Genomic DNA, 121,896 nt, shown 5'->3' on the forward strand with positions numbered 1-121,896 from the left:
GAGGAGCTTCAAGAGTAGCTGTGGAGAGGGAGAGAGAGTAGCTGTAAATATATGTGTAAATATATATAAATGTTTCCTTTTAAAAAGCCACTTAAGAACTCCAACCCTTTAAATAAGGCCAGGAATAATCTGTTTCCTTCGTTGCGGTAGATCCAGCAGGGATTTGCAGAAACATTCGGCAGTGACACAGATCTACATAATCATTTTAAGTTTCTACCCGCTCCTTCCAATGATTCTCCTGCTGTCACTTTAGATACCGCTAAAACTGATTTGTGCTCCCTAATCTCCCAGTATTTCTTAGACTTTAAAAATCTCTAATATTATAAGGAGATTATTTCATTTATAATTGATTGAGTGCATTTGCCGGAGTGCCACTTCAAAGTTGCTGAATTAAAGATGCATTTAAGAAGCGTGGTGCTGGGCGCTGTGAGTCGCAGGGTGGGGTGGAAGGTTGCGTTGGGGGAGAGGATGGTGGAGGGGGTTTGGGAATGGTGGTGGGGGAGGCTTGTGTCTTCTCAGTGGAGCGAGCAGGGGCTGATCCATGGAGATTTCTTAAAATGGGCTCTCGCAAAGTGCCTCGCTTGGAGAAGGCATCGGAGGACACTAGCCAATGGCAGCGGACAAGTAGTGGTGGGAATCTGTGTCTGTGTTGGTAAGATTCCTCAGAAAAGAGGTGGCTCTCGTTACATTTACTTCCTTAGAGATACTGCGTCAAGTCCTGTCCATCCTCAGAGTTCCTCTAAGAACACATCAAGAGGATGATTCCCAGGTGAAGTCCGCTCTACCTGTAAGAGACTTTACCCCAAATATCTTCCTCTCCACTCAAGTGAAACCACTCTGGACTGCCAAAAAGTGTAAGTTTTTCAAAAGCCTTTTTTCTTAAGCTCTATCTTTGGATTCCCAGCACATATGGATCCTAAAATCTTCACAGGCCAGGGCTAAAATATGAAGCTTTCTGATTCCCCATCTTCCCCCTTTTCCAAACTGAACCCCAAACCCGATTCAGGACTCTCACCTTCTCATTGGCTTACCAATACCTGCAACTCCTCTCATTGGACCACTTTGAGGGTCTTCATTAACAGAGAGAGAGATAGAGAGTCTTTAAAGAAAATCCCCCCCAGCCCGAAAGAACAGGAAGAAGATATGGCCTATTGGAGAGCTAAGGCCTATTGGAGTGCTTAGTTCTGACTAAATGAATCTTGACAGTGAGGAGGATGCTCTCCTCCTGCCCAGTATTGTACCAGCCGACTACATAACCCCCCCGCCAACATTGCGCTGCCTTAGATGCTCTGACTCCCCCCCACCCGTCCACCACCACCATGGCCCAACCAGATCATAATCCTCTTAACGCTCTGCCTTATTAACCACTCATCTAAATGACATGAAAGCAACCGGCTGGAGAGAGGGTAGAAAAAAAAGTAAATTATTTCCCCTGGAATAAAGTCCTGGCCCTTTCACCATACAGTACTTTGTATTTCACATTTGACTATGTGACAAGTGTATCTAAGTCTGCTCGGGGCTCAAGAGAAATGTATTTCAGAGCCCATCAGGCACAGCAAATTTAAAAGAGGGTCCAATGTGTCCTGTGATTGCACACACACACTGCTAAATTGAATTCCAATTAAGACGATTCCACAGACTATGAATAAATGGATGATCCATTTGGCTCACATTTTCAATTGAAGAAACTGTGATCCCTCTTACCCCCATAGGAGTCCACTCATTAGGGTCCATTTTTGAATTAAGAACTCAGTTTCCATTTCCCCACATTGGCCCTCACGCCCTTCATCACCATTCTGCCTGTACAACCTGGTGAACCTTTCTAAAACTCGATACCACTGCCTGTAAATTAATTCTTGGTTCAACCATTTGACCCAGTTTTTGCTCCAGAGGTAATAGAGGTTTGTCCCTCTGTGCATTCACAGACTGAAGCTCACGCAGGACTAACAGAAGGAAAATGACTTGTATTCAGGGAGTTGGTTACACACACACACACCCACACACACAGACAGACATGTATGCTCTGTTGCTGTAGGTCTCTGGCCAAGTGTTAAAAAAGTGTGAAGGAGTTGTGTTTAAGACTGACATGGCTGCAAGAGCCAGGAGTCAGAGTTTCATACTTCGCCTTAGAGGAATATCACAATCAGTATATTTAAGAATTGTACCGTCTTTGGTCAAATGTTGGGGCAGGCCTAATAAAACAGCTATTCCTCTCCACAGATGTTCCCTGCATCAATTCATGTTGCCATACATCAAACCTCCTCCAGTCATTGTTTTTATATTTACAATGGATAACATGACAATGTGTAAGGTGAAGGGAGTTGCTCATAGTGATGAACCTACATAGAATTATCACCTGACTCTTCAGTTCCCCTCAGCTCTATGGAGCATTTCAGCCTCTTTCAGCCCACTGTTTTGGATTTACAGCCCACAACTTTACTGTTTTGGTTCACTCTCACAGCTCTCATCATTATTGTTTCCATCCATTGCAGGCAGCTGTTTTCAATGAAAAAGTTTGACTGTATACTACCTGCCCAGCACCAAACGGCAGACAGACAAATGTAGCAACCAGTGCCGGGAAGTTTGAGTGTTATGTTGCCTGGTTCCGGACCTCTAAACATTTCAGGCCACAAGAGTGCAGGACACACTAACATGATATGCGAGTGTCTAGTGGAAGTAAGACAATATGCTTCATCCTCCCAAAATATTAAGCTGTAGGCTACATGAAGCTGATATCTTATGAAATCAAGAAGTGTTTTACTTTTCTTACTGTAATAATTGTGTTGGTGCTACGAGCTATTGCTATTGCTATTGCTATTTTTAAATAAACAAAAATCTACCAACTCATATGTTTGTTATATCGTGACAGTAGCAGAAACAAGAAATGACCTAGAGATGATAAAAGTATTTTAATCAAAATGCAATTATTAACATTAACACACACCGAAAGTTATCTATCAGCAAACTGAAGCAGCGAGTCTCTCCAAAGTGAGCATATGGCTGTTTCCTGGATGCAGTACATTGAACCTGTAAAAGCATCAGTAGAAAAGAATTGTTTGTAAATTTCTTTTTGTCAGCACGATTAGCAACTAGCTGGTGAACATGTAGGAGAATGTAGGTAGCTTATGAGCCAGATATTTTCCTTAGGAGTTGGTGGAGACCAAAACAGAGCTTAAAGGAGAGTGAATATTGAACTGACATTCAACACGTCCCCTAACATGTTCGCCATATTAACATTTTAACTAGGTGATAACATGCCAATGTTGTATTTACAGCTTGTTGCTCAGGGGGGCAAAAAATCTGTGTGGCAGGTTTAAAGAAGTAATTCATTTAATTTGTCCAGCACTTGAATATTGGAATATTGGAGTTTAGCATCTAGGGGCTCTCACTTTTCATAAAAGAGCAATGGCTAAAAGGACAGGTATGTCAGTCTCAAATAGTTTCACCTAGCCTTTACAGTAGGTTTGGTGGCATCACCACAAACTCTGCACTCGAACTGATAAATCTGATAAAAAGAAATACATCTCCAAAAACTGCAAAAAAAAAACCCTGCTTGTGTTAAAAGAAACATGCATCCTCTTTATGGTCCAACAGCTGTCCAGGTTTTAAATTCCTCATATACTTCCTGTCGCTCTTAAGCCAGTGTGTAGACTGTATTATCATGGCTGTGACAGAATCTCACACCAGGACCATAAATGACTCTGCTGGGTCCAAGTCAGGATCACAGTGCTGTTCTCAAGTCTGTGTTTAGCCAGAATGAGAATTCCCATTACATCACCAATGATCAATAAACAATAAACTTTATCTTTGTATTCAAGATTAAAGCATCAATGTGACCTGAACTCCCTCAAAGCTGTGACTTTCAGTCTGAAAGTATTGCAGAGGTTTTTTTTTTCCTTTTTTTTAACCAGAGGAAGAATCAAAGAGAATAAACACATTTTAAATAAAAATTGCAGATCAGACAGAAAACTGGTTTAACAGGCTGGTCTCCACAGATTTTCCCTCTATTCTCTGTTTGTATCACTTGGACACTTTTCAGCATGAAATACAGCACTGGTCTGTGTTTGGACCTGCTGAGATAAAATGGAGCTGAAATTTGCCTTTCCTTTTACTCCCCTAAGTGAACACCATAAGTTGTCTAAAGACACCATGTCCAGGGCTTTGTAAGGTCTGTTTGGTTTCCCCACATCTTGTTTTCTTGTGGCTCCTCAGCACTCTAAGTCCTTTTCAGGGAGTTTATGAGGGCCCGCCTTGTGAAGAGAAAGCCTTGGCTGTGTTTGCTTTGGGAATAGTCTCCTGACAGGGTGCTAAAGGAGCATGTCAGAGCACGGGTCCCAAAGTGTTTGGGTAAAGAGAGCCGCTACCTCTTGCCACTGAGGAATCCGCCCTTCTTCGGTAATCTGTCACACCTCCTTCCAAATAAAATGGCTCAAAGATTTTCACACAAGTCTGTCAGGGTTAATATTTACCCCTGCCCTTTGGTCAAGAGGGGGAGAGAGAAAGTGGGAGAGTTTGGTTTTTGAAGCAGGGAGTCACCTGCGTGTCTTTACAGTCGGACCTGACAAGGTGATAAAAAACTGACAGACACATTTTATCAGGCATTTTTCCTCAGTTGATGCTTATGACCAATAAGAAAGGTCTGATAGGTAATTTGTTAAGCTGAACCAATTTTGTTTATAAACAGAGTTTTAAATTCTAAGACTTTAAAGCAGTAGTTTGACATTTTGGGGAAAATGCATATATGCTTTCTTGCCAAGAGTTTGATGATAAGATTGATATGACTCATATTTGTCTGAAGCTGGAGCCAACAAATGTTTTGTTTAGCTAAGCAGAGACTGAAAGCAGGGGGAAACAGTTTGACTGGCTCTGTCCAAAGGTAACAAAATAACCTCACCACCTCTGAAACGCACTAATTAACATGTTATATCTCGTTTGTTTAAAAACGACAGGTTGTAAACTATTTCTTGGCTGGGAGCTGTGACTTCAGTCTCCACTGGTTGCATGCCCTTTAGTGAGCTTTAGAGGTGCAGGTAGGCAGATTTTTTTTTTTATACCTTCAGACAGACCCAGGCTAGCTGTGTCCACCTTCCAGTCTTTAAGCTTTGCCAAGCAAACTGTCTCCTGGCTCTAGCTTCATATTTAACCAACACATCCTCATACCTATTTAACTGACAGACACGAGCAGTATCAATCTTCTCATCAAACTCTCTGCAAGAGAGTAATCCATTTCCCCATAGCACATTTCCCAAAATGTCAAACTATTCCGTTAAAGGTTCCACCAAATAAATTGGTAGCCCATTAATCTTTTCAAGTGAATAGAGGTATCTTTTCATGAAGATGAGCATAAAATTCCCCTCTATCAGTTTCTATTTTTTTCTGTGTCTGTCTGTCACAGCTCATCAAACACGTGTGGCGGTGGGTGAATTGGGGGAGTCGCTGCAGGAGAGTATAGGAGGAAGGAGCAAGTGGGGCGGAGGCGGGGGATTTAGCGTGGCCTGTCGGAGGGCTAATTCCTGTGCTGGCATTGGAGCTCTTCAACTCCACCGTGGCTCAGATATTCAGATTTGGGCTGGGCTGCCATGTGGGCTCGGAGATACTCTGCAGCCGGCTCCTCCCCCGCTCTATTCAGGGCCTGCGAGGAGCCTTGGGATGGCGTTAAAAAAGCAGATTAAGTTTCCTGGAGGGAGAAAAGCTCCTTAAGGGGGTATCTGTGTGCCTCTCAGCTGCCTGGTCAGTGAGGGATACGTGAGGGGGGCCTCACCATGAACTCCGCTGAGACAGTGGAGGGCGGGGGGTGGGGTGACACATAAGAGGTGGGGGTGAGGAACGGAGGGAAGCTGACCTGACTCCCACCCCATGACTGGCTCCACCCTGACCCTTGTTACCAGCTCAAATGTTGATATCAAATCAGATTCACTGCTTTGGGTGCTAGCAGAAAGAATCCCCCGACAAATGATGGAAATGGATGATTTCACCTGAGAGGATTTTGCTTTTTGTTTGTCTGCATTACTATCATATAATGTCATTTGAGAGCATGTCTCAGGGTTTTTGTGAGCATGACCATGCATATGTGTTTGTGAGTGTGTCAGGGAGATACAGTGTGTCTGTATACAAGTCTTATTCTCGGAGCTTAAAATTGGGCTCCAAATGTAGCGGATAGCTGTTAAACACGTGCAAGTGGAAAGAAGTGATGCTCAAACACGCAAATCTCTGCAATCTTCTCAGTCAATATAAACACACAAACACAGACTAAGCAAAATGTACATATAAACAAAAGAAACTGTCTTTTGTGGTGGATGTGACTTCTGAAATATGGTCTGAAGTGTCAATCAGTGATTTGAATTAGGTCAAAAGCAAACAGGCATCTGTTACACTTCTGATATTAATCATTAAGTGGCCATTCAAAAAGCAGACTTATAAGTATTTCAAATTCTGACCTATGAAGTGAATAGAGTCGAAATCTACCCTTCAAAAGGCTTTGATTAATTCCTTTGAATCAGAAAGGGCTGGAGTGCAAAAGCAGAGAGGAAAAAACCCTTACACATTCCTTTATTTGATTAGCAATACTGATGACGGGGTTGAATGAGAGGCTAAAAAAAATCTAATGACTTCTTCAGCTTTGTAGCAGGGCTGAAAAAGCCTTATCTGCTCCATTCAGCAGTGGTCTCTCCTGGGAAGCGAGGATCACTGTGCTGAGGGACTGTCAGGTCCTGCCAATAGCCGTAATGGGCCCTAATTCCACATTAATGCAGTCTAAATGAAGTGTCACAGGAAGATTGATCTGTTGAGGGCGTTGCCTTGATGAAGGTTGTTCTACTGAGTGGGCGCCTCAGTGGACACCTGGTTACCCTCTGCAACGCCGCAGGGGGCCTCATCTGAAGCCTGTAGAGCAACCTGTCAGACTCTGCATACGTCTGAGTGCACATTCAAAAAGTCTTAAATACGTCTAAAAAACTGTAACAAAATGAGAGTGTAATTTTCTATGATTCCTGTGAATAAATGCTAGCAGGTAGAGGGATGGAGCTGTCTTGTCTCTAATGTTTTGAAGATTGTCTAATATTTGCTAGGCTCCTTTTGATGAAGGTACATTTTTCGTCATGTTCTGCTGTCTGACAGGTGCATAGGCCGGATAATGCTGCCAGTGGGAGACTTTGCAGGGGGCTTAAATACAACCAGTCCTCCTACTGTACATATCTAAAACCCCATTTTACTCCTTTCCATTAGTAATTCTTGTCCACAGAAATGGATTTTTACTCACTGTCAAGTTTAAACTGCTACTTTTCCTGTATGTAGAGTATTAGGCTAATCATGCAGTAATTCTAGTTTCTGTATGCTTGTCAAAAATATATATAGCTGGGCATCCATTATTAAGATTAAGATCTCTTTTTTTTCTTACATCTTTACATTGGTGGACCAAGTCAGGTCAAATGATGGTGCATGTGTGACAATTTCGAATATTCATTCCTAATATATTAGGAATATATTTTTTTAATATACCATATTAAGTTATATTGTATAATTTAGTATATTGTATAATAAAGTTTAGTTTTTCCTATCATGGTTAAAATCGAAATCGAAATTGTGATTTTGGGCTCTACTTAAAATGGACTCTTTGTTAAAACATTAAAAAAAAAAGAAGGCATTGGTGGACAAAATTACCCACACTCTGGCAGAGCCAGAGTGCAGACGATATTTTTACTGAATTTATTTTTTCTTTTTTTTGTCATATGTGTGAGATTCAAATTTTCACTTAACTCTAATGATTTGAACTGCGACTCTGTATAAGGCCTATAATATATAAGGCCCTTCAAGGTTCCATTTGATGTTTAAATCACATTCATGCAATCGTAACATTTAGCCATGAGGCTTACAGTACTGGACACACTTCCTTCACATCAAACGGTCTTCCACAGTTAATTGGAACTCCATAAATGATATTTCATGTAGTTACGGATGCAGAGGAACGTTGCAATGAGTGTGTCAGCTGGTGAGTGAGTGTGTATGCGTAACTGCACATGAGCCAACATATGCATACTTTATGTGTGCACCTTCAACATTAGTAGCAGCAGGCCTCTGGATGAGCTTCCCAGGTGACCCAGAAGACTGCAGCAAGTGTCAGTGTCAGTTTGATTAACTCTAATACCGGGGCTTTTGGCACATGTGGTCAGGTTAATGAAACTCAGTGAGAAGGCACTTTTTCCTGGTTCCCTCCCCGCCAGGAAGCTGCGGGTGATGGGATGAGGTTCAGCAATTGGCTCCCTCTCTCCCTCAGCGGCCCCCCTCTCCACCAACGGGACAGTCTGATACCCTCTTTAGGCATCAAAGCTGTTGAGATGTATTACTCTTTTCCGCCTCCACATCCCTCCTTCTCTATCAGATCCTGCTGAGTTTCAACCAGTCAATTTATATTCTACTGATAGTCAGTTCGGTTTTGTTTACTAATAGCAAAGTACAAATGTCAAGTTTAGGAGATGCGCTTTTAACAGGGAACACTGTCCAAATTATTTGCCTTTTTGTTTCTTTTCTTTGACATTTAATGACATCTCCCGAAAGAATTCAATAAAAACAGAAAACCTTTTATTACATTGAATCTTGGAAACCCCCAGGAATAGAAATCCAACCAATAAAAAGCTTTCTTTAAACACACAACATTTAGTTATGGTTTTTCCAAGGATTTCCACGGTTATCATGATACCAGTTCTTCTGACCCAAAGTGTTTCTCCTTGCTCTCTCTTTCTTCACTGACACAGAAGTAGGGCACACCAGAGAATGAGCAACACAATTGGGAGGCATCCTGTCGCTTTAAGAGGGGGACCCATCTAATCTCTCCCTATCCACTCAGGCCCTGGATTTATAAATTTCCCGCAATCTCAATTCTCAAAGCCGTCTTGATTTTGAGAGTGTGTGTGTCTGCTTGTGAGAGAGGAAGTGTAGGACTGGCAAGAGGTACTATTGGGGGGTTGTGGTTTGTTTGTGCTGTCCTTTAGAAAAAGAGCTTACGGGTTCAGCAGAAGAAACGCGGGGAGCTAATGTGAAGATTTAGGACTTTCTCCGAGGCTTGGCCTCGTCTAAGCTCTGTTCGCTTGAGCCGTTTGTGGGGTCCTGCTCACACTAAACCCAGATTAATATTCCCCCCATATCCAACCAGCCCAGACACTGTCTCCCGGCCTCACTGTCCTCCACCCCCCTTCTTTTAACTGCCTTTTCTGGCCGTGATCGTCTCCCTTCCCTAATCCAAGTCCGCTGCCTCTCATCTTGCTCTTTATCTCGTCTAAGTAAGCACCTTTCTCATGGCTTCTTTCCATGAGGGGGAAGCAGCAGGAAGAGCGTAAATATGTTTTCCCCAAGCCCCCCTCATTGCTCACTGACCTCTGTGAGGTGTTATTATCAGAGTGACTGCTAAGCTCTGAGATTGCTTTTAGCCAGGTTCACCAGGGGAGAGTAGGGCTGGCTTTAATGGCTCTGTATTGGTTTACATGCCACCCAATGAACACATAAAGGATGGGTACTTATTGTATTAGGCAAATATTTCAACCATTAACAAAATTATATAATATAAAAAGAGACGTTTTGTTTATCTCCTGTACAGACAGAAAACATGTATTTGATTTGTCACTCATTTTACTTTTGTTTAACTTGAAGGCCATGTCAGTCAAAATGTTCTTCAACATTTTGCATATGCATCTTGCAAAAATGCAAGGGACACTTTTTCAGTGGAAATGAACAAGCAACTTTCTCCCACATCTCTTCTGTCTTAATGAACTCCAGTGATTTCAAAATATAAAATTTACTCTGCTACAATTGCCACAGTAAAATTATTTTTATACAATATAACAGGAACACCTGACAATATTGTGTGATCCATTAGAGAAACACCAAATATCAGATTTAATCAATCAACATCATTCCCACACTCATTACAAAACGCAAACATTGTAAACTTCATACAAGTAGTATTTATCGTATATATATTTTTTGCACTATTTATTTCATTAACTGTGAGAACAGCAGAATTAAAGCCACAACACAGAATTGCATTACAAGCAGCAGTCCAATGGCAACAGTAAGACATTACTGCTTCTTGCTGCACTTCCCTACTGCTGGTTTCCCAGACTCTGCAGATGCTATCACAAGATTGTCACCAAAAGCCTCTTCTTCTTCTTCTTCTCACTCTTTTTTTGTAGTTTTTACTCCCTTTCTTGTTCCCTTTCTCCCATCTGGATCAAGACTGAGGGAAGAATAACAAATGCATTTTGAGCCGAGAGAAAGGGGGGTGAATTTGGCGTGCTAAACAGGCAGGCTAAACCCATTACCTAAGTGTTCTTTATCTTCCCATATGCTTTTGTTGTTTAATCAGCTTTGTATCTCTCCAAATCCTGGATTGAGATAACAAACAAATGGATGAGCTCAACGTGCAGAGTAAGAAAGCCTTTTTGCTGGCACCTTAAATGCCAAAGACGATCCTGGTGCTGCACACTGGTCAGAGCAGAAAACACAACTTGGTCAGATTCTCTGATTTTTGGACCAGGTCAACCTCCAGTTCTCCCTAAAATGACCTCCTATACCTCCTCCCTGTTGTAAGAGAATGAACCCAGAGAGAGAGGGGAAGCGGGTAAAGCTGGAGCTCACAGATTTGCAATCTTCAGCCACGATTTCTCTCTGCTTCTTCTACATAAGAAAAGGAGGATTCTAGATTATCTCTGGCACTCAAAGCCAGGAAGAGTTGAAGACTCACTGAATACAGAAAAGACTTTACTGCCAATGTGGATGTACAATAGCCACAATCGTTATCAGATTTACTTTTGGGTTTCTAAAAATATGGTTTGTGTCTGTTGCTGCTATATACTGTTGACCACAAAGACCTAAAGGTGGCAGTAAACTTAGTGAGGATAGAAATCAGCAGGTTTGTAAAGACTTAAAAATAAATAGCCAAAATATTGTCTCCCTGTAATTTATCTAAAGTGACTTATTGTGTTGCTTTGTGGTTAGTATCTCCATTAGTTTTTTTGTTAATTGCCTTTGTTAACATCTTTATATTTAAAGTACATTTTGTGGTAAACTATGGTAAGTGATTTTGAGGTGAGGCTTACTGTGTGTAACACTTTTATGACACATCAAACAGCTTCTATATCATCACATTTCCATCTTCCTCTTTCCGTCTTCAAGTGAAGATCACATCCAAGAATGTGAAGCTGATGTACTTGAGCTCTAGAGAACTTCACAAGTTATTTTAAGGGGGAAGGAACTCTACAAGACAAGCATAGAGTCATGCTCCAAACCTGCAATAACCATTTTTTTGGCCACTTGCAAGCAGTGGAAACAAGCTGCAAACACAACATTGTGATACAGTAACAGTATCATCACCTTTTAAGTTTATATGGTAAACTGCCTATTTACACATCCAGCACACACGAAGCAACATTAGCATTGATTTGGAGTCGGGTTTCTGGCCACCTGGCAAATGTCTCTACTTTTAGATTAGTTTTGTCTCCACCAACTCCTGAAGGAAATATCTGCCTCTATAGCTGCTAAATGCTCCCCTGTGTTCTTGTCTGTCTGCCGTTTGGTGCTGGACAGGTAGTATACACTGGGTTTATAGAGGTTTTTCTCTGAAAACAGCTTCCTGCTGCAAAAGCATCATGAAAAATATTGCATCACTTTTCAACGTTTTGAGGGCTCAGAAGTTCCTCTGAGTGACACTCATCTTTGACAGAAAAAAAAGCAAACACTCACAGAAACAATTCTGTTCAGACCAGAGAAAGTGATGATAAGAGTGGGTGCAGGCAACCTCAATGTGCATCTCACAGTTGAATTCCCCCAGGGTAGAGGGGCTCATCGCCCCTTCTTGTTCCCCCATCAGCTATACACACACACACACACACCCTGCAATACACACACATACACACAGTCTGGGAATGCTGGGGGAAATAGCCCTCATTTATTATTGCCATACTCCTTCGTCCCCCCCCCGGTTCAGTGGGTGCGCCGCCAAAGCACGTCTTCCACCGCCAATGTCACACAATTACCTCTTAACTGCTCAAACAAATAGAGCGACCCAGAGAGTGACATCAAATCAAAACTGTCACAGGTGATTGAGTCTAGTCATCAAGGCAGCCCGCCCGCTACCTGTCAGGAGAGTGAGGGAATGAAAGGAAGAGGGAGAGAAGAGGGAGAATGTGATAGCAGCTTTATAATAGACCCCTAATAATGTATAAACACCCCCTCTCTCTTTTTTGCTCCACTCATATTAAAGTTGGGCACAGAGTGCACGATGCCCTCCTTTTCAGCTGCTCCACTCCCTCTCGGGACTCAGGATGGAAAGAAATGGCTGTGAATGGAGTAATGATAGGGAAAATGATAGAGGGGAGATTGAAATTTCCATCCTCTCTGAACCATGCCGGCTCTGCTCCTGAAAAGACATTGGCTGCTAATGGGGTTAGATCACACGCATGAGAGTTTGAGGCCTGAGTGATGTTAGCTGTTGATACTCCAGACACAGATAGAAAAAAAACCCCCAACACTTTAAAGAGGAAAACTCCCTTAAGGTTTGGGCATAGAGTGATATAAGACCCCAGCTTCCAGCAAACAGTTTGGGCTTCACTCTGCACAGGAAATCACAGGTGGATCCAGACAACAGCTGATGGTTCTCGTGTAGCTATGATACAGAGGATGCAGATAGGGCAAATGGTGCATCAGTGGGGAAAAAAACAGATAAATAAAGAGCGTGAGCAAAGGGTTGAGCAAGAGCAAGCCAAAGGGACATTAGGGACATGATGATGTTGTCAGTGTCTGATGTAAATTGGAGAATGACACAGTCAACAGACACGGCTGGCTGCTCGCTGCGGCAACACGCCAGGGCCGTGACACTGACAAATGGAATATTTCAAAGGACTTAATCAGAGGAAATGGGGTTTGGTCTGCAGGTGACACGAGTCCCGCTCCAGCGCTCACAAAAAGAAAACTGATTGCCTGCCTTGAAACCCCCACTATCTCTCTATTTCTCTGTGTGGTGTGTCTGTCTGTCTCTCTGCTGCCTATCTGACTCTCACTCTTTCCCTGTCCTCACTTGCCTCTGTCACTCCAATTACCATGAGCATGTAGTACAATTAGATTCAATCAGAGATAGCCTGTGAAAGCTGTGCCAAAGAAGCCAATGCAGAACTACAATATACAGTAGACTGTATAGTTCTACATGGTTCTGCAGAAGTTTAGTTTGTTCTGTTGACTGTATAAGTGGCTATATTTAAGCTGTCATGATGACATGAATATGTGTAGCAAATTTCATGTCAATCCACCCAGAGATATTGCACTGAAAACCACAAATGTGAACCTCATGGTGGTGCTAGAGGAAAAGTCAGGCGATCAACAAAGTCATTAGGATACATCATCTAGGACCAATGAATGTCTGTTCCAAATTTCATGACAATCCATCAAAAAGTTGTCAATACATTTCACTAAAAAAACAAAAATGTCAACCTCATGGTGGCGCTTGAAGAAAAGACGGGATCACCAAAATCACTAGGCTTCATCCTATGGGGACCATGAATGTCTGTAGAAAATCTCATGGTGATTCGTCCAAAAGTTGTTAAGATATTTCAGTCTGGAGCAAAGACATCCATCCCTAGGGTCATGCTGCTAGCATGGCAAAAAAACTAACTGGGCAGAAGCATTAAAAAGTCAACACAAAGCCACATATATTGTGGTATACTGACATGTACTTTGTTAGTATAATGCTAACATAGTAATAAAGGATGCACAATAACATTGTGTCCCTACACACTTTGCTTTGCTCATCTTGCTGCGCCTCAGGTTACCACACAGAGGTAGATCAACAGTGATAGATCTCCCTGCTTATAACCTGGGGAGAAGTGGGGGCATCCTGGCAGATGCAGGGGAAGGACAGCAAAAGGAAGGGAAATAACATTAGCAACAATGGATGAGGAGATGGAGAGAACACCTCTAGGAAGAAAGTTTATTTAACTTGTATTAGTATTAGTTATTGTCTAACTAAGAAGAACACAGAGTTAGTCCTGAGGATTTTAGAGTTCTGGGACAACATGCCAAGCACGACTCTCCAGCTGGTAATTAGCCTTGTTCAAAACTGACATTTGGAAAGTAGCAACAAAAACCCTCAAAAAACTGAAATCCATCTCCTAACTCCTTTGTTTTCAGGACCAGCATGACAGTGCCACCAGAAGCCGCATGCGTCTATGAGACTGGTGATTTGGTGCCTCAAGTCCAGTAGCCCCACGCCGGGTATGAATCACGGCAAGGGGCCGCTGCCCTGTCACAGCGGCTACAGATCAATGATAATTACCACCTTGACATGAGTACGCTTATTACTGAACAGGATCAGAGACAGGGGCCCGAGTTGTGGTGGCCGTAGGGCCTGATCGATACTCCAGGAATAATGGCTCTCTGGGGCCCTGGATTGGACTTTGCCACTAAACAAGCCATTACAGCCGCACGCATGACAGCTTAGGTCTAGATATGCGTCCTAACTCTCCTTCTCCTGGAGGCTTCTCTCTTAGAGCCCGCCTCACTATGGCTCCCACATGCCTCAGTACTCAATCTTGTCATGGACTGTTATGGGCAGGCGAGACACATGCCTCTGGCTTTGAGACGTGTTAACCAGAAGTGAGTGATTAGGTGAAGCATGCTGCTACAACACAATGTGCTCCTGTGCAACATGCCGTTGAAAGGGGCCTTGCAATGTGACCTGATGATTGCCACTGAGTATAGAGATCAAACACAGCTGCACCAGTGTGTGTACACATGAACATACCTGTACACACACACACACACACACACACACACACACACAAAAAACACACACAAAAGCAAGCACATCAATGCGTATAAGCGATGCTGATCCGTCTATGGCAGCCCTCATCTTCTTTTCTCTTTGATTTTTACCATTTCCCTCCTCCAGATCCCTTGTTTTTTTCCCTCTCCTTTTTTAATCCGGTCATACCTGTAATCGGGCTCTGCGACAGGAAACTTCAGAGAATCAATTAGTCCTCGCCTCATCCGGGAGCCAAGACGATTCCTCTCGACTTGAGCCGCAAACTCCTTCTATCAGGAGTCATTCTGCCTGCCTAACACCCAGACTCCTCTCTCCTGAGCCCGGATAGGTTTGACTCTAAGCCTCTAAAACGTTGACAACCCAAAGCGCCTTTCTCTCGGCAAGCCCTAACCGCCTGCCTCACCCCGGCCCCTTCTCTTCTGTCTAACCGTCGTTGCTGCTAAATAAAGAAGGATTTGTTTTTCCTCCACAGCAGAACTGTGATAATGATGCAGCGTTGTGGCGTTTCATCCACAATTTAATAAACAGTCCCTTTTAAAAGAATATAGAATCTTGCGCTAAAGCTCGATAAGATTGGATATGATACGAGAAGCTGGTGACTCCAGGCCTTTCTTTGTGCCGGGCGAGTTAGCCACTGAAGAGGCATCACTGTGGACGGTGTTATTTTTAAATGCCGCCACATGGCACAATAGGAAATGCAAACCTGGGACTCTTCTGCTGGCTACAGCAGGCCCTCAAGTGGAGTCTGGAACAAACAGAACATTGAGGGGTCAGATTTAATCCCCCCGCCCCTGCCTTTTGTATTCAGATTAAAGACTAAGGAGGATTTGCAGGAGCCTGGAGTCTCTTGTTAAAAGACTGTGTTCTCCACTTAACCTGCAATTTACCTGTCACTTAAGCCCGCTGCAGCGATCATCCACACCTCTGGTAGTGAAAGGGGCTGTTATTTTTCAGCTTTTTTCACATGTCTGAAGAAAGGCTTTATGTTCAATTGAGCATAATGAATTCCCTGACAGATGCTGATTAAAGCAGCAGCAGTTTGTGAGAGACACTTAATACTTTAGAAATAAACAAGAGTGAGATTGCCACTGGTACACACACAAGTCTACTTCTAATAAACCAGAAATCACTTCTTGACCAGTCGGACTGTTCTGATGAAGTTGAATTCAGTGTGTATTCATTCTCTAGAGTGCCGTGAAAGAGATGCCTGCAGGACACAGAGCCGAAACACATTGTGAAGCTTCTTGACTTGATTTGTATTGCCAACCCTCCTCATCTGCTCTACTGAAAAATCCCGCCATGGAAACCTGACCTTCTTTTTCCCTCCATAACCCTGTCCCAGAGGCCAAGCGTGATTCATCTCCCCGAAACTAAGTCAGAGGAATGAATGAAACTGCCGCCATCATTCTACCTCACCTCATCCATTTCATCCTCTCCTGTGAGTTGTCTTGCCCTCTGCCGGACGGCCATAACACCCCTCTAAATCTTCCTCCTGAACAGAACTCGCTAGGTCCACGGCAGCAGTAAAGTGGACCATTCGTTTTCACAGCACAGCCAAAAGGAGTAATGTGAGTGATGTTGAGACATTATCAGTCACTCACTGGCTGCCAAAGCTCTATGAGCTGCTCCTGCCCCCCAAAAGCATGTGCAGATGCCCACCAAACAACCGCACAGCTCTTGATGGAGCTTTACACAAGTCTTTGATACGTCCCTTAATCTCCACTAAACTATCCCACTGGTTTTAACACCCTTACGCATTAGCCTATGTCTTATAACTTAAGAGTTTATCGTTATGCGCTAAATTTAGACGCCCTTTCCTAAGACTCAAGGCAGCTTGAAAGCTGTGTGGATACAGCATGCAAAATTATAAACCTTCCGAAACATAACAAAGGATGTGAAAATGTTCATTGTCTTAGGAAACAGTACCTTCTGCAATTGAGCCATAACAGATTAAAACTGTTTGGAGGAACAGTCATGTGGATAGAGGAGATAACCTTTCACTTGGTTTGTGTGGACATTCAAATCATAAGAAAGCAAAACTCTTTACTCTTGAAGGGCAGGACCAAAACCAAAAGTCACTCATCTGCTGAAACCCTCTTCTTGATTTCTTTGTGTTAAAGAGGATCAGCGTCTTGTTTGCTATATTTTTAGAACGTTTCCCAGCCTCTTTCTACTGTTCTCTCCTGTTCCTCATCCCCTTTTTTCCTGTTTCAACCAAGCCTGTTCTCTCTGGTGCCTGTGAGAGTTGCCGTCTTTATTCTGGAGGAACCCACCTGTCCGCCTGCACATCAAACCCATCCCCGGTGGGCTTCTGTGTTAAATTCCAAAGTTAAAACCCATTACAGAGCTACCAGCTCACTCATAATGCTGTCTAACGACCTCATTTCCCTAAGTGTCAGCCCCGTCAGTCACCAGAGGCCCTGACAGCTAGGCCGCCCATGTCCGATGGTCCCGGGTGCTCTGAGGCATCACTGCCACCACCGCTGCGTGCACGTCGTCTCAGCCTGTCCTCATCAAAAACAGGATAGAACGCTCAATCTCTGAAAATATGTCAAGGCCAAGTGACTGGGGACACAGGGGGTAAGAGACTTTGGAATGAAAGTGCTGGGTATTTCATTTACCATATCCACTCTATTAGTCAGAGCGGCACAGTCAATCAGGGCCCCATTTTGATTTGAGGGGAGTCAGGGGAGAGAATTGGGACACGGGAAAATGGCTGACGGTCACGGCGTGGCTATTCCAGCTCAGCCGAAATCAGAGTTGGTGTGTATAAAATGGATTATTACCATACGGATCCAAACGTCACCGCCTGTCCGAGGAAGCAGCACTGAGCATGTGCAGGGAGGAAAGTGACGACGGGGGCAAGGTTGAGCTGAAGAGGGTTGAACCCGATTGTGTGTGTTCATGCATGTGTGTGTGTGTGTGTGTGTGTACTCACTGTCTCCTCTCCAGGTACTTTTCTGTGAAATGATTTGGTAAATATGGAAAGGGGCCCCTAGGCCACACAGGCCCGGCCCCTCTTTAGGAGTGGATAATTGACTCCTTTTCCTCCTTGATAATTCATTGCTTGCATATGCCAGCTAATACATCAGCTGAAAACTGCCCTGGCCCTCATCTCCCTTGACACACACACATACACACACCACCACCCAGAGGAATGAGCGGCTGTGGAGAGACTGAGCATAAAAAATGGGGATGACAAATGGGAGCACTTCTAGATCTATGAATGAATTATGTCTTCTAAATACCTTGAGCAGAGGCAACTGTCAGCCGGCGTCTATACTAATCTGGGACAAAATATGACCAGCTCCGCATTAAAAAGGAGGGAGCAGGGCTGCTAGAGAATGAGGCGAGAAATGAATGAGCAATCAGGCCATTAAAATGTGGTGTCTGATTCAGCTTTGGTGGACATTTGCACATCTATCATGAGATGGAAATATCCTCCCCCTTTTGTCATTTTAATACGGCCCCTTCCATTGAAATAGATTAGGATTATTCCAACAGGACAGAGATATCATTTGTTTTACAATAGCCGAGTCAGCACTCACAACAGTCATTAGGAATTAGATCAAGCTGGCTGCTGTTTAGAGGGGCACTTTGCAAACTGAAAAGAAAGACAGAATTAATGGCACTTCATTTGAAGAGGTGGGATATGAAACGGCTGTTCTACCCAACAACAGGGGTGGGACGGAAAGACAAATGGCTTATACAAGATGCCAGGCCTGTGTACAGGAAGTTCAGCGTGCATGAAACACATCGGGTCACTCACCTTGTGATGATTATGTTCACAGAGGAGGTCAAAGACACTGTAACCTTGCTATTGTTCTTTCTTCTGGTTATCTGGGAATGCAGTGTATTACCTGTGGGAAATGTATTTTTCAGGCAGCGGTTCAGAGACGACCTGGCTGTTGTTCAGGGCCACAGGAGGATCGCCGCATCCCTCTGCAACGCAGTGAGCTGCAGGAAGGAGGAGGCCCAAGGACGGCGCAGTGCGGCCGGGCACTTTGAACAAGCGCAGAGGCCGTGATGCATTCAAAGCCTACACACTTTGGATGTGGGAAAGTATGAATTGAGACAACCAATCAAAAATAAGGAAATAAGCATAACTTGCACTGCCTCAAAGAGTTGATCATGTCACTTACAGAAACATGAACATTAAGGAATTTGATGATACAGCCGTTAACTTCTTTATTAATTGAAAAAAAATCATGAAATTGTGTCAAACTCAGTAGTAATGCCTATTTAATTCCGTAGTGCATAATTTATTTTATTTTAATGGTTTTTATTTGTTTCACTGGAATATTCCCATTAAGACTTCTTCCAGACATGTTTTAAGACATAGGCTACTCTGCTTTGAATAATAATTTGTGTCTGGCATGGTTTTTCCACAAAAAAGTTAATTCACTTAGTAATTCTAAAAATTCTTAAATATTAAATCTACTCCTTCTCCCTCATTGAAAAAATCCAGAATACATGAATATGCTAATATTTTTGTTTCAAATGTTTAACTATTAGATATCTAGTACTTCACTTTAAAGACCATTCTCGGTATACAGTATGTGCACTGGAGGCTTCAAGTTTCCACATCACTCGTGTGTAAACTGCACATTGAACCACGATTGGCTTCCAAACTAGTTGTGATGTCACAAAATCATCCCACAGGTACACAAGTCAAACTGAGGTTTAAGGTGAGTGCAGAGAAACTTTTCCCTTTCAGCAGATGGATGGGAAAACAGCCTTCTCGTGTCAAACTCTGCACATACATCACTTTGTGAAGGTCAAACAAACCTGTGAGTAACAATAAGCAAAACACATTTTTGAGTGGAGGGGGCCTTTAAAACTGCACTTTCTATGAGGGATTCTACACTCTGTTTCTGGCTTACACCTAGCTGTCTAACAGCCCTGCAATAATACTGAGATGTGTTTCTAATTCTCATTTACATCAATGAGGGTAAATATTAGAAACATCTCTCAGTATAACACAATACAATTCAACAGCAGCACAAATTAGTTTCTGAAATAACCAGAGTTGATTCAACACCTCTCTGAACTGAACAGTTTCAATAAAAACTGAACAATATAACCACCATGAAGGAAGGATTTATTGCAGGACTGCACTGGTTTTGGCTAGGTGTACCTAACTGCAACTGAGTGTATTTTCTAGAGAGATTGATCTCTTCCGGACCAAAAGACGAGGGGGTCGAGTGTGTAATTTCTGGAGAGTAATGTAAGCGTGTTGGACTAAGTTTTAATTTCAATTATAAATATGATTCAATATAACATCAAAGCCAAAGACTACATCAAAACAAACCCAGTAAATATTCTTACTTCGACATAACCACGACCATCTTCACCCGGCTTGGAAACACCATGTGAATGGCGACACTGACCTCTAGTGGCAGAATTCAGTACTGGAGACAATACACGAGCATTTTTTCCTATGGTTTAAATTTGGAAATAAATTGGCTATATTGCCGTTTTATTAGTGTATTTTTATTTATGGAACACATGGAGAATAACATGAGCTACAACTTTAACCTTAATAAAATGACCAAGATTTCTAATCAATGCATAAATGATCAAAATGATCAAAATGAGAGGAAACAAGAGGATGTGTCTTAATATAACACTTACCTGACATCCTATTGTCTTGGTTAAATTCCTTCTTTTAAAGTGCCAGGGTACAGGATGGATGATTCCTGTTATTTTACTTTAAAGGATTCCTTCATGAGTAGTCTTGCTCTTCATTAACACTAATTAGGCCTACTGTTTTCTCCCCACAAGGTGGAGTCATAAGACTAGATGTAGCTTGATCTCTGTCAATGGAGCTGAATTATTGTGGGGTAATTTTGCCTTTTGATCAAATGATGAAGCTCCACGGATAATAATCATTTATCGAACTGTTGCATTTGATTCCAGTTCATTGTTATGCTCACTGAACACGTTCCTCTTTCTAAATGAGAGCTATTTGCATGAAAATAACAGCCTCAGCCACAGCCTTTTGTGAATCATTCAGCTCTCTCTGACACTTGTGTGATTATGAGCCTTCAGCCTCAATATCATTATTGAATACACATATCATTAAATTAAATTACAGCTATTTTATGTATTTATCAATTATCAAAGACAGGGTTTGCTGACAGAAATATTTGAAGAATCATGTGATAATCAGTATAAAGAACAACAGAGAGCAAGATGCTGGTGTGGCTGCAGCATGGTAAAATAGATTCAGTGGATTATGATGTTTTTACAGGAAACATGAACATAAGAGTGACACAATTAATCTCTTGGTGTGTACACAAATGCTCTTTTTTGCTCTGCCATCACTCAGTGACTTTGTTACTGTTTTGGTAAAATGAATTCAGGTTGCCGGTACATAGCCTTTTATACACACTAAGAATATCTGACTCAGTGTAATTTATACTGTAACACTTAATCTGGTGATGATGACATAACCCACATTAAATTCAACAATGGCTTCTGTTATCTTTTCTGTTGGTTGTGTTGTGCTAGCCCTCTGGGGTGAGCTTGGACCAGAAACCCTCAGTATGGTTCCCGCCACAGCAGTATGTTTGTTGGTGTTAGAGTAGAGAAAAGATTCCCATAGAGAGTCTAAGTACCGGACAGGCAGGGTCATTTTTCACAGTTTCCTTTTCATTATTGTGTGTAGGAAGTGTTCTTTTTGCCTCGAAAGCTCTTTGAAACATTCTCAATATTTCATTTTTCACAGAATATTCAAGTAATTGTCAAAGTTGTTTTCTGTTTATGCAGAGGTGGAAGGATGGCTGTATACTGTGTAAACCATGCTCGCTTACTTGTGACATATGTACATTTTATATTTTTATATACTGAAAAATTGCACAGCCTACCTACATATCGGGCCAGTATACATTTGAGCATTTTAATATTTTGGCTATATTAAATTTTCATATTGTATTTATCCTCAATATTTCTTTTCTTTACTATTATTATTATCATGTATTGCACATTAGCACAGCCTCCCTGCATTTCACTGTACATGCTGTTCAAGCATGTGACAAATAAAACCTTTCAGTCTTGAGTCTTGTGTGTCCAAACGTATTTGGATGAACTGAGAATGCGCACAGAATGAAATGACCCATTCCATAACGGCAACAGTTGATGATGCAACAGAACATCAGAATTCTAATATCACCTCAAACATACACTGCTGACTGACTCCTCAAATACTCCTTTATCATGAAAGCCTAACAACTGTTGCAAGAATACTGCATCTACCTTCTGTTGAAATGGCAAAGGTGAGACAGGTTTATATTTCTGTTTTGATATTGTTGGTTACAACTATATCAAATCAGTCATTTGCATGTCCATGACATCTAGACTGGGCTAAATTTGGTTTAAAAGTGAAAGTATTCTAGACATCTAGGTTTCATATAATCATCGTTTGAGAAGTGTTCAAATGACTGTATTTCAATGTGAAGCACATAATAACTACATACTGTAATATTTCTATTGAAAGGCCCCAAAATGTAACATTTGAATAGCAAACTTTCACCATCAGTAGGCTTAACAGGTGGTTGCAAAATGTCTATTGCTTCCTTCTTATGGAGAAAGCAGCTTTGTTCATCTTATATCAGTTATATCAGAGCTGGATTGCAGCAACCTTTTAGCCTACAGGGGCTAAAAATAGATTTGGAATGTCACTTTCTAGTTGCTACACTATTGATATTTTCTCTAACAAGATGAGGAGGCTGATTTTACAAATAAACTCCACTTTCAACACTTTGCAGCTGCTTTATGTACGCAGTACACCAGGGGATGAGTCCCGTCTCATTCTCTCTGAGAGGCCACCTGTAATTCTTCACCTGCATGCCAAACTGGGGGCACGTCTTGATGGAGGTCTTGACCTGCGTCCCCAAGAGGCTGTCCCCAGTGCTGGAGACTTTCTGTGGGAATCATTCTTCCACAATGATCCCAGTGACCCCACTGGTCTGAGATTGATACTGAAGAGGGTTTCTGGTCCTCACTCAGCCCAGGTGGTTGCCCCATGTCCCAGTCCGCCTCAGCAGACCACCTGCTGTGTGCCATACACTGAGGACACAGCCAGTCCAGCCCTTAGAGACTGTCCTGTCATTCAGACAGGAAAAAAGACCAGCAGACCAAACTGGAATCACTGGATCTGCACATTTGTGGATCCTGACACCCTCCAAGAAAATTGAGATGAAGGATGTTACTCCATGTGGCATGGCTTCTTGCAGCAGCAGCAGCTCACACAGAATGTATGTTACATGTAAAAACTGTAAACAGAAGTCCTGAATTGATGAAATGAAAAGATGTTCTGCAAATGTGTCATTATTACTGGACTTTGATTTCCCAGTGATCATAATGGAATATTACACTCAAGTTTTATATCAAGTATTGTTGCTATTGTTGCTACTAAGAAGACGTGAATATATTCCTCATAATTTGACAGTATGGTTCCTTTTGGTGAATGTGAACAAAGGTGGTATCAGTTATGATAAGTCCTGAATTACAAACACAGTTTTAATACTGTGTCTCATTCATGTATGTCTTTAAATGAAATTTACACTCAAAGTGGGAGTAAATTATCAAAAATGCAAGTAGGAGAAATGTGGAGACTGTGGAAAATATTGTTAGAATGCAGTAACCGGCAACTCTGCACTAAATTAATTTCACTGTGCCATCCAGAGCAACATGACCTCATTACTAGTTAAGTAAAACATGTTCAGGTTGCCAAGACATGTCATCCTCTTTATAGAAACACTAGCGGTCGAATTTCTGACTCACTGGATAACCACAGACACCCACACTGCCTGCCTGTAGCCATTCATAAGGCTTGATTCACACACAAAATAGACTGCAATAACAGCAGGCGATGGCTGTTCTGTTATCTATCTCCAGTGGTTGAGGGATCACACTGTGTGTCTTGCTGTGTTTGTGGACAGCAGATGTATAATGGTGAGTAAACATAGCTCTCGTCTCTGCCAGCAGCTGTTGGGTCAGATGCCAAGTGATGGGCAAAGCGTTAGGAAGGAGCTGTTTGCACTGCCGCTGCTGGCTTTTCTCAGATAACGAATGAATTATCTCCACAACCTGTGTACCTTTCTTATGTAGCCTGACATGTATGTGCTATTGTGTTTTTCATGGCTTTGTCTGTTTTTGTTAAATTATTAAATCCTCACCAAGTCACATTTGTCGATTTAGTATGGTTTTTAAACAGAAACACACCATATGAGTGACAGTCAAACAAAATTTCAGCTTTATTTATAAAACGTATAGTTGCCCCAAACATGTATTGACGTCTGCAGTAACATAATAACAGTGGCACTACAACATGACATACACATTCACTGATTTGTTCCTGAATATCCATCTTGACACAGATCTTGACTCACTCACTGCAGCTGATGCAAGCATTTAAAAAAGACAAATCACAACAGTTCTGTCAAAGTGTGTGAAAAACTGTGGCTGAGATTTACCAGGCTTACACAGGAACAGCTTTAATGACTCAGAGAAGCTTGGCTGGACACACTCATCTTCTTTCCCAACGTGAAATGTGACAAGCACTAACCACAGTCCATCCATAGGACATGAATGCAGGATAATCTGCTTTAACTGGATGTTTTATACAACAAGAAGTATACAAACAGGCACTTGGATTAAGGTATCATCTCCTGTTCCTGTTCTGGTTTCTGTTCTGGGAATGTGATGTACATCCTGGGACTGAGCAATAAACATTCAGTAACATACTGTAACACACATAATAACACACAACACATTTCCATCCTGTAAACAGCAAGACAATTAAGCACTCCAACGGCCTTCTACAGTTTGTAGAAGAAAGTCCACGCTACGTAGAGGAGGTGTCCTGAGCGGGCAGCATCTGTGTGGGAGTGCTCTCCTTGCTCTCAGAGGTCAAGGTGGGGTTATCTCCAGCGACACCCATGTCAGACATCTCTGATATGTGCAGCTCACCAGCTCCTTCCTGACAGCCAGGCGGAGGCGGAGCGCTGTCGACCCCGTGGCTGGAGCTGGACTTGTGAGAGGAGGTGGGGGAGTTGGTGGGGCTGAGCTGAACAGCCGTAGTGTCCTGCAGCGTGTGCTCGCTTGTCTCCATCTCAAACGCTGCTGTCCCCATCCGCATCAGCCCCCACTTCTCGCCTCCTTTAGCCTTGCGGGCCATGTGGGCCGGGGGCCTCCTGCTGATCACACAGCAGCCTGTGAAGAAGGCCAGGGCTATCAATAAGAGAAGAGGCCCGATGATGATGGGGGGGTTGCCAGTAGGGACGAAGGTGCCAAAGGCGAAAGCTCCCACCAGGGTGATGTTGATGCCAGCCAGCATGATGCACAGGCCACAGGCACAGCACAGGGCTGGGGAGGGCAGGCTCTGGTGCTGCAGGCCGCGCTGCTTGGGAACCTTCTTGGGAGCAGATGGTCTGGAGGTTTTTTCAGGTAGCACCATGTCTCATGGAGAGCTCTGTGAGACCCAGAGAAGCTGAAGATCAGATGGCTGACTGATCACTGAACTCGTCACCTCAGAGACAGAGATGAAGGTGAAGTGGCTGAAGAGGAAGAGCAAATGTGTGAGGTTTTAGAGGCTGTGCAGCTTTTATACACTATAAATGTTTCTGTGACATTTGATTTTTTTTTTTTACATTTCATTCAAAATTCCTGTTTGTAATGCCACAAAAAATATAGAAAAATGTATTTCCTCTATTCATTTCGTTACACCATATGAGAAAGGTTTTCACAGGCAAACAGCAATAAATAACTCAAAACATTTCATACACGTGGCAAATACCACTGAAAGTGCAGCTATTCCTAGTGATAATCACAAAATCACATCTTCCTTACTGCTGGCCACGATGGCAGACTTGCATTGACAATTTGCACTGAGAAGAAAATCTGAAAACAACCACACAGCAACATTATTATGTGCTATCCTCAGTGTCACTCACCTTAGATCAGACACATAATCCAGTTTGGCGTTCGTCCCTCCATCACGTTGTGCAAGAGTTGCGGAGCTGATCTCTGTCTCTCCGGCAGGTGAACAGTGAAGCGAGCTGCTGCCGCGCTGCTGCCCACACGCCACAGGTTATAATGAAGATGGACCACTGGGGGCGCTGCAGGGTCTGAAACTAACGGTCCAATCAAATCTGGCGCAATGAAGCGATGAAGTTTTGCATGTGTGCACTGAACAAATCAACATCTGATCTCTGAGACATCAGTGGTTCAGACGCAAAGACACAGGATGGATGCTTCTTGTTTCTTTAAATCCGTTATTAAATTACGATAAAAGAACATTTGTTGTTAGGTCATCTGGGCAGTGGTGGAGTACATTTACTCAAATACTTTACTTAAGAACAAATTTGAGGTATGTTAATGCCAGTACTTCTACTCCTCTACATTTCAGAGGGAAATATTGTACTCTTTACTGCACTACAATAATCTGACAGCTTTAGTTACTAGCCTAGTTACTTTACAAATTAAGATGTTTGCCAAAAACACATGAAGAACTTATAAAAGATTATGTTTTGTTATAAATGCAACTACCCCAAAAGTTTATAAAAGTACAGCTGGAACGATTAGTCTATTAACTGACTTTAAGTCATTTTTTAAACAAAAATGCCAAACATCGTATGGTTCCAGCTTCTCAAATGTGAGGATTTGCTGCTTTTCCATCAAATTATTTTTAATAATTTTAATTTATTTTTAATAATTTTGAGGTTTGGACTATTGTTTGGACAAAACAAAGCATTTGTGACATGAAGGTGTCATTTTGGGCTCTGGGTAATTATGACGGTATTTCTCACTATTTTCTGAAGTTTAACAAATCCATCTATTGATTAATCGATAAAATAATGAGCAGATTAATCCATAATGAAAATAATCATTGGTTGCAGTCCTATATAATAGACTCAACCTCAGCCAACTACAGTAAAACCCTGCTTTTACATTAATGCACATTTAGTAATATTCTTATGATGTATTTAATAGTATAACAGTCACAGGGGATTGTTAAAGAGGACACAGCTTCCGTCAGAGCGATGTTATCTCGTCAGTGCCTGGGCAGGTTAATCACACCCTCTTCCTGTTCCTCCACCGTCCTCTCAGCATTCACCCAGTACAAAAGGTGCCTCAATGAACGAAAGCTTTAGAATGAAACCACATTTACTCCTAAAGAAGAGAAAGCCATTTGCTCATAACTCCTGAATAAGAATGAATTGTTTAAATGATGTTACACAGATTAGACAGGAGATGTTGAGGATCTTTTTATTGAGAACACAGCATACCAGTGAAAATATGCTCCACACTGAGAGCATTATGCATAAGACCCTATCTTTGACAAATTTCAATGGGACTCCATAATTGCAGACCAATAGCTGTACCTCATTTGATGCCATTACAAGTTGATGGGGGGGGGAGCAAAAAAGTCCTTTTATGAGTCATAATGGGAAGGAGAGGGCTTTAACATAGCAAGTGGTTGTTTCCTAATGTGCGTATTCGCTCTGAGCAAATCTGTCAATTCCTGCCAGCCTATGAAGGCCGTTAGTTGCTATAGGGATGAGGTGTCCATGGCAACAGTGTGAAATCAGGGGGCATGTCGTTTAGCGGGCAACACAAAGTTAACAGGGTTAAGGGGAGACAGAAGTGATAGACTGCCATCGGTGACCCCATTTCAACATAGATGGGGTCCTCAATGAATGCAACAATTAAAAAAGTAAAAATACTTCTTTAAAGAAAGGATCAAAAGTAAATATCAGCAGCTTAATGGACCCAAGAAAATCTAGGACAGAGAAGTCTGGTTAGTCCATTATTCTTTCCATTGGCACATTCAGAACCAGTCACAGAACCAAAGATACAAAACTAAACAACATACAAATACTTGTATAAAAATAATTTGCCTTCAACCCCAGTTTGGAATCCTCTATCTTACTACAAAGTGTAACATCAACTATTCACAAACCCACTTTAAGTATTATTAGCTACATACAACCAAAACAAATGCGATTCTCACATTTCAAGTCATTCAGACTAAAAAGACTCTGAGACAGCAAAGCAATAAGACAATAAGAAACTAAGCATGTCGTTTTGGGATGATGTTACATTTGTACAGTACAAAATGTGCAAAGATGTGGTGCAAAAAAGAGCCTGAGGTAATGCTGGACTCTGGACTAATGAGGATAAAAAGTTGTTAAAACCCCTTAAAAGATAATTATTACTGCAGGTGTCGAATTCACATTGTTGGACCAAACTGATTATTTACGATACAATATTCTCCCTTTCAGATAAACTAAATAAGTGACTTATTTTAAAGTACATCAGTGCTACAGGTAGCTTGTGTTGAAGTGAAAGCTAGAAATGATAAGAAATACAAAACAATTTGATCAAAGGGGTGTTGTCTAACTTCACCATCCATTCACATTCTTGCACTTTCTGTAAGTTATACGTAGCCTCAACAAGAATCGCTTAAATGGGTAAAATGGAGAAAAGACCATTTCTAGAGATGGATAGTCCATTTTTATCATTTAAAATCACATACATCCACACAAATCAAATCACATACACTGGCGTGCTTAAAAAATAAAATAAAAGATAGTTCATCTCTTTCCTCCAGTGACTGAGAAACAATAAGTAAAATCTATCAAAATTAGATAATATTGCATTAGGACAGCGACAGTGGCAAAACTGTGCTGAACGTATGTAATGCTGTGTTGATAATGATATGTACAGATTAGATATTTAGTATAAACTGCTGGCATTAAGAGCGGTTTCTGCTGTATTGGGGTCATCGGAAATAAAAAATAAATAAATCTTTGAAGACTAACTGTAAAAGTAAACCCAAAGTTATTCTCAAAGGAAACAGTTTGTTGAAACAGCTGATCCTACAAGGCTCCCTGTGAGAACAACACACACACACACACACACACACACACACAAGGAGCAGGCAGAGGCTAAAATCAGTTGGAAATCATGACGAGGGGACTTGTACTGGTCCTTCAGGCTGCAAGGTTGTCCGATGAGGGTGCGAAGTCCCTGGTGCGCAAGGCGTTGGACTGCGCCCGTCTGCGTGCCAGTCTGGAGTTGGAAGGAGGAGAAAGCCTCATGGAGCACACGATGGCTCCGACATCCTCCTGCTGCTCGTCGTGCTGGGATAGCTGCCGGTTGAAGGCGATGGCTTCTGCTGCAAACTGGGTCAGGTCTTTGGTGCTACTGTTCCTGGAAGAAGAAAGGAGGCAAAGGAGGATTTGAGAGACAGTTGAATCTTTTACCGATATGTACCACCTACACATTCCCATGGCACACAATGATCTTCCTTGCTCTTCTCATTCACTCAGAAGTTTTCACACCAAAACACATAAGCTCTACTGTACTATCATAAAATAATAATACAGTTGTGTTGAGTCTATTGCTTTAATACGAATTTACTTCATCTGCAGATCATTTTAAAATACTACAGTTTTGTTTAAATCACCTTATAAATGTCACAAATGCATTAGACTTGACTTTCTAAGCTTCTGTCATACCTCTGTAGGACATGAGGAGTTGGAAGACCTCTCTCTGGAGCATTCTGTAAAAAATGAATAACGATTTGAAATCACAGCTTTCAATAAAGTAAAAATAGCACTGGATGAGTGATACAGTGGTCTTGTATCAGACATTATAGTAAAAAAAAAAAAAAAAAAAAAAACAATTATTCTGATGCTCAAATGTCATGATACCGACCCCCTGCACCCAAGGGTGCTTGAGGACCTGAGCAGCACTGAGGCGCAGAGTTGCGTCCCGAACCAACAGCTTGGATATGAGATCCTTGGCCCCCTCTGTGATGTGAGCCCAGTCCTTGTCTGGAAATTCATACTTGCCCTGCTGGATGCTCTCAAACAGGTGACTCTGAGGAGAGAATATTACACAACACCCTGTAAAACGGAAGCAGAATGAAAACATTCTCCGTGCTCTTTGAAACCAGCATTAGAGTGTCTGTATATGAGTGTTTCCTAACATGACGCACACATCAACCACTAATTATGCTGCTCCTCCAGTGTTTCCTGAGCCAAGAGATTAAACAATAAAACCGGATTCAGGTGACAACAGAAGAAAACAATTCATGTCCAGAACTACAGATGACAGCCAATTCAAACTATACAGCCACACACACGATGATGATTGCTGTTGAGCAACACAGCCTGACAGTAGCAGGCAAACATTATTTATAGCTGATATACTATCTTGTTAATAACCATATGCATACTATGTAACTGCAACGTTTGCGGTTCGATTCCGCCAGGGGGCCTTAAATTAAGGGGGGAAAAGCCATAAAGTTCTTCATTTGATTGAACTTAGTGTAACATTTGGTGTTCTATGTCCTAATACTGACCTCTAATACTTGAGGTGCATTTTCAAAAGTTTAATCAAAATTCTTATTTCCAATTTATTCCTGTTTTAACACTGGGTTTTACATCAGAGGCACACTTAGAGACGGTCTCCATTTTTATTCTGTATGCAATTGTAGTCTAGATTGCAGTCTTTTCTTTTTCATCATGATACAAACATTTACAACGATTATTCTAATTATTAATTAATCTACTGATTATTTTCTCGATTCATTGGTCTATAGAATGTCAGCGAATAGCGAAAAATGCCAATAACAAGTTCCCAGAGTCTAAGGTGACATCTTAAAATGTCTTGTTTTGTCTGACCAACAGTCCAAAATCCACAGATATTCAGTTTCCTATCCTAAAAGACTATAGGGGCCAGTATACCCCCTCCTCCCCACACCTTTTTGACATTGGATTATGTGGGGGGCTGTGTCCCACCATTTCTGTAACTTTCCAAAATCGACAATCCGGCATTCTTCACACCCACTTCACGCTGTGATTGTCTAGCTGTGCGGAGGTGAGAAAGTAAGCTGGGTTTGAACTTCTCTCTATAGATCTCTTTTGGTACACAACTATTTGTGCCACTTTTCGTGTGAGCAACCAATTTCAACACTCTGAATGAGTTCCAGGAGAGACTGTCTGAAAATGTCAGCAGTTATCCTTATTTTTCCAGTGTGGCTGTTCGAATCAGGTATAAAAAACTACACCCCCCATTTTTCTGACAATGACATGAACCATTTGCTGTGGACACAACTGTCAATTAGCTAGATCTTAGATACAAAATTGATACTTGTAGTAATGATGAAAGAAAGAAATAAGAGTACATTTTTACGCATACTGCACCTTTGTGCTGTAAACACTGTAGGAAGTGAACACTTGCAGGAGTGTCAGGAGAGATAGACACTGAGAAAGCGCAGAGGCTGAGTGGGCGAGCATACCTGGCAGGTTCTGCAGGTTTCTCCTCGGTCCCAGCCACAGTTTGAACCACAGTGGCCTGTGAAGGGGGGGCTGCCGCTCAGCAGGATGTAGAGGATGACCCCGAGACTCCAAAGGTCACAGCGCTTGTCGTAAAAGGAGGCCTCATCGGTGAACACCTCCACTACTTCGGGAGCCATGTACTCTGCTGAACCACACTAAGAGAAGGCAACAAAATAAAAAATAAAAAACACACAGGAAAAGTCAAGTGACTGTTATCCATTAGATTGATTCTGTTTGTGTGCCTGTGCTATGAATTCAAAACTAGACTGTTACCGGTGTGGTAAGCTCTGGAGTCGTTATGGGCGTACAGGCACTGCTGAGCTTTACTCCACTTCCCAAGTCAAAATCACAGATCTTTACTGGGGACACCTGAGTGGAAAGATGGAGGAAAAACATTATTACAGTGTTACCTCCAGGAACAGCTAATGTCATTCTGAAAGCTTCCTGTCCTTTGAAACCCACTTACCTGATCAGTGTATTCACAAAGAATGTTCTCCAGCTTAAGGTCTCTATGGGCAATGCCTGCAGAAAAACATATTGTCACCATGACGGAATAAAAAGACAATCCACAGGTATTCTCTTTGGACTGTGGTAGGATAGGTGTTTGGATGTTGACCTACCTTTTGTGTGTAGGAAGTCAAGAGCTTGGGCAATGTCCCTGACCACCTTACTGGCCTCCAGCTCATCAAAGTGCTTTCGGTTCTGGATGTGTGTAAGAATGGAGCCTGAAGGAAGAGAAGACAATCACTTGTAGCAATCAGTGGGTGTTTATAATGAGTCATCTGAAATAGCTAAGTGTATGCAGATGGTGTAATTGTTGGGTTATGCATTTATGCTTACCTCCACGCAGCTTTTCAAATACCAAATAAAAGCAGGAGCTGTCTTCAAAGAACTGGATCAATTCCAAAATGTTCCTGGATCAAGATATTTCCCAGTGTTTAGAATCTGTTTCCTTCAGTGATGGTTTTAATTTACTTAAAATATTTCTCGCAATAAATGCACTCACCTGTTTCCTTGACACTGGTAGAGAGTCTCCACTTCACGAAAGACTCTGCTGCGGCTGTGCCCTGCACTCTTTTCTATGATCTTTGTAAAACAAAAACAGATGGAACACTATTAGTTGATTGAACAAAAATGTAAACATTTTGATTTCATAGTATTAAAAACTATTCTGTTTGTGATTACTGTTCTTGTTAAATTAGTTTTATCTTTCAGTTTAACTAAACACTCTTGTTGTTGCTGTAGAAGAGCATGTGTACTCAACAAACCTACTAAAATGGATATCAAGACAAGGTGCTAAAGTTCATGTTTTTGTTTTATATTTTAAACTTTGAAAAAGTCTAAGAGTTTAAGTAAAGAACCTTTCAATGGGTATGACAACCCTGTATGATTTACTTTAAGAATTTATGCAAATAAATGTATCAAACTATTTCCGCAACTTTCTGTGTCAAGGTTCTCCATCAGGTATGAAACAAGCCAGATTTAGCTAAAGGTGATGTTTATTTGGTAAAGTAGTATACATTTTACATCCTAAAAACCATAAAGAACAGAACAACTTTTTAAAAACTTTCGAGAAACAGCATGCAAAAAGCTGTCTCAGCATTGACTCAATCATAATGACAAAATTTTATAAATGTCTCTCTTTGTTACCTTTTGTAGAGTGTTGCCTACAAAATGTCCTTACTCACCTTCACAGCAAACTCCTGTCCATTCTGCAGACTTATGCATCCTTGAACTTTAGCATAAGCACCCTGACCAAGCACCTCATCTGTCAGTTTGTAGAGATCTGAAGAAAATGTGACATATGAGAATGCAGTACGTGTTTGTTATTGTTTGAATAAAAGATAACATTTATACTGTTCAGTATGTCTCATAATAATATCAGCTTCATTACCATCAAAAGTGCCTGTGAAGCTGTCTGTTGCTCTAGTTCTTTTCTTCTTCTTTCTTTTTGCTGCATCTGGGATGTTCACTGGCTGGCTTTTCTCCATTTCTGTAGCAAAAAAGAAGAACCCATATGCAAGCAAATTAGTTAAAAACAGTACAGACTTTGCCAGTGCGTTGCTGTATGCACCGCAAGTTTCAGTAGCTCCACAGCTGTTCTGAATAACAGAGCTGTTGTACCTGCTGGGCCTTGGGAAAGGTGCTGTCTGTCCTCTGAAGCAACCCTGTTCTCCTGAATGCCCCCGCAGCTCTGCCCCACTTGGCCCACAGCCAGGGAGTTACCCTGTAACAGAGAGAAGAAGGCCGCATGGGAGGGGGAGAGAGCGAGGGGAAAGTGCAACAGTAGCCAGAGATCAGGTGGTGGCACAGTAGAGAAAGCACAAGAAGGATTACATAATTCTCATACTTTGTTCTAAGTGTTAAATAGTGAAAATCTGAAATTTCCCCTTAACTTTCTAAAATACTTATTTAAGTCTCCAGCAGGCTAATACATGATTGATAAAACCTTTTGCAAAAAAAAAAAAAGACACTGTAATTATATGGTCGTATAACTACTACTACAAACTATCTGATAATCTTCCCCTGTAGCATTCTGCCAAAATAGTGGCCTGATGAGAATACAGGAAGCACAATGACAGGCCTTACCTCACCCGGGATATTACCAGAAGCATTTTCACAACCAGTCAGTGGTGACACTGATGAAACTTCTACATATCTGTGTTGATAACCTTGACAGTCTGTGGACTACTTTCTGTCAGCCTGATCTTATCTAACACAACATGTTTCAGGAAGTTAAAGGTTTTGAAATCACCAGTATTAACAGTTCATATCCTACCTGGAGAGAGTCCCGGAAGGCTTGCAAGTCCGACATCATGCTGTGCCTCACCATATCTGCCAACTGAGTACATCACAAATACTGAGTTCGTCTGGAACAAACTGCATCAACAGAGACATAAATATACACGATAACAAGTCATTTCAAAGTGGCGGCAAGTCAAAGAATTTGAGCAATGAAACATAAAAAAAAAAAAAAATCAACAGTCCATTAATCACCCAACTTGACGTGTACCAATAATACGTTTCTACAAGAGGTTTCCTCCTTTCACAATCTAGTGTCAAATTTTGTTCCGGTTTAACTTAGTTGCGGTTATTAAATGACAGAAAAGCCGCAAACGGTCCAGTCTGTTAAAGTAGGCTAGCTTCTGCCAAGTAAAATATATGCTACGGTAAGTGAATGCATTGGAGTGATGTTAAAGACGTTAGCATTTAGCTATAACATCTAGCGTTATACCAGCTCAAAGTGACAATAAGTTAGATATGTAACGTTAGCTTACTGTTGATGCCCTTATAAAACTCAGTAGCAATTGTGTACCGACTGCTGCTACACAAATCTACGCACCCTTACCAAGAGGGTGCCATGTATAAAAACTTACCAGATCATTAGAAAAGCTAGAGTTAGCGTTAACTGTTGCAATCCGACGTTATGTTATTGTCGTTAGCCTTAGCTAGCTAGCAAGAACCCTTAGCTAGCTTGTCCTACCGATTAACGTCCAGTCGCTAGTTTGTGTTTAGAGCCCGAACAGGACTTGTTTAAACGAAAAACTCTTCTAACCTGTACTCTGTGTCCAAACCAGCCAAATCCCCTCCGTCAAAGCCTCTGACAGCTGATGTAAGCAGCATCCATTGCTAGCTGATATCCATCAGTCTGCCAGTGACGTACAGGGCGGGAAACCACATAAACAGACGGTTGCCCCGCCTCTCTCTGCATACCTTCTTCTCCCATTGGTCGAGAGCACAGCTACCACTGTGCTTGATTTCCCGCCACACCCCAATCCACGTAGTGGGGATTTTTTGTGCATGACGAGGACCATTATTTACACATTCATTTTAGAGGTTTGGCAGGTCATCACTGACAAGAGGAAGTACGGCTCACGCCACACCTATAATATCTCACCATTATTATTTTGCAGTTTATGGTTTATCCCTGTCTACATTTAAAATCTGTCGTTGTCTGCGTTGGTTTTGGCCTGAAACTAAATCTGGTCTGTGTGGCAGACCAAATCTAAGCAAATATATTATTAAAGAAATTCTATAAGTATTAATCTTGTTAATATGCTGTCTTTTCATTTTTCTGATACAGTGTTGACTTTGTTAATGAAAACTCAATCACATCCAATGTTTTTGTATTTATTTTTGTGGTGCAGTGCAATACATAAACTTTTTTTGCAAACATCTGCAAAACACAGATCATTTTAGGCTGCATTTTTATGTTCAAACATAAAAACACTGACATCAAATAAAAAACAAACTTTCATTCAACAAAATAAGACTCAACACGATATATAAAACATAAACATACATGCACAGGAGAAAAGAAAAAGCATAGTACAGGAAATGTAGGAGGATATTATAAACCAACACAAAGTCCTATAATGGTGGCATCAACCACCGTAATTACTGTAAGTAAAAACCTCTGTGAAGGCACAGTGCCACCATCTGAAGAAGTGTGGTAAGTCAGTGGAGCTTCCCAGTTATGCCTAGAAAACCACTCATACAACTTTATGTAAAATTGTTCTTTGTTTTGAGTGTTTAGAAGCCGATGATTTCTCACGGGGCTCAGATAATGCCAAAATGTAAACTCCTTTGTCCAGGTGTTTTTTGTTTAATTGCATATCTTCTCTGTCATCTCTTTCTGTAGGAAAAGAAAACAAAGGACATGTTTAACACATCAAATTCATATTGTATGAGGAGATGAATGCTTGTTATGAAGTGCTGTCTACACTTTCAATATGAACAACATTATTTCTTATATTGAGAAAGAAAGCTACAACACCAACAACAAAAAACTGCCTTGGGTACAAAAGGTGGGACAATAAAACAGGGTCTGTTTACAAGATGTATCTTTTCTGCAGTGTGTTGACATAAATCCCTGTTTCACTTTGGGAGGGGGATTACACAGCCCGGGCTTCATAATGATGATAACTGAAGACTTTGCTGTTATTTTCTTTGCGCTGCATATACACTAGCCGGGAAAACACACTGACATGAAGACAAAACTCAGCCTGACCAAGCATGCTGCACAACAAGGTTGTGGATGGCAGGATGGCTGATATTTTCCGCTAGACTGACAGTTATGAGAGTGATACTGACAACCCTCCCAATACAAAACATCCATCTGACCCTCTTTCTGCTGCTTCCTGTCCTCACCCTCACACATCGGAGGTCTGAGGCTACTGTCTCACCAGGGGCTCCAGTTCAGAGTGATCAATGAGGTTGAACTCTGAGATGAAGTAGTAGTAGTGCTTGTAGCAGGTATTGATGTGGGCCTCTGCACCCATGCTGCAGATGCTGTCAAAGTGATGGATGTAAACATGCACAAACACCCTGAAGAGACGGCTCAGGATCTTCTTGCACACCTGCTGGAAGTTCTTGGGGAAAGGTACACCTATTGTGAAGAAAGGAGAAAAGTGTTATAGAAATTAAGAGACTTCCACCTGAGAAATTGTTTGATTAGATCTGAGACAAAAACGTAATCACTTTCTATGATTGAAACCATAATGTAGCGGATATTATATTCTGTAAGTAATATAATTTCTACTCAACAGCATCAATCTTTGAGTACTAGTCAGTGTCTTAATGAAATCTGATTTGCATGGACAATATATTTCACTAACAAGAAGTAATCCCAAGCACAACCTCTTTTCAGGTACTGGGTTGATAAAAGTGGACATGAAAGAGGAAAGGTAAGACCTGTTACATAATACTCCATTGCAGCTTTATTTAAAAATGTATAACAACACAATTTTCTGTTACATGAGGCCTCAGTTAGTCCAAAAACTGTCTCTATGCTTTGTGTGAACTGACAAAAGCCGCTTGTAGCTGAATTACTCTCTTTTATATATTTGTAAGTAAAGGTGCCGTAGAGCTGTGGTTCTCAGCCAGAGGTACATGTACACCTGGGGTTACCTCTGCAGTTACTTCAAAGAAGTTAAGCCTATTTGAGAAATTATGATTTGGTAAAAAAAAAAATAATAATAATTATCCACATATTTGAGTTTAGGAGGAAAATGAAGACACAACCAAGATTACAAATTGGTGTGAGCCTGATCTTTTGTATATTTTCTGCAACAATAACCAGTAAAAAGTTGTGTGAAAGCGATCAGAAAAGTCACCTCGGGTGATCGTAATACATCAAAATCTACACACACAAAAAAGAAACCAGGCCTAAACATCACTAATTGCAGGATCACTATGTCTTGTATGGATTGATGTGTCAGGAAGCCACCAAAGCCACTGTGTTTTCTCAGTAGTGAAAAACGATCAATCATTTCCTTGAAGCTATCCCTTTTATGGAAGTGGCACATTAATGAGGTGTACTTGAGCCCTTCTGAAAGGGCTGTTGGGGTACGCCGGACAAAAAATGTTGGGAACTACTGTACTAGAGCACATTGTTCCACGTCGTATCAATACTCTATCCATCTATTTTCGGTCCCAAATTTTTCCTGCTCAGGGCCATGGGGGATTGTGCACACATTGGGCAAAAAGTAGGGAAACACCCTGGACAAGCTGCCAATCTATGACAGGCTAACAAATAAACAATCCTCATTCATACCTATGGGAAGTTTAGAGTTTTCATTTCACCTGACCTGCGTGTCTATGGACTGTATGAGGAAACCACAGCTCCCAGAAGAAAATCATGCAAAATCCACACAGAGAAGCTCCTGATTGGTTCAAACACAATGCCATTTTGGTTTCAGTGCTAACCGCTGAGCCTGAGCCTGAGCTCCTCCATTATGCATGAAATTCTCACCTCTAATAAATGTTGATTGTCAAATCCGGTGCTGAGATAAAACACCATAGTCACCCGTTCAATCTGGTCTAAATGTCAACCTTGTTGTTTAATTAACCTCTGCTTGAACTTTATCATCCCATTTGAGATGTTAATGAAGAGGAACAGCTCTGCACTCCACGCTGACTCACAACATCAGTGCAGGCCCCCAATCAATCATGTATTAGGTTACATTTGCAAACTCCTCACACACCTACTCTGGTGGGGAAGATATACTCATTATTGATGAGCGACTCTATCCAGTCCATCAGCAGGTTCATGTACTTGAGAGCGGGCAGCTTGGTGGGTTTCTTGTAGTCGTCACCGTCCTGCCACCTGTACTCGTACCTCAGCCCCCCAGACATGATGGGACACGTGCGCTCGGTGCAGAACTCGCTCATCGTGCCATAGATCAAGTTGATCCTGTTAAAGAAATCCACCACATGAACAGCTATCCAGTCGTTGATGTTCTCTCCCTCCGGCAGCTGAACCACTTTCCTCAGGTCCAAGCCAGACTTGAGCGAGGCCTGGGCCTTCTTGTAGAGTTCAAAGCGCTGGGTGCCCGGTTCAAACCGCTTCCTTGGCCTGAACGTTTTGTCTTTGCTGAACACTTGTCCAAGACACAACGCCATTGACTCAGTCGTTTCCCCTGAGATAAGGGGAGAATAAGCTCTCCAGAATAATAATTAGTTTGGAGTTTGATAAAGTGTGACCTTTCTGAGAGATAGAACCAGGCTGGTTTCAGCTTGGAAATCAGGTCGCAGGGGGTCAGCGTCTGTCATGTAAAGATTGCAGGGAGCTCTTGTTTTCAGATGGCAGGACGCTTCTGTGAAGCAGAACAACAAGAGGAGTCAGAGGCTTATTTCTTTCCTGTCAATCCTCTGCTTTAGGCCAGAATGACCAAAATTTGCATATAACTACAAAATCATACATATCATTGTCAGATTATTGTTTATAAAAAGCATCTGCCATAAAAACCACAAAGTAGGCATGACATCAGAATTCACAAGCAAAACATTTTTAAGAAGTAGATGATTAAAATGACTCATTTAGGCCAAAGTACATACTGCAAAGAAAACTGTATCCCCCAACTAGGGACAAACCAGTGAGTTCATTCCAAATGTGCCATTATTGTGTGACCAAAATGACCTTATCACAAGATTTTCAGTAGCAAACATTGATAAAAATAGCCACAGTTTCAGTCAGTTGTGGCAAAATTCAGGCCGTTAGAGTCAAGCATAATTGAGAAAATGAAAGTCAACTGTGACTCACTAAAGATTAAACAATTCTAGAGAGTACTGTGAGAGAAAATGTCCACAGCGCAATGCAAGCTTTGCTCAGACACAGCACTATGATTATCATTCAGAACACTGGAGTATGAAGATGGATGCTATGGCAACGAAACTTTAAATTTGGTGTAAAAACACTGAACATGACGACACAGACTGTCCGTTCCCCCTCTGGGAAACAAGTCATGCGATATGAAACACAACCAATGCATTATTGACAGATGATTTTTTTCTGATAGCTATTAACCATCTGGCAGATAATACACACTGATCAGGAGCATGACCTCACTGAATGGTTATGTGATCCAATGCCTTAACTGTTGATAATAATGATAATAAACATAAATGTTAGCACTTGTATATTAACTGAGTAGGTTAGTATAAGAAAATAAAGTGGGCAGTTTATAAGAAATAAAGTCTAGGTACGTCACAGAATTGAGAGGGTTACATTTCATTGTGTTACACTCTGTTGTGTGTTTCCGTTCAGTACTTTGGAAGAGCATATGTTGCTTCCACAGTCTTGACACCACGATCACATTCAAGTGACCGTGGTTGCAACATGATACTATATCCGCATTTGTGTCCCATTTTGAACTGTCGGCCTCAACATTTCCTGTGGTTGTTTCACTGTGACTTAAATTAGCAGAAGTTTCTGTCTCTGCATTATCATCTGTGCTCACATTATAGACCAAGCACTGATACGGGTGTTTGTGTTGACTGAGTATCACATTTCAGAAAAGTCACAACCCACAGACTCTTCACATAACTGTTAAGCTTATAGTTTTGCTGGGTTCTGTTCACTCTTATGATTTTAGGGAAACGGTGATTATTTAACAGTATTTGATATATGAGAAGGGTACTTTTTCTTTCCACTAGCTTTCACGGTCACAAAACTCACCACTGGGGGAGCATGGATACGTGGTCATGAGATAGCTCTGAATGTGTCCAAAACAAAAGGGCTTCTGAGGAAGGCTCATAGTGACTGTGCTTCATTCAGTACTCGATTCAGGGAGACACATTTCCAGCCAAATATTAATTTTGGACACTTAGTTACTGAAGACAGTAATGGTTTGTACAAAAAGTGACAGCATGTGGGACAGAGTGACTTTAATTCTGATCACTTTATGTCTCCCTGCATGCCTCAACAGCCTCGGACTGAAGCATGTCTGATCACGTACTGTTGGCATACTTTCATGGTTGTTATGGAATTTGCCTCTGACACTGCAGACAAACCTAGTCCTCGCAACACCCGACACATAAATGAGAGAGAGAAAAAAAAAGAAAGCATTGCAAGTCGCAGTAAGCAGAAACAAAGGAAGAGTATGAGGGAGATCAAAAACAAGAGATTACAGAATGGAAAAAGCTGTCTGCACTGTACCTGGCTGAAATCCTACAGCGGAGGGTCTGGAATGTGGTGGAAAGTCGTGGAAAGTTCAGGGAGGATGGCGCCGGACCGCTTGACTTTAAACTCCCTGTGGAGGACAGCTCCAGCTGCTCTGCCCCCCTCCAGCTCCTCTGTATCCTCTCCTTCTCTTCCCACCACTAACAGACCGAAAGGCTCCAACTTCACTCAACAGCACAGACAACACACTAAAGAGAGAAAAAGTTGTTTGGCTTCTCTTCCTGTGGATGATGTCACATCCTGACTTTGTCTACTGGGCTCTGCTGTCTATGTATGTGTGTCTGTGCCTGTACGTGGGTGTGAGTATGGAGGACCTATAAATTGAACTACAAGGGCTGGAAAAGGCCTTTCCAAACCCCCACTCAGCCCTCCTTCTTTTGCATTTTTTCCCCTTTCTTCTCATCCTGTAGGCAGAGCCGCCAGCCTACTTGTCCCACCAAAGTCCAGCCCTCTGGTAAAGGTCCTGAGAAAACAACCCCTCCTCTTAAGCCACATATAGGACAGAAGGAGCAGAAGGATCCCACAAACATTTCTGGATGTTTGGCAATCCATGCCGCTCTTTTTTTGTGAAGTCTCAATAACATATCATTTAAATTCTTGGCCTTTTTAAGATATTGTCGTTGAACTCAGAGCTTACCCTTAAATAGAGAAAGTGCTACTCGCTAAAAATGCTCTTCAAAACATTGACAAAAAAATCTGCATTCAAATCATGAACAAACAAGGAATGTTTGACTGAAACGGTCTATTTCCTGGTGCCCTTGGGGGCTGAGTGTTCATATGATGGTTGCCCTGACTGTTCCCTTTCTCTGGAAGGTGAATGGTTGTCACTAAAATGACGAGGTTGTCTGTTTCTCTGCACCTAGCACCCAACCTGCAAAAATAAGCTGTCGCTGTAGACTCTTTGTGATATAAATCCCTATAGTATGGTAGTGATAAAACTGCAGGACATAAGATGAGATAAAGTCTAATTTAGAGAATGAAAGCAGATTTTAGGTTCTAATGTTTATGTTTGCTGGTTGGTAGATAGCTGTTTCTTAGTTTGAGCAACAACATCACAAACTAGCAGTGCAGACAACTGGAACTCGATTGATGATGACAGTTTTGCCTTCCTTCCCAGGATTAAAATATCATAACAGGTTTCAGTGTGCGACCTTGTATGAACGTGTGAACAAGTGTCTCATTGAACTGCAGCAATCAAGTCAGTAGTTGAAATGAGATGGTGAGAATTCCCCTTTTGGGAACATGTAGAAAAGTTATTGCTTTATATGTTTGACAATAAATGAAGATCCAAACATGTGCTAGGTAGACTTAACCTCGGATGATAATGATATATTTTTATTTTATTTATATTTTCTTGGATTAATTTTTTTAGCTTATGAAACTTTTTTGTTTTTTTCAGTGGGAGGGGTGTCTGTATGTACACATGTATGTATATGTATATAGGTACATATGTAATTTTGTGTGTATATTTTGTTGAGTTTTAATTCTGCATTTCTATGATGTTCAGTGCTTGTATTGGAAACTTAAATAAAATGGCAGATGGACTAAAGAAAGTAGTCCTGAGTTGCAGTAATCCAACATATCCACTTGGGGTCACTAAGACTGTTATCATGAGTGTTGTTTTATTATACTTTCTAAATTCAGGGTTACCAGTGAGTTAGCAGCCAGGGGAGTTCCTTTTTTCAGCCAAGCAGGTGATTTTCATTTGGAATATTCAAAAGCATGTTTTCAAGTGTCAAAATAATTTACATTAGGAGACTACAGAAATAAAATGTTTGGCCGTCGTTGTTGGTGTTGTTGGTGGTTTAGGTTTAAATGCTGATTGATTATTGTTTAAAAGGATATAGATTTGGCATAAAATGTTTTTATACTGCATAATATATAAAGAAAGTAGCCTAAGGGTAAGGAAGTGGAAGACTACACTACTGAGTGTTAAAGCACATTGTTGTTGGGGGATTATACTTGGATTAGTTTGCCAAACTCACTTTAAAAGATGGAAGGCACTGTCTTAAAAAGAAAGGTTATCTATATTCTTTTCTATACAAATAATTACATGCAAAATAGTATCTGACTTAGACATGTATTCAATGCTAAGCAGTGATGACATGCACAGGAAACAATGGGTGAATCACAGAGAAGCACATACCTAACCCTAACTCAACATAGCGTAACAGATTAGGCCGGCTGCTGCCCTATGCTCTAGTTTTGCTCTCAGTGTTAATGTCATCATCTAGAAATGTGACACAGGAGGAAGTGGAAGCAATCGTTTTTTCAACTTTGATCATCACTCAGCATAGTACTCTGTCCTTACTCACCTAAACCATGCTGCCTGTCAATTTAGAGGCCTTAAACTAGCAGCACAGAGTCTAAACAAACACAAAATTTAATGAAACAGTTGGACCTGCAGGTTTGGGGAAAGTGTTATACCTGTATTGAACTGTAAATATGTTCTGCATTGCATTTTTATATTTTATATTTATATTAGGTATGTCTGTTACCAATATAAGAGAATCAGACACCTTCCAAGCATTTTACTGTCAATTCAACCTTTGTCTCGGTTACCATAAAGTGACATTTTTGTGTGTTTCTGTGTTGAAATATGTGTCTTATCTGTACTCAAACTGGTCACAGATTACTGATGGTGTAGGAGGAGTTGTTTTCTGCGGTCTCCTGAGGCCTCAGGTACTGTGAGAGAGAACCCTTAGAGCAGCAGTTTACTACTTTATAGGTGGATGACTTATGATCACACATGACTAAGACATTGTGCTTTGCTGCAGGCTCAATACAGATCCTCCATTCTCTCTGTAATCTCTCTCTAATCATTATGGGTGAAGGCCATCAGGACAGCGTCACCCACAAGATTAGAGTATCCATCTACCTCACTTTACATTAAGTAACCAGCATCAGATCCTTTGTGTGAACAAACTGACACAAACCTGAGCAGAGGTATTATTGGTTTATATAGTGTTCTAAAACATCTTGCTGCTGCTGTTACCCTTACCATTACTGGGGATCAGATTCTGTCATTCATTGACTTGAAGCCTGAATAAACCACTGTATGACTGTATGATAACAGTGTTGTGTCAATGTTGTATAAATGATGTTGCTTTTATATGACAGTATGTCTGGTGGAGGATTAAAGCTGTAATAAAAGGTGGAGGCACGTAGCTCCAGGGGTGTGTCCAGGGGGTGCCCTGGGGTGACACAGGCCACCCCTGAAATCTGATTGTCCACCCCAGGTGCCACCCCATTATCCTAAACTATGATTGGCTATCTGCCTAGTCAGAGACCAACTGACGAGTAAACCGGACTTTGGTTTATAAAATATTTTAAAACATTTTAAAAGTGTTTGCAAGCCAACACAAGAACTGGCAAATTAAATTGTTTTAAATGTCCAGAATGGTTAGAATTAACAAATGTATTTTGGGCTGTGTTGCAAGAGGCAGCTTGTAGCTTTTGTGATATTTCACTGTAGCACATTTTCTGTAAGCGATTTGTATTGTAGATTTGCACAATTTTGTCAATACAATTTTTGTCCACATAGGTTTATTTATTTTAAATTTTGTTGGTACTTTATACTGCAGTGTTGTGCCTGAACGAGCTAAAAGAATTCATTGAACCCGCTCATGTTTTTGGTGAAAGGTGAACTGAACTTATCCGTTTGCAACTAATGAACGTGAGAATTAGCGACGCTCACGCACTGTGTTATGGCACCCAGCATGCCAGTGTTTTGGGTCACCAAAAGAATGGTGTGAGTTACAGTAAAAACAGAGAATTATGTCATATCAAGTAGCTCTATCCAATTAACATGAAAGTTGGGCCAGTTGTTTCCCTTGCAACACTGAGGCCCTGTGCAAAATTTGTTGCAAAATCATAAAATATACTAAAATTATTTTCCCACACTACTGTCTTTGAACTAAATGTTTTCCAATCTCTGTGCTAAGCTCCACATGCGTTTTGCATCGCGCTAGTGGAACCTCAGGTCCGATTTGCACTGTCTCCGTGGGCCGCATGATGCGACTTGCACCGGAGGTTTGGACCCCGTTAATACCTGCTTGCAGGTCTAGTTAACACTTTCATTGGTCTGAGCCAGCATCAGTTGCCAATTAACAGCTGAGTCTGCTCGAATGAAGCTGCATAGACTAATCTTGGATAGGTGATGGTTGGCATTTGATACAGTCAGTTGATTACGTCCATATTAGGCGACCAACTAACAGTAGTGTAGAGATGACTCCACCTTTTTACCGCTCCACCAAAGGGCTGGGTGAGACGGAAGATTGAAGCCGAAAGGAAGAGGAACTTCAGACACGCATTGAACCACATTATCAGCTTGCTTTCGACAGTTTCCGCAGGTTTGTTGTCTCATATTGTTTTTATACAATTTAACAGTCAGTCAGATGTTGACTCAAATAGGTTTCACTTAATTTCAGGATCGTTGTTTTTTTTAATTTGGTAGGAGGGGGGGGGTGTATTTACAGAGCGTCATATTCAAGTTATATTCATTCAGGTGGCTTAATTTCTTGTTTGTCTTTATAACTAACGTTAGAATATTTTAGACGTTACGTTAGCCAAAAAAAAAAAAAAACAGATTTTTGGCTGTAGGGGATTTTATAGGGATTTTTTTATAGGGACATCGTGTCCGGTGTTGTGCTCAGATGTGTATCCCTTGAAAACGTGTGTTTGGAGCGTAGTTGTTTGGGCTATTTATGGTATCGTCCTGTATCTGCCAGCTTCTCATCATTTGCACCTGTGCTGCGGACAAAAGAGCTCATTGACAGCCGGACTTCTTCCGCAGAGTGGGCATTGTTACTCAGCACTTTGAAGGCAAATGGTAATGTTGACGGTCATCTTTTTGTTGAGTGTAACGTTAGGCCTAGCTGTCATACATCTTAACGGAAGTGATCAAGAGAGCACATTGATGTGTGTATGCATGTTTAACAGGTAGGCTAGGAATTATAGCAAATATAGTTTCACCCTAGTGGATCAAAAGTGAAACTTACCTGCTGGCCAAACGTTATAACTGTGTCTAACGGTTCACTTTCAGCCAGAGAGGACTCAGGCACAAACATGGGTCTTACACCTTGTTTTGAGCTCGTTTGCTCCAGTTTGTGACTCATGTATTTATCAGAGACACACGTTGGACAGTGTGTTTTTTTTTTTAGGTATGATTTTAATATGTTTTTGGTAGCTGAGTATTTGTGTATTTACAAAGCTACAATTAATGTGGTTAATCTGTGTCAGATGTGATGTAACTGTCTACCATATGGTGTTTAATCATGCTGGAATCAGTTGTTACTCACTTTGAACTTGACCTGCTCATGAGTTAAAGTCAGTCAAGGAAAAAAATGGTAACAAAGTGAAGATTATTACTAAGAATCAATCTGGCCTTTCCCATGGGCTTGCTGTTTTCAGCGTGCAGAGAAAAAGGCAGAGAACCTGCACTGTAAGAGTGCCATAGGAGGTATTAGAGGGGTCTGCCACAGCATATAGGCTACTTATTACATGCATAAACGCATTTTTTTAGTTTGTAGGATTTTGTTCTTACCATGTGATTCCAAATACATGAGTAAATATTAACATTGTAACATATCATATAAAGGTAATGTTCTTGATAATTACGTTGATAATTTTGTCACATGCCTCAATTACTGGATGCAACAGAATTAGTCATTTCAAACTCTTGTTTAATTTCGCTATTCTTCTAGAAAGACAGAACCACTACCAACCACACCTCATATATGCAATGCACAGTAGGGAAAGAATACTGTGAGGCTAAAATTGTAGATTTTTACTACACAAGTTGGCCTAAGCGTTATTTGACAGTATGTACATGGCCAAATTTTAATGGGGGCAAAAAATCATTAAACACATTTTCTGCAATGCTTCAGTAATAGTTTGCACAAAGACAACAAATTGCAAAATATGAGGTCTCACAAAAAAGGGAAAATGCTAAATATGTTGCAAGAGACTGAGTTCTTCTCTACGTGGACTTCATGTTTCTTGAATGTCTCGCACTAAATGACCCTCATTGATGCTTTTCTTCTCAGTTGATGGTCTCCTATGGTACATTATGGATCACTGACTGTGTAGACATGTACACATTAGCCGTAACCAACCACTGTGGGACTGAGACAAAGAGCCTTAAGGTCAACCAGCCCATGTGTATTTCTGATAGTAATGTAAACACTACAAAAGCATGGTGACTGTTAACGCTCCAGCGTTGCGTGTTGTTATCATTTCATCAGCTTCCAATGTCAACATCCTCTCTGAAGGACTCACATTTAAGGCAAGAGCAGAGCTGATGATAAAGTATAAGCTTCAGCCAGTGGAAATGACATGGACTCTTCTTAAACCAGGTTTTTTCTCAAGAAAACTTTTGCAGGCTGAGCTGGGTGTGTTTATGCAGCAGTCACACTTCACACAGTTGACCACAAGTCTTCTCCTGTTGGTCACTGAGTAGCTGTAGTAAAGTGTTTTGGCAGAGGAAAATGTTAGTCATTCACTTTTCCCTTACCACATATTCCCAACCAGTGTGGTGTTTAAGGGATCCTTGTCAAAACACCACGTTACTTCTCAGTGACATGGAACTCTGAAGCACAAAGCGAGAGTCCTTGACAGTTATTGATCCTGACTTCTTCAATGTTCCCCGGGGGTTTGAACATCGTAAACTCAAGATGGGGACTGTGGCTTCAAGATGACAGCCACTGGTAAACTGTTTAACTCTCACTGTTTACTTTGTAACTGTTGTCACCAGACTTTGGGCCCATGTTAGCTTTGTATGGTAAAAAAATAATTTAAGTAATTTAAGTCAGTCTGTCAAAAACATGTTTATGTAGGTTAATGCATGGATATTCCCCCATGTTAGTGGACAGAAGCTGCTTTAAGTGACACCAACAAGTTTGCAGGCTGTACGCTCCAAATGGCAGCAGGACGTTACTGTTTAAACATTTTGAACTTTTGAGTCCCGCTCTCTTTGAACCGAGTACTCATTCCCTTGCTGATGTTTTAGGAGACAGTTTGTGACTCATGCTTTTAAGTTTGAATTGTTTCTTCCTGTGTGTCGAGAAGCTGCCATGCCTGACATTCAGCATTTTATTTGTGGAAATGTTGTGAATGACAGTTAAGGATGCAAAGACAGTGTTACGTTCATGCAGTATAACTATTGTCTAGTGCGACTTTCAAACCCACCCAACCCCTCCACTCGTAACCTTTTGGTTAGGTTAAACAGAAAGGTTAGACTAGAAGAATCGTGCAGTTGTTTATTAACACTTACTGCTGGTCCACAGATCCCCTGGTTAAAAACAGAAGCTGTGATGACATTGATTTGGGTGTGACCAGAATTTCAACATGCCTGCTTGAACCAATGCAGCAGTAGTTTTTTCCACTACAGCATGTGCTTCAGTGTGATTTTATTTATTTATTTTTTTGTACTTTGTGAAGCTGCTTTTCAGTGGCTCTAACAGTTACAGTACATGTAGCTCAAGGTTTTTATTATACCTTATAGAGCTTTCCCAAGGATAATTGATGCACAGATTTAAGTATATATCAAAACAGGCAATTCATCAAATTAGATTTCGCACACACTGTTTTGAAATTATATTACCAAATGTTTAGTTTTAGGTGGTGGTTAAATATGCACCAGTTCAGTTCAGTACAAGGGGATACTTACTTACTAAGAAGCTATAACATGGTTTAACTTGTTCTTGTCTAAACAGTACAAGGATAAGTAAACTCAGTTCATACAGCCAGTGTAAGCGCTGACATTGTAATGTCCTTAAATATGTTATGATGGCCTCAGAGATAACTGGTTGTGTATTTTGACCAGCATGCCTGGAAAGGTGGTTACAAGTTTAGGTGTGTTTTTAGTTTTAACAGTGACTGTTTGTGATTGCTTTGTTTTTTTGCTTGTTTTTTTTTTTTAATGTTAGCCTTTAATCATTACTTTTCCTGTTGAGTAATGTTTTGATTTTTATTTTCTGCTTGCTTGTCTGCACATCCATGAAGATATTTCATGGAAAGTAAGGTCAATTTCCTGAATAGTTGTTGTTTTGAACTGCTGCAACATCAGTTTTTAGAAAATTAGACCAAAGGTCAGATTGTAACACAGTTATTACAAATAGTAAAATGATTTAACTGCTTAGGAGTCATTAGTGCATCTGGCTGTTGTTTTCCCTCTTTGTGTCAGAGTCATATCAGAAAATTACAGTTGTACAGTTTTTCAAGTGTTAACACGTTTGCATGTTTGACATCAATCAAGTCTGAAGTTGTTTTGTTGAGTTTTAGCACGCTCTCCCATGAGACACCTAGAAGGGCACACCCTTGAGTGGTGGGGAGGTTTCACTCAAATGAGGGAATTCCTTTCAGTGGTTACTGGGTGCTAGTGGGCAAATGATGACCAAGTGGAACAATGTGCAGGTTTTTTTTTTTTTAAATTGTTAGAGTAATAGTACTTTCTTGTACTAAATACGCACCTACTAACTGTATTTAGTTTTACACGTGAGCCGTCTTTAAACCATAATTGCAGCAAAGTTCTATAAGCGTTTACATTTCGTCTAAACAGATGTTGTTTCTGAAGGGGGTGTTTCAAGTCATGGCTTGTTTTTTCGAGCCTCCTATGTAAATCCCAGCTAATTCGGACTGTACTTATGGGTTTGGTTGGAAATTCCTCTCAGATTACTAAACTGGCAGGATACTTTACACAGGGCTCCAGTCAGAACTTGTACATTTTCGCACAGTCTTGCCCCCCCCAATGTACCATAGGTTCCTTACTACTTGGATCTTTTTTTCATAGGTTTGGCTATCGTGTCAGTTGGTTACTCAAACATTGTACTATCTCAGTTCATTGCTGAGAATTTAGAACGCAACTCTCTAAAAAGAAATCAGAAGGAGCAAGAAACTCGAGCGGTCAAATGATCATGAAGGTTTTTTAAAAAGCCTCAGGCCAGCCAAACTTATTTGGAAGAGAAAACAAAGTAAACATTAAAATTACAACCCAAATTGTCATAAATTTTGTTGTAAATATTCAGCGCAGTTTACAGAATGACTTCCTGGTTCAACTTTGACCTACAGTACTTTCTATAGTTGTGCATAATCAATTTTCCTGTGTAAGGAATTGATCATCTGATAATCTGATAAACTGTTGGTTTATTACTTGTCTGAACAATCACGTTCCTTGCCCTGTTTGACTTTATTGTGATGTTCTCAGATCTCAGCAATGTAATTACTCTGCGTACAAATTTATCACAACATCTGCATCAGCTTGAGATCAAGGATGCGATGCACTATTGTTGCCTGTGGAAAGTTCCAGAAATCTGAGTCGCTGGTGGGTGAGACCTGCAGGGGGAACAGAGGGAGGGAGGGAGGGGCATGAAGAGAGTGAGACCATTATTGACTGGCCGGCCTTGTCTGAATACTTGCAGGTAGGGGTGATACGGCTGGTCCCCCACCACCTCCCACACACACACACACACACACACACACACCCACCCACACTTCCCCAAACACAATGAAGGGAAGATGGTGTAAACATATCTGTCTCAAGGCAAGTCTAGCAACATTCCTGTGCCGGGGGGGGGCATAAATAGTGGCTTGTTGCATGCACATTTAAATGAGTGTTTTACTGGCAAGTGTCTTAATTGACAGCAACAAGGCTTTAATCCAAATAAAATTTAATACTAGATTGTTGATGCTGTTATTGATATTTGAGTGTTAAATGATACATTTGTCGCCCGGATTGGCGCTACCGGGGCCCCACCCTGGAGCCAGGCCTGGGGTGGGTGCCCGACGGCGAGCGCCTGGTGGCCGGGCCTTTCCCCACGGGGCCCGGCCGGGCACAGCCCGAAGGAGCGACGTGGGGCCGTCCTCCCGTGGACCCACCACCCGCAGGGAGGATCCGTAAGGGGCCGGTGCAGAGAGATCTGGGCGGCAGTCGAAGGCAGGGGCTTCGGCGACCAGATCTCCGGACACAGAAACTGGCTCTAGGGACATGGAATGTCACTTCGGCTGGGGAAGGAGCCTGAGCTTGTGCGGGAGGTTGAGCGTTACCGGCTAGATATAGTCGGCCTCGCCTCCACGCACAGCCTGGGCTCTGGAACCCGTCTCCTCGAGAAGGGCTGGACGCTCCATTTCTCTGGCGTTGCCGGCGGGGAGAGGCGGCGGGCTGGTGTGGGCCTGCTCATAGCCCCACAGCTCAGCCGTCACGTGTTGGAGTTTACCCCAGTGAACGAGAGGGTCGCGTCCCTCCGCCTCCGGGTGGGGGACAGGTCTCTCACTGTTGTGGCGGCCTACGGGCCGAACAGCAGTGCAGAGTACCAGGCCTTCTTGGAGTCCCTGGGAGGGTACTAGACAGTGCACCACCCGGGACTCCGTTGTTCTACTGGGGACTTCAACGCCCACGTGGCAGCAGCGACAGTGACACCTGGAGAGGGGTAATCGGAAGGAACGGCCCCTGATCTGAACCCGAGCGGTGTTCAGTTGTTGGACTTCTGTGCTAGTTACAGTTTGTCCATAACTAACACCATGTTCAAGCACAAGGGTGTCCATCAGTGCACGTGGCACCAGGGCGCCCTAGGCGGAGGTCGATGATCGACTTTGTTGTCGTATCATCTGACCTCCGCCGCGTGTCTTGGACACTCGGGTGAAGAGAGGGGCGGAGCTGTCAACCGATCACCACCTGGTGGTGAGTTGGATCCGCTGGCGGGGAGGAAGCCGGACAGACTTGGCAGGCCCAAGCGTATCGTGAGGGTCTGCTGGGAACGTCTGGCGGAGCCCTCTGTCAGCAGGGTCTACAACTCACACCTCGGGGAGAGGTTCTCCCAGATCCCGGGAGGTTGGGGACATTGAGTCCGAGTGGACCATGTTTTCCACCTCCATTGTCGATCTGCGCGGCTCGTAGCTGTGGTCGCAAGGTTTCTGGTGCCTGTCGCGGCGGCAATCCCCGAACACGGTGGTGGGCGCCGGAAGTAAGGGATGCCGTCAGGCTGAAGAAGGAGTCCTATCGGGCCTTGTTGGCTCGTGGGACTCCCGAGGCAGCTGACAGGTACCGGCAGGCTAAGCGTGCTGCAGCCCGTGCGGTCACAGAGGCAAAAACTCAGGACTGGGAGAGGTTCGGAGAGGCCATGGAGGAGGACTATCGGTCGGCCTCAAAGAAATTCTGGCAAACCGTCCGGCGGCTCAGGAGGGGGAAGCAGTGCTTCACCAACACCTTGTGCGGTGCGGGTGGAGAGCTGTTGACCTCGACTGGGGATGTTGTCGGACGGTGGAAGGAATACTTTGAGGATCTCCTCAATCCCGCTGTCACGTCTTCCGAAGAGGAAGCGGAGGCTGGGGACCGGAGGCGGACTCATCCATCACCCTGGCCGAAGTCACTGAGGTTGTTGGCAAGCTCCTTGGTGGCAAGGCTTCGGGGGTGGATGAGATCCGTCCTGAGTATCTTAAGTCTCTGGATGTTGTGGGACTGTCTTGGCTGACACGTCTCTGCAACATCGCGTGGCGATCTGGGACAGTGCCTCTGGACTGGCAGACCGGGGTGGTGGTCCCTCTGTATAAGAAGGGGACCGGAGGGTGTGTTCCAATCACAGAGGATCACACTTCTCAGCCTCCCGGTAAGGTCTATTCCAGGGTACTGGAGAGGAGAATTAGTCCGATAGTCGAACCTCGGATTCAGGAGGAGCAGAGTGGTTTTCGTCCCGGTCGTGGAACACTGGACCAGCTCTATACTCTCCATCGGGTGCTCGAGGGTTCATGGGAGTTTGCCCAACCAGTCCACATGTGCTTTGTGGATCTGGAGAAGGCATTCGACCGTGTGCCCCGGGCGCTTTGTGGGGAGTGCTCTGGGAGTATGGGGTCCGGGGCCCTTTGCTAAGGGCTGTCCGGTCCCTGTATAACGGGCAGGAGCTGTGTTCGCATTGCCGGCAGTAAGTCAGACCTGTTCCCGGTGCATGTTGGACTCCGCCAGGGCTGCCCTTTGTCACCGGTTCTGTTCATAATTTATATGGACAGAATTTCTAGGCGCAGTCAGGGGCGGAGGGTGTCGGTTTGGGAACCACAGGATCTCATCTCTGCTGTTTGCAGATGATGTCGTTCTGATGGCTTCTTCAAACCAGGACCTGCAGCATGCACTGGGACGGTTTGCAGCCGAGTGTGAAGCAGCTGGGATGAGAATCAGCTCTTCCAAATCTGAGGCCATGGTTCTTGACCGGAAAAAGGTGGTTTGCTCTCTTCGGCGTGGGTGGGGAGTCCTTGCCCCAAGTGGAGGAGTTTAAGTATCTCGGGGTCTTGTTCACGAGTGAGGGACGGATGGAGCGTGAGATTGACAGGCGGATCGGTGCAGCGTCTGCAGTGATGCGGGCGCTGTATCGGACCGTTGTGGTAAAGAAGGAGCTGAGTCGAAAGACAAAGCTCTCGATTTACCGGTCAATCTACGCTCCTGCCCTCACCTATGGTCATGAGCTTTGGGTAGTGACCGAAAGGACAAGATCGCGGATACAAGCGGCCGAAATGGGCTTCCTCCGCCCGAGTGGCTGGGCGCTCCCTTAGAGATAGGGTGAGGAGCTCAGTCACACGGGGAGCTCGAGTAGAGCCGCTGCTCCTCCACGTCGAGAGGAGCCAGCTGAGGTGGCTAGGGCATCTGATCCGGATGCCTTCCTGGGCGCCTCCCTCGGGAGGTGTTCTGGGCATATCCCACCGGGAGGCGGCCCCGGGGAAGACCCAGGACACGCTGGAGGGACTATGTCTCTCGGCTGGCCTGGGAACGCCTCGGGATCCCCCCGGAGGAGCTGGAGGAAGTGTCTGGGGCGAAGGAAGTCTGGGAGTCCCTGCTTAGACTGCTGCCCCCGCGACCCGGCCCCGGATAAGCGGAAGAAGATGGATGGATGGATGGATGGATGGATGGATGGATGGATAAATGATACATTGGCTATGCTCTTCTTTTTACATAAACAACATCACATATTTTTGACAGGGTTCCCTCAAATTTGGTTACTGAACTGATAATAAGGATTTATTACAGCTGTAAAATAACCCCAACAAAGATGACAGTGACGGCCGATATATATTCTGAAATGTTCATTGGACAATAATGTATTTTGAATAAAAATGAACTTAAATAAAGGACTAAAAACACAAAAAGAAGTAGACTTGACTATACGTGTGTATACAACACGTGTGTGTCTAGAAAACATTTTTGTACTGCAATTTCTTTTTGCATGTCTGCCAACATGTATACCAATACGATAAATCTAAGACAATATCCGCCAATGATATTAAATCATTAAAATATTATTTTAAGCTTTATTGCACGCTCAACTAGGCAGATGCTCTCAGGTTCACGTCCATTCTCTGCCACACCTTGTGAAGCCCCTGCATGGTTCAGACCTCCCTGTGCATAGTATAATGTAGCTGAAGTATCCTTATATAGCTTATCCTCTTTTTGCAAATATGTCATAGGGCATACCTACACATCAGCAGGGCATGTTTTGAATGAGTTTGATGATCCTGCAGTTTTGTTTTTTTCTTTGAAAGAGTCTTTGGGTGACAAAGCAGCAGAACGAGTTTGGATGAGATTGAGTTATCACCAGCTTGTGTTTGAAAACAGCTCTTTTTATCTCTGTTGTTATCTTGAGACACAGGGATGTCAGATGTGTCTGGACTGAGAAATCCTGGGCCTCAGGTGACCATTCTGTCCCTGGAAGCCAGGAAGAGCACAATAACTCGAGTTTTCTCTCGAGTGAGTTTGTCATCCTGCTGGCTCGATTGGAATGTGTGTTATTGCTTTTGCCATGGGCAACTAGTACTCACTTAGCTGATGCAATCTGTTTCAACTTGGCATTCACTCAATTTTCAGATTGACGTTGCCATTCAAGACTTTCTGCTGACTTGTTTAACAGTTGTGAGCAGAGGAAGAGACTGTAATAAATATTTCCTGTGGTCGAACATAACCTGACAAAAAACCCCATCTACTGTCCAGAATGTTACTAGTTATGAGTTGAACCGCTTATAACTTGAAATACCCCACCAGCCTTAACTAACATTAACCTCTGAAGGCAATGCCTCGACTATATAACCTGTTTTGATTTACCAAGATTACCAGTAGTTCAGAATTAAGCTTTGGCAGTTATATGTCAACTCACACTTGAATTCCCCATCCAGTAGACTTCAGTGGATTTGATGTAGCTCTTATGCATTTCAAGATGAAGTAGATGTGAGGCCACTCAGTACTTTTAATTAATTGATTTCTAGTCAGAATTGGGCAGATGCATTTTGTTTGGCACTGTGCCTGGAGACAAGGTGTATCTACACGACATGTCTAGTCGCTGGAATTTTACTGACTTTTGCTTCTAAAGCACGTGTATATGTTTTAAAAAAAAACTTTTGAACAGTTTATAATGTGCTAATAATACTTTGCACCGATAATGCTAAAGCATTAAGTATTTCTCTCTGACTACTATGACTTTTACGACATTCCACATAGTGGATGAGAAAAGTTGGGCTAGTATGAAGCTAAATAGATTTTTAATAATAAGTTGAAAAAAATTTTTTCCCACTCAGCTATTATGACTAGTCTAGTTTTGGGTAAAAAGTTTGAGAAAATTTGAATGTATCAATTATTAGAAATGTATTTTGTACCTAAGCAAAAGTCTTATTTTTCATTAATTTTATTAGTGCTTTTTAAAAAAATTTTTATTGAACACAATTTACTTTGGCTTCGGGTTTTGGTTTTTACTTTAGTAAATACACCTATACCAGTTAGTCAAAACTTTTACTTAAGTATGGTTACCATGGGTGACTTTAACTGCGACTTTTTCTTACATGACTCCTTATGGTTTGTTTTGGTTTGACGGATCCTCTTTCAGCCTGAAAGTCTGAAGGGCAGTGATGATTATCACATTTCAGAAGTCAACCATATCAGCAGTTGGGGAGTTCAAGAACTACTTTTGTAAACCACCATGATTCACTTTCCTGCATCCTTCCTTCTTCACTTTGTCACGTTGCTTGTTTTGCGAGGTGGAAAGGGGTGTTGGTTTCTTTTTTAGAATACTGTCATATTTTAAATGGCTCTGTCAGCGAGAACGATAATCTATATGGAGGAGGGGCTAAAATGCACTGGAGTGCTGCTGCCACCACTCCCCCCAGAGACAGGTAAAACCAGCCCAGTCAATCATATACAGGGAAACACTGACAAGGACATTTACAGTGACAAGATCACCTGCACATGGCTGTCAGATGCCTGTGATTTGAACAGCCATGTTATTTAACTATTTTATTTAACTATTTACAACAAAAATGACATCAGACATTTTACTTAAAAGCCTTCCAAAGCTACATGTTGAGCATGATTTGGCTTTGCAAGGATATTTTACTTCTGTATTAGTATGCAAGAGTGAATGATTTTTTACAAATGTGACTTGATCTTGGAAAACTATGTGTTTAGGCCAATGTGTGTAGTACCAGACCACATTAATAGCTAGTCATATTCACAAATCTGAAGACATTAGGAATAGACCTGCAGGGTTTCCCCATGCATTCCTCCCCACTGTGGCTATTTACCTGCTGTCAAAGGACTAAAATAATCCATGAGCAGAAAACGTAACGATTACTATTAGTGTAATGTTTTGTTCCTCCTTGAAACGCCCGGACGTGGCAGTGAGATCAGAGTAAGAGATTTCCTATCAAGAAAAAACCTCATTACACAACACACACTGAAGAATTTTAAGCATTATTGTATGAGTCATGTCTTCCCTTTGTAGCAATCGTTGTTGCCTGCCATTAGCCTTACTAACCAACCCTCAGTAAACATCAAGGTTTTATGACTCTTTATGATGCTTCCCAGCTCGAATGTATTAGACTTTTCTCTGGTAGGCTATCGTGTGTTGTAATTGCCAGTAAACTGGACATGTATGATTAGATTTGGGAGTATATGAAGCAAGAATGTTGTGGATCTGTGCCATATATTAAGCAGAATTGTAATTGGATATAATACACTAGCTAATGTAGACAAAAATAAAAATAATCACAAGAAAGAATTGAAATTTGGCTGCCAAAGCAAAGGGGTGTCTACCACATAAGTTGAAAGAAACTACTCCTGACTTTTTTCAGGCATTTTAGCCATGACATTGATTGTTTCTCAACACAGAGAAATGGTGGCCAGTTTTGCTTAATGGGTGTTGGTCGGGTAGAGAGCCAATGAAGGCATAACAATGGCCCCCTTCATGATAACAGAGTCTCCACTGATTTTTTGCCCGCTGCCTGCGAATAATATTATCAGCCCACCCCTGAGAGAAAACTTACAGGGCGACTCCAGAGTTGTGTGTGTGTGTGTGTGTGTGTGTGTGTTTCAGTGGGTGCAGGGTGTGACCAGCACAAAGTCACAAAGTAGCAAGTCGCATTTTATTTCTGGGTGTTTTGTAGTGTCGGTTTAAATAGGGGCCATCTCACTCTCACCCCAGTTGTACTGTCTCTTGGCCGCTCGCTTGCACACAGTGCTCTCTCTCTCTCTCTCTCTCGCTCTCTGGCTCAGCCTCTTTCCCTCCTTCCCTCCCTCTCCTTCTGTGAGCTAGTTATTCATCTGCTGTGTGAGTCAGGGAGGGTGGGGATTTGGAAGACTGCTGTACCAGTCACACTTTGTCAGTTTACTTTCTCATTCCCTTACCCCATCTCTCTCTGTGTGTGTTTCTCTCCCTGCTCTGCTGTTTTCTCTTTTTGCTGCTGCCCCAGCCTGCCTGCCTGCCTGCCCGCCTGCCTGCCTGCCTGCCTGCCTTCCCGCCCTTATAGTTTACAGAGAGGCTTTGCCGTGCTGTGAAAGAGGAATCCACATTGTCTTTTGATGATTTAAGGGGAAAATTCTAGTCTTGACAAGGTAAGTAGCTCAATGTTACGTAGAAGGTGAACTAACTTGAGTGTGGAGTCTGCCCACATGTCGAGCAGCTCAGGGGTTTTGGGTTTTGTTGTTTGTTTTTTTAGCTTCTTTCCACCGGAAAGGTTTCCGTTCTTTTGGTGTTTGAGGATCTCTCTGTTCTGTTTAAAATAACGGATACTTTACTGTGTGTTTGACTAATGGGTTCCTGGCTCCTCTGAGGTTTTTTTTTTTTTTTTGCTTTGTTTTTTCATTTCAGCTCCAGTTTGTTCATCATTAACTCCTACCTCGTGAGCTTCAGATCCCGTTTTCCATCTCCATGATTCATTGACATGGCTCTCACAGGAAATGTTCCCCCTCCCTTTCCACTGTGCTATATTTCTTTGGTAGATATAAACCAGCCCCCCTTCTTGTCAAGGTTCCTAATATTGTAAATTGAGTGGTTGTGGTGGGACATAGACAAAGGGTAACTGTTTTTTTTACAACTATTAGTTTGGTCACAAGAATGGAGTGATGTAGCTAAAGGCAATCATGAACATTTCTCTTGAGAGGGGACAGACGTCTTTGTTTAAGGGGAGACTGGAGCTTTAGTGGGCATGTGTCTACAGCTAAATTGCTTCACTCTGTCATGGGAATAATACAGGAGACGCTTTTTGGACCCCTCACACAGTTATGAGGAAGTTCCTGTCCTCTTGTGGAATTACTACTAGTACTGCTGATGAACAACAATGACCATTGAACAATTGAGTTCAGCTGAGATCAGTTTATACTCCTGGTCCAAATTCTGCGGTAACATATAAGCCTTTAATTAGTGGAGATTAGAAGCAGTTAGGTGGTGTCACTATGGTTGAGTTCATTGATAACTAGATGCAACAAATGGTACAGAAATCTCAGAGCAGGCACAGTAACTGCTGTTAGTAGTTCTTGTAAAATGGTCTTTGCCAGTTCATGGTACATTTTGTGGTTTCACTAAGCTGGAATGGAAGGGGCTTCATTTTCATGTTTCCTTAAACTTCTGTCTTCATCAGGGACTTAGGATACAGAAATATGTTTCCTTTTTCTTCTTAGTGTTGTCATGATCATAAGACTAAACCCCTGACTCGCACAATCACTTTCATTATTGGTCAGTATTCCCTAAATAAACATTCATGTGTGACTCGCACATGTTGCATGTTCATACAGTAGTTTGAACATGAAAACTGGGAGATTTAGATCACTTGTATTCAAAAAGCAAATCCTACATATTTTAATGTAGGATTTCTGAATAATCACCTTGTGCACTGTTACAGTGTCTACAGCATAATTTGATTGAACTCAGAAAAGTTGGCACACAAACTAAATCTTTTTTCTCATGTATACAAACCTACACTAAACTATTGCAATTTAATGCATTACCATAACATAACTGAGAATTTTGGCTTTAAGAACTCCATTAAGTTTCTACTGGAAACAAATTATGAACCCAAATTTAAGCCATGTGACGTGTTCAAACTGCCACAACACAATTTAAGGTCACTGTATTATATATATACAATAACCTAGACATTACCACTAACCTGACCAGATGATCATCTGATCAATTTAACTGTTCAGCATTTTTCCTCAGAACAAGACACAAGACAGACTCTGCACCACAGACATGATACTCTTGTTGAAATGTGAGGCACCCAACCAAATGCCTCATTGTCGATTCAAAAACAACCACAGCTTTTTGTGTAAGAGTTTTCTGAAATGTCATATATCTGATCTGTTGTACAACATCATTTGCACTTTTGGTAATAACACTGAGGCCTGCAAGAAGACAAAGCTCCAGTTAAAGTTTTCACCGTGTCAACGGAAGGAAGTTAGTCTGTACTGTCAAGTGCAGCTGTCCAAAATTGGTCTGGAATGCTGGACTCAATCACCTGGAAGCTTAACAAGAAGATCGACCATAGAGATACTGTGGTGTTGACATTGCCTTGTGGTTAACAATTGAAAAACCCTGTGAACAAAATGCAGGGGGTATCTACAAAAGGAAGAGGAATGTCCAGTTAGATATAATCTGTTTCCATCGTAGACCTGTTCAGAATCAGTTTCAATCAGACACAATGAATGCACAAAATATTAAGGGCATGTTTTCATGAGATTCAAAGTAAATTTAGGAAAAAATGATACCTTTTCTTCCTTAATATAAAATGGAAGGGGGTCAAGGGTTATTGTGTTTTTATCCAATTGATTTGGATTGTGCAAAAAGGGCTACAACTCAGTATCAGTGTGTCATTTTATGTTTTGCAAGAGCAATTTAGTTTCTAATGAAGAAGATAATGTGTGTTACATACATTGACTTGAACTATTCAGTACATGAATTGCAGACTGAAATACCACTGAAAACAAGTATCCCATATCTTATTTCTTTACTAATTTAATTTCCTGTTTGACATCCTGTGATAACAGACAGCGTTTTAAAAACTGATGCCAAAGCAAGTTGACATCCTTAAACTTAGATCCAGCTCATTGTTGGCAAAATGCTTAGCTGTAGTTGACACTTTAAATTTCTTTACACTGTGTCCCTTGCAGTTTTCCTGAGCAGCACCCGCATGAGCTCTGCTCCCCACCCTTCTTTCCACAGCATGAAATTATTAGCTTTTAATTATATTGGCTTAAGGAGGGCTGTTCTTGAGTCCTTAGGGAGTGAAAACTCAGAGCATTGTAGATTGTACATCGAACAATAGCCCCCTCTGGGTCCAGTGTGGTGAGAGGAGACCGCACCCTGCATGTCCTCTACTTTGTGAATACGCTTTACAGTTTACACTTGATATGGTAAGCCTTTGTCAACAGAAAAATACGCAGGTCTGAAAACCATAGCAACATTCCTGTTTGCATGCTGCATGTCATGGCACTTTCCATTGGCAAAATACTCACCATATCTGTAGTTGAACTGTTGGATTCAGTTTGCAGTGGCAGCTTTCCAACAAATGTGGTTGCCACATAACAAGAAGGAGCACTTGATATTGGTTTAAGGAATGCTGATATCAAGGTCAGGGTTCTGCACTTTGTGTGTTAAGTTCAGTGATCCAGAGCTTCGCCTTTTTGGCTCCCAGTGTTTTTCTTTTTTCTTGTTTTGTTTTTTTCTCCCCCACTTGGGTTCATTTTGAGGAGAGCAGTTTGGATATTGTGTCTCACCTTCTGGCATAACTCCTGCAAACAAACAGCCAGTAGATTGTCGCCTTACTGTGGGATGAGGGGCACCCTCCCAGTTCACTGTAGCGCCTCCTCTCTGGTATCAGGCCACGTCTGATGAGTCGTCAGCCAGGGCAAAGCATCCTGGGAGTTTTGTTGGGAGTGTTTGTTTGGTGAGTGATGAGCTCCTCTGTCACAGTAATTGCATTTCTGTCCCACTGAATCAGGAAACGTGCAGGGTCTCCAGCGTCCTACAAAACAGTTTTCCAGGCATTGAAAACTCATGGAAAATGAGAGAAAAAGTAAAAAGTCCTGGAAAATTACTTCAGCATCCTCATATTTTCCTTTAGCTGAGAATGAACTACTAAGCTGTCTATCAGAGCTCCCCAAAACGGATAACATTGCCATCAGAAAGGGCTTATGTTCAGGATCATATTAACGTCCAATGGTAGTTTATGGACGAGGGTATTTTGAATACGCTGCTCTGGTTATGTTGTGGAAACGCTGTGAACACACCCCCAAGTCACATCACATGGCAGCACATGCAGGCTGGATGACATTACAACTTAAGTAGCTAAACTCCGAATAATGTGAGTTATATTATCCCTCAAATGTAAATATTAGTAACTGCTGGCTGGTAACTAGGGTCGTGTTTATAGATACACGTTGCTTTTCTCCCAACTTGTTTTAAATGGTTGAATAATGTTACATTGGTTAGCATGTTTGGTTCAGTTGCTAAAGTTGACGTGTTTGCTAGCTTATTTTATTTATTTATTTTACCTGCAAAGGTTTAAGGTTTGTGATTGAACTCTGGCTGGGAGCAGTGGTTTCAAATGTTTTGAATTGTTGAGAGAGTTGGATAATAATGAACGGGAAGCCGGGGTCAAAACAATGAATGGGATGTATGAGAGTCAAACATCGGCTAAATACTGGCTAACGGTACTTCTTTACTTTGCTAGCATTGTCTCTTCAAACGCAATGCTGCATCGTTAAGGTAAAATGGACCATAACATGATTCATGAAATGTGTAACCTTTGTAGCGGTGGCTCACAGTGGGTGTGATTAGCCTCGTTAATGACTCCACTTAACATTACTAGTAAAGGAGCTAAATGATGGTGTGATAAACTGATAAGAGTCAGTTAATAATCCTAGCAAACTCGACTCACTTTCAATCGTACATTTAGATATGTATATTAAAGTTCAATGGTTGATACAATTCATAAGGAACAAGAAGGGATTCAGGTTATAAATTAATAATAATAATAAAGAGTGGGGACCCTGGCAGTCTGATCTGCTGGCCACTGAAGCAGTTTGGGTTAAGGGCCTTGAGAGGTGAGGGGCAAGCGCTGCTTTTCATTTTCCCAGGATTAAGAAGACCTGACTGAGATGAGCATCTTTTTCTTTTGACATGTAAAACTGTCCATAATATTGTTTTCTTGAATTGAGTGACATTTCACTCTTTGAGTTACTGTCATGGGAGTGGTGGAAGATTGCTGCTGTATTTGGCTTTGACAAGATAAAACAATGCGCTTGTTGGGATTTATTTTTTTTGCAGATAATTGTTTCCCAACAATACAAGATGGCAAACATGCTTCTAGGGATTCAGGAGATTGGCTCACATGCCATGGATATCTATGACTACCTCTTGGCGGGACTTGGTAGGTGATTTACCTGACTAAATACAAAAAGATCACCCAATATATTTTGTTGTTTGTTTAATCTAGTTTTGTCCTTTTTTCCCCTCTAGATCCACGGCTGAAGGAGTATCCACTGATGCAGAGTCCTATTCCCATGTCCGCTATATTGCTGTGCTACCTGTTCTTTGTACTGTACCTTGGACCTTGCATAATGGCCAATCGCAAGCCCTTCCAGCTAAAGGAAGCCATGATAGTCTACAACTTCATGCTTGTGGCACTGTCAATATTTATTGTCTACGAAGTAAGACACTGTTATTTAATGTCTCCAGTGGACATGGCTTAATTTGTGCGATTTCTGTCAAGATCACTTATTTGTAATTAGATCAATGCAGTGTTCAGTCCCCAAGTAAATAAACTGTCCTTGTTGTTTAGTTCTTGATGTCAGGGTGGGCTACATCGTATACCTGGCGATGTGACCCAGTTGATACGTCTGACAGTCCTGAAGCACTACGAGTAAGTCCCCTCTAACTACTCAGTCATATACAATTCTTAAATAAAGTGAAGTAAAATTATTATTATTATGATGGCTGTGCACTTGTTGGCAACTTACAGTTTCCTGTCAACTCAAGTCTTTATTCTCCTCACCAGATGGTCCGAGTTGCCTGGCTATTCTGGTTCTCCAAGATTATTGAGCTCATCGACACAGTAAGTTCAGTCCATTTCACCTGACGGCCTTAATTTTGGTCACCATAACTTGGCTTTAACTAATCAATATCTTCTTTCGGTCAGATTTTCTTCGTGTTAAGGAAAAAGCACGGCCAGATCACCTTCCTACACATCTTCCACCACTCCTTCATGCCCTGGACATGGTGGTGGGGAATTGTCCATGCTCCTGGTGAGTACACATTAACTAAATCTTGACTTGTCAAAGAGTTTGAAAATGATTAATAGAATAACAATAGCATAGCGTGGTAACTTCATCCTGCAAACCAATCTTGACCTGTAAAGTCAGCAACAATGTCCTCCATTTGGTTTCTGCTTATGTCTTGGTAAAGAGTCCTTCAAGTAACCTTGTGCAGGCTACCTGTGAAGTATTGAATTTTTTTCTTGCAAAGTCAGAGGTTCTTTGGTTACACTGGTCTGAGTCAGCCTAATGTTGTTTATGATTATTACCCCAGGTGGAATGGGATCTTTCCATGCCATGGTGAATTCTTCTGTCCACGTCATCATGTATTTCTACTACGGCCTTGCTGCTGCTGGGCCACGCTTCCAGAAGTTTTTGTGGTGGAAGAAGTACATGACTGCCATTCAGCTGGTACGTACACCCTATACTTTTTCTGTCTTGTTTGTTTCATCGTTAATGAGAATTCTGCTACTTGAAGGCTTCAGGGATCATCTCTAGGACAGCATGATATAGTTTGAATGTGTTTATTTTGAGCCACGCTCAGTGCTTTAAACTACTCTGCTCCCGTCTGCATGCTTTTTTTTAATGGCAAGTTAATGTTTCTGCTCCAAAGGCACCACGACAAATTCTTCGATATTTATTTATTTATTGTAAGTGCTTGGCTGACCCCTGATTTCTTCCCAACAGATCCAGTTTGTCCTGGTATCTCTCCACGCTACCCAGTATTACTTCATGGAGAGCTGCAACTACCAGTTCCCCATGATCCTCCACCTCATCTGGATGTATGGAACCTTCTTCTTCGTGCTCTTCTCCAACTTCTGGGTCCAGGCTTACGTGAAGGGTAAGCGGTTGCCGAAACAGGACATTAAGCCGTGTCAGAACGGCACAGCTGTCTACACCAATGGCAAACACCACGAGAACGGCAACAGCATGAAGCACGGAGCCACCAACGGCACCAGCAACGGCTCTGCTCGCCACGAGAACGGCACCTCTCACATGGGCAAGATGAAGAAGGCCTAGGATCTCTGGAAGGAAACACCCAAGAAGTATGACCAAGAACTACAACGGATTCCAAAGATAATTTTGGCTGTGTTTCTTTTCCTGTTTTTAGTTTTATATACAAAACATGGAGAAATGACGTGGTCAATGATTTCCACAGTTGGGGTTCCACATTTCTTTGGTTTGTTCGTTGGTTTCTTTGAGTTGGAGAACCATTTATGGAACACAATGTATGAAGAGAAGATGTTTTGACCTAAATGTTATCTTCACTGATGTTCAAACAACCTCCTAGTTCAGTATCACACCACCCCACTTGCCTTTACTTCTTATCTTCCCCCCATGCCCTGACCCCCTGTGGACAGATGACTGTACAGTTTCTATCAAACTTGAAAATACTTTTTGTAAATAGTTTTACAACACCAAAAAAAAAAAAAAAAACTAATTGTATTGGTATGCTTTAGACTTTCAAATTTTTGTTACATTATGTATTTAAAATTAAAATGCCAATAAATTCAATTTTAAATTATCTTATAAATTTTGTGTGTCAGTATTTTCACTCACAGAGTAAGCGCTTGCTGCATGTCTTACTTGCTGAAATGGGTTTCAGTTATAGTTTTCAGGTCTTTGGGGCTGACATTGTGCTGTACAGCAACAAAGAGGGAAAGTATTTGCAATCCTTGTTTGTGCCTCTTGTCTTGGCCATCCCAAGTATGCGGAGCAAGTAGGAGGTAAACAAAAGCCCCATTCTGCTTTGTTTAAAAAGATTCATGGTAAGAGGCAGAGAGAAAGCATCCTGCAGAGCGGATCTACACCCACACGACTCAACCATCAGCTGATTCATCAGGGTCAGAAATGGGGTCATATTTTCATTAGTGCTCAGTGAAAAGGTGTTCTTTACATCCATTCAGTCTGCAAATGTGTGCAAGCTAAATAAACCACTGATCCCAGTACATAAAATGGTGACGACTCCTTTGGTGAAATTACAGATTTATTATTACTGACATATGTCACAACTGTAAATTAACCCTCCTTTAAAGTTGCTTTATGAAACTGATCTTGTGGGCAGGAAATGATTGTATCTGAAATGAGTTTTAAGCAGTGGCATAAGTATTTATATCCATAAGTAAAAGTACCATACCATAGTCTAATCTCTAAAGTATTATCAGCTAAATGTACTTAGAGTATCGAAAGTAAGAAGTTTCATCATGCAGCAGAATGCCCCCTGTCAGTGTTTATTATTGATAATGTGTAAGTTTGATCTATAGCAGCAGTTCCCAACCAGGGGGTTCAAGAATGTTATGTAATTGTTTTTTTTTTGACTTTTCTATAATCATTGCTAATGTCTTGTGAAATACTGGATAGTTTTATGCATTCAGGTTTCTAAAAAAATCATTTAAATTAAACATTCTGAGAAGAAGAAATCTCTAGTACTGCAGGGTTAATACATACCATACTAAACCTATGACAAGGGGTCGCAAGTAGACATTGCTTTGTTTTAGTGGGACAAGTCAAAAAGGTTGGGAACCACTGATGTACAACAATGCATCAAATTTTATAACAAATCATACACTCCCTGACTATTCGGTACACAGTCTAATTCAATCCAATACAACAGCTCAACCATAAACTCTACCTTTACAAAGACAATGTTTAGCTTTGATTGACACTGTCAGAGAGGTATTCATTTAACTACGTTTATTTTTGAGGTTGTAGTTTGCAGTGGTGTTGTAATCGACTGCATTATAGAGTGTATATTTTGTGTGTAAAATCTTAATTTGCAAAGTAGCAAGTAATTATAGTTGTTGAACAAACCAGTACAATATTTCTCTCTGAAATGTAATGAAGTATAAGTACAAACCAGCATAAAATGACGATACTCAAGTAAAGTACAAGTACTCAAAATTGTACTTGAGTAAATGAGTGTTAAGCAGAGGGTCCTGGATGAACAGGCAGTAACTCAGTCATTGTTGCAAGTTTAATTCCGGGCTGACATTACATTTCATGAGCAATCAATTATAATACATCCAGTATGAAAACATTCTTTAGGCATTCATTCAGTGTGCATCAAATTGTTACAGACCTACTACATACAGTACTTCAAGTCATTCTCTTTTCCTCTTTGCTTTAAGGTCGTGGGGCTGAATCCAGCTCCCACTTTAAAAGTATTCTCCATTTGGGAATTTGTATTGAACAATGTGACATGGATGATATCAAGCTATGAAGTTGCTACTACTGTACAGTGCAGTACTGCACCCTGATCTGATGGTCCATCCTAGGTTTCATGCGTACCCAAATTGTCTGCTGCAGGGCAGGGTGAGATCAGAAAACCACTAAGAGTCAGACCACTTCTCTCTACTTGTGAGTGGATGAGATGGATGCAGACCTTGGATGTGGTCTGGTTCGCCCTTTGAATGCTTTTATCACCCTGAAAGTGATGGCAGCACTGATGAGAAGTGCCGGAGACAGAGCTGTGGTCAGGGTTATAAAGATGAAACAGTGGGGTGTGTGCGTTCTAAGTGATGTTCTCCAGGATGTAAAAGATAAGCTCCATCACAATAGGCTCGTCGCCCCTCTTGCGCCCCCTGCTGTGAATGACCGGGATCAGCGTGCTATCCAGGGCGTTGAGGTACTGAGCTGGGAGGGGCTGCCCATTGCTCCCAGCCACAAATCCCACCTGAAATTACAAAACAAACCACTAATTAGTTTAAATATTGTCACTCCCAAGATATTGTGATATAAACTTTACAACTATGCATTATGTGAGTCACATGTTACATGTTCTCCCCACCAAAGTTAGACCAACATGACTTACAATGAAAAGATCCCTGACTATTTTCCATTTTGGCATTGTGGAAGAGCATCTGAAACTTTTAGGAATCGTTTGGGCACCAAAACCCTCAACTGAATCCCATGCTGATGAAATTCTCAAAGTGTTAGCAGAGTGCGACCTATTCTATAATATAGTCTAAATACTTTACTGCTAAATAAAGAATGGATAAAAGATGTTAAAAAATGTTAAAAAGGAATTAATTTTAGATTTATTAAAATCTATTTTGCCCTACAAAGGCAGAGAGCAGTAACCACAGAAGAAGTGAAGTTAAGAAAAAGGTTTAAAGTTTTCAGGCTGGCCAGCAAACTGTGCAATAGATGGTTGTGATAGCTTCATTTTCTGCTTTTACAAGCTGATAATTGTACCTAAATAGTAATTTCCATAGACCTATATTATACCTAAAAAATGCAGACACTACACTCCTGCCTTTAGATAGCCTTCACACAATGCAATGGAAAAATGCAGTGTCTCTCAAGGAAACTTGAAATTCCCATGCCAAGATCTTGTTAGCTTTTATAGCGGAGCAATAGAAAGCATCCTGACTGGAAACATTATAAACTAGCATGGGATATGTGCGGCCCAGGACCGGAGGGCTGCAGCGGGTGATTAAAACCGTCCAGAACATCATTGGTACTTGACTACAGAGCATCCATGATATCCGAGAGGTGTGGTGTCTGCGCAGAGCCCAAAGGATACTAAAAGACTACCCACCCAGCCACAGCCTGGTCACCCTGGTGCTGTACTGCCCTCACTCCCACTACTACCTCAAGTTTTTGTACTATAAATTGCAAATTACACTGATATTGCACATACTGTATATGTTTTTTATGTGTGTATGTATGTATGTATGTGTGTATATATGGATATATATATGTATACACGTGACTATATCTTCCTTGTAAATTCAATTGAGTTTTCCTTTTTATTTCTTCCTTTAGTGCTACTGTTATAGATTTTGTTTATTGTTTTATTCTATTCTAATTTAAAATATTTAAATATTTGATTACACTTTTTCTAGCGTGGAGGGGGCTACAGCTGCATTTCATTGTGCAATCCTGTATTGTATAATGACAATAAAGCTGAGCCTTGAACCTTGAATCTACAAACAAAATGTGTTCATCTGGCTGTCCTGTCAATTTCAACTAGTTTGATTAAGAATATAAACTTAATTTTGATTATTTAGTCCATAGTTCATACGGATTAACTGTATCTCTGTTTTGCTATGTGTCTGTCCGTCCGTCAACTAATCATTTTCATGTTGAAATCAATTTTAATAAATTAATTTACCATTTTATACATTTAAATATGTAATATGGTAGCTGAACCTCACCAAATCACATCCAGAGTGCAGTTAATGTGGCTTGGCTTGGTTTGATGCTCTTTTTTCTAATTACTACAAATGTTTCATACTGTTTTTACAGACATTTCTATAGCATAACAATTTGTATATGGCAGAACAGATGTCAAAAAGTGACATTTCTGTTTTGACCCAATTCTGAACAAGCATGTAGTTACTGCTGCATTTTTGCTTTGTAGGGCAGTATTCATGATGCAACCCTCTTACAGGAGGCAGATGCATGACATCTTACAAGGCCTGTTCCAGCCTGGTGTATCAGTAACAATATGTTGTTGTGACTCACTGATACCAAACATCCTTTCTGACCTCTTGAGAGTCAAAAGCAACTCGCAGCCCCAGTTTGGCCATCCCATCTTCTTTCAACAGTTTGAGGTGTGGACACAGTGCCAAGCAAAACGTGCGGGCGATCCGCTCCGTTAACCGGTTGTGTTCAGCAGAGTCATTCGCTCCTCCTTTGGGATGTTCCCCCCTCTGCAGGAAGAACACCTACACAAAACATACACATACATATAAAGAGAGGAGACTGTTTCAGATGGACTTATGTTGATATTTTAAGCAGATCATCATATGTACTTCTGTCCAGCGGATGATCTTCCCGTTTTCTTTGTATTCTGACTTCTGGAACATCTTCATACTGCTGATGGACTCCATGGATTTCCCATCGATGGGGCTTATAACTCTGGGGAACACAAACACACATTACGCATACCAGTAATTTACAACATAGACTAGAAATTAAAATGCAGTTGGTATAGTGTTTGGATGGTTGGTTGAAAGCCTACATATTCTTCTGTGGAATAGAACTGCACACCACTGCGTTGGACGGACTTATGATCACTCCCTATACATTTTGCAGTTGTCTATCTACTAATGATAGGTTAATGAAAATGTTTTCATTAACCTGTTTTCAAAATTTTTAAATATGAGTGTTACAGTATATTGTTCTCTTCGAGCACAAAAGCTTCATTCTGAGGCTGCCACGTGAACTTCAAACATGTGGACACACTCACCCCTTATTCACAGTGCATTTCTCCTCCACCCACTGTACACAAACAAGCTCCTGGCTGTCTGACTGGTCAAGCCGTCCACAGGTGACGGTGTAGTCTTTCATCTCCCGTAGCGCCCGGCGAAGCTCCGCCATGGTTTCCACGGTGATCTGCACCATTAGCCCATCTGAGGAGAGGGGACAGCGATACAGGAGAAACACAGACACCAACAGGGAGACACACAAACACACACACACACACACACACACACACACACACATGCATCAACACGCACACACGCCTAGACAAACTGTTAAAATGTACACAGACACACACATACAAAGATCAACACATTCTGAATAAACCAGTTTTGAAGCAGGGGTGTTAACATGCACTACTTAAAGCAAACGTAACCAAGTAATTTCCTCCAAGCGGGCAGGTAAAAGTCAAAGTGAACCTGACTCCCCTCTGAGTCGACATCCTACCTTCTACGATGCTGGACTTGGCAAGGTATCCTGCAGACGCTTTCAGTGCACTACTGAATATAAAAAAGCATGATCCAGTAACTGCAATAAAAAAAGAAAACATCATTAGAGACAAACTCTGTGGTTTCAGTCCTGTTACAATCAGTCTTTATAGTGACAAGAAAAAAAATCATGTAGTGCCATCTAGTGTTGTATATGGGAAAGTGAACTTCTTTGGTCCAGTGGGTCACTTGAGCCCTTATTGCACTTTGCTTCTCTTAAACTCCCCTTTGGGCAGTTTCAGAGTTGAATACTGCTAATCAATATTCTGTCTATATTCTGTATCTGCTTCTTCTAATACAATTCAATCCATGTCAAATTTAAATTGAGTGAAATGTTTAAATAAAATATTTCATTTTGTATGGCTTCACAATTACATCAAATGGAAAGTTCTTGCTAACATATATACATAATTCCTTGTAACACAGAATAAAATATTTAATCTTTGGGAACATTGAGATTTAGAATAAAATTTCATGGGTTTGCACAATGTGTGGCTGCACATTTATTTGTAATGGTGGATTTTGTGCAGCAAATGCACTTCTACTAATTTAAGGCTTAACATTGAAATTATATATATTTTAAAGGTAAAAATGAAAATGTGAAAAATGAAAATTAAATAAAGGCTTAAAATTTGTAGATTGCAAGCAAAGTAAAGCAAAGCAAACATGTATCAAAGTTTCCCTAAACAACAAATTAATGATCTTATCAGTCAGTTAGGACCCCCCGTTGCGAGGAATGAATGTCCTCCACGACTACTTGATTGTGTAACATTAAGTCCAGACTCTGATATCTTGATGTCCCTCACGGTATCCTGTTATGGCCCACCTTTGCGAGGCTGACTGTGGATGCTGATGGCTTGGGTCTGGTACTGGCCATCGTCTCCTTGCACACAGATGAGGTGGGAGTCTGCAGTCTCATTAAAGCACGCCCCAATGGCCAGCACATGCTCATTGGACTTATTCAGAGCAGTCATTAGCTAACATGAGACAAGTGGGAAGAGAGGGAAGGATGCCGATTGATTAAAAATGCATAAACATCAGCATTAACTCCGCAAGGCATTTAAAGGCTTAGGCTGTATTTGGGACCGCCTACTACATAATGCTTACTGCTTTGCATAGCAGTATGCAGTATGAAACTGTTCAGTGGATTTATATTGCAGTATGCTAGGCCAGGCTTAGCCGGTTTTGGGTTTTGGAAAGCGGAAGTAAACAATAGGAGGAATATTAATGTAAATGCCACTTATAACATTTGCCTGATTAAATAAAGATTAAGTTTTTTTTAAATAGCCATTACACGAGGTAGACTGGTCCGATGCATACTGGAGATTTTGTTTTTGTTTGCATACTGCATACTACATGCTATATTCTGGCCAAATCAGTATGTACTGCTAGTATAGAAGGCGGTTTCGAAAACAGCCTTAGTCTTACCTCATTATACCCAGTGGTCGGTATCTTTATGCAGGTCCTCTGAGCCTCAAGATCCACAGTGAGCCCCGGCACCATTGGAAGGCTGTAGCGGTAATTCCTAAAGTCCTGGAACAGGATGGGAGTAACAGGTCAACATTAATTATGGGAAGTCTGGTAAAAGGTAAGACACCAAACTTCCTGTTACTGATAAGAAATCTGGTTTTGTAACAACACCAAACCAAATGTCATACTCACCACTAGCAGTCTCATTATGGTGTGGCCTATTTCCCCAAACAAGGGCTTCCTAAAGCGCACGCTGTACAGAGGACACGGGTAAACTGGAACAAGAAACAAAGTGGGTAACTGAAGAGAAAACCTGTAGCAGGATAGATGCAGCATTTCATACTAGGGCCTGGCTTACATCTGTATTCGGCCCCCAATCGCAGCATGAGACGCAAGGGAAAGGCTTTGGCCCAGGCCACCTCTGCTCTGTGGGCCAGCAGGCCAAAGAGGTAGGGCTGGTTTGGCAGAGGTAGTCCTTGAAGGGACTGGAGAGTGGAGCGAATGTACAGGAAGCCTGCATGATCCTCACTGCCCAGGAAACTTCTGCCGAACAAGGACAGGGATAGGTGTTTCACAACCTTTCCTACAGAAATACAGAGGAAACGTGGAATTATAGCAGGAAAAACACTTTGAGGGAGACATGTTGGAAGTTTTTCAAAATGGGTGGATTAGAGTCCAAAAGTGGGCAAAATTCAATACAACACATCACTACTTCTAAATATTACTAGTTGAAAATGACTGTATATAAGCATCTTATTGTGTGAGTGGTTCTGACCTGTGAGGCTGTCCCTGTACAGCTGGATGAAGTGGCTGAAAATGTCTTTGGGGAAGCTTTTCTCTTCAGGCAGGCACTGCAGCAGCACCACCACCTCCACCTGGCCCACAGCATGCATCCCCTTTGTTGTCACGCACCAGCACTTTCTGTTAACATCTGTCATACAATCAAGGCACAATCTCAGGGGTCTACAGGGTCCAACTGAAATCACATTTAGTCATTCCTTGTTTTAAATAAAATGTAAATAATAATAATGTAAATAATGTCAATGTGTTTTTTAAATGTATTGTTCAAGTTTTTTATTATTAAAAGGAAGAAAAAGGGTCTTTAGGGAAATATCAGAAATGCTCCTTTTCATCTCCACCGGCTTGAGGGGTGTGTCGGTGTCTGGGTTTGATTGACAGCAGCTGGCATATTTGATTGGCTGTATCGATGTACGGTCTCCATCTACGTAGACGGATACCAGAACTGTATTCTGTCTAATTAATGCAAAACTAGGGGGCGCCATCATGGAATTAAAAAATAAAAATTGCTCTCTTTTGGTTTCTGGTTTCTTCTCAAAGGAGAGCACAGGACACATGATTTACAGAGACGATATGTTTGCTGTAGCAGACAAAAAAAAAAGCTATTTATTTTCAATCTTTAAAGAGAATAAGAATTCCAAAATAGATAAGTACAGTGTAGGAAATGCGGATGCCTGAGCTATAAAAACTATAAAAGTAACACTTTTTCATTTTAATTTTTTAAATTTATAAATTTTCTCAATTCTCTAAGCAGCATGAATTTAGTTATCTACCTATACTTGATTGTAACTGTACAATATGTTGCCAATGTATCATTCTCTATACATTCTATCAATGACAATGAAAAGAAACAAGAAACGTACAGTTGACCAGCTTGACCATAGCAAGCAGGTTGGCATTAAGGACAAACACGAGGGGCTTGGGCCTGCCACTCTCCAACTCCTGAATAAGCAGCATCTCAGACGGCTGCTCCTCCACAGTGTAATCTGAGGGGGGAAAACACAGTAACACTGCTGTTAGACTGTAGTATCCTCTACAACTGCCCACAAATCAAGTATTTTTCTTACATGTAATCCACTGAAGAGCTAGCTTCATGAAAGATTTGTGTTTGAAAATGAAATCATAGCTGTGTAAGGATTAATAACCATTGTCTAAGCCTGGCCCTAAATACAATGCAAGGACAGGTAACTTTTATTAATAATATTATTTTTAAACGGCCATGTTAAACCAGGCAAGACAGGGGTCCACATTATTATTTACAGTAACAGAATTAGGGAGTAGTCATGACTTTTAAGTGGGACGAATCAAAATATGCACTCCTGGGAGCTGCCTGGCTTTACCACAGACTTCTGACATGTCGGGTTAAGTGCTTTGCTCAACAGCACTGTGACGGTGGTCAGTAAAGGAGGGGTGGATGTTTCCCGTCACAGGCTCTACTCTGTAGGTCATAGGTCATGTGTACTAGGACAGGGAGTATCCGAGTGCAACAGTTGGATGATGCTGAATATAAATCTGAGAGAAAGTTATAACTCACCAGTGTGATGTGGACAGAAGCATATAACTTTGTGGAATTATTTTTGCATCAGCCTGGTGTTGGTAGTGCATGATTTTATCAGGTAACAGCGAATAATCACTTTTATTCAAAACAGACAAGCTTAAAAGTGTTAATTTAGTGTTATTCAGCATTATTCTGTAACTGCTGCTGTCACTTCATTTTGACACTCTTCCGTCATCACCAAATTGACACCCTTCTGTTTGCGTCCCTCCTCCTGTCTTTGCACCATGCACACAATGCATGACATGAGAACGGCAAAAAAAACAAAAACAGGCGCAGCACATTGTATCTGCACTACAATGAACAAAGAATCCACAAAGTCATTTTGCTAAATCTTTGACTTTCAACCGCAAAATGGATGGAACCTGTCTTACCTCCTTTGACTCCCGTGGAGGTAAGGATGGGCGGCAGGCCGGCCAGGGGAATGAGGTTGGCAGAGCTGCTCACTAAAGCTGTGGTGCCCCAGCCGTAAGGACCACAGGCCTCCTAGAGGGGGAGCGAGCCCACTTTTTTTGTCAAATCTATGTTGTACAAACTATCTGACATATAGACACAACTAAATACAACACTGAGATCTTAGATTCATTCTCCTCTAAATTATAGAACAACAAATATGCTCTGTGTTATGTTTTGGGTGGTCCTACATTGATATTCGTCCCATGTGGCCGCAAGGCTCTCCTGATCTGTGGTGAACCCACAGGACCTTTAACCAACCCGCCCAGCGCTCGTCTCATCAGCGGTGAGAACGTAGGCCCTCTGACTGGTGTGGTCGGCGCAGACGCTGACTGCTTATTGAGGATTTCATCTGCAAACCACACCCTCCTTTTCCCCCTTGGAGGTGTCGCTGAAGAGAAGAAGTAAGAATTACTTATGCAAATTTTCATTAAAAAACTGTGAACTTTAACACAAAAAAAAACTGTGCTCACTTTTGATGAGTGTTGAATGACAGGAAACACAAACTCGTCCCTCCTTGCCATCCAGATGTGTGAGTCTGAACTTCAGATTGGAGCAAAGTGCACAAAAAACCTGATACACACACATACATGCACACACCACATAAGGACAGACACACACATACATTTTACACGTCAACTACAAGTCACTTGTTATCAAGTTACTTGAGAACATCAAATTAAATCTTATTTTTTATGCTGCGCAACAAATAAGCTTTACATTTTTCCTCACCTTCCCACAAGCACGGCAGTGGTGCCTCCTCTTAGTAAACGTAAACTTGACCCCACACTTCATGCAGACCTGCGCCTGAGCATCAGGGACCCACACTGGAGCTACCTCCCCGAGGACAGTGCCTCGATCCTTGGACAGAATACCAACAGGGCTCAGCTGGGACTCATTATCAGGATCCACAGGGGAAGCTGCACAGACCCCCATCGCTCCCTCCCCACTGGCTGCCTGGGCCTTGCTGCTGTCTGTCTCATCTCCTCCACTAGATCTGACCATCTTAAACTGGCTCTGGAGCTCCCTTGACCCCCTGCCACATGTCTCCTCGTGCGAGAGAGTAGATGGTGCTGCATTCACCTCTGAGCTGCACGACTGCTCTAGCTGCTCCAGCCTGCTCTCCTCCAGCTCCTTCTCCTCAATCACAGAGTCCTCTTTTGATGGGAGAGCCTGGGGCTTCCTCTCCTCCACCTCCTCCTCCTCCGGCCACGCAGCCTCGGCGGGGCTCAGCACCAAGGGGCTGGAAGACTTCCCGAAACAACTCTCCCCCCATGTGGAGATGGTGGTCACAGTGCAGCTGCCTTCCTCCAGCTGGGAAGGTGAAGCGGTTTTGGCAGGATGTTCAGATGGTTTGTGCTCACATGGCCCAAAGCTGCTTATGACTGTCGCATCTGAAGAGGTCTTAGACAGAGATTCTGGTCGTATTTGGCCACATCCCAGTCCTGGTTTTGAAACATCCCCATCTTTGAGAACCAGCAGGCAGGGTCTGTTCAGCCAGTGGTGCTTGGTGTCCTGAAGAGACGGATTGTCTCCTTCATCTGTTTCGAGGGGGAGCATGATGATATCATCAACACTCAACACTCAACTTCCCTTTTTCTGTCAAGCGCAGACACACGCACACACACACATATAATGCACGCATGCATACATATTAATAAAGACTCATTAGGTGGAAAAGCTGTGTTCACATGTGCTAAGTGGCCATTTAGCAGCATGTGATCATTTATTTCATGACCCTGAATATACCTCATAGCTTTCAATCATCACTATAAGCAGCATTAGCACTCAGTTGCCCTTGAGAGGTGTGTCGGAGCTGATCACAGAACAGACTACATGGTTAAGAAAATAGGAAGAGGTTTGATGTGGACTAAATATTGAAGTAAAACCAATAGTAGTTGTAAAGGCAATTGGTGGACCACATAGCTGGTGGTTCCCTAGAGAACAAAAGTTCAATAGTGGTTCTGTGTTTAATTGGCTCATGTATAGCATATCATATTGAGTGCCCATATATTACTATGAGAATTTACAGATGTTGTTTCTATTGTTTTACAGATAAAACCTTTGCTGGTTCTGTGTATTGTCTCATTAGTAGTGTGCCTTTGGTGGGAGACCAAAGACAAATGAACAAATGCTTGTGGTACTAAAAAGGTTTGCACATTTGTGTGTGGATGCAAGATTCTTTCCACTGATCACCTGAATGTGCACACCATGTTCAACTGAGCCTACTGTAAATGACTCACTGTATAGTCAAATAAGTCATTTGCTTAAGAAATGACTCCATTCATAATCTCAGCACGAGATCCTACATAAAAGCAATTACTTCTCTGATTACAGCCAATTATTGTTTCAGCACTCTTCCCTCATATGGTAGTCACGCAATAACCATTACTGTAAATTACCAGCCCCCATTGCAAACGGAGTTAATGTGTCCCTAGCTGGTGCTTCACCCAGTGATTCATGAATAATTAGCTGTTCAGTTTATACTATTTTGCTGCACTGTAGGATAGCCTATGTGGTGTGGCACAAAAATGCAAAAGACTATTGATGGAAAGGATCTAGTTCCATTTGTAAAAACAGGTAGGCCTAAAATAACTAATTTTCCAGGATAAACTGCATTGCAGCTCCTTCACAAAAAACATAAAAAGAAAGGCGGACCGTGTCGGTCCTGCTGCGGGCTACAGAGTGGAGATTTCCCGAAGCGGCGGCGGGGCTACACCGATCCAGCTGACTGGAGAATCGCTTCCCGGGACAGTGACGCATTCAACACACGTGCAAATGTTTAAACCGCTTGCAGGCACCGAGGCCGGCGGCAATGCGACACTCACCCCGCATCCCGTTACATCAGATCAAGCAGGACACTGAGGTGATGTTTACTGAGATATTTGAAGAGTCTGCAGAGCAGCGCGTGTATGTACGCTACTGTCTACACACGGGAATGTGCGCAACACACACACGCGTGATGATGCGGACTATGCGCGCAGCCAAATGCTGTATCAGCGGTTTTCTGTGACAAACACAGACGCACAGTATCATCATCCTGTAACGCACAGGCAATGAATGGGGAGTAAAGCATCCCCACCCCATCGCAATCAATGCATGTCTTACCCTCAGTTATTTCTCCCAAAAGGCTTTCATTCTCGTCATCCCGCGCAGAGAAGAACTTCAGCATTTTGTCCTTTTACATCGGAGTGCCGAGGAAATCGGATTCAAGCAGCAGTGCCTTGCTCACAAGCGGAGGATGGGATGATTTCGCGTCTCTACCCCCCCTCTCTGCGATCTCCCTCCTCCCCTGTGTCTCTCTGCAGCTCTTTGAAGAAACTCAAGAGGTGTGCAGAAATGTCCCTCCCCAGTTTGCTGTCTACATAGCATGCAGGACAGCTACAGGCCAACACAACTGAGCTATGATGCCAGATATGAAAAGCCTCATACTGTAGGAAATATTGCACAGGTTTAAGCAAGTCAGCATCATTGAATTAGTAGATCATTTGCATGCAGAACTACATAGTCAAATATTAAGTTTGGATGAGAAGCATCAATATTTACAATATCTTGTCAATGACCACAGCACCATCTAAAAAATGTTAATCACCTTTATTTTGTTTCATAAACAAAAAGTCTCAAGACTAGCTTTAATGACCACTGTAATCCTGACCATGACTGACAATGTGGTGAAGAGGTTTAACCGTTTACCAGAAGGGAGTATTTAATGTTTTTGTAAGTGCACAAGCCAGTCTGACTCAGACATCCATGGGCCATCGCAAAATAGAAGTCTCTGGTTCGTGGGTATAGTGTCTGATGTGTCTGGATGGCTAGACTTAAAAACACCAAAGAAGGTTTCTCGCTTCATTGCAGTCCAGTCTGTGTGCACATGAAGTTCATGTGCGTCAGTTTGCCTCGTTCTTTGACGCTTCATCGAAGTTCTCCACCAGATCTGCAGAACAACACATTGTGAATTATTACGTTGGAAGAAAACAGTGTTATCAGATGCTCTCAGCAGAATTTATGCAGTAGACAAAATACCACTTCTACAGAGAGGATCTTCTTTATCTTAAAATAAAAGTAAAACATTTAAATGTCTGACTTTTATACATCTAATGGTTCATACCTGGAACATCATCATCTTCTTCCTCAATGTCCTCTGCCTTTGGTGCCTTGCTGTCGAGAGCTGAGATGAAATGTACAAATAAAAACACATATTATAGCTTTGGCTATTAAATGATTGTAACCAGATGTGTAATATTTTCTTAAGGGATAAGTCTGGTGATATTTTATATATTTCTTATTGTCAACAAATCCCTTGAAAAGAGCAAAACCAAAACTTATTTATCCTACTAACAAATATTTTTGGTGTGGCCTTATTCCTCTGTGCTCCATTGTTGTCCAAAAACTATTAAAAACACATCAGTGAGCCACACATTTACATGTGAAATGTTGCTTCATTATCATGAACATGGGCACTGTAGTTTTCTTTGAGTCGATCCCACATACACCGTCCTGCTGCTGTAAATACTCACTAGAGCACCAATATTAATCTACCACTGAAAATAGTCCCCAACAAATAAACTACTTAGTCCTGGTTGAGTAAAGTTGGCTAAAAACTACAGTGTGCAGCTGTTTTAGGACATTATTTTGCCCTTTTAAAAGATGAAACTATATAATTGTGACCGGTTTTTAAACATTTACTATATGTCTTCAGTAGGAACGAATGTGCTTGTGTCTGAGAACCACAGAGAGGCTCTACCACATTGTTGGTTTTGGTCTTTTCATGGGATTTGTTTGCAATCAGAAGAAATATATAGAATACCACCAGCCCTATCTTTTCAGGTACAAAGAAAATCTTGGTCCTAAAGAAGTAAGAACCATTACTATGCTTCTGTAACATGAATGACACTGTATGATGTAAATTTAAGGGATATATTACGGTGGCCAAGAAGGGTAAACGCACTGCAACTTAAGAAAACACTTGCAAATAGACACAAGCAAATTAAGAAAACATCATCAATTTGACAACACATGTGCAGCATTTAGAAAACGTGCTGCAAAGACACAAAACGATAACGGAAGTGTTTCCAGAGGACAATAAAAAGTGCTGAACACGGCTTGGACACGCGTGTTGTTGCCACAGTTTGAGATGAGACTCATGAAGTTACAGAAGTCAGATCCGTGTATCATCCGCTTATGTTTATGTTGTGGGTTTCTAACTTCTGCTACTGCTCTACTCTGCGCATGCGCTGAGAAGTGACCGCTGCATGCACCTCCATAGGAAGAGCAACAGAGGAGGGATTCCATGTTATCTAAGCCAAAGGGCACCGCAATAACTAATGACTGTTCAGTGCCTGGTTACTACATGTACACCACAAAGTCCAATCTTTCAATCACCCACAACACCTTGCTTCTATCTTCTCCTTGAGAAAAAAGTTGATCTCCAGTTGCATTAGATATTTTATATAAATGGCTTCAGACCAAATTATTCCATCCCATGCTATTAAAAAAATGTATTTTTAATCTGCACTAGGCAAGACACATGTGTATATATACACACCCCAATCATCCTAAACCACAAAGGAGGAGTTGCAAGAACTTATCTTTCCTTGGAATCAAACTGTAATCAAACTGGTGTTAGTTACAGACGCTTGCTCCCCCACAGGAAGTGACTAATCTTAACTAAAGGCAAAATATAAACTGTCTACTTAACAGCGGTGAAAACTGAACTTTGCAACATGACATCCTCCTCTCTTTTATCCTTTTGTCACAAACAAGCGATAATGCAGCATGCAAAAAAGTGTTTTTCATCACCTTTGGAAGACAGTAACATGCAGATCTGCATAGTGTAGCCTTAAATCAAGACTCATTACACAACTATAACACACCCTATGTTGGTAAGACACTCCTCACCCTCCTCTTTTACAGTGATTGTGAACTGTCACAGGTCTAAGAGGTCAAGTGCACCCACCTTGCCGAGGGAACTGTTCTGCCAGTTTGCGCAGGCTGCTGAGGCTGTCTGCTCCCAGCTGACTGAGGATGCCAGGAAGCATCTCTGTCAGCTGCTTGGTCTCAGCGTGGCCCGTGATGGCGAAGGTGTTGGCAGACAGAGAGGCCTGAACTTTGGGGTTGTTGAAGTGGATCACAGTCCCGTCATCCTTGATCATGTTCACCTGAGAAGAGAAGACCGCTCAGTTTTACAGTTATGGCCAAATACTCTGTGATACAATGATCTGAGAAGTTACTCTAATGCTGGGTAAATGTAAGAAAATTACTTATCAAGAAACAGGATAATTGTGAAAAACCTGAAAGCAGTCTGGTCTACACGGCCACACAAGAATGCATTCACGCTCACATCAGACCAGATGAACACAATCACATTAATGATAACATTCAGGGTTTCCTTATTCAGAAGATTCAAACCAATTTACCTCCTCAATTCCAGCAATATTGTTGACAGCCAACTTCTTTAGTGAACTCTGAAGCTTTTTATCATCAGCTGTTGCAGTTCTGTGTACCACCTTCTTCTTCCTGCGCGCAGATCCCTAAAACCAAAGCAGACATAAGACTCCAAAATGACTTGAAGCTAGCTATGACTTACAAGAGTGACAGCATTAGGAGAAAGAGAAAGGGCTACAACGTAGCCTTTGTTGTACAATCTAGTTGTATTACAGTATTTCATACAATGCTCTCAAATCAATACACATATGAATCAAACATGTGATTCTGTTCAAAAGCTGTTGAAATTCAGTGCTGCAGTCTATAGCTGGCCAGCTTGTTGAGGCTGATACAGGTATGGATATCTGAGAGAGTTAAAACTCTGATATTGATATATCTGACAATTTTACATAAATGTATAAACATAATAAAGTGTTTATGAAGATCACGTAAATTTGGTTCTTAATGTGTTGTAACTAAGATATGTACTGAGCCGGACATTTTGCAGTTGAAAAATAAACTTGTCCATGGTCTCTGGTGGAAAAACTATGTGATGGTGTCACTGTTTCTAACAACCTGGAACATATCTTTGGCATTTTTGTATCGCAATTTCTTGTTATCAATCCGGCACATGAGCCGATAGCAATATATTGGCTGCAGTCTTCGAGGTCAGTTGACATCGCCTGTTTTTGTCAACAAATATTTTTTAAATCCTACAGCTGTTTTTATTTTGTGTTACACTGCTGAGTAATGACTCTATGTGGGTCAGGCTCCAATAATTTATTTGCAAAGAGTCAAATATTATATTTTAATAAATATGAAAGTTAGCTATAATCATCCGTAAGGCACATTCTGAGTCTATTTATTTTGCTGCATTAAAAATGTATAATCATGCGACCATAACATACTGATTTATACTTTGCACATAATTTATTATCAATTTACCTCCTAATTCTTTAATTGTTTAGTCCAAAAATTACATATATATATAAAATATATATAAAAATATATAAAAAATAACTGAAATTTTTAACCAATTATCAAAATAGTTGCAGATTAATTGTTTGTCGATTACACACACACACACACACACACACACACACACACACACACACACACACACACACACACACACACACACCTACCACCTCACCTAACATTGCACATCTTCAATCAAAACAATGGACCACTTCCTGGGTGTCAACTTACCTTTCCTCCTATCCGGACCTGGGCTTGAAGTTTAGCCAATTTTTCTTGATTCATGTTGTCACCTACAATATGAGCAAATTGTAGATGTTGAAAACAAATAAATGTTATGTGTAACTAGCATGCTGCTTGCTTTCCCTGTCGACTGAGCTGCAACATCAGCAATATGAGCTAACCAGGAGACAGAAAGAGTCCAGTTTCCAAAGATGTAGCTGATTAAAAATACAGTAACAGAAAAAGCACATTTTAACAACAAGGCACACCAATAAAAAGACGTTAAATAGACAAAGATCACGCTGATGCAATAATAACTGAGACTAGCTCCAACTTGTCAGCAGACAGTCTGCTCTGTGTGTGTGTGTGTGTGTGTGTGTGTGTGTGTTAGCAGCTGCAGAGATGAAAACACAACACAGGGCCTACAGACTGAACACACAGCGTGTCACTGCTCCGCTCAGTCCGACAGCTCTGCTCCGACCGCACACCAACAACCACGCACTCCACAAACACCGCACATTACACACAAATCAACAGTTAGCATCCCAAACCTGTTCAAATATCGACAGAGGCATGCGCTGCTGAAAGATGGAGCTTATGAGGAAGAGATTACGTCACATACCAAGCGGATTTTTCTTCTTCGTGGTTTCCGACCAGCTGGTGGGTTTTGGGCGTCGTGCTGCCACCTACAGCACACTTTATAGATTACACTAACAAACGCTACTCCCTATTAAGCATAGACTGTTTATAAAGACACATACTATATATACGGTATACAAGTAATAGTTCTCTTTATTTATTCTGTCTTTAAATAATAAGTGGATTTTAATGTGAATCCTAAAACTATTGGTTTGATTTTTTCAAGTTAACTTCTTGTTTTTCCATTTCTGTCTACCTATTATACTCCCCTCGCCATGGTTGATTAATTATATTTATATATATTTTATTATTATAATTGATTATAACTGAAACACTGAAAAGTCATGCTCCAGACTCCCCCTCTTAACACACATTACCCTGTGCCATGATAATGGAACATTTTTAAGAGAATTCAACTTGCTCTGTAATATTTTGGATTTGTTTTTCCATTTTCACCTTTATTACACAGTTCAGAAAAAAGAAATTGAAAAGGTTTCATGAGAGAGAGAGAGAGATGACAAGTTACAAACACACTTGTGCAGAACATTACATTTACAGTAATCACCTACAAGCACACACAGGCCCTGTCTTATTTCATTCATGTCACGGTTGTGTGAAAATGACTGGAAACAATGGAGCATGATCTTCTATTGAAAGACAGCATTATGTACTGCCAAGATAGACAGATGCTCATAAGCAGATGACTGAACTGTGATGATTTTATATTATCTGTATGCTACAGTCATTTCAACATTGTGTGTCATTTAGGCTTCAATATTTCTGAAATATTCAATTTTCAAAACTGAGCTCAGTTATCTAACATTATTTTACACATTCTGCTCCAGACATTTGTGTTCTGCTCAACCTACATAATTTGCATCAACCATCTGTTCACATTGTAATCCAGAGAAATGCTGAGATCTCACATGTAGCCTGTATTAGCTGATTGATCATAACCATGAATCCATATCACCTTACCATTTACATGTCAGGGCTACTGCCAGTACCAACAATAACAAAATAAGACAAAGAGAATCAAACATATTTAGTAAAAATTCTTAGATGAGGTTGAGGTCACAGGCTGGAGCTGCTATATGGAAATTTCAGCAGCGTTAAGAACAAAGACGGAAACGTTTCCAATAGGAAAAGCGCAAAAAAAGAATGACTGAACCAACCTAACTGTGAACATTTTAGACAGATTTTCTTCAGAGCTGCTGATGCATAAAACAGAGCTGAAAGTTGAGAACAAAAAGTTAATCCCACATTATACAATAGACCACAATGCTGCCAGTTCATGGTGATCTTTTTACAACTCTAAAGAGAGCATGAAAACAAACTTTATAATGGTAGTTTATGTAAGATTCCAAATGAGCGTCTTGTGATGGGTACAATAACAAAGTTCTCCACATTCTCACAGCTTCTTCCTGTTTTCCTCACAGGTGTTCTCAGATCAAAACACTGTGACCAGGGTTCAGGTGATATATTTGATCGCAGTGTCTGGCAGAGGGAACCTACCGAGGCAGCGGCAGTCAGACGGGCCAGCACCCGAGTTGCTGGTCTCCATCGAGCTGCGGAGCATACTGCACTGCCAGCGGTGTCGGTTATGAGACTTTGGGCCCCAGAAGCTGTGGGACAACATGAAGATTTTTCTCAGAACAGCCTTCCTCAGCAGTATGTAGACCCAGGGGTCCAGGATCTGGTTCCATGTGGCCATACGTACCACCATCAGGAGACTGAAAGACGCAGGCTCATCCTTGGTTCTGGTGCTCAGCATGATGACACGGATCTGGTGGAGTGGTCATAAAATAATGGAAAGTGACAAAAAACTTACTGCAGCTACAAAAAGAACTGGTTCAGTTAACATTGTGTATGAAGAGGCGGTATGTGATTGCAGTTTGTGGGCAAATCCTTTAATAAATACCTTAATAGACATAAATAGACAAATATATGATGAATTGCTTTATTTAATATAATGTCTATTCATGTCTATTCTTTATTTAATAAATATTAAACTTTTTCATTGCCCTTGCATTGCACTCAGTGTTTTTGTAAGATATCCAAATGTTTTACTGGAATAATTATAATTATATATTCAGTGTTACACAAAAGAGTCTGGAAGGCAACAATTAATGTTTCCCAACTCATCTTTGAAAATCTGTACCTTTACAACAACTCAGACACAGCGTTTGCTTGTTTGTTCTGTGTACCACCTTCTTCTTCCTGCGCGCAGATCCCTAAAACCAAAGCAGACATAAGACTCCAAAATGACTTGAAGCTAGCTATGACTTACAAGAGTGACAGCATTAGGAGAAAGAGAAAGGGCTACAACGTAGCCTTTGTTGTACAATCTAGTTGTATTACAGTATTTCATACAATGCTCTCAAATCAATACACATATGAATCAAACATGTGATTCTGTTCAAAAGCTGTTGAAATTCAGTGCTGCAGTCTATAGCTGGCCAGCTTGTTGAGGCTGATACAGGTATGGATATCTGAGAGAGTTAAAACTCTGATATTGATATATCTGACAATTTTACATAAATGTATAAACATAATAAAGTGTTTATGAAGATCGCGTAAATTTGGTTCTTAATGTGTTGTAACTAAGATATGTACTGAGCCGGACATTTTGCAGTTGAAAAATAAACTTGTCCATGGTCTCTGGTGGAAAAACTATGTGATGGTGTCACTGTTTCTAACAACCTGGAACATATCTTTGGCATTTTTGTATCGCAATTTCTTGTTATCAATCCGGCACATGAGCCGATAGCAATATATTGGCTGCAGTCTTCGAGGTCAGTTGACATCGCCTGTTTTTGTCAACAAATATTTTTTAAATCCTACAGCTGTTTTTATTTTGTGTTACACTGCTGAGTAATGACTCTATGTGGGTCAGGCTCCAATAATTTATTTGCAAAGAGTCAAATATTATATTTTAATAAATATGAAAGTTAGCTATAATCATCCGTAAAGGCACATTCTGAGTCTATTTATTTTGCTGCATTAAAAATGTATAATCATGCGACCATAACATACTGATTTATACTTTGCACATAATTTATTATCAATTTACCTCCTAATTCTTTAATTGTTTAGTCCAAAATTACATATATATATAAAATATATATAAAAATATATAAAAATAACTGAAATTTTTAACCAATTATCAAAATAGTTGCAGATTAATTGTTTGTCGATTACACACACACACACACACACACACACACACACACACACACACACACACACACACACACACACACACACCACCACCTCACCTAACATTGCACATCTTCAATCAAAACAATGGACCACTTCCTGGGTGTCAACTTACCTTTCCTCCTATCCGGACCTGGGCTTGAAGTTTAGCCAATTTTTCTTGATTCATGTTGTCACCTACAATATGAGCAAATTGTAGATGTTGAAAACAAATAAATGTTATGTGTAACTAGCATGCTGCTTGCTTTCCCTGTCGACTGAGCTGCAACATCAGCAATATGAGCTAACCAGGAGACAGAAAGAGTCCAGTTTCCAAAGATGTAGCTGATTAAAAATACAGTAACAGAAAAAGCACATTTTAACAACAAGGCACACCAATAAAAAGACGTTAAATAGACAAAGATCACGCTGATGCAATAATAACTGAGACTAGCTCCAACTTGTCAGCAGACAGTCTGCTCTGTGTGTGTGTGTGTGTGTGTGTGTGTGTGTGTGTTAGCAGCTGCAGAGATGAAAACACAACACAGGGCCTACAGACTGAACACACAGCGTGTCACTGCTCCGCTCAGTCCGACAGCTCTGCTCCGACCGCACACCAACAACCACGCACTCCACAAACACCGCACATTACACACAAATCAACAGTTAGCATCCCAAACCTGTTCAAATATCGACAGAGGCATGCGCTGCTGAAAGATGGAGCTTATGAGGAAGAGATTACGTCACATACCAAGCGGATTTTTCTTCTTCGTGGTTTCCGACCAGCTGGTGGGTTTTGGGCGTCGTGCTGCCACCTACAGCACACTTTATAGATTACACTAACAAACGCTACTCCCCTATTAAGCATAGACTGTTTATAAAGACACATACTATATATACGGTATACAAGTAATAGTTCTCTTTATTTATTCTGTCTTTAAATAATAAGTGGATTTTAATGTGGAATCCTAAAACTATTGGTTTGATTTTTTTCAAGTTAACTTCTTGTTTTTCCATTTCTGTCTACCTATTATACTCCCCCTCGCCATGGTTGATTAATTATATTTATATATATTTTATTATTATAATTGATTATAACTGAAACACTGAAAAGTCATGCTCCAGACTCCCCCTCTTAACACACATTACCCTGTGCCATGATAATGGAACATTTTTAAGAGAATTCAACTTGCTCTGTAATATTTTGGATTTGTTTTTCCATTTTCACCTTTATTACACAGTTCAGAAAAAAGAAATTGAAAAGGTTTCATGAGAGAGAGAGAGAGATGACAAGTTACAAACACACTTGTGCAGAACATTACATTTACAGTAATCACCTACAAGCACACACAGGCCCTGTCTTATTTCATTCATGTCACGGTTGTGTGAAAATGACTGGAAACAATGGAGCATGATCTTCTATTGAAAGACAGCATTATGTACTGCCAAGATAGACAGATGCTCATAAGCAGATGACTGAACTGTGATGATTTTATATTATCTGTATGCTACAGTCATTTCAACATTGTGTGTCATTTAGGCTTCAATATTTCTGAAATATTCAATTTTCAAAACTGAGCTCAGTTATCTAACATTATTTTACACATTCTGCTCCAGACATTTGTGTTCTGCTCAACCTACATAATTTGCATCAACCATCTGTTCACATTGTAATCCAGAGAAATGCTGAGATCTCACATGTAGCCTGTATTAGCTGATTGATCATAACCATGAATCCATATCACCTTACCATTTACATGTCAGGCTACTGCCAGTACCAACAATAACAAAATAAGACAAAGAGAATCAAACATATTTAGTAAAAATTCTTAGATGAGGTTGAGGTCACAGGCTGGAGCTGCTATATGGAAATTTCAGCAGCGTTAAGAACAAAGACGGAAACGTTTCCAATAGGAAAAGCGCAAAAAGAATGACTGAACCAACCTAACTGTGAACATTTTAGACAGATTTTCTTCAGAGCTGCTGATGCATAAAACAGAGCTGAAAGTTGAGAACAAAAAGTTAATCCCACATTATACAATAGACCACAATGCTGCCAGTTCATGGTGATCTTTTTACAACTCTAAAGAGAGCATGAAAACAAACTTTATAATGGTAGTTTATGTAAGATTCCAAATGAGCGTCTTGTGATGGGTACAATAACAAAGTTCTCCACATTCTCACAGCTTCTTCCTGTTTTCCTCACAGGTGTTCTCAGATCAAAACACTGTGACCAGGGTTCAGGTGATATATTTGATCGCAGTGTCTGGCAGAGGGAACCTACCGAGGCAGCGGCAGTCAGACGGGCCAGCACCCGAGTTGCTGGTCTCCATCGAGCTGCGGAGCATACTGCACTGCCAGCGGTGTCGGTTATGAGACTTTGGGCCCCAGAAGCTGTGGGACAACATGAAGATTTTTCTCAGAACAGCCTTCCTCAGCAGTATGTAGACCCAGGGGTCCAGGATCTGGTTCCATGTGGCCATACGTACCACCATCAGGAGACTGAAAGACGCAGGCTCATCCTTGGTTCTGGTGCTCAGCATGATGACACGGATCTGGTGGAGTGGTCATAAAATAATGGAAAGTGACAAAAAACTTACTGCAGCTACAAAAAGAACTGGTTCAGTTAACATTGTGTATGAAGAGGCGGTATGTGATTGCAGTTTGTGGGCAAATCCTTTAATAAATACCTTAATAGACATAAATAGACAAATATATGATGAATTGCTTTATTTAATATAATGTCTATTCATGTCTATTCTTTATTTAATAAATATTAAACTTTTTCATTGCCCTTGCATTGCACTCAGTGTTTTTGTAAGATATCCAAATGTTTTACTGGAATAATTATAATTATATATTCAGTGTTACACAAAAGAGTCTGGAAGGCAACAATTAATGTTTCCCAACTCATCTTTGAAAATCTGTACCTTTACAACAACTCAGACACAGCGTTTGCTTGTTTTCAAATACCACTTCAATCTCACTCAATCATGTTATTTCAATGTACACACCAAGGTTTGTTTTCATTGGACTTTCATTATGATAAATTATGTGCTATAGGTCACACCCATTGCAAAGTTTACTCACAGTAAACAAAACAGCATTGGGGAAAAACTGTTTTTAAATAAGCTTAAGAAAATTGTCAGCGCACTTCGTTGCCATAAGTACCATACATAGGTGAGAAATGTGATCAGTGTTTGGCCCTGTGACTGTAGTGGATGAGGAGTGTATAGAGCTGATGGTGTAGATCACAGTGTACTTTTGGAGCAGCAGTAAGAGGTATGAAGAGAACATGTTATAGAGAGCCCATTTGTAGAGCAGGAGAAGGAGCATGAAATGCATTATTTGTTCAGCCAGGAGTAAGTGGATATTTTGAAGGGGAGGGGTGTGTGTAGGTGTGCTCCAGAGGTCTGAGGATTTTAGAGGAAAGGGTTAGTAAACAGTAAACAGTATGAGGTAAACAGTAAATGGGAAGGACAGATTGAAAATGAAAAGCACAAAAACCTTTAAAACAAGCTTTACTTGTGTCATCTTTTCATCACACATCTCAGATAATAAAACCTGCCAGGTTTCTCAAAACCCATTTCGCTGTCTCTGAAAGTCACTTAGTACTTGCCAATGTTTAAAATCCATGTTACACTGGTAAATAGGAGATGTGGTTTGAAGATCAGAAAAAATGATGGTCTGTGGGAATGTAAATGTAATCATGATAATTACTATCACTTTGAGATAAATTAATGGCTAATATATATAAATTAAATAGAAAATAAATAGAGATCTGAGAAATAGAAATCTGGATTAATAAGGAGTTCCAACTTATTCTCGTGGCTTTAGGCAGTAGGGAATGTGCGACTCTTAGCTGACACAACACCTAGAATGAGCTCCTGCAGTGTCAACCTGCCAACCTGTGATTTTTTAGTCATATAGCAGAGTTAAAGGTCTACTGAGGAGAAATTCTTACCAGTAATGGGCCCCAGCACACGCAGGACACCAACATGATAGCCAGCAGCTGGCAGATCATCTCTATGTGGTAGGACGTGCCTCTGCAGTGATGCTTGCGGCGCAGTCTGGCCTGCAGCAGAGCACAGCTTGTCAGAGTATTGCACACAATCGAGAGCAGTAGGGCCAGCAGCCCCAACAGAGAGAAAAGCAGAGGCAGGAGCACATCCAGCCAGTCTTTGGGTTCCCCCATATGGAAGAAGCACCAGCTCCTGGAGCTCTGAACCTTGTAGGGCCTCCACAGCAGCACAGGCAGCACAGCCACCAGGGCAGCGAGCAGCCAGGTGAGTCCCAGCAGCCTTTTCATGTGGTGGGAAGCCAATGTTGTCGAGTGGAAGATAGGCCTGGTGACTCCAATGCAGCGCTCCACCGCCATGGCACTCCCCAGGAACAAGGGGCTCAGGCCAAAGAACACCATGCACGCCCCAAAGACACTGCACACGATGTGGTGAGGGTCAAACGTTTCCCATTTCTTGTGCGAGCTGTAGACAAAAAGCACCAGGGAGCCATTGATGAGGTGACCCAGCAGGTCTGTGACCACCAGGCTGCTGGCAAACAGCAGGAAGGACGCCTTGGACTTGATCCGGATGCGGTTGTAAGATTTGACGAGGATGAAAAGGGCGAAGCTGTTGGAGAAGATGCCCACAGTCATGGAGATGGCAGAGGCGGTGACAGACAGTTCCTTCTGGCTGCAGGTGCTGTTGCTTGGTCTGACCTCTGAACTGCAACCTGTCTCTGAGCTCCCATTGGCTGACATAGTGGAAATAAAATCTGAAGGAGAGGATTAATGGTAGATGGGATGCATGATTCATTTGTAAAGAAATATTTGGAATAAAACTTAAGAGTCTAAAAAATGGCTTTTATACATTTAGTCTGGTGAGAGATTTACTTGAAAGGCGATCACCTCAACCAGAACCCATAGTTTCACTGATGTGGAACAGATGCTCAGCTTTATAATAAAGTGTTATTATTAGTAGTAGTAGTAGTATTATAAGGGTACTTTCTTTAATAAATAATCACTATTGCAGGTAAATATACCAGCAATAGTGATGCATATTTTATATCTCGATTTCCAAGAATAGTTTTTGGAGCATACAACTTAAGTGCAATGACCTCTACTTTCATCAAAAATCAATCAAAAACTACTATCTTCATATGAAAAATGGCCCACGTTCTCATAAACCAATAACTTTTGTTAATGGTCGCGACGGGTCAAAATGTAGCACAGTTCCTTACCTCAGGTTTGGTCTTCTCTCACACAACTCGCCATAAGTCAACAGCCTCTTCACTCTCTTCTACGTCTTTTATGCCAGTCAATAAAATAAACCGACGTCTTGTCAGCCCGCCAGCAAATGCCATTGAAAGTCCCAAACTGCTCTCCTCAATATTCCTGTCGAGGCAGCGATGTGTGCAACTTGTTCTGTCCACGCTCCGCTGGTGCCAAGTCAGTGAAGGCGGACGAGCTTCAATCTGCGAGGTATCACTTCAAACTCAAACCCACCTCGGAGGCTGTATACGTTTGTCGCATTCTGCATAAATCAGCACAAGTCGGCTCTGTTGTTTTGTGTCGACACTGTCTAGGCATTAAAACGAAAATAACTGTGTACTGATAAACTGTTGCCAAAATACGCAAGCCAGTAAGTCTTCTAATTACGCATGGCTGCCCTAGGGCTGCACATTTTCTGTATCTTTATTGTATGTTATTTTCTGTTAATGGACTTTTATTTTCGGAGGCTCTCCATAAATTCACATATGTAAAAAAAAAAAAAAAAATCCTATCTCAGTTTTACTTCTCTCTGGCATTGCACGTTGCATCATCCTGCTGCTTGTGTCTGCACTGCAGCAACAGGTTGTCAACAACTTCCCATGATGTGCTGGAAACACAGGCTGTACTATGTTGTATAAACTAAACAAAAGACTTAGGGTTTTTTTCCAAAAAGATACACTAAAATCAAATTTTACAATAAAACCTATAAAACAAGAAAGATCCAACATGTACCAAATGTTATTACTTAAGGTGCCTTTTTTATTTTTATTTTTTTTATTTTCCTATCATTCATATGTTGGTTCTATCACCTACTGGATATTTCTTTTTGCAGCAATCTTTTAAAATAGAAAAACAGTGGCAAAGAATATTATCCACTGCCAATTTTAAGCAGCTTCAACATTCATTATCCAATGCTAAACTTCGTTACAAAGGGGAATTTTGATATAAAAATATAACCAGAGCAAATAAATAGGTTCTCCACTTCTGAGGATCTAGCAATGCAACGCTATAATGTGATATGAAGAAAATATCTGCACCAGACTTTCTTTGCAACACTGAGACCTGGACTTGACAGAGTGCTGGGCTGTTGTCCATAGCAATATCCTTTAATACCAGGCAGTCTGACTTATTTGCACCTTTTGTGCTTTCTGACGGCATCCTATACAGCCAGCCTTTAAATCCAATCATTGTGCTTAGCTAAAAGGACAGGGACACAGGCATGCTTCACTTTAATAACAGATGCTGGTTTTCCAGTCCATTTATTGCTGATGTAAATGATTTCTTCTCAAAATTAGAGGTGTGCAGTACGTCTGTGCAGGCCCTAGTCATCAACTATGTCTGCTTTTCTTTTCCTGGTTTCTGAACAATAAAGAAAAAGCTCTCAATGTAAATTGTGATGTGGAAGTTGTTCTGTCGAGATCAGTAGGTATGAAGTGCTACAGATACTACTGTTTATACTGAATTATAAGACAGGATTTACAGCAGTGTCTGTCTTCAGTTGGAAGGGATCATTTGGCCACTGACGTCCAAACAAATGTCATATGATCTATACTGTGTATAGTAATTAGGCTTTTTAACCTGGCTGGCTTAGGGTTAGGGTTCAGTCCAAAATTCTCCAAATTTGCATGTCTTTGGAAACCTTGATGTCCCTTCTTCCGTCACACCATTGGGCCTGTGACACCTCCAGAAAGTTCAACATTAATATTCATCATCTCTAAACAATACTCTAAATATATTATAAATTATATTATATTCCGCCATCTAACGCCATCTCAGGTCCTTCCTTCAGTCTTCCTTCCATGCTGCATCCTCCTCTGGCTTGGTGTCGAGCAGATCATATCTGCCACTCCATATCTGTCCCTAAATTGTCTTTCGGTGAGTTCTCATTCGTGCTGCAAACTTTAATTCTGGAGATTCTCTCTTCCGACAAAACATAACCATCTGTTTGCAGTAGTTGTTTACACGCACTTGGTAATAGCACTTCACTGGCTATGGAAAGAACTTGCTATCCAGACAGGATATGTTGTGATAGTGATATTTTGTCTGAGCAGGGAGGAAGTCTGAGCTTCTAGATGATGATTGTGTGATTGCATTGATGAGGGAGCCAAATTGATTTCATTCCCCACGCCCACTTGTTCACAACATGGAGCAAAAAGTAGTTGGAAGCTGAAAGCAGCAGAAAGAATTAACTATTTGCACACATGCTTTTCAGAGTTCCCGAGGGAGTGCAGTTACAGACCCACTATGTTTATCATGCCCATAGACTCTAGGGTCAGTATATTGATTGATATTGTCTCCTGACGTCAGCCCAATGCCTGGAACAGTTTAACAAAGCTTAGCCATGGTTTCAGGCATCTGAGTCAGACAACTTTTGAGTCACACATATTCTAGCAATTATTATCATTAGGTAACTGATTTGAACTGATGCTGAGTGTCGTGGCAATCCTGCAATTCCACTCTGACATAGAGGAACGAGACAAAAATCTTTTACGGTATTGTCACACTTTATCAATGTTCAGAGCATGGTACACAAAACAAAGGTTACTTCATAATGTGCACACTGAATAGGAACCATTCAGTCCTATTATACCTTGCAACCTTTTATGCCTTTCTCTGTCCTGTTGATACTTTCTCTAGTCAGAGCCATCTCCCTGCGTCACTATCTGACCATTTTGACTGCAACTAGCAACCTTCTCTAATATTCCTACAAGCCCAACGCGTCTTTTCTGCAAACATTCCCAAGAGAAGAACAACTTCCCTCAGAGGCACCATTGTTTCTAGTGTTACTACTTACTTTATGACATATCCAAATGTTATACTTTTCTTGCAGTGTTAAACTCCAAACATACCTATTGTCATGCACATCTCTTGATCCCTTCTGTTACATTTATGGTGCATTGGTAAGCACCAAAGTTCACACGAGTAGAGGTTACATTTACAAGATTCAGAATAATCAAACTCGGGGCCCGGCCGGGCACAGCCCGAAGGAGCGACGTGGGGCCGTCCTCCCGTGGACCCACCACCCGCAGGAGGATCCGTAAGGGGCCGGTGCAGAGATCTGGGCGGCAGTCGAAGGCAGGGGCTTCGCCACCAGATCTCCGGACACAGAAACTGGCTCTAGGGACATGGAATGTCACTTCGGCTGGGGGAAGGAGCCTGAGCTTGTGCGGGAGGTTGAGCGTTACCGGCTAGATATAGTCGGCCTCGCCTCCACGCACAGCCTGGGCTCTGGAACCCGTCTCCTCGAGAGGGCTGGACGCTCCATTTCTCTGGCGTTGCCGGGCGGGGAGAGGCGGCGGGCTGGTGTGGGCCTGCTCATAGCCCCACAGCTCAGCCGTCCACGTGTTGGAGTTTACCCCAGTGAACGAGAGGGTCGCGTCCCTCCGCCTCCGGGTGGGGACAGGTCTCTCACTGTTGTGGCGGCCTACGGGCCAACAGCAGTGCAGAGTACCAGGCCTTCTTGGAGTCCCTGGGAGGGGTACTAGACAGTGCACCACCCGGGACTCCGTTGTTCTACTGGGGACTTCAACGCCCACGTGGGCAACGACAGTGACACCTGGAGAGGGGTAATCGGAAGGAACGGCCCCCTGATCTGAACCCGAGCGGTGTTCAGTTGTTGGACTTCTGTGCTAGTTACAGTTTGTCCATAACTAACACCATGTTCAAGCACAAGGGTGTCCATCAGTGCACGTGGCACCAGGATTACCTTAGGCCGGAGGTCGATGATCGACTTTGTTGTCGTATCATCTGACCTCCGCCGCGTGTCTTGGACACTCGGGTGAAGAGAGGGGCGGAGCTGTCAACCGATCACCACCTGGTGGTGAGTTGATCCTCTGGCGGGGAGGAAGCCGGACAGACTTGGCAGGCCCAAGCGTATCGTGAGGGTCTGCTGGGAACGCCTGGCGGAGCCCTCTGTCAGCAGGGTCTACAACTCACACCTCCGGGAGAGCTTCTCCCAGATCCCGGGAGGTTGGGGACATTGAGTCCGAGTGGACCATGTTTTCCACCTCCATTGTCGATGCGGCGGCTCGTAGCTGTGGTCGCAAGGTTTCTGGTGCCTGTCGCGCGGCAATCCCCGAACACGGTGGTGGACGCCGGAAGTAAGGGGATGCCGCCAGGCTGAAGAAGGAGTCCTATCGGGCCTTGTTGGCTCGTGGGACTCCCGAGGCAGCTGACAGGTACCGCAGGCTAAGCGTGCTGCAGCCCGTGTGCGGTCACAGAGGCAAAAACTCAGGACTGGGAGAGGTTCGGAGAGGCCATGGAGGAGGACTATCGGTCGGCCTCAAAGAAATTCTGGCAAACCGTCCGACGGCTCAGGAGGGGGAAGCAGTGCTTCACCAACACCTTGTACGGTGCGGGTGGAGAGCTGTTGACCTCGACTGGGGATGTTGTCGGACGGTGGAAGGAATACTTTGAGGATCTCCTCAATCCCGCTGTCACGCCTTCCGAAGAGGAAGCGGAGGCTGGGGACTCGGAGGCGGACTCATCCATCACCCTGGCCAAGTCACTGAGGTTGTTGGCAAGCTCCTTGGTGGCAAGGCTTCGGGGGTGGATGAGATCCGCCCTGAGTATCTTAAGTCTCTGGATGTTGTGGGACTGTCTTGGCTGACACGTCTCTGCAACATCGCGTGGCGGTCTGGGACAGTGCCTCTGGACTGGCAGACCGGGGTGGTGGTCCTCTGTATAAGAAGGGGGACCGGAGGGTGTGTTCCAATCACAGAGGGATCACACTTCTCAGCCTCCCGGTAAGGTCTATTCCAGGGTACTGGAGAGGAGAATTGGTCCGATAGTCGAACCTCGGATTCAGGAGGAGCAGAGTGGTTTTCGTCCCGGTCGTGGAACACTGGACCAGCTCTATACTCTCCATCGGGTGCTCGAGGGTTCATGGGAGTTTGCCCAACCAGTCCACATGTGCTTTGTGGATCTGGAGAAGGCATTCGACCGTGTGCCCCGGGCGCTTTGTGGGGAGTGCTCTGGGAGTATGGGGTCCGGGGCCCTTTGCTAAGGGCTGTCCGGTCCCTGTATAACCGGAGCAGGAGCTGTGTTCGCATTGCCGCAGTAAGTCAGACCTGTTCCCGGTACATGTTGGACTCCGCCAGGGCTGCCCTTTGTCACCGGTTCTGTTCATAATTTATATGGACAGAATTTCTAGGCGCAGTCAGGGGCCGGAGGGTGTCCGGTTTGGGAACCACAGGATCTCATCTCTGCTGTTTGCAGATGATGTCGTTCTGATGGCTTCTTCAAACCGGGACCTGCAGCATGCACTGGGACGGTTTGCAGCCGAGTGTGAAGCAGCTGGGATGAGAATCAGCTCTTCCAAATCTGAGGCCATGGTTCTTGACCGGAAAAAGGTGGTTTGCTCTCTTCGCGTGGGTGGGGAGTCCTTGCCCCAAGTGGAGGAGTTTAAGTATCTTGGGGTCTTGTTCACGAGTGAGGGACGGATGGAGCGTGAGATTGACAGGCGGATCGGTGCAGCGCCTGCAGTGATGCGGGCGCTGTATCGGACCGTTGTGGTAAAGAAGGAGCTGAGTCGAAAGACAAAGCTCTCGATTTACCGGTCAAATCTACGCCCCTGCCCTCACCTATGGTCATGAGCTTTGGGTAGTGACCGAAAGGACAAGATCGCGGATACAAGCGGCCGAAATGGGCTTCCTCCGCCGAGTGGCTGGGCGCCCTTAGAGATAGGGTGAGGAGCTCAGTCACACGGGGGGAGCTCGAGTAGAGCCGCTGCTCCTCCACGCCGAGAGGAGCCAGCTGAGGTGGCTAGGGCATCTGATCCGGATGCCTCCTGGACGCCTCCTCGGGAGGTGTTCTGGGCATGTCCCACCGGGAGGCGGCCCCGGGGAAGACCCAGGACACGCTGGAGGGACTATGTCTCTCGGCTGGCCTGGGAACGCCTCGGGATCCCCCCGGAGGAGCTGGAGGAAGTGTCTGGGGCGAAGGAAGTCTGGGAGTCCCTGCTTAGACTGCTGCCCCCGCGACCCGGCCCCGGATAAGCGGAAGAAGATGGATGGATGGATGGATAGAATAATCAAACTTAATAGGAAGTAAACATGATTATATTATACATCAAGCATAACAAGAATTAAACATTATTACAAATATACATGCAATAAAGATATTCAAACATGATTATTCATGTGATATGTATCATTTCCCTCACACTGAGCTTAATCCATGCAATGAGATTCCTGTAGTTATTTTGCACACAGAAAGTGCATTATTCTGTTGCTGTCACAGTCATTATTTTCCTATTTTCTCTTTCAAACTCAGTGCTGCTGTGTATTAGTGTGATTTTACTGCATTTCCAACCATATTTGTTCTGGAGAATTCATATCAAACTTTGAAAGTGAGTGTTTGTTAAGCTTAATTCAAGTTAAGCTTGATAAGACATTGGAGTAATTTTCTTAACATCCAACTTATTGCAGCACCCTGAAGGACTTTAATGCTTTATCATGCCTGAAGTTTGGAAGAAATGCTGACTTATTTCCATCCTCCATATCTTCATTTCCTCTATAACTAACTTGTTCAACAGAAGTTGTGTCAAATGTCCTCTTCACTCTCCATTGCTCTTTCTTTCAGCAATTACAGCTAAGTGGAAAGAAGAGTGAGGAAAGTCAGGTTGAGGGTTGATCTACAGTCAAGACTGCAGCTAAGAATATGTGACAAGAAGTGGAAACTGGAAGAAAAATTGCATATCCTAATTCCAGTATGTATTTCATAAATCGTGTACACTGGTACAAAGACATAATGAAGTGTTTAATTGGAAAGTGCAAGTAGGCATAGATAAGAATCATCGATTTTTGAGCATGTGGTGAAATAAAACTGCCTTTCTTTCTCTAAATTATACCCCATTGTTATGAATGATCACTCCCTGCATTATTTCCTGTATCAACAGAAAATCAAAAGAAGGAAAAAAGGGAAATTTCAACAAACAAATTTATTTCTATTCAACTCAATTCAAAATAAAAAAAATCTATTCCTCAAGGGGCAATTCGAGGCAGGTGGGTTTGCAAACACAAAACCACACAGAAACACACAAAACATTCACTCACACATATGAAGACAATCTAAAAATGTAAAATATATATATATATATATATATATATATATATATATATATATATATATATATATATGTAGACAAGGGTTAATTACTGTGGCCAAACTGGCCAACAGTGTCCAACACCACAAATGCATATTATGTCTTATGCCTTTTGAGGACTTAATTATACTTACTTATGTACTTATTTATAATTAATTATTATAATTAATTATTATTATAATTATTAATGCAAGGGATGAAATGAAATGTGATGACAATACAGTACTCGCCCCATATACTCCAAAGGGATTAAGTTTATGTAGGCAGTGGAGACACTGCACAATTGCATCTGCATTTTCATTAAATCTAAGTAGTCAAGTATTTACACAAATATTTGTACGTGTGGATGACCTCAACACCTATGCCATGAATATTTCTTTGTTTATGGCATGCTATTGACTATAAGAAATACAGAATAAACAGTATAAATTCTACAGGAGATGATCCAAAATCTTCGCTAAAATGTATCATTTCATAAATTCTACACAGCTACTAACAAGTCCAGGAAGGTACAAAAGAAAAAAATATGGTTTTGAATTGATTGTCTGTAGTCTGTAACTGAGTTACTGCTGTGTCTGTTGTCATTGTAAAAACAGAATATCTTGTCCTCTCACTGTAGTAATGAAACCTTCTGCTAAGCTTTCTCATGTAAGCAAATGGTCACTAATTATCCGACAAGGTGACTCCTGATGAAAGCTTCTCCCAGGTGACATTACACCTTCAAGTGTGGTGTCATACAGTATCTGCTGTACGCTGTAATGACCGGCAGTGGAGCAGTTCAGGCATGGGAGCGCAATCACATTCTTTTGTTGGCTGCATCAAATGTGGCTGCTGTAATTGACTGACTGCCTCAGTGGGGTTCAGATGGAGCCGGGGGTAGATTGAGCGAGATGGGAAAATAACCCATAATGCAGGCTTTTTGCCAGCAGCACTGTTGCTTCCTCCTTCGCGTCGCCATCTAATCAAAAGCACAGGTTTCAAAGGTAACAAAAGTACTCCTTCTCTGTTCTTGCTCATCTTGTCCCTCCCATCATTTCTTTTCTTTGTCTGTCAACATTGTCTGTCACCCTGACCAAACAATTTCCCTCATTTTGGAAATTGTTAATGGAGCAGAGTTGGTGCCATGGGAAGGAGTTTCAAAATGTGTCAAAGCTGTTTATCAAGCCTAGATGGGACGACTGATGAAGCGGTCAGTCCAGAGAAAAAGAAAATACTTCAGCAGTTTGAACACAGGTTGGATTAGCTTCTTTGTGCTACATCACCTCAAATCCTCACCCTTTGCTAATATCTCACATATCCCTAGTGTTCAGACACAAAACAAATTTGATCCTAAAAGGACACCTGGTAGCAACTGAATTATCTGACAGCTGCCAGTTTCCTAGATTACAAACTCACATCAAAACAGACATCAGGGAAACTAGAGAGAGATGGATTTTGTAATTGTGTGTGTAATTAATTTATAGTGCCACAGAGATTGTCAGATTGAACCTAAGATCTGACCTTTATGAACGCATAAAGATCTGATTAAGACTGTAGCTGGGCAACAAAGCCGAGATTTGTGGTGACATCAATTATGTTGTGATAATTGATAGGGATTTGTGGTGAAACCATCTATTACAGGTTCAATGAAGGCATCAGTGTACATCTCATAACTGCTGTTATTGCACTGTTTTATATCTTCTAAGTCACTAAGTAATTAATCTTGTTGATTCTGGTCTACTAAAAGCTGCTGGTACAGTCTGGTTTTTCAACTGCTAAACTGGCAGCATTAAGTCAGGGTTATCTCATCAGTTATTCTTTTGTTGCATTAATTATCCTTTTGTTTATTATCCTTTTGTTGATACAAGTCATATTTCAGAAGGACCAGACATGGCTGTATTCACATCTGTGAACATTCTGATGTTTAGCAGCAATGTTTACCATGTTTACTGTCTTAGTTTAGAGTGTTAGCATGCTAACTTTTTTCATTCTTTTTTATTAACAAAAGGATTATATACAAACATTCAGGTAAACAATATCAGCACATACAAATCAAATTTAAATGACACAAATACATATGTAGCTTGCTAACATTAGCTAATTAGCACTGAACACAAATTACAGCTGAGGCTCATGGGAATGACAATCCATCCAATAGTTCCTAAGATATTTCAGTCTGGACCAAAAGTGGTGGACCGACCATTTCAAGCCATGCCACTAGCATGGCTAAAAAGTGTCTATATAAATAACCCCACTAATGCTGCTTGCTCCTAACTTTTAACATCTGAAGAGAATTCTCTCCAAAAAAATTACAAAAAGATGTTTTACATCAGTCCGAGTTTCATGCACTGATTTGAAAGACGAAATAAACAAGTAAATAATAAAATGTTCTGATCTAGATCAGCTAGCGAGCCATCAGGTTCAGCCTTCCAACTGTAAAAACCAAAAGATAAAACACACAGCTGTGGTTTCCCTAATTTATTGTGATCATAGTCAGTGTGTTAGCCCAGTATGAATAGCTGTTAGGTTGTGGCTGGCTGTCCTTCAACAGTGTGTGAGTTTTAAAAATCTCCTGATTCACACACAACTCAGCTACTAGATTGAACAGATGTATGTACTACCATGTATTTGTCTCATCACAAGAAAGACGAGGAGCATTTGGGAGCTCGAGATTCTTTCACAGTTTTGGCCTGCAAAACTTACTGTACTTGCAATTTTCCTTTGTTTACCTTTAATAGGGCTTGCACTGGGTCAGCAAACTTGACGTAATAACAAGCGGAAAAAGAGCACTGTGCAAAATACGCACAAGGAGCTTGAACATTAAGCCAGCAGGACAGTCGGGTTCCGTGATCACAGAGAACATAATGACCCTCAGAGAAAAACAAATATGCTGATCCATCACGAGACATACAGCTGTGGTGAGAAGAATCACCTCACACTGTTTCCCTGGACTAAAGACAGTGGAGGCGCATTTGATCTTATTGATGAACAGTAAAAACCTAATGCAAACCTGAACAACATATTGCAAACAAAGCAGCTCTTTGACACCAGACTTAAGGAAGAAATCTTTGTTATTGTGTCTCCATCTGCTGGGTTTAAGGTGAAAAGATCTATAACATCTTACAGTCTTGTACAATTCCTTCAGCTTTACAGACACGTAAAACTTGAATACTCTTGTGATTTAATAAATGCATCTTATATATCTGACAAGATTTACACACATATTCAAGTATATTTTAATGTTCATGTTATGTCAAATGATGCAGTATGAATTCAGATGACAGCAGTCATGGTGAAGTTTAGTTTCCAGTTCATTCCAGAGATCTTGATAATGAAAATATTTATGGACATGCAAAAGATATGCAGATATGTAGATATTGAAAATGATCTCACCAATGCCAGACCTTATTTGGCAAGGGATGTTGTACAGTAGAAAGACTGTTAGTGCGTGTTCATTTTTGGAGACAACAGAACACAATACCTGAAAGTTTTTAATGCTGTCTGCCCCAGTGTCTTTTTTTAACTACCTCTAGGAGTCGCTAAAGTCAGACATTTCCAAATCCTACAAATAGGGGCTTTAAAAAATAGTAAAATAAAACAGTCACAAAAAACATAAACATAAAACATTAGCATCTACAAGCATAAAACACATGAACCACTAACGAAACAGTCAGCGGTTGAGTTACATTGTGGGTAATAGGCAACATGTTTTGACAAGGAAAAGGAATTTGTGGAATAAAAAATGACCATATCTCTGCCACATTAATTTGACTTTTTAAAATGTCCATTGTGAGTGTGACAATGTTATAGAAGCGCATGCTGTCTCTGGGTTTTCCTAGTCTCCTCCTCCCCTGTTTGTGTTTTTGTGTGGGTGTGTGTGCTGTGGGTGCGGCTACTTCTCCTGGCATCTGGTTCAGCTCCACACCTGACTCCAATCATCTCATCTACTCTCAGCTTAAAAGCCTCTGCTGCAGGCACTCATTGCTAGATTGTTCCATCCTACTCTGTGGACACCACAAAAATGTCTGTCTGCCTGCCTAAAAGTAAAAATCCCAACAACATCTGCCACAGATTTGAGGGAGAAAGCATGGAGTGTCGAATCACTGGTTTTATGTAGATTTATGCCCAACGATAACTGGGCAACAAAATATTATTGTGAGTCATTAGAAGTCTGTTTCTTTTATTAATTTCCTCCACTATTTCACCTTAAGTAGTGCTATACTTCTTAGTATGTGTTTGGTCTTCTGTCCTTTTACAAAGAGCATATAGAATATGGAAATATATCTAATACAGTGATACGATCCTCCTGCGGTGCCTTGTGCAAATCATGTACCACGACATACCTGGTTTTATTTCAACTCAGGACCTTTGTTGCATGTTGCCACCTCTCTTTATCTCTCCCCTGACATTTCCTGTCCCTCTTCCACATCAACTGCCAAATAAAGGTGAAAAATGCTCCCCAAAATAATGTTAAGACCATATGGACAAAAGCATGCAAAAGTTTAAATTAAAATAAAAAACTGCAAAACAAACCATTTCTTGGTCATCACTTTTTCTCCTCCTTTCATGCTCTGACACATACGGTAGCTGTGGTGCTGCAGAGCAATGCAAGCAATGGGACAAGATACAACAATTGACAACAAGTGGAGTGCACGCTCTCTATCCGATGATACAGCTGCCCATGTATCATCACTCAGTTATTCATTCCTTTTTGAAGATAGAAAACTGTCTGTGTAAGGGTCATGAAACTTAACACAAAGTAAAATGTCAGTCTTGTAAACCTGGCAAAAAAGAGACAATCACTTCAGCTAGACATTCACATCTAACAGTGGTGTTTAATTAAATTTAATTAAATAGTTGCAAGCATTAAAATACCTGATATTGTCACTGTAATTGAGTGGGTAGTGATTTTAAAAACGGCCATATGATTGATAAAGCAGTCATCTTTATTCACCTTATGAATACAGATAAAGAAAGCAGCAGCACTATGAAGCCCTCAAGGCCAAAAGACAGCCTTGAACCATCCAATCTGTTTCTAAACCATATACAGTATTTTAAATTGGTCTTTTCTGATCAACTTTCAAAGCCAGAAATCTTTTTTTAATGTGATTTCAATTTTACTTGTTACACTATTACACATTCTTAAACTGCTGCACTCCTACATTATGTTACACTTCTATTGTATACATAACACATTTATCAAAGCTTCTGTGATCAGTGATTTTAGGTTGTGGAGCCTGAACAGAAAATGCTGAGACACAATGAGACCACCAGGTGTCAGTGCAGACTCATAACACAGCCTGGTATTTAAATTAAATTAACCATTTGGTTTATTGGATTCTGGCTACTTTGTAAAAGTCAAATCTTTGGTGACATGTTATGAATCAGAGAGCTCATTCATCAATTCTTATCTCTAAAACATTTTGGCTTCATAGGATGATGGCATTTTTTGCAGGCTTGCTGATAAAGCTCCATTATTACTTTACAGCCTGCTATCATGAATACGGCAGATCTGTGACTCAGTTTGCAACACTGTGCTTATCAACAGCAGGTATGTGGTTCCGTGTGATGTGTGTCACATCACAATTGCTGCTGAGGAGATGAGAGTGTGAGTTTGTCCTGCTGCTCTATTTACAGATGTGTCACAGCCAAACACACATGGATGTTTAGGAGTATTAGACACACAAGACTGGAACTTTGGTAATGGAAATTAAAAATTTGGGGATTAGGTTGAGATTTATTCTTGATGAAAAATACAAGGATTTATTATGTTTTGCACTGTTTCTGGTGGTGTGTGAGAATAATAAGCCCTAAAACTTCTTTATTAAAACCAGTAAATCATATCTTATAATATCATATTGTACTGTTCAGCACACGGCTCACAATTCAGTGCAATAGTGTGCTAAATGAAAACCATACGTGGGAAAAAAACACAATTCAAAGAATGCAGTGCTGTGGAAGTTGCCATAAGATGTTTTGTCACCCTATCTGATTCTTTTTATCATATTGTAAAAAGCTGCATTTGTTTTGTCTTGTATTAAATGCTGTTCGAAAATCACTAAAAGGTATTCCATTCATAATTTTCAAATATACTTTACTGAAAAGTTAATGTGTAAATACACAAATTACCACACATCAAGAGCCTAAATATATACATCTCAATTTTACCCAAAATGCCTGTAACTTCCTTCTGGCTCCAAGAACCTCAGAATCATTATTTGTCTTTCCAAGGTCAATGAAAATCATGATGTCGCCTCGAGCATGCATTTAAGACAGCACCGGCAGGCTCATTTGCAGCCAGCTTGTCCTTTGAAGCCTTTAAAATCCAACCTTTCTACCTGAAGGGCCAGTAATTGGTGTGCAGAGCACACAGCACAGATCTCAGGAGCAGCCAGTGCACTTAGCATGACACCCCAGCACTGCATGGGCTTTTCTCAGAGCACCTGAGAACATTACAACATTAAGATTCCACCTGAGTACAGGCGCTCGTGGTAAAATCTGAATGAACACAGGAAGCCAGCAGTCAATGTCTTTTTTTCAGCCCCCTCTGCAGGATGGCACATCTTGAATTCTGCATTATACTAGCTGCTCTGCTCACCCTGGAGATACAGTTGGATAGCACAGCACTACACAGTAATAATCCCTTGCTAACCCCCCCACACACACACACACACACACAATGTAATTATTTGTATCAGTATTACAGTGGCTGACTCGCTCTGTAGTCAAGGGAATGCCTTTGAGGGCTTGTTCTGACATTTGGCTTTAATGAGAGGACAAATCATGGCCTAGAGTATCAGACACATGGGCTTTTCTGAGGGGCCATCTGTTGCAGAGCAAGGGAACAAAATAATAGTTTATTAACATGCTCCTTTAATCTGGATTGAGTCTAATTTGATTTAGGAGGATTATATTTACACATGATTTTAAAATGCATCTCAAGTATACACAATGAAATCAGAATTACTACACTTGTCATTTTTAACACGTTTTTCATTTTCAAAGTTGCCAAATGCGTTTCTAACCTGAACGTACTGCTTTGAGTGATCACTTGCTAAATTGTTCTTGGATTTAATGGGGTTTTTTTTTGTTTCGCCACATTTTACCATGATGTAGTTCATTCCGGGTAGATTTTAGAAATACTGATGCCAAGAGTCTAAATGAACGGACTAATGACCAAAAAAATGTCTGATTAATTAAAATTATTTTCACATTTTATTGTCTAATTGTTGTTACATTTTCCAACAATGGATCATATGTTCTTGTCATGCATCTCTTTAAATCATTGCTGCACATTAATATTTGAAGTGCTCTCATATATTTGTAGCAGAACTAGCGCTGAAATGATTAGTCGATTAATTGACTAGTCAAAAATGGCAAACATTCACTGCTTTCAGCTTCTCCAATGAGACAGTTTGTTGTTTTTCTCTGGTTTATATCATTGTAAATTGAATCTCTTTGGATTTTGGACTGTTTGTCAGATCAAAATAAGACAAGTGAAGACCTTAATCTATAGGCTCTGAAAAAATAGTAAACGTCACAAATTAACCTTCTATCTGTTTGAGGTACATACTGTATATAACAGTAAGCAGTACTATGTCTGCTTTTTTGCTTGTTTGTATTGTTTCAGTTTTTTTTTTTTACCTAAATCCTTCAATTCATTGGCGTATACTCCTATGTTTGTGATATAAGTGGCATACTGAAATGTGATGGGCTTGTTCTGTCATTCACACATACAGTATGAATAGGCTGTGTGTTACAACTATATCCTAAATATGGGGTTTCTGCAATTGTCACACTTTTTTCTCTGTGTTGTCGTTGTTGTCTGTATTGTGAATATTGTATTGTTGAAAAGGGGTAAATGTACAAATAAAGCAAAAGTGAAGTTAAAGATAGTGACTATCACAATCTGCTTTGAAAAAACACAATGTTTAATTTGTGTGAAACTGGAAAGTATAAACTCCTCCTCAGGTCATTAAAACTGCCACATTCCCAGAAGCAACGAGGACAAGACCTCAGTGTCGTCACTGAATCAGTATTCAGTTTTATAAAAATGAATCAATCATACTGCAGTTATTGCAGTGGTGTACTGTCTCATTGTCTGTCTCACAGCTTGAGTGTGACAGCTTGAGTGTTATTAAAGAAGCTCTACACAGAGTAAAAAAAACACACTTGAGCCAGCCTCCATGGCTTTGATTCCAGCATGAAACTATTATAGTTACTCTTCCAAAACATTGTTGAGGCTTTGTGCTGCTATTATGCAATGATCCCATTCTGCCAAGCTACTTAGGCAGTAGGCTAACAGCCACAACAGCAGCTTGTTCTCTCCTACTGCTGTCTCATTCATATCAGCCAGAGAAGGAATCTGCACGCTGGAAATTGTCCACACACATATTCCGCACTCCTGGGGATCGTCTCTGGAGTGAATCTCAGGATCCAGCTGGAACTGGAGTGTACGAGCTGTTCATGCTGGTGATGACAGCAGCAGGCTTCCAGTCTGGCTGGTAAAAACGGATGTTGAGGGTTCGAGCCCAGTTTGCAAACACCGTCTTCTCTGTGATGAAGCGGTGGTGGCTTCCTCGTCGGCTCCTCTCGTGGGAGAGATACATGGCGCACTCATTGGGCCCCGAGGGCTCGTAGTAATGATACGGCACGGGGGGATGGGAGGAGGATCTACACGGGAGCCGAGGAGAGGAGAAGAGAGAGGAGCAAAGCATGAAAAGGCATCAAAGTGTGAGGGAGGGATGTGGAAATAGAGTGGGAATAATTGTGAGATGAGGGTGGGGGAGTGGGGAGAGGAAGCAAGTCACAGTGGCGAAGAAAATGGAGACAGGAACAAAGAAAAACAGAAAGATCAGAAGCTCACAAATGTGTTCATTATGCACCATCTTATTCCTCTGATGATCACGGTCACACCAAGCTCAGTGGAAGACTCAACCACATGAGAGTCACTTCAGTCTGGACTGAATTTCTCTATGAGTATCCATCTGTGTCAAACTGTCCTTTGTGTCCTTGTAGATTCATGAGAGAACAACATTAGCCAAATAATTCTCCTATTTCCAGTGAAACTGAAAGTTACATAGGCATATTAAACAGCTGCACTTTGAACCTATTCTGTGAAATTTGTTATTTTTATTGTAAAATGTCAAGTTGAACGTTTCCACTGGTGCTGAAATCACAGTCATTCAGCAGCCTGACAGCATGGCATTAAAAGACATTTGAAGTTGTCACTGCAGGGAGTAAATGTTATATTGTCATTACAAGTTGAAGACATCATTAAAAATGTACTAGACAAGAATTTTATGTAGAAACACACCCATGATGTCAGCACCCTCTCCTCACAGAGGGAAGCTGTAAGAGAGCGTCCCATCCGCTGCATGCACTATTTGCCCCACTTGCTCAAATAGGAAGTGACAAACTTAAGTCCTGAGGATATGGAATTTCGATGGTGTCTTGGATGTGTAATTTAACAGATGTTACAGAGAGCGACTGTGCTTGCTTGTGCGTAATGTTAAAACTTTGGTTTCTTTGAAATAAATTAGGCAAAAATTTGTTATAGTATTATTTGGTAATTATGATTTACTATGATTTGGTTGGCTGTTTTCCTGGTGTACCATGTTCTTTCCTCTATATGATTAAATATAATGGTATTTTAAAATAAATATGTGAAATAAATATATCGAAGTCTTGCTTTTTTGCCTTTTGTTAAAAATGTGAACATGAAATTGAGAGTTACATTGAAAGTTGTTTATCTAAAATAATTAACAAGGTGAGATCATAATTTTTCACTTCATTAAAACTTATGATGCCTTCAAATGAAACTCAGTATTTCTGACCTGAAAAGTCAAGGAAACAATATTCTTGGTGTTGAGGTGGTTTAAGTCATGTGAACACTGTTGCTAGGAAACTGACAGTAAAAATTGTCTTGTTTCTTTTTCAAAGACCGTTAATAGTTTTTGTGTCTTTGTGCATTTCAATGTCAAATATAATAGATTAAAAAATAATAAAAAGAGGCTTTCATAAGCTCACTTATAACAACACTTTTTAAAAACGTTACCATACATCACAACTCATGAACTCTGAGCTTTCACTTACAGAGTCGCATTGTGGTACATTCAAATGGACTCTTCTTAGGAACACGTCAAATGCGACCCAACATGAAGACACCAAACACAAAATGACTGATAAACAGCAGTGGTGAGTAATCTGTTCACAGAATTGGATGATAATGGCTGGATGTACTCCAAGTTTTATGGTGTAATGGTACGCTGTCACTTAAAGGGACAGTTCATCCCAAAATCAAAAATGCATATTTTTCCTCTTACCTGTAGTGTTATTTATCCATCTAGATTGTTTTGGTTTGAGGTGCTGAGTTTTAGAGATATCGGCCGTAGAAATTTCATTTTCTAATATAATGGGACTATATGGCACTCTGCTTGCAGTGCTCAAAGTGCCAAAAAAATACATTTGAAAAATTCAATAGCAATGTCTCTTTCCAGAAATCATGACCCATTTACTTAAAATAATCCACAGATTTGTTGTGAGCAGTTTCATGTAGGAACTATTATCTGCTCACAACAAGGTCTGTGGATTATCTTGAGTAACCGGACTGGCACTTTGAGCACCGCAAGCTGAGTGCCATATACTTTAAAGTGCATTGTAATTTAAGTGACCTTACATTATGTTTTAGCATATATTTTACATATTTATATTATATGTTTTGTTATGTTATGTATTTTGGTATCTTTTTTGTATTTTATGTTCTATTTTTCAATGTTGATCTGCAAGACAGATTTCCCTTTGGGTATAATAAAGTTAAAGCTGCTATAATCAATATTTTTTCATTGAATGAATCAAAGGACTATGTGTACATGTGAAAGGTGTCACTTGTAGTGATGAACCCACAGAGATTTATCACCAGACTCTGCAGTTTCCCTCTCCTTTACGGAGCTTTATAGCGTCTTTCAGCTCATTGTTTCGGTTTTACAGCAGCTTTACTGTTTTGGTTCAGTCTCACAGTTCTCATTAGCGTTGTTTTCAGAACAGCAGGCAGCTGTTTTCAGTGAAAAAGCTAAGATAAACCCACTGTACACTACCTGTCCAGCACCAAACAGCAGACAGACACAGTTAGCAACTAGCTAGTGAGCATGGTGGAAATGAATGCTAAATTTTCTCCACATCTACTGGATGAGTAAATAAGCCAATAAGCTAACAAGTTTGTCATGTGAACGTAAAAGGTGGTAATATGTCAGTGTTGTGTTCTCAGCTTTTTTCACTGCCCCCAAGTGGCCACAGAATCATGTAACGAAGGTTTAAAGTTGATGTTATTGAAGTTAAACTAGAAAGCTGTGTTCATAAACTTAAATAAATTAACATTTTTTTATCATTCCTTTGGTACAAAGGTGCTGTGGTTTACCAATAGCATATAGTCTTGGTATTTTGGTATTTCTAGCTTCCTACTAGTGTGCAAAGTTGAAAAATAATCTGATCCTACCTGCAGAAATCAGGTGGCACCATGCCATACACGTTGATCCTGTCACACAGCTCCAGGGCTATGGCCATGGTGAACCAGCCGGTACTCAGCCAGGAGTTGGAACTCTTCCTGGAAGACAAGAGGAGATGGCCATTTTTAGTAAATCCATACTCATATAATGTAAATATATTTTTTATTGGGAGTACTGGCTCCTTCCAATAGACCAAATGAGACAAGATTAAAGCTGTGAACCCATAATTCCAGATTTTACCAATTATCTTTTCAGAGATAAACACAGATGAAGGCAAAAAGACAGATTGAAGAAAGACTTTCTTTGTTTCTGTGCCTTGTACACAACAAAAAAGAAAATATCCATGAGTAAGACATTTATTCTGGCTTACATGAAGGCTGAAGTGATTGGTTTCTCCATTCAAATGCAATGTCCTCTTATCTTCCTTTGGGCTTACTGTTCACATGCAAATGAGTTTATGAATGGCTGGACTGACATTGACAAAATGTCTTTATCTATTTGGTTCTTATTTTGTAAGCTCATATTCAGTGAGCCATTTTTCTACAGTGCAGGTACCTCATTTGAAAAGAGACATATAACTATCACGTGTTAAAGGCAGGAAACTTGCATCTGTTTCATGTTCAGTGTAAAAAGAAAGACAATTGCCTGGTTTTTAGGGTGGTCTCAGTATATTAAAATCCTGTTTGGTGTTCCATTACATTTATGATGATGAAATTTGTTCTGTTCATTCCAAACTAAGCACTACATCTGCCTATGAAAAACCTCCTGTTTGCCAGAGTACTTCTCTCAGTTTCTGCAGGGTGTTATTATACATTTATAATGTACTATTAATGTATGGGATGTCCTGTTGTCTTTGCAGTGTGTAAGTTGTGTTTAAGTCTCAGCATCAATGTCACAAAACTCCTGATACAATTATTATATTTGGAAAATAGTTCCTTACTACAAAAAAACATTTGTGAGAAGCTGTGTACCAAAGCTTAATTCTGTCAAAGTTCCCACTAAAGCGAGAACAGCTTGGCAGCTGTGGCACTTCCTTGCATAAAGATCCTGATGCTGCCAAGCAGAGCTGCAGGATGAGGGCAAGCAGAGGCTGTTAGGACTCGACATCCAGCCACTCCCCATCATCACTGCTTAATGATAGAAGTTCTCATACTACACAACATTTGTATCTGTCATGTTGTTTATCTGCGTTCTGTCTTATTTGAGTACCTTTGTCACTTTCAGTAAATAATTTGTCAGTTCCCACTCCAAGATACTGATGTATTGTTACTCATAATATTGTTTTCTGCTTGTAATAACTGGCGAAACATTACGCTTCTGGAAGAAACCAAATGACAATGAAATAAAATGTGTGTTTTCTTTCTGATGTTGAGCCACTTCTGTAAATGTCTTACTACATGAGATAACAGACAAGTTTTAATCTAAATCCTATTAATAATGCACTGAATGTTTAGAACTTATTTTTTTGTCATCGAGTCATAAGCTGAAGACATTGTTTTTGTGTTTGCCCTTCTCTTGTTTTTTACATATCTTTTCACACACAGATTTGCTGTTTGTCTCAGTTAGCTCAGTCCAAAACAAACCTCACAAAGACAGGACTGATTCTGTGAACATTTACCTATCAATTCCTGTTTCCTTTTTAAATAGTTCATCAAACTTCAGCATTTTGATCCGGGAAATGATGTAGACTTTAAGTTTGGGAAGTAGCTGGTTTAACAGCCTGAGGCTGTTGTAAACGTGGCCTTTTCCATCCCGTCTCATGCAACTGCTGGGTCCCCAGAAGATGAACACTGTGTCTTGGCTCGCGTTGAGCAGCTCCTGTCGGCTCCGCAGCACCCTCTGCAGGCTAGAGTGAGCTACGACACGCAGGCTTGTGCGTTGGCCAACATCCTGCTGATAGCCTATGCTGGGAGCGTCATTCATACGGATTACACACTCAGAGCGGTCGATTTCTTCACCTCTCTTCCTCCCAGTTAGCTGGCCGGAGCTGGTCACCAGGGCACAAGTCCTGCAGTGCATCTTCAGAGGCTGTAAAGGTGAAAGGTGTAAGGTCAGAAATACTTGTAGTTTCATTCAGAGAATATTGACGACAAGCTGTAAAACAGTAGTTTTAATCCAAAGCATAGTCTTATTAAGCCATTACAAAGATTTGGGTATATGACATATTCTCAGAGGCAATAAAAAGTTGAGGTTGTCTGAATAAGGCTAAGAGTCTACGTGCTAACAAAAAGTCTACATGCTAACATCAAGTCTACATGCTAACATGCTCACAATGACAATGCTAACAAACACACGTCTAGCAGGTATAATGTTTACCATGCTAATTAGCACTAAACACAAAGTATAGCTGAGGCTCATGGGAATATTATTAGTTTTGCAGATATTTGAGCATAAACCAAAGTATTGGACATATTCAATTTTTGACAATGGATCAATGGTGAAAGGATCACTAAAGTTATAATTCATTCCAAGGTGAACATGAATGTCTGTACACGTCATGGAAGTCCATACAATTGTTCAGATATTTCACTCAAAACCACAAATGTCATCCTCAGGTGCTAGAGGAAAAGTCAGTGGATCACCAAAGACTGACACTACCATCCATAGAGCCATACTGCTAGTGTGGCTTAAGAGTAGCAAAAAGATAAAGTAGCAACAGACAAAAGGGATGAATCTGCAACATGTAGCCATCAAGGTCAAGTTTTACTTGCAGAGATCCTTGGTTTGACCTTAGAGGCTGGCTGCCAAAAGAAAAAAAACCAATGACCCTGAAAGAGTTCAGCATAGTCTGTACAACAGCACATGTAGCTACAACAGCCATGACAAGGGCGCTTTCCACAAGCTTGATATAAAGCATCTCTTGTAAAGTAGTAAAAACTTTGGAATTTGATTCCAGGCTTTTTAGATTTATATTCACAGGTTAATGGAATTTTTCATCAAGCACCCACACAATGATAACTGAATAGGACCTGAATAAAGTCTAATTGGCACCGAATCGAGCAGCTAGACTGGTAATGGGCTGTTCTGTCAGGTATCCTATTATTCAAATGCACTGCAGATTATCAGGGTTGACAGTAGAGTAGAGGGTATTCTGTGCAGGAGTTTGATTTTGTAGGAAATTAATAAATACAACTAAGTCTGTGCATTTATTCAGTCTAACACATAAAACAATGACTGCATGTACAGTAGTGGTCAGAACATACTCCCTTATACAGAATCCAGTTCACTCAGAAGATCGTTCATGTCCCTAAGCTTTGTAAAGGTAAGATGTATTGCAGGGCTGTTGTATTGGTTTGCATTATATTGACCGGGTATTCATGGTGTTGTGTCCAACCAGATTTTTCAAAGTTGAAAAAGGCAAGCTCGGATTGAATGATCCGACAGTATAAACCCAGAGACTCTTCACATGAATTATTCCCAACCCTAACAGAGAGCCACATTGGCATTCTGAACTGTGCTCTGAGCTTCACACTCCATCAGGTTCTGAGGTGGGAATGTGTGTGTTCGTCTGTATGTGTGTGTATGCATACATACAGGTGATATTACTGGCGCCACAGGCTACGCTGCTCCCACTGCTATATTTATAATACTCTCCCACTATCTCTGTGACCCCACACTGAATGATTGCCTAGTGTGTATGTGTGGTTCGGGGGGGGGGGCACTATGCAATACAATTCTCTACAACTTTCTAAAAGGGTCTAGATCCAAAACCAGTTGCAATCCCTTCTATACACACAAACACACACACACACATACACACAATCACAGTCTCTATGCATTGAGGAACAGGTATTTCCATTCCCCAACATATTGCCCAAAGCAAACCATTTCTTGTTGGAGTGTGTTTGCACTCTCTGTACGCAGACCCCCTCCCTCAATAATAGGTAGGCTGGAGCAAATTACGCGCTTCACTACACAAACACACCCTCCCTGCCTTAGCTGGGAAAAATCAGTCCTTTTTTGTTTCTTCTTCTACATACAACGGATAGAGTGCATTTCCCCCTCGGCACTGTCCAAACAATTATTCCCAAGTAACTTTTAATTATTTTAAAAGTCAGGGAATGTGTTAAACTAGTAAAAGGCATATGAAGGTTGCATGGCCGGTGTCGTAGTTTAAAGTGCCTGTGAAGTGATAAAAGTGTCCTTGACAGTGATGCTGAAGCTCCAGTGCCAGCACCCAGAGCTTCTGACAGCTTGATGATGCAGGGAAATAGCCATTTATAGACCATGTATCGCATTGAGAGGGGCTTTCAGAATCAGATGGAGAATATTTCAGATTGCAGGCAGCTGAAGATGCAACCCACAGACCCACAGTTGAATGAGTGTAATGTATTGCATATTAAAAGGTAGATATTTACTCATTATCAGCCTTGAATTAACACAGTGGTCCTTTAATTTGTGAACCAAATAGCACCTGAACACTTGTTGACTCCCACACACACACTCAGTCTGCACTTTATCATGTGGACAGAGGGCTGTCTACCTTGATCAATAATGCATAACTTCATAAGCAATACGCTTTCCTGGATAAACCAAAAAAAGTAATAGGTTCAACTTTACAAGGTTATTCAGTGAACTTTGATGTGATGCCGACTGGATTAACAGATGAAATCCACACTGAATACACTTGATATGACTGTATCTGAGCTCGGAGGGGCCATAGCTAACTGGCAGTGTACTTTGTTTGCCTTATCATGTGGTGTTTTATGGGGCAGCCTCATTATAATTACAAATGTCTTTATTAAAGGATGATGGGGCGGGACTCAACAGTAAAATCCAGAAGACACAGGTTTTGCACCCCAGTTACTACAAGTGTTGATCCACCCATATCTTCAATGGCACCGGGCAACCTCTCCCCATCACCATACTCACCTGCTGAAACATCACTTTCTGGACCATCTTCAGCAGAGACGACTCAGTTGACTCATCACCTCATCCAGATCTCTCATCATCTCCTCTTACTCCTCTCACCTCTGCCGCCACCCAGTCAACCCATCCAGGCCTGCTTTCCCCTGTGCCACACCATGTCACCTGTCCTTCACCCTCAACATCTCCCTGCACTTCAGCTTGGAAAAAGAGACGCACCACAGAAGATGCCATTCTTACGATTCCTTCCTTACAATTCTTAAGATTGGCACACTTGGACCAAGAGAGACAGCAGCAGGACAATGAGGACTTCTGGTTTGCTGCATTCACTGCAGACGTGCTAGCTAAAGTCAAACCAGAGTATATATCAGAAGTTAAAATCTAATCTAATCTAATCCAGGTGCTATTTGAGGCAGTGAGGGATTTCCTAAAACAAATAAAAGACAGCCGCTCTTCTGTACAGTATATAGTTTTGTTTTTATTTTTGATTTACAACAAGTATGTCAAGAATATACAAAATAGTGTAAATAAAAATGTTTTGTATTCATAATGTGTGTGTGTGTGTGTGTGTGTGTGGCTTGTTTGTGGCTTGTTTTAACAAGCCACACATACTTGTCCTGCCGTGGCACCCTGTGGTGTCAGGAAGTACGACTTGCAGCCTGTGGAAACAAGATCAGCTTCTTCCCCGATCTCAGCGCGGACCTGATGCATAGGAGAGCCAAATTCAACCCAGCGATAAATCAACTCAGAGTAGCATTATAGCTTGTACACCCTGCGACACTCCAGTTCTCCATCAATGGATCCAAACACAGGTTCACAAGTTTTCTATTAATGAATGAGTAATAGGAAAATCCTATTTATATCATGGAATATTAATGGGGCAAATAATATTCGTAAATGTAACCACATTTCAAGCCACAACTTAATGCAGGCATAGCATTTCTGCAGGAAATGAATCTTTGAAATAGAGATATTAGAAGGATTCATAAAAACTGGGTAGGGAAAGTTAATCATTCTAGATTTATTTCTAAAGCCAGAGGCACAGCCATGCTTATTCATAAAGACATCCTCTTTGAAGCAGACAAGATTGTTTCTGATTCGAATGGTACATATATCATTGCCTCTGGAAAACTCCCCTCAACACTTTAATATCATTAAATACAGAAACTAAGGGTTGTGTTTCACTAGGAAGATGTATTGTGTACTATATTGAGTTTTTTTCCATGCATGTTTGTGTATGTTGGGATACTTCTTTTGTATATAACTTGGAAAATTCAATGAGTGATAAAAAAGAGAGAGCTGTGGCGTTCAGAGCAGCAGCAGCAGAAGAAGAAGAAGAAGCAGTTAGGCGTATGGCTCTGGTTCCAGTCCCAGTCAATTACCACCCACACACTGACTCCAGACTCATCAGTATGATCCTGTTTATACACTTCCCAGGGGAACCCAGGATCATAATTGCTTTCAGAGCAAACCCCATCAGTCAGCCTCTATATAATATTGCACCAGAGCCTCCAATGTTCCCCTCACCCTTTCAGTTTAAGAAGGGTAGAGAGTACAAACCTGTAGGAATACACACTTGGCAAGGCTGAGCTATTTAGAGGTCAGCGAGGAGTCAAAGAACAAAAAGGCCCTATTGTCATTGTTAACCATGGATTTAAAGGATAAGGCTGAGGTTATTCTATATTTATCTTATTGTCTACAAATCCCATGAAAAGAACATGGCTTTGTCAGAAATCACTCCCTATTTACTTCACAGTATATTTATTGAGATATAGAGAGTGAAATTTATGCACAATATGGTGCCCTCAAAAATTGCCAAAATGAAACGAAAAACGTAGCGTCCATGGCATGTACACAACTTTCTGCTAACAATCCGGCAATGCATTGCTTCAAATTTTATAGATGCAAAAAATTACAGCTGTGGGAGCCTACGAATTAGGTCACAAAAATAAACTTCCGTGTTTTAAAAAGTCTAAATAACAGATAGGCATAGTATTCTTTCGCCAAAGTTACTAAAACAGGAGTAGTGGATAGTGCATTTGTCAGGGACTATTTTCAGCTGCAGGTTTGCTATGCTACTGGGAATTTATCTCTGAAAGACTGACGTATGTGAGATTGACTAAACTACAGTTCCCATGTTTATCATATAAAGAAACATATGTGGGCCATTAATGTGTTTTTAATTGTTTTTGGACAACAATAGAGATCTGTGGCACAGAGGAATAAGCTATATTAGGCTTTGGCTACATATGCAAATCTTTTTAGGAAGATCAATTTATTTAATTGGATTGGTTGACAATACGAAAAATATAGAATATCTCCAACCTTATTAATGTCAAACATGCATTGGTATGAGCAGTGGTGGGCGAACATGAAGACTCAGCTGTATTTGTTTTTAGTGGCACAAATTATTTAGAATAATTACTTACTCCGAAATCCTCCTGACAGTTGACATCTCATTAAGCTCCTCCTGGTGACACACATTCAAGCCGCAATCCTAAACTTGCTCTGTTCTCAATTTGAAGGAATAAAGGCGAGATAATCAAGGCGCTTGTCTTCTTCTTCTTCCAGTCAACCTCAGACAGAGAGAAGGGGAAGGGCTGCATCTCAGAAGACGTAGCCTCGTTAGCAGCACGTGAGATCTGATCACAATGCGGGCACAATCGAGATAACAAGAACGCATTTTAATACCAGGTGTAAATGCAGAGAAATTTGGCTATGTAACATCACTCTGAGGTTGACACCTGAATTTGCATATCCTGGGAATTCGTAAGCTGTACATTAATATACCTACAGTACTGTATAAGACAGCTTAAATTGTATGTTGGAAAGGGGTCAGTGTAGATAGGAGAATTCTTTGCATAACTGACTTTCTAATGACACCTATTTCTCCAAGGCTGACTGCATTAAAGGCTGTCAGAGCACAGAAAGGTATTGCCCATAATAAGTAGGTACATCATAAACTGGCACAGGCACACAATCCACATTCATGCTCTCACAGGCTTTGTGATTAGAGTGTATAAAAGCCAATGTAGATTGATTCTGCTGACAGTTCTTAAAAGGTCAACATCTCTTTAACTGGAATCGGCAAAACATCAGTGAGGGAGAGAAGATGAGGAGCGAAGCAGAAGAATGGAGCGGCAGTCTATTTAGGTGTTCAAACTCAAATGTGTGTGTGTGGACGTGTGTCTTTGAAAGAGTCTATTCAACTCTGAAGCGCTAATAATTACTGTAGCTTGTCAAAGAAAAGAAATACATACTAGAGGAGGACATCTCACAAAAACCTGCAGACATTGCAGAAGGCAGACAGAGAGGAACATAATGAACACTGAGACTCCTAGCCAGTTGCTCAAAATATCCCACATAAATGTGCACTATAACTTTGAAGTTTGATCTCACAGTATATAGATTTGTGGGTTTAAACACTGCTGGTTTGCTGTTTTCATATCACCATTAAGCACTGAAAGGACTGAAGGAAAAGCCAAATGACGAGCCATTAACCCTCGGCCACATGAAGCAGCACAGTCTTAGTGATTAATGTGTGCTGGGTGCTTTGCGACCTCTTGGGTGAGACATAAATGAGCGAAGCAGCCACAGACCACCACCCACCTTAGTGAAATCACAGCCCATTCAAACAAGAAATGCACGTAAGTTAATATGGGCCATAAACAGGGTCTAGCAGGCACATTAGACTGAGCTCTTCTCACATTTTCAAGCATCCTGGCTCTGATGAGGGCATACAATTTTAACAAGGTTTCTGGGCATTTTGCATGGGGTTTTCTGCATGCATGCACCAGTGCTGTGTGAATGTGTGTGTAACCCTGTGTGTGTATGTGTACATGCTTGTGCCAAAGCCAAGATTCCCTCCAGCACCTCAGATGACCATGCAGGGAGCAGTACAGACTGATCCACCCACTCCACAGATCCTACAGCAGGTCTGCTCTGGTTAGTCATTCACCGGCTCTGTCGGAGGGTGCAGCAGCAGCAGAGCTGGAAGCCCCCATGGGAGAGGGCTGGGGGGGGGAATTGACACTAAGCAGTATGAAAATGTCGCAGTGTGGATCCATCATGAATGAGCTGTCAGCCAGGAGCATGTGGACCGTCAGGAAATATAAAGTGCCTACACCGCCAGAAAGTCCAAATTGAAGCAGCTGCCTCTCATTTCTCGTAAGAATCTGTAGATTAATGTTTCTTTTTCATTGACTTTAAAGGGAACTGATGGGGGTTACAACATCACAGAGGAGCCCTGAACTTAGAATCTGGCTAAGTCAAGAATCAGAGACGAGTCCAGGAAGTCTAAGCCAGATCAAACCTCTCTCCAAACCAAAGTCACTCTCACACTCTCATGTTACTGATCGTTAATCACTGAAAGGTGAACTGTAACCAACACTTTTTTTCCTTCCAAATCTTCTCCTGCCAAGTGCTGCCTGAGCAATACAACGTCCTTTCCACTCTGCTGTGCCTCTCTGCGTATCTTCCTCACTGGGGGGGGGGGGTTAGGGGACACAACGCTGTCTGAATGATCTATCAATCTGAATGAGCTGTCTGTAACACCGCGCTGGGTCTGAATGATAGGCCTCTGCATTACAATAACACTGACTGTGGCGCTTATGTCAATAAAAGATTTCAGCGGTGATGTCTTAAGTAGCCCTTCTAGTAGAAATCCATCCTGTTTTAAGTGCTTTTGTTGCTAAATATTTCATATGGATACATTAATTATGAATCAAGAAACTGAGTGAACTACAGAGATGATTTAGAGATAGTACACTGCAAGTTCAGCTTTTGAGTTCAATGTTTAAGAGATTAACTGATATTATTATAGCCTTAAAGGGGGCAATAAAACTGTAACTCCTATTTTATGCAAAGATTTCCCCCATTAACAGAAATTGCTACACAATTTAGAGAAAAAAAACATTTAGAGAACTTTACTGTTATTGCTAAAAACAGTGCACTGCCTTAAAAACATAACAATGAGATGTAACAAATATGCCAATAATCAATGTATTACCCAAATGGAAAAACCTGGATGTCAGACTCAGCTGGAGAAGGACATAATGTAGCACAAAAGTCAAACACACAGAAGCTCTTCCTGAAACCAGGGCAGCACCCAAAGCTTCAAAAAGCCATTTTCAGTGCATACCTGAACTCTACATTTACATGCTAGTCTCTCTGCTTTACCTGGATGACAGCAGAATACAGATCAGGTGCAGTTCTAATTACATATTTACAAAAGTGCTACAGCAATAAATGTTCTTTCCGAGAACTAGGTGCTCAACGCATATGTCACAAATATGTCACACACAAATATGTTAAAATGTACTAAGTTAATTCAAATTTCTTACTGTACAATGGCAGGAGAGTAAAGGCACTACTGTCATGTTAAAGGACAGCCAAAGTGTGTAATGCGGTCAGTGTATCAAGCTAAATGTGTCCATCGCACATCCCAGACAATAAAAAGCTGTCCTTGTCACTCGTATCTCCACTGCTGGCATCCATGTGCTTCTTCCAAAACCTGCCAGTAATGCTATTCCCCCAAATCCCACTCCCCTCACCATGCATGCACTGACAACAACCTGATCCTTCACCACAAACACTGCCATTGTTATTGTTGGAACACACAACCAAGCTGAGTTTTAAAGTATGTCTCTGTGGAGACAAACTGGCATCCAAATATAATGGCATCTAGGCCCTGTTTAATAATCATACACATATTCTTCTTCCTTTTGGCCTCCTTGGTAGCTTTTTAGTAGAATTATTGGATATGAAATAACATGAATATTTTAATGATTCAAAGGAAGAACCAGTTGCAACGTCATTATCGATGAAATTGCACAAGGAGACAGAGTGTCCCAGTGCACAGATGGTGCATATTTACCTTATGATCCATGACACCTGTGTACCCCTCAAGTGTTGGTGTTGGGAGTCGTCTCTGTGGCCTCTCTGGCTTTTTTGTGGATGGAACAGGACCATCTGAACGGTGGGAAGGTGATGATGATGAGGAAGATGATCTGTCACCAGAGCTGCTGTTGTACACCAACATGAAACTGGTAACCATGGTGACGATGATGATGCCACTAACCCCTTGGCACTGGAGAGACACATGAAAGACATAAGTTCAAAAAGACCATTAAAACCAACATGGAGTCAGAGCTCTTGATTTAGAAAACAGGCTTCAGGACAAGAGCTACGTTTTTGGTCAAGAATTCACAGTTAATTAAATGTCAGCTTTCAAAGCAGAGGCAACGCAATCAGCTGCTCTTTCCACGTGCAAGACTGCAAATGAAATGTCAGCTGTGCCACTCAAATGAGCCGTCAACAGGGCAACATGTTTTAAAGAGCGGTGCAAAAATAGGACTCTGCTGCTGAAGTCAAACATGTTTCATAATTAGCACTACCCCTCCCCCGCAGAAAAAGCAACAATCTTGCGCTCCGATATAGGATTATTATTATAATTATAGGAATCAGATGCATTTACTGTAAAAGATGAAAATAAGATAGCACAAAGTGCAACTAGGTCACAGTAGACTATATAATGACACAGCTCAGCCTGCAACTCACTTCTGAGCAGCAAAAACACTAAAGCCCCCCCACAAAGGAGCATTACAGTGATGTTTCCTGCGGGTCTCATTCATAATTACCACTCTTATCTTCATCTTCATTTCCCCTCGTTTCCAGCCGCAGATCGAGCCTTCATCCTATCGGGGGCCAAAGCTCTCTCACAGCGCGTCGGGACTCTTCAGCATGCAACACCTGAGTGGCAGCATCGCTGGGATCAGCGCGCAGCGAAAGAAAACGACGCTCCACTACTCTTTTCCCATGCTCTCTTCCACAGGGACGCCCTGACTCAACTCTGCGCTCCTCATGGTCCTAAACTACTCACTTCCCTGTTTACCTCAGTTTCAGGGTTCACTGGGGGTTCATGAGATGGTAATTACACACATAACAGTATGATAATGTGCAACACGCAGTCACGCAGTAACATTCCTATTCAGTATTTTTTTTGGGGGGGGGGCTTTGTGGTTCTCAAATGTGTTTATATTGTGCAGTTGTATGTATCTATATATCTGTATCTATATCAACTTTCTAAAATATTCCTATACAGCTTTTACTTGGCACAATTATCAAATGACAGTTGTAAGTCTCAACACAGCGTGAAATAGCTCATTTTCTCACAACAGTAAATGCATTGTTCACCGCTTTCATACAGAATCACAGTTATTTTCAAATGGCCCATTCAGTCTGAGTGATCAAAATGGGTAAGACTGTTTCTCTAATGAAATGTATTATTCTCAGATGTGATCAATTTGCCCATTGTGTAAATCCTCACATCCAAAATCTATCCAAGCATCATAACTATCTATCCAAGCATCATAATCTTTCAAACATTTAAGTTTCGTATATTTCAGTTTCTCCCACCCTACTCCCCATGTTTTCAATCAATCTGAGGATTTCTATTCTTCGTGGAGATGGCAGGTGTTGGGTTATCCTTATGACCATATGTCTCTGCTGGGAGCAATGAGTGCTGCATATGTTTTCACCACAGCTATCGGATGTGAGGTAGAC

At 41.4% G+C, this 121,896-nt stretch overlaps 8 protein-coding genes and 1 long non-coding RNA gene across 24 annotated transcripts; 1 reads left to right on the forward strand and 8 right to left on the reverse strand.

Moving 5' to 3' along the window:
- Nucleotides 1-9,643: 9,643 nt before the first annotated feature.
- Nucleotides 9,644-20,215, reverse strand: LOC122877791. The gene is made up of 4 exons (XR_006378334.1): nucleotides 20,135-20,215; nucleotides 18,667-18,852; nucleotides 10,314-10,376; nucleotides 9,644-10,228 (listed from the first exon to the last, which is right to left on the reverse strand). It is a non-coding gene; the product is annotated as an uncharacterized LOC122877791 (long non-coding RNA).
- A 3,827-nt stretch (nucleotides 20,216-24,042) lies between these two features.
- LOC122877668 (transmembrane protein 275-like) lies at nucleotides 24,043-26,091 on the reverse strand. The gene is made up of 2 exons (XM_044199523.1): nucleotides 25,765-26,091; nucleotides 24,043-25,368 (listed from the first exon to the last, which is right to left on the reverse strand). The coding sequence occupies exon 2, from the start codon at nucleotides 25,266-25,268 to the stop codon at nucleotides 24,657-24,659; it is 612 nt and encodes a 203-aa protein (XP_044055458.1). The 5' UTR covers nucleotides 25,269-25,368; nucleotides 25,765-26,091; the 3' UTR covers nucleotides 24,043-24,656.
- A 972-nt stretch (nucleotides 26,092-27,063) lies between these two features.
- On the reverse strand, nucleotides 27,064-34,872 carry mknk1 (MAPK interacting serine/threonine kinase 1). Of its 5 annotated transcripts, none has more exons than XM_044199502.1 (14): nucleotides 34,718-34,872; nucleotides 33,941-34,041; nucleotides 33,286-33,388; nucleotides 33,056-33,154; nucleotides 32,850-32,947; nucleotides 32,168-32,247; nucleotides 32,002-32,075; nucleotides 31,782-31,886; nucleotides 31,628-31,683; nucleotides 31,435-31,530; nucleotides 31,122-31,316; nucleotides 29,561-29,698; nucleotides 29,335-29,378; nucleotides 27,064-29,026 (listed from the first exon to the last, which is right to left on the reverse strand). In XM_044199502.1, exons 2-14 carry the CDS (start codon nucleotides 33,992-33,994, stop codon nucleotides 28,807-28,809), a joined length of 1,362 nt encoding a protein of 453 aa, XP_044055437.1. In that variant the 5' UTR covers nucleotides 33,995-34,041; nucleotides 34,718-34,872; the 3' UTR covers nucleotides 27,064-28,806. The 5 variants fall into 5 exon arrangements, with proteins under 5 accessions (XP_044055437.1, XP_044055435.1, XP_044055436.1 ...); XM_044199500.1 differs by having other exon boundaries at nucleotides 29,534-29,698; XM_044199501.1 differs by having other exon boundaries at nucleotides 29,534-29,698; nucleotides 33,941-34,003; nucleotides 34,718-34,866.
- Nucleotides 34,873-35,276: 404 nt separating this feature from the next.
- mob3c (MOB kinase activator 3C) lies at nucleotides 35,277-40,994 on the reverse strand. 2 transcript variants are annotated; one of them, XM_044199506.1, is made up of 4 exons: nucleotides 40,601-40,994; nucleotides 38,148-38,759; nucleotides 36,313-36,550; nucleotides 35,277-35,797 (listed from the first exon to the last, which is right to left on the reverse strand). In XM_044199506.1, the coding sequence occupies exons 2-3, from the start codon at nucleotides 38,563-38,565 to the stop codon at nucleotides 36,336-36,338; spliced, it is 633 nt and encodes a 210-aa protein (XP_044055441.1). In that variant the 5' UTR covers nucleotides 38,566-38,759; nucleotides 40,601-40,994; the 3' UTR covers nucleotides 35,277-35,797; nucleotides 36,313-36,335. The 2 variants fall into 2 exon arrangements, with proteins under 2 accessions (XP_044055441.1, XP_044055440.1); XM_044199505.1 differs by having other exon boundaries at nucleotides 36,348-36,550; nucleotides 40,601-40,986.
- A 3,834-nt stretch (nucleotides 40,995-44,828) lies between these two features.
- On the forward strand, nucleotides 44,829-64,701 carry elovl1b (ELOVL fatty acid elongase 1b). 7 transcript variants are annotated; one of them, XM_044199075.1, is made up of 10 exons: nucleotides 44,829-44,976; nucleotides 57,338-57,479; nucleotides 57,736-57,862; nucleotides 62,191-62,293; nucleotides 62,383-62,573; nucleotides 62,705-62,785; nucleotides 62,921-62,977; nucleotides 63,062-63,167; nucleotides 63,451-63,587; nucleotides 63,864-64,701. In XM_044199075.1, exons 3-10 carry the CDS (start codon nucleotides 57,809-57,811, stop codon nucleotides 64,194-64,196), a joined length of 1,062 nt encoding a protein of 353 aa, XP_044055010.1. In that variant the 5' UTR covers nucleotides 44,829-44,976; nucleotides 57,338-57,479; nucleotides 57,736-57,808; the 3' UTR covers nucleotides 64,197-64,701. The 7 variants fall into 7 exon arrangements, with proteins under 7 accessions (XP_044055010.1, XP_044055014.1, XP_044055011.1 ...); XM_044199076.1 differs by lacking the exons at nucleotides 57,338-57,479; nucleotides 57,736-57,862 and adding an exon at nucleotides 45,355-45,455 and having other exon boundaries at nucleotides 44,933-44,976; XM_044199074.1 differs by lacking the exon at nucleotides 44,829-44,976 and having other exon boundaries at nucleotides 57,205-57,479.
- A 1,431-nt stretch (nucleotides 64,702-66,132) lies between these two features.
- Nucleotides 66,133-77,463, reverse strand: zfyve9b (zinc finger, FYVE domain containing 9b). 3 transcript variants are annotated; one of them, XM_044199070.1, is made up of 16 exons: nucleotides 77,259-77,463; nucleotides 74,883-75,691; nucleotides 74,624-74,723; nucleotides 74,342-74,541; nucleotides 74,072-74,183; nucleotides 73,006-73,128; nucleotides 72,120-72,275; nucleotides 71,703-71,927; nucleotides 71,537-71,619; nucleotides 71,303-71,407; nucleotides 70,701-70,851; nucleotides 69,834-69,914; nucleotides 69,373-69,535; nucleotides 68,936-69,041; nucleotides 68,669-68,848; nucleotides 66,133-66,849 (listed from the first exon to the last, which is right to left on the reverse strand). In XM_044199070.1, exons 1-16 carry the CDS (start codon nucleotides 77,320-77,322, stop codon nucleotides 66,688-66,690), a joined length of 2,820 nt encoding a protein of 939 aa, XP_044055005.1. In that variant the 5' UTR covers nucleotides 77,323-77,463; the 3' UTR covers nucleotides 66,133-66,687. The 3 variants fall into 3 exon arrangements, with proteins under 3 accessions (XP_044055005.1, XP_044055007.1, XP_044055006.1); XM_044199072.1 differs by having other exon boundaries at nucleotides 75,234-75,691; nucleotides 77,259-77,460; XM_044199071.1 differs by lacking the exon at nucleotides 77,259-77,463 and adding an exon at nucleotides 76,979-77,113.
- A 266-nt stretch (nucleotides 77,464-77,729) lies between these two features.
- On the reverse strand, nucleotides 77,730-86,376 carry btf3l4 (basic transcription factor 3-like 4). 3 transcript variants are annotated; one of them, XM_044199083.1, is made up of 6 exons: nucleotides 86,291-86,376; nucleotides 85,747-85,808; nucleotides 80,567-80,680; nucleotides 80,107-80,308; nucleotides 78,259-78,318; nucleotides 77,730-78,084 (listed from the first exon to the last, which is right to left on the reverse strand). In XM_044199083.1, exons 2-6 carry the CDS (start codon nucleotides 85,798-85,800, stop codon nucleotides 78,038-78,040), a joined length of 477 nt encoding a protein of 158 aa, XP_044055018.1. In that variant the 5' UTR covers nucleotides 85,801-85,808; nucleotides 86,291-86,376; the 3' UTR covers nucleotides 77,730-78,037. The 3 variants fall into 3 exon arrangements, with proteins under 3 accessions (XP_044055018.1, XP_044055017.1, XP_044055019.1); XM_044199082.1 differs by lacking the exons at nucleotides 85,747-85,808; nucleotides 86,291-86,376 and adding exons at nucleotides 81,783-81,844; nucleotides 82,325-82,422; XM_044199084.1 differs by lacking the exons at nucleotides 85,747-85,808; nucleotides 86,291-86,376 and adding exons at nucleotides 81,783-81,844; nucleotides 82,396-82,415.
- A 1,241-nt stretch (nucleotides 86,377-87,617) lies between these two features.
- On the reverse strand, nucleotides 87,618-91,288 carry ptgfr (prostaglandin F receptor (FP)). Its single transcript, XM_044199073.1, has 3 exons — nucleotides 90,849-91,288; nucleotides 89,575-90,383; nucleotides 87,618-88,165 (listed from the first exon to the last, which is right to left on the reverse strand). Exons 2-3 carry the CDS (start codon nucleotides 90,367-90,369, stop codon nucleotides 87,851-87,853), a joined length of 1,110 nt encoding a protein of 369 aa, XP_044055008.1. The 5' UTR covers nucleotides 90,370-90,383; nucleotides 90,849-91,288; the 3' UTR covers nucleotides 87,618-87,850.
- Nucleotides 91,289-101,131: 9,843 nt separating this feature from the next.
- Nucleotides 101,132-121,183, reverse strand: st6galnac5b (ST6 (alpha-N-acetyl-neuraminyl-2,3-beta-galactosyl-1,3)-N-acetylgalactosaminide alpha-2,6-sialyltransferase 5b). The gene is made up of 5 exons (XM_044200281.1): nucleotides 120,972-121,183; nucleotides 120,209-120,421; nucleotides 111,086-111,495; nucleotides 109,458-109,565; nucleotides 101,132-106,636 (listed from the first exon to the last, which is right to left on the reverse strand). Exons 1-5 carry the CDS (start codon nucleotides 120,990-120,992, stop codon nucleotides 106,393-106,395), a joined length of 996 nt encoding a protein of 331 aa, XP_044056216.1. The 5' UTR covers nucleotides 120,993-121,183; the 3' UTR covers nucleotides 101,132-106,392.
- Nucleotides 121,184-121,896: the final 713 nt, after the last annotated feature.

Source organism: Siniperca chuatsi, linkage group LG6, assembly GCF_020085105.1.
Source record: "Siniperca chuatsi isolate FFG_IHB_CAS linkage group LG6, ASM2008510v1, whole genome shotgun sequence".
In the NCBI taxonomy this organism is placed as follows: Eukaryota; Metazoa; Chordata; class Actinopteri; order Centrarchiformes; family Sinipercidae; genus Siniperca; species Siniperca chuatsi.

Bases quoted from the DNA above. Each gene is read 5' to 3' on its own strand.
- LOC122877668 (XM_044199523.1), bottom strand. From the start codon at position 25,268: ATGGTGCTACCTGAAAAAACCTCCAGACCATCTGCTCCCAAGAAGGTT.
- mknk1 (XM_044199500.1), bottom strand. From the start codon at position 33,994: ATGGTGAGGCACAGCATGATGTCGGACTTGCAAGCCTTCCGGGACTCT. The intron at 32,948-33,055 runs GTAATGAAGCTG...CATTTTCTTCAG, and splicing joins CTTCACAGGCACTTTTGATG to ATCTCTACAAACTGACAGAT. The intron at 32,248-32,849 runs GTGAGTAAGGAC...TGTTTTACAAAG, and splicing joins GACAGGAGTTTGCTGTGAAG to ATCATAGAAAAGAGTGCAGG.
- mob3c (XM_044199505.1), bottom strand. From the start codon at position 38,565: ATGGCGTTGTGTCTTGGACAAGTGTTCAGCAAAGACAAAACGTTCAGG. The intron at 36,551-38,147 runs GTGTGTGAGGAG...TCTTCACAATAG, and splicing joins TATCTTCCCCACCAGAGTAG to GTGTACCTTTCCCCAAGAAC. The intron at 35,798-36,347 runs GTGAGACAGTAG...CTTTTCCTACAG, and splicing joins ACTCTGAACTGGAGCCCCTG to AAAGAGATGACAGAGAAGAT.
- elovl1b (XM_044199075.1), top strand. From the start codon at position 57,809: ATGGCTCTCACAGGAAATGTTCCCCCTCCCTTTCCACTGTGCTATATT. The intron at 62,786-62,920 runs GTAAGTCCCCTC...TCTCCTCACCAG, and splicing joins ACAGTCCTGAAGCACTACGA to ATGGTCCGAGTTGCCTGGCT. The intron at 63,168-63,450 runs GTGAGTACACAT...TTATTACCCCAG, and splicing joins GGGAATTGTCCATGCTCCTG to GTGGAATGGGATCTTTCCAT.
- zfyve9b (XM_044199070.1), bottom strand. From the start codon at position 77,322: ATGCTGAAGTTCTTCTCTGCGCGGGATGACGAGAATGAAAGCCTTTTG. The intron at 75,692-77,258 runs GTAAGACATGCA...CCCTCGAAACAG, and splicing joins TTTGGGAGAAATAACTGAGG to ATGAAGGAGACAATCCGTCT. The intron at 69,915-70,700 runs GTGGGCCATAAC...TTTTTATTGCAG, and splicing joins CCACAGTCAGCCTCGCAAAG to TTACTGGATCATGCTTTTTT.
- btf3l4 (XM_044199083.1), bottom strand. From the start codon at position 85,800: ATGAATCAAGAAAAATTGGCTAAACTTCAAGCCCAGGTCCGGATAGGA. The intron at 80,309-80,566 runs GTAAATTGGTTT...TTCTCTTCTCAG, and splicing joins ATATTGCTGGAATTGAGGAG to GTGAACATGATCAAGGATGA. The intron at 78,319-80,106 runs GTGGGTGCACTT...ATTTCATCTCAG, and splicing joins AGAACAGTTCCCTCGGCAAG to CTCTCGACAGCAAGGCACCA.
- ptgfr (XM_044199073.1), bottom strand. From the start codon at position 90,369: ATGTCAGCCAATGGGAGCTCAGAGACAGGTTGCAGTTCAGAGGTCAGA. The intron at 88,166-89,574 runs GTAAGAATTTCT...CCACTCCACCAG, and splicing joins TGTGCTGGGGCCCATTACTG to ATCCGTGTCATCATGCTGAG.
- st6galnac5b (XM_044200281.1), bottom strand. From the start codon at position 120,992: ATGAAGATGAAGATAAGAGTG. The intron at 120,422-120,971 runs GTAATTATGAAT...GTGTCTCTCCAG, and splicing joins TGAAGATGAAGATAAGAGTG to TGCCAAGGGGTTAGTGGCAT. The intron at 106,637-109,457 runs GTAGGATCAGAT...GCTCCCGTGTAG, and splicing joins GTGCCACCTGATTTCTGCAG to ATCCTCCTCCCATCCCCCCG.